Source organism: Muscardinus avellanarius (genome assembly GCF_963383645.1).
Source record: "Muscardinus avellanarius genome assembly, chromosome: 12".
Lineage (NCBI taxonomy): Eukaryota > Metazoa > Chordata > Mammalia > Rodentia > Gliridae > Muscardinus > Muscardinus avellanarius.
In genome coordinates, this window is record NC_137798.1 from 21486865 (window position 1) to 21631043 (window position 144179).

A 144179-nucleotide genomic window follows, 5' to 3' on the forward strand; every position below is an offset into this window, starting at 1 on the left:
TCTGTGGTTCTGAGTAAAAGGCCTAATATCCACTTTGGGCTTTATGTGGATTATTTTCTGTCATTTCACTTCATTTCTGTTTCTGGCTTGCTGGCGCTGGGTTGAGCCCAGGGTCTGATGTAACTCCGGACTATACTGCCAGACCTATTTGATATTTTCTTTGGGACCCTGGACGCACTAAGTGGCTGAAAGCTTCGCTAAGTCTCCGTGGCTGGCTTCGAACCTGTGCGCTCCTTGGTCTCAGCCTCCCCAGCACGGAATTTACAAGGGAGCGCCAGCCACCCCTCCCGGCTCCACTTGGGGTTTAAGCCTCCTCAGCTGTGTATGCCTGTGCTTGCGGCAGCAGCCAAGGTACCTCTCGCGAGAATGACAAATTCCTCGCGGCGCTTCACTTCCCAGCTTCCACATAGGTCAGAACAGAGGCCGTGTGTGGTGTGCTCAGTAGGCACGGCAAGGCAAAGAGTGCACTGGCATCCCTGCTTAACCTGGGGCAGCTCCGTGGAAAGGGAGGCCTCCCGTTCAAACCCTCCCCTGCCCCACCTGCTAACAGCAAGCCGGCTCTCCCGGCAGAGGCCCTGGGGATACAGTCTGAACTGCGACTGCCCATGCATGGACAGCAGTCTCACAGAAAAAATGGGTTCTTTAAAAGGAGGGAGCCTGTAGAGGGCTGGGCGGCTCCAAGCCAGACATGCCAGCGAAACAGACCTCCCAAGCTGGGCAGGGTCTCCGAAATGAGCAAAAGAGGGGAGGGAGGCCCAGGGGAAGAGGACCAAAGTGGATTTCCCGCGTGGAAGCAGGCAAAGGACCAGAGCAGAGACCAACAGTGTGTCGCCCGGGAGTGCCGCGCGGGTCCCTGTCACGCATAAGCAACCCAGATGCGGCCCGGGCGTGTCCTCCTACCTTCGCCTCTGAGGACAGGCGTCTGTGGTTCTGAGTAAAAGGCCTAATATCCACTTTGGGCTTTATGTGGATTATTTTCTGTCATTTCACTTCATTTCTGTTTCTGGCTTGCTGGCGCTGGGTTGAGCCCAGGGTCTGATGTAACTCCGGACTATACTGCCAGACCTATTTGATATTTTCTTTGGGACCCTGGACGCACTAAGTGGCTGAAAGCTTCGCTAAGTCTCCGTGGCTGGCTTCGAACCTGTGCGCTCCTTGGTCTCAGCCTCCCCAGCACGGAATTTACAAGGGAGCGCCAGCCACCCCTCCCGGCTCCACTTGGGGTTTAAGCCTCCTCAGCTGTGTATGCCTGTGCTTGCGGGAGCGGCCAAGGTACCTCTCGCGAGAATGACAAATTCCTCGCGGCGCTTCACTTCCCAGCTTCCACATAGGTCAGAACAGAGGCCGTGTGTGGTGTGCTCAGTAGGCACGGCAAGGCAAAGAGTGCACTGGCATCCCTGCTTAACCTGGGGCAGTTCCGTGGAAAGGGAGGCCACCCGTTCAAACCCTCCCCTGCCCCGCCTGCTGACAGCAAGCCGGGTCCCCTGGCAGAGGCCCTGTGGAGACAGTCTGACTGCCAGTGCGCATGCGCGGACCGCAGTCTCCCAGAAAAAATGGATTCTTTAATAGTAGGGAGCCTTGAGAGGGCTGGGGGTTCCATGCCCGACATGCCAGCGAAACAGACCTCCCAAGCTGGGCAGGGTCTCTGAAATGAGCAAAAGAGGGCAGGGAGGCCAAGGGGAAGAGGACCAAAGTGGATTTCCCGCGTTGAAGCAGGCACGAGTCCAGAGCAGAGACCAGCAGTGTGTCGCCCGGGAGTGCCTCGCGGGTCCCTGTCACGCATAAGCAACCCAGATGCGGCCCCGGGCGTGTCCTCCTACCTTCGCCTCTGAGGACAGGCGTCTGTGGTTCTGAGTAAAAGGCCTAATATCCACTTTGGGCTTTATGTGGATTATTTTCTGTCATTTCACTTCATTTCCGTTTCTGTCTTGCTGGCGCTGGGTTGAGCCCAGGGTCTGATGTAACTCCGGACTATACTGCCAGACCTATTTGATATTTTCTTTGGGACCCTGGACGCACTAAGTGGCTGAAAGCTTCGCTAAGTCTCCGTGGCTGGCTTCGAACCTGTGCGCTCCTTGGTCTCAGCCTCCCCAGCACGGAATTTACAAGGGAGCGCCAGCCACCCCTCCCGGCTCCACTTGGGGTTTAAGCCTCCTCAGCTGTGTATGCCTGTGCTTGCGGCAGCAGCCAAGGTACCTCTCGCGAGAATGACAAATTCCTCGCGGCGCTTCACTTCCCAGCTTCCACATAGGTCAGAACAGAGGCCGTGTGTGGTGTGCTCAGTAGGCACGGCAAGGCAAAGAGTGCACTGGCATCCCTGCTTAACCTGGGGCAGCTCCGTGGAAAGGGAGGCCTCCCGTTCAAACCCTCCCCTGCCTCACCTGCTAACAGCAAGCCGGCTCTCCGGGCAGAGGCCCTGGGGATACAGTCTGAACTGCGACTGCCCATGCATGGACAGCAGTCTCACAGAAAAAATGGGTTCTTTAAAAGGAGGGAGCCTGTAGAGGGCTGGGCGGCTCCATGCCAGACATGCCAGCGAAACAGACCTCCCAAGCTGGGCAGGGTCTCCGAAATGAGCAAAAGAGGAGAGGGAGGCCCAGGGGAAGAGGACCAAAGTGGATTTCCCGCGTGGAAGCAGGCAAAGGACCAGAGCAGAGACCAACAGTGTGTCGCCCGGGAGTGCCGCGCGGGTCCCTGTCACGCATAAGCAATCCAGATGCGGCCCGGGCGTGTCCTCCTACCTTCGCCTCTGAGGACAGGCGTCTGTGGTTCTGAGTAAAAGGCCTAATATCCACTTTGGGCTTTATGTGGATTATTTTCTGTCATTTCACTTCATTTCCGTTTCTGTCTTGCTGGCGCTGGGTTGAGCCCAGGGTCTGATGTAACTCCGGTTATACTGCCAGACCTATTTGATATTTTCTTTGGGACCCTGGACGCACTAAGTGGCTGAATTCTTCGCTAAGTCTCCGTGACTGGCTTCGAACCTGTGCGCTCCTTGGTCTCAGCCTCCCCAGCACGGAATTTACAAGGGAGCGCCAGCCACCCCTCCCGGCTCCACTTGGGGTTTAAGCCTCCTCAGCTGTGTATGCCTGTGCTTGCGGCAGCAGCCAAGGTACCTCTCGCGAGAATGACAAATTCCTCGCGGCGCTTCACTTCCCAGCTTCCACATAGGTCAGAACAGAGGCCGTGTGTGGTGTGCTCAGTAGGCACGGCAAGGCAAAGAGTGCACTGGCATCCCTGCTTAACCTGAGGCAGCTCCGTGGAAAGGGAGGCCTCCCGTTCAAACCCTCCCCTGCCTCACCTTCTAACAGCAAGCCGGCTCTCCGGGCAGAGGCCCTGGGGATACAGTCTGAACTGCGACTGCCCATGCATGGACAGCAGTCTCACAGAAAAAATGGGTTCTTTAAAAGGAGGGAGCCTGTAGAGGGCTGGGCGGCTCCAAGCCAGACATGCCAGCGAAACAGACCTCCCAAGCTGGGCAGGGTCTCCGAAATGAGCAAAAGAGGGGAGGGAGGCCCAGGGGAAGAGGACCAAAGTGGATTTCCCGCGTGGAAGCAGGCAAAGGACCAGAGCAGAGACCAACAGTGTGTCGCCCGGGAGTGCCGCGCGGGTCCGTGTCACGCATAAGCAACCCAGATGCGGCCCCGGGCGTGTCCTCCTACCTTCGCCTCTGAGGACAGGCGTCTGTGGTTCTGAGTAAAAGGCCTAATATCCACTTTGGGCTTTATGTGGATTATTTTCTGTCATTTCACTTCATTTCTGTTTCTGGCTTGCTGGCGCTGGGTTGAGCCCAGGGTCTGATGTAACTCCGGACTATACTGCCAGACCTATTTGATATTTTCTTTGGGACCCTGGACGCACTAAGTGGCTGAAAGCTTCGCTAAGTCTCCGTGGCTGGCTTCGAACCTGTGCGCTCCTTGGTCTCAGCCTCCCCAGCACGGAATTTACAAGGGAGCGCCAGCCACCCCTCCCGGCTCCACTTGGGGTTTAAGCCTCCTCAGCTGTGTATGCCTGTGCTTGCGGGAGCGGCCAAGGTACCTCTCGCGAGAATGACAAATTCCTCGCGGCGCTTCACTTCCCAGCTTCCACATAGGTCAGAACAGAGGCCGTGTGTGGTGTGCTCAGTAGGCACGGCAAGGCAAAGAGTGCACTGGCATCCCTGCTTAACCTGGGGCAGTTCCGTGGAAAGGGAGGCCACCCGTTCAAACCCTCCCCTGCCCCACCTGCTAACAGCAAGCCAGCTCTCCCAGCAGAGGCCCTGGGGATACAGTCTGAACTGCGACTTTGCATGCATGGACAGCAGTCTCACAGAAAAAATGGGTTCTTTAAAAGGAGGGAGCCTGTAGAGGGCTGGGAGGCTCCATGCCAGACATGCCAGCGAAACAGACCTCCCAAGCTGGGCAGGGTCTCCGAAATGAGCAAAAGAGGGGAGGGAGGCCCAGGGGAAGAGGACCAAAGTGGATTTCCCGCGTGGAAGCAGGCAAAGGACCAGAGCAGAGACCAACAGTGTGTCGCCCGGGAGTGCCGCGCGGGTCCCTGTCACGCATAAGCAACCCAGATGCGGCCCGGGCGTGTCCTCCTACCTTCGCCTCTGAGGACAGGCGTCTGTGGTTCTGAGTAAAAGGCCTAATATCCACTTTGGGCTTTATGTGGATTATTTTCTGTCATTTCACTTCATTTCCGTTTCTGTCTTGCTGGCGCTGGGTTGAGCCCAGGGTCTGATGTAACTCCGGACTATACTGCCAGACCTATTTGATATTTTCTTTGGGACCCTGGACGCACTAAGTGGCTGAAAGCTTCGCTAAGTCTCCGTGGCTGGCTTCGAACCTGTGCGCTCCTTGGTCTCAGCCTCCCCAGCACGGAATTTACAAGGGAGCGCCAGCCACCCCTCCCGGCTCCACTTGGGGTTTAAGCCTCCTCAGCTGTGTATGCCTGTGCTTGCGGGAGCGGCCAAGGTACCTCTCGCGAGAATGACAAATTCCTCGCGGCGCTTCACTTCCCAGCTTCCACATAGGTCAGAACAGAGGCCGTGTGTGGTGTGCTCAGTAGGCACGGCAAGGCAAAGAGTGCACTGGCATCCCTGCTTAACCTGGGGCAGCTCCGTGGAAAGGGAGGCCACCCGTTCAAACCCTCCCCTGCCCCGCCTGCTGACAGCAAGCCGGGTCCCCTGGCAGAGGCCCTGTGGAGACAGTCTGAACTGCCAGTGCGCATGCGCGGACCGCAGTCTCCCAGAAAAAATGGATTCTTTAATAGTAGGGAGCCTTGAGAGGGCTGGGGGTTCCATGCCCGACATGCCAGCGAAACAGACCTCCCAAGCTGGGCAGGGTCTCTGAAATGAGCAAAAGAGGGCAGGGAGGCCAAGGGGAAGAGGACCAAAGTGGATTTCCCGCGTTGAAGCAGGCACGAGTCCAGAGCAGAGACCAGCAGTGTGTCGCCCGGGAGTGCCTCGCGGGTCCCTGTCACGCATAAGCAACCCAGATGCGGCCCCGGGCGTGTCCTCCTACCTTCGCCTCTGAGGACAGGCGTCTGTGGTTCTGAGTAAAAGGCCTAATATCCACTTTGGGCTTTATGTGGATTATTTTCTGTCATTTCACTTCATTTCCGTTTCTGTCTTGCTGGCGCTGGGTTGAGCCCAGGGTCTGATGTAACTCCGGACTATACTGCCAGACCTATTTGATATTTTCTTTGGGACCCTGGACGCACTAAGTGGCTGAAAGCTTCGCTAAGTCTCCGTGGCTGGCTTCGAACCTGTGCGCTCCTTGGTCTCAGCCTCCCCAGCACGGAATTTACAAGGGAGCGCCAGCCACCCCTCCCGGCTCCACTTGGGGTTTAAGCCTCCTCAGCTGTGTATGCCTGTGCTTGCGGGAGCGGCCAAGGTACCTCTCGCGAGAATGACAAATTCCTCGCGGCGCTTCACTTCCCAGCTTCCACATAGGTCAGAACAGAGGCCGTGTGTGGTGTGCTCAGTAGGCACGGCAAGGCAAAGAGTGCACTGGCATCCCTGCTTAACCTGGGGCAGTTCCGTGGAAAGGGAGGCCACCCGTTCAAACCCTCCCCTGCCCCACCTGCTAACAGCAAGCCGGCTCTCCCAGCAGAGGCCCTGGGGATACAGTCTGAACTGCGACTTTGCATGCATGGACAGCAGTCTGACAGAAAAAATGGGTTCTTTAAAAGGAGGGAGCCTGTAGAGGGCTGGGCGGCTCCATGCCAGACATGCCAGCGAAACAGACCTCCCAAGCTGGGCAGGGTCTCCGAAATGAGCAAAAGAGGGGAGGAAGGCCCAGGGGAAGAGGACCAAAGTGGATTTCCCGCGTGGAAGCAGGCAAAGGACCAGAGCAGAGACCAACAGTGTGTCGCCCGGGAGTGCCGCGCGGGTCCCTGTCACGCATAAGCAACCCAGATGCGGCCCGGGCGTGTCCTCCTACCTTCGCCTCTGAGGACAGGCGTCTGTGGTTCTGAGTAAAAGGCCTAATATCCACTTTGGGCTTTATGTGGATTATTTTCTGTCATTTCACTTCATTTCCGTTTCTGTCTTGCTGGCGCTGGGTTGAGCCCAGGGTCTGATGTAACTCCGGACTATACTGCCAGACCTATTTGATATTTTCTTTGGGACCCTGGACGCACTAAGTGGCTGAAAGCTTCGCTAAGTCTCCGTGGCTGGCTTCGAACCTGTGCGCTCCTTGGTCTCAGCCTCCCCAGCACGGAATTTACAAGGGAGCGCCAGCCACCCCTCCCGGCTCCACTTGGGGTTTAAGCCTCCTCAGCTGTGTATGCCTGTGCTTGCGGGAGCGGCCAAGGTACCTCTCGCGAGAATGACAAATTCCTCGCGGCGCTTCACTTCCCAGCTTCCACATAGGTCAGAACAGAGGCCGTGTGTGGTGTGCTCAGTAGGCACGGCAAGGCAAAGAGTGCACTGGCATCCCTGCTTAACCTGGGGCAGCTCCGTGGAAAGGGAGGCCACCCGTTCAAACCCTCCCCTGCCCTGCCTGCTGACAGCAAGCCGGGTCCCCTGGCAGAGGCCCTGTGGAGACAGTCTGAACTGCCAGTGCGCATGCGCGGACCGCAGTCTCCCAGAAAAAATGGATTCTTTAATAGTAGGGAGCCTTGAGAGGGCTGGGGGTTCCATGCCCGACATGCCAGCGAAACAGACCTCCCAAGCTGGGCAGGGTCTCTGAAATGAGCAAAAGAGGGCAGGGAGGCCAAGGGGAAGAGGACCAAAGTGGATTTCCCGCGTTGAAGCAGGCACGAGTCCAGAGCAGAGACCAGCAGTGTGTCGCCCGGGAGTGCCTCGCGGGTCCCTGTCACGCATAAGCAACCCAGATGCGGCCCCGGGCGTGTCCTCCTACCTTCGCCTCTGAGGACAGGCGTCTGTGGTTCTGAGTAAAAGGCCTAATATCCACTTTGGGCTTTATGTGGATTATTTTCTGTCATTTCACTTCATTTCCGTTTCTGTCTTGCTGGCGCTGGGTTGAGCCCAGGGTCTGATGTAACTCCGGACTATACTGCCAGACCTATTTGATATTTTCTTTGGGACCCTGGACGCACTAAGTGGCTGAAAGCTTCGCTAAGTCTCCGTGGCTGGCTTCGAACCTGTGCGCTCCTTGGTCTCAGCCTCCCCAGCACGGAATTTACAAGGGAGCGCCAGCCACCCCTCCCGGCTCCACTTGGGGTTTAAGCCTCCTCAGCTGTGTATGCCTGTGCTTGCGGCAGCAGCCAAGGTACCTCTCGCGAGAATGACAAATTCCTCGCGGCGCTTCACTTCCCAGCTTCCACATAGGTCAGAACAGAGGCCGTGTGTGGTGTGCTCAGTAGGCACGGCAAGGCAAAGAGTGCACTGGCATCCCTGCTTAACCTGGGGCAGCTCCGTGGAAAGGGAGGCCTCCCCTTCAAACCCTCCCCTGCCCCACCTGCTAACAGCAAGCCGGCTCTCCGGGCAGAGGCCCTGGGGATACAGTCTGAACTGCGACTGCCCATGCATGGACAGCAGTCTCACAGAAAAAATGGGTTCTTTAAAAGGAGGGAGCCTGTAGAGGGCTGGGCGGCTCCATGCCAGACATGCCAGCGAAACAGACCTCCCAAGCTGGGCAGGGTCTCCGAAATGAGCAAAAGAGGGGAGGGAGGCCCAGGGGAAGAGGACCAAAGTGGATTTCCCGCGTGGAAGCAGGCAAAGGACCAGAGCAGAGACCAACAGTGTGTCGCCCGGGAGTGCCGCGCGGGTCCCTGTCACGCATAAGCAATCCAGATGCGGCCCGGGCGTGTCCTCCTACCTTCGCCTCTGAGGACAGGCGTCTGTGGTTCTGAGTAAAAGGCCTAATATCCACTTTGGGCTTTATGTGGATTATTTTCTGTCATTTCACTTCATTTCCGTTTCTGTCTTGCTGGCGCTGGGTTGAGCCCAGGGTCTGATGTAACTCCGGTTATACTGCCAGACCTATTTGATATTTTCTTTGGGACCCTGGACGCACTAAGTGGCTGAATTCTTCGCTAAGTCTCCGTGACTGGCTTCGAACCTGTGCGCTCCTTGGTCTCAGCCTCCCCAGCACGGAATTTACAAGGGAGCGCCAGCCACCCCTCCCGGCTCCACTTGGGGTTTAAGCCTCCTCAGCTGTGTATGCCTGTGCTTGCGGGAGCGGCCAAGGTACCTCTCGCGAGAATGACAAATTCCTCGCGGCGCTTCACTTCCCAGCTTCCACATAGGTCAGAACAGAGGCCGTGTGTGGTGTGCTCAGTAGGCACGGCAAGGCAAAGAGTGCACTGGCATCCCTGCTTAACCTGGGGCAGCTCCGTGGAAAGGGAGACCTCCCGTTCAAACCCTCCCCTGCCCCACCTGCTGACAGCAAGCCGGGTCCCCTGGCAGAGGCCCTGTGGAGACAGTCTGAACTGCCAGTGCCATGCGCGGACCGCAGTCTCCCAGAAAAAATGGATTCTTTAATAGTAGGGAGCCTTGAGAGGGCTGGGGGTTCCATGCCCGACATGCCAGCGAAACAGACCTCCCAAGCTGGGCAGGGTCTCTGAAATGAGCAAAAGAGGGGAGGGAGGCCAAGGGGAAGAGGACCAAAGTGGATTTCCCGCGTTGAAGCAGGCAAGAGTCCAGAGCAGAGACCAGCAGTGTGTCGCCCGGGAGTGCCGCGCGGGTCCCTGTCACACATAAGCAACCCAGATGCGGCCCCGGGCGTGTCCTCCTACCTTCGCCTCTGAGGACAGGCGTCTGTGGTTCTGAGTAAAAGGCCTAATATCCACTTTGGGCTTTATGTGGATTATTTTCTGTCATTTCACTTCATTTCCGTTTCTGTCTTGCTGGCGCTGGCTTGAGCCCAGGGTCTGATGTACCTCCGGACTATACTGCCAGACCTATATGATATTTTCTTTGGGACCCTGGACGCACTAAGTGGCTGAAAGCTTCACTAAGTCTCCGTGGCTGGCTTCGAACCTGTGCGCTCCTTGGTCTCAGCCTCCCCAGCACGGAATTTACAAGGGAGCGCCAGCCACCCCTCCCGGCTCCACTTGGGGTTTAAGCCTCCTCAGCTGTGTATGCCTGTGCTTGCGGCAGCAGCCAAGGTACCTCTCGCGAGAATGACAAATTCCTCGCGGCGCTTCACTTCCCAGCTTCCACATAGGTCAGAACAGAGGCCGTGTGTGGTGTGCTCAGTAGGCACGGCAAGGCAAAGAGTGCACTGGCATCCCTGCTTAACCTGGGGCAGCTCCGTGGAAAGGGAGGCCTCCCGTTCAAACCCTCCCCTGCCCCACCTGCTAACAGCAAGCCGGCTCTCCGGGCAGAGGCCCTGGGGATACAGTCTGAACTGCGACTGCCCATGCATGGACAGCAGTCTCACAGAAAAAATGGGTTCTTTAAAAGGAGGGAGCCTGTAGAGGGCTGGGCGGCTCCATGCCCGACGTGCCAGCGAAACAGACCTCCCAAGCTGGGCAGGGTCTCTGAAATGAGCAAAAGAGGGGAGGGAGGCCCAGGGGAAGAGGACCAAAGTGGATTTCCCGCGTTGAAGCAGGCATGAGTCCAGAGCAGAGACCAGCAGTGTGTCGCCCGGGTGTGCCTCGCGGGTCCCTGTCACGCATAAGCAACCCAGATGTGGCCCCGGGCGTGTCCTCCTACCTTCGCCTCTGAGGACAGGCGTCTGTGGTTCTGAGTAAAAGGCCTAATATCCACTTTGGGCTTTATGTGGATTATTTTCTGTCATTTCACTTCATTTCCGTTTCTGTCTTGCTGGCGCTGGGTTGAGCCCAGGGTCTGATGTAACTCCGGACTATACTGCCAGTCCTATTTGATATTTTCTTTGGGACCCTGGACGCACTAAGTGGCTGAAAGCTTCGCTAAGTCTCCGTGGCTGGCTTCGAACCTGTGCGCTCCTTGGTCTCAGCCTCCCCAGCACGGAATTTACAAGGGAGCGCCAGCCACCCCTCCCGGCTCCACTTGGGGTTTAAGCCTCCTCAGCTGTGTATGCCTGTGCTTGCGGGAGCGGCCAAGGTACCTCTCGCGAGAATGACAAATTCCTCGTGGCGCTTCACTTCCCAGCTTCCACATAGGTCAGAACAGAGGCCGTGTGTGGTGTGCTCAGTAGGCACGGCAAGGTAAAGAGTGCACTGGCATCCCTGCTTAACCTGGGGCAGCTCCGTGGAAAGGGAGGCCACCCGTTCAAACCCTCCCCTGCCCCGCCTGCTGACAGCAAGCCGGGTCCCCTGGCAGAGGCCCTGTGGAGACAGTCTGAACTGCCAGTGCGCATGCGCGGACCGCAGTCTCTCAGAAAAAATGGATTCTTTAATAGTAGGGAGCCTTGAGAGGGCTGGGGGTTCCATGCCCGACATGCCAGCGAAACAGACCTCCCAAGCTGGGCAGGGTCTCTGAAATGAGCAAAAGAGGGGAGGGAGGCCAAGGGGAAGAGGACCAAAGTGGATTTCCCGCGTTGAAGCAGACAGGAGTCCAGAGCAGAGACCAGCAGTGTGTCGCCCGGGAGTGCCTCGCGGGTCCCTGTCACGCATAAGCAACCCAGATGCGGCCCCGGGCGTGTCCTCCTACCTTCGTCTCTGAGGACAGGCGTCTGTGGTTCTGAGTAAAAGGCCTAATATCCACTTTGGGCTTTATGTGGATTATTTTCTGTCATTTCACTTCATTTCCGTTTCTGTCTTGCTGGCGCTGGCTTGAGCCCAGGGTCTGATGTACCTCCGGACTATACTGCCAGACCTATATGATATTTTCTTTGGGACCCTGGACGCACTAAGTGGCTGAAAGCTTCGCTAAGTCTCCGTGGCTGGCTTCGAACCTGTGCGCTCCTTGGTCTCAGCCTCCCCAGCACGGAATTTACAAGGGAGCGCCAGCCACCCCTCCCGGCTCCACTTGGGGTTTAAGCCTCCTCAGCTGTGTATGCCTGTGCTTGCGGGAGCGGCCAAGGTACCTCTCGCGAGAATGACAAATTCCTCGCGGCGCTTCACTTCCCAGCTTCCACATAGGTCAGAACAGAGGCCGTGTGTGGTGTGCTCAGTAGGCACGGCAAGGCAAAGAGTGCACTGGCATCCCTGCTTAACCTGGGGCAGCTCCGTGGAAAGGGAGGCCTCCCGTTCAAACCCTCCCCTGCCCCACCTGCTAACAGCAAGCCGGCTCTCCGGGCAGAGGCCCTGGGGATACAGTCTGAACTGCGACTGCCCATGCATGGACAGCAGTCTCACAGAAAAAATGGGTTCTTTAAAAGGAGGGAGCCTGTAGAGGGCTGGGCGGCTCCATGCCAGACATGCCAGCGAAACAGACCTCACAAGCTGGGCAGGGTCTCTGAAATGAGCAAAAGAGGGGAGGGAGGCCAAGGGGAAGAGGACCAAAGTGGATTTCCCGCGTTGAAGCAGGCACGAGTCCAGAGCAGAGACTAGCAGTGTGTCGCCCGGGAGTGCCTCGCGGGTCCCTGTCACGCATAAGCAACCCAGATGCGGCCCCGGGCGTGTCCTCCTACCTTCGCCTCTGAGGACAGGCGTCTGTGGTTCTGAGTAAAAGGCCTAATATCCACTTTGGGCTTTATGTGGATTATTTTCTGTCATTTCACTTCATTTCTGTTTCTGTCTTGCTGGCGCTGGCTTGAGCCCAGGGTCTGATGTACCTCCGGACTATACTGCCAGACCTATATGATATTTTCTTTGGGACCCTGGACGCACTAAGTGGCTGAAAGCTTCGCTAAGTCTCCGTGGCTGGCTTCGAACCTGTGCGCTCCTTGGTCTCAGCCTCCCCAGCACGGAATTTACAAGGGAGCGCCAGCCACCCCTCCTGGCTCCACTTGGGGTTTAAGCCTCCTCAGCTGTGTATGCCTGTGCTTGCGGCAGCAGCCAAGGTACCTTTCGCGAGAATGACAAATTCCTCGCGGCGCTTCACTTCCCAGCTTCCACATAGGTCAGAACAGAGGCCGTGTGTGGTGTGCTCAGTAGGCACGGCAAGGCAAAGAGTGCACTGGCATCCCTGCTTAACCTGGGGCAGCTCAGTGGAAAGGGAGGCCTCCCGTTCAAACCCTCCCCCGCCCCACCTGCTAACAGCAAGCCGGCTCTCCGGGCAGAGGCCCTGGGGATACAGTCTGAACTGCGACTGCCCATGCATGGACAGCAGTCTCACAGAAAAAATGGGTTCTTTAAAAGGAGGGAGCCTGTAGAGGGCTGGGCGGCTCCATGCCAGACATGCCAGCGAAACAGACCTCCCAAGCTGGGCAGGGTCTCCGAAATGAGCAAAAGAGGGGAGGGAGGCCAAGGGGAAGAGGACCAAAGTGGATTTCCCGCGTGGAAGCAGGCAAAGGACCAGAGCAGAGACCAACAGTGTGTCGCCCGGGAGTGCCGCGCGGGTCCCTGTCACGCATAAGCAACCCAGATGCGGCCCGGGCGTGTCCTCCTACCTTCGCCTCTGAGGACAGGCGTCTGTGGTTCTGAGTAAAAGGCCTAATATCCACTTTGGGCTTTATGTGGATTATTTTCTGTCATTTCACTTCATTTCCGTTTCTGGCTTGCTGGCGCTGGGTTGAGCCCAGGGTCTGATGTAACTCCGGTTATACTGCCAGACCTATTTGATATTTTCTTTGGGACCCTGGACGCACTAAGTGGCTGAATTCTTCGCTAAGTCTCAGTGACTGGCTTCGAACCTGTGCGCTACTTGGTCTCAGCCTCCCCAGCACGGAATTTACAAGGGAGCGCCAGCCACCCCTCCCGGCTCCACTTGGGGTTTAAGCCTCCTCAGCTGTGTATGCCTGTGCTTGCGGGAGCGGCCAAGGTACCTCTCGCGAGAATGACAAATTCCTCGCGGCGCTTCACTTCCCAGCTTCCACATAGGTCAGAACAGAGGCCGTGTGTGGTGTGCTCAGTAGGCACGGCAAGGCAAAGAGTGCACTGGCATCCCTGCTTAACCTGGGGCAGCTCCGTGGAAAGGGAGGCCTCCCGTTCAAACCCTCCCCTGCCCCACCTGCTAACAGCAAGCCGGCTCTCCGGGCAGAGGCCCTGGAGATACAGTCTGAACTGCGACTGCCCATGCATGGACAGCAGTCTCACAGAAAAAATGGGTTCTTTAAAAGGAGGGAGCCTGTAGAGGGCTGGGCGGCTCCATGCCAGACATGCCAGCGAAACAGACCTCCCAAGCTGGGCAGGGTCTCTGAAATGAGCAAAAGAGGGGAGGGAGGCCCAGGGGAAGAGGACCAAAGTGGATTTCCCGCGTTGAAGCAGGCATGAGTCCAGAGCAGAGACCAACAGTGTGTCGCCCGGGAGTGCCGCGCGGGTCCCTGTCACGCATAAGCAACCCAGATGCGGCCCCGGGCGTGTCCTCCTACCTTCGCCTCTGAGGACAGGCGTCTGTGGTTCTGAGTAAAAGGCCTAATATCCACTTTGGGCTTTATGTGGATTATTTTCTGTCATTTCACTTCATTTCCGTTTCTGTCTTGCTGGCGCTGGGTTGAGCCCAGGGTCTGATGTAACTCCGGTTATACTGCCAGACCTATATGATATTTTCTTTGGGACCCTGGATGCACTAAGTGGCTGAAAGCTTCCCTGAGTCGCCTAGGCTGGCTTCGAACCTGTGCGCTCCTTGGTCTCAGCCTCCCCAGCACGGAATTTACAAGGGAGCGCCAGCCACCCCTCCCGGCTCCTCTTGGGGTTTAAGCCTCCTCAGCTGTGTATGCCTGTGCTTGCGGGAACGGCCAAGGTACCTCTCGCGAGAATGACAAATTTCTCGCGGCGCTTCACTTCCCAGCTTCCACATAGGTCAGAACAGAGGCTGTGTGTGGTGTGCTCAGTAGGCACGGCAAGGCAAAGAGTGCACTGGCATCCCTGCTTAACCTGGGGCAGCTCCGTGGAAAGGGAGGCCTCCCGTTCAAACCCTCCCCTGCCCCACCTGCTAACAGCAAGCCGGCTCTCCGGGCAGAGGCCCTGGGGATACAGTCTGAACTGCGACTGCCCATGCTTGGACAGCAGTCTCACAGAAAAAAATGGGTTCTTTAAAAGGAGGGAGCCTGTAGAGGGCTGGGCGGCTCCATGCCAGACATGCCAGCGAAACAGACCTCCAAGCTGGGCGGGGTCTCTGAAATGAGCAAAAGAGGGGAGGGAGGCCCAGGGGAAGAGGACCAAAGTGGATTTCCCGCGTTGAAGCAGGCATGAGTCCAGAGCAGAGACCAGCAGTGTGTCGCCCGGGAGTGCTCGCGTGTCCCTGTCACGCATAAGCAACCCAGATGCGGCCCCGGGCGTGTCCTCCTACCTTCGCCTCTGAGGACAGGCGTCTGTGGTTCTGAATAAAAGGCCTAATATCCACTTTGGGCTTTATGTGGATTATTTTCTGTGATTTCACTTCATTTCCGTTTCTGTCTTGCTGGCGCTGGGTTGAGCCCAGGGTCTGATGTAACTCCGGACTATACTGCCAGACCTATATGATATTTTCTTTGGGAACCTGGACGCAATAAGTGGCTGAAAGCTTCCCTAAGTCGCCTAGGCTGGCTTCGAACCTGTGCGCTCCTATGTCTCAGCCTCCGCAGCACGGAATTTACAAGTGAGCGCCAGCCACCCCTCCCTGCTCCTCTTGGGGTTTAAGCCTCCTCAGCTGTGTATGCCTGTGCCTGCGGGAGCGGCGTCGGGACCTCTCAGGAGAATGACAAATTACTCCCGGCGCTTCACTTCCCAGCTTCCACATAGGGCAGAACCGAGGCCATGTGTGGTGTGCTCAGTAGGCACGGCAAGGCAAAGAGTGCACTGGCATCCCTGCTTAACCTGGGGCAGCTCCGTGGAAAGGGACGCCACCCGTTCAAACCCTCCCCCGCCCCGCCTGCTGACAGCAAGCCGGGTCCCCTGGCAGAGGCCCTGTGGAGACAGTCTGAACTGCCAGTGCGCATGCGCGGACCGCAGTCTCCCAGAAAAAATGGATTCTTTTATAGTAGGGAGCCTGGAGAGGGCTGGGCGGCTCCAAGCCAGACATGCCAGCGAAACAGACCTCCCAAGCTGGGCAGGGTCTCTGAAATGAGCAAAAGAGGGAGGGAGGCCCAGGGGAAGAGGACCAAAGTGGATTTCCCGCGTGGAAGCAGGCAAAGGACCAGAGCAGAGACCAACAGTGTGTCGCCCGGGAGTGCCGCACGGGTCCCTGTCACGCATAAGCAACCCAGATGCGGCCCGGGCGTGTCCTCCTACCTTCACTCTGAGGACAGGCGTCTGTGGTTCTGAGTAAAAGGCCTAATATCCACTTTGGGCTTTATGTGGATTATTTTCTGTCATTTCACTTCATTTCCGTTTCTGTCTTGCTGGCGCTGGATTGAGCCCAGGGTCTGATGTAACTCCGGACTATACTGCCAGACCTATTTGATATTTTCTTTGGGACCCTGGACGCACTAAGTGGCTGAAAGCTTCGCTAAGTCTCCGTGGCTGGCTTCGAACCTGTGCGCTCCTTGGTTTCAGCCTCCCCAGCACGGAATTTACAAGGGAGCGCCAGCCACCCCTCCTGGCTCCACTTGGGGTTTAAGCCTCCTCAGCTGTGTATGCCTGTGCTTGCGGGAGCGGCCAAGGTACCTCTCGCAAGAATGACAAATTCCTCGCGGCGCTTCACTTCCCAGCTTCCACATAGGTCAGAACAGAGGCCGTGTGTGGTGTGCTCAGTAGGCACGGCAAGGCAATGAGTGCACTGGCATCCCTGCTTAACCTGGGGCAGCTCCGTGGAAAGGGAGGCCTCCCGTTCAAACCCTCCCCTGCCCCACCTGCTAACAGCAAGCCGGCTCTCCGGGCAGAGGCCCTGGGGATACAGTCTGAACTGCGACTTCGCATGCATGGACAGCAGTCTCACAGAAAAAAATGGGTTCTTTAAAAGGAGGGAGCCTGTAGAGGGCTGGGCGGCTCCATGCCCGACATGCCAGCGAAACAGACCTCCCAAGCTGGGCAGGGTCTCTGAAATGAGCAAAAGAGGGGAGGGAGGCCCAGGGGAAGAGGACCAAAGTGGATTTCCCGCGTTGAAGCAGTGATGAGTCCAGAGCAGAGACCAGCATTGTGTCGCCCGGGAGTGCCGCGCGGGTCCCTGTCACGCATAAGCAACCCAGATGTGGCCCGGATCGTGTCCTCCTACCTTCGCCTCCGAGGACAGGTGTCTGTGGTTCTGAGTAAAAGGCCTAATATCCACTTTGGGCTTTATGTGGATTATTTTCTGTGATTTCACTTCATTTCCGTTTCTGTCTTGCTGGCACTGGCTTGAGCCCAGGGTCTGATGTACTTCCGGACTATACTGCCAGACCTATTTGATATTTTCTTTGGGACCCTGGACGCACTAAGTGGCTGAAAGCTTCGCTAAGTCTCCGTGGCTGGCTTCGAACCTGTGCGCTCTTTGGTCTCAGCCTCCCCAGCACGGAATTTACAAGGGAGCGCCAGCCACCCCTCCCGGCTCCACTTGGGGTTTAAGCCTCCTCAGCTGTGTATGCCTGTGTGTTCGGGAGCGGCCAAGGTACCTCTCGCGAGAATGACAAATTCCTCGCGGTGCTTCACTTCCTAGCTTCCACATAGGGCAGAACAGAGGCCGTGTGTGGTGTGCTCAGTAGGCACGGCAAGGCAAAGTGTGCACTGGCACCCCTGCTTAACCTGGGGCAGCTCCATGGAAAGGGAGGCCCCCCGTTCAAACCCTCCCCCGCCCCGCCTGCTAAAAGCAAGCCGGCTCTCCTGGCAGAGGCCCTGGGAAGACAGTCTGAACTGCGACTGCGCATGCGCGGACCACAGTCTCCCAGAAAAAATGGGTTCTTTAAAAGGAGGGAGCCTTTAGAGGGCTGGGTGGCTCCATGCCCGACATGCCAGCGGAACAGACCTCTCAAGCTGGGCAGGGTCTCCGAAATGAGCAAAAGAGGGGAGGGAGGCCCAGGGGAAGAGGACCAAAGTGGATTTCCCGCGTGGAAGCAGGCAAGGGACGAGAGCAGATACCAGCAGTGTGTCGCCCAGGAGTGCCGCGCGGGTCATGGTCACGCATAAGCAAACCAGATGCGGCCCTGGGCGTGTCCTCCTACCTTCAACTCTGAGGACAGGCTTCTGTGGATCTGAGTAAAAGGCCTAATATCCACTTTGGGCTTTATGTGGATTATTTTCTTTCATTTCACTTCATTTCCGTTTCTGTCTTGCTGGTGCTGGGTTGAGCCCAAGGTCTGATGTACCTCCGGACTATACTGCCAGACCTATTTGATATTTTCTTTGGGACCCTGGACGCACTAAGTGGCTGAAAGTTTCGCTAAGTCTCCATGGCTGGCTTCGAACCTGTGAGCTCCTAGGTCTCATCCTCCCCTGCACGGAATTTACAAGGTAGCGCCAGCCACCCCTCCTGGCTCCACTTGGGGTTTAAGCCTCCTCAGCTGTGTATGCCTGTGCGTGCGGGAGCGGCCCCTCGACCTCTTGCGAAAATGACAAATTCCTCGCGGCGCTTCACTTCCCAGCTTCCACATAGGTCAGAACAGAGGCCGTGTGTGGTGTGCTCAGTAGGCACGGCAAGGCAAAGAGTGCACTGGCATCCCTGCTTAACCTGGTGCAGCTCAGTGGAAAGGGAGGCCACCCGTTCAACCATTCCCCCACCCCGCCTGCTGACAGCAAGCCGCCTCCCCTGGTAGAGGCCCTGGGGAGACAGTCTAAACTGCCACTGCGCATGCGTGTACCTCAGTCTCCCAGAGAAACTGGGTTCTTTAAAAGTAGGGAGCCTGGAGAGGCCTGGGGGGCTCCATGCCCGATGTCCCAGTGAAACACAGACCTCCCAAGCTGGGCAGGGTCTCCAAACTGAGCAAAAGAGGGAAGGGAGCCCCAGGGGATGAGGACCAAAGTGGTTTCCCGCATGGAAACAGGCCAGGGACCAGAGAAGAGACCAGCAGTTTGTCGCACGAGAGTGTCGCGTGGGTCCCTGTCACACATAAGCAACCCAGATGCGACCCCGGGAGTGTCCTCCTACCTTTGCCTCTGAGGACAGGCATCTGTGGTTTTGAATAAAAGGCCTATTATCCACTTGGGGCTTTATGTTGATTATTTTCTGTCATTTGACTTCATTTCCGTTTCTGTCTTGCTGGCGCTGGATTGAGCCCAGGGTCTGATGTAACTCCCGACTATACCGCCAGACCTATTTGATATTTTCTTTGGGACCCTGGACGCACTAAGTGGCTGAAAGCTTCGCTAAGTCTCCGTGGCTGGCTTCGAACCTATGCGCTCCGTGGTCTCAGCTTCCCCAGAACAGAAATTACAAGTGAGCGACAGCCAGCCCTCCCGGCTCCACTTGGGGTTTAAGCCTCCTCAGCTGTGTATGCCTGTGCGTGCGGGAGCGGCCACTGACCTCTCCGGAGAATGACAAAATCCTCCCGGCTCTTTACTTCCCAGCTTCCACATAGGGCAGAACAGAGGCCCCTGTGTGGTGTGCTCAGTAGGCACGGCAAGGCAAAGAGTGCACTGGCATCCCTGCTTAACCTGGGGCAGCTCCGTGGAAAGGGAGGCTACCCGTTCAAACCCTCCCCCGCCCCACCTGCTGACAGCGAGCTGGCTCCCCTGGTAGAGGCCCTGGGGAAGATAGTCTGAACTGCCAGTGCGCATGTGCAGACCGCGGACTCCCAGTGAATCTGGGTTCTTTAAAAGGAGTGAGCCTCGAGAGGGCTGGGGGGCTCCATGCCCGACGTGCCAGCGAAACACAGACCTCCCAAGCTGGGCAGGGTCTCCGAAATGAGCAAAAGAGGGGAGGGAGGCCCAGGGGAAGAGGACCAAAGTGGATTTCCCGCGTGGAAGCAGGCAAGGGACCAGAGCAGAGACCAGCAATGTTTCGCCCGGGAGTGCTTCCTGGGTCCATGTCACACATAAGCAAACCAGATGCGGCCCCGGGCGTGTCCTCCTACCTTCGCCTCCGAGGACAGGCTTCTGTGGTTCTGATTAAAAGGCCTAATATCCACTTGGGGCTTTATGTTGATTATTTTCTGTCATTTCACTTCATTTCCATTTCTGTCTTGCTGGCGCTGGGTGAGCCCAGGGTCTGATGTAACTCCGGACTATACTGCCAGACCTATTTGATATTTTCTTTGGGACCCTGGATGCACTAGGTGGCTGAAGCTTCGCTAAGTCTCTGAGGCTGGCCTCGAACTTGTGCGCTCCTATGTCTCAGCCTCCCCAGCACGGAAATTACAAGTGAGCGCCAGCCACCCCTCCAGGCTCCACTTGGGGTTTAAGCCTCTTCAGCTGTGTATGCCTGTGCGTGCGGGAGCGGCAACGGGACTTCTCGCGAGAATGACAAATTCCTGTGGCGCTTCACTTCCCAGCTTCCACATAGGGCAGAACAGAGGCTGTTTATGGTTAAACTAACACATCTAAGAAGTTAAACTAAAGGATATATAAGTGCTAAAGCTATCTGCAATCCTAAGTCTAAACTTATGTGAAACTCTTGCAATTTACTGAAATTGAACAACTTTCTTATATATGACATGTAAAACACTTTTCCGAGCTTTTTTGCCTAGGTTAAACTAACACATCTAAGAAGTTAAACTAAATGATATATAAGTGCTAAAGCTATCAGCAATCTTAATTCTAAACTTATGTGAAAGTCTGCAATACACTGAAATTGAACATCGTTCACATATATATGACATGTAAAACACTTTTCCGAGATTTGCGCCTAGGTTAAACTAATGCATCTAAGAAGTTAAACTAAATGATATTGAACTGGTAACGCTATATGCAATCCTAATTCTAAACTTATGTGAAACTCTTGCAATACACTGAAATTGAACAACTTTCACATATATATGACATGTAAAATACATTTCCGAGCTTTTGGGCCTAGGTTAAACTAACACATCTAAGAAGTTAAACTAAATGATATTGAACTGATAAGGCAATCTGCAATCCTAGTAAAAAACTTATGTGAAATCTGGCAATACACTGAAATTGAACAACGTTCTCATATATATGACATGTAAAACACTTTTCCGAGCTTCTGCGCCTAGATTAAACTAACGCATTTAAGAAGTTAAACTAAATGATATTGAACTGGTAAGGCTATCTGCAATCCTAATTCTAAACTTATGTGAAATTCTTGCAATACACTGAATTTAAACAATTTTCACATATATATGACATGTAAAACACTTTTCCGAGCTTTTGCACCTAGGTTAAACTAACGCATCTAAGAAGTTAAACTAAATGATATAGAAGTGCTAATGCTATCTGCAGTCCTAATTGTAAACTTATGTGAAACTCTTGCAATACACTGAAATTGAACAACGTTCATATATATATGACATGTAAAACACTTTTCTGAGCTTCTGCGCCTAGGTTAAACTAACGCATCTAAGAAGTTAAACTAAATGATATTGAACTGGTAACGCTATATGCAATCCTAATTCTAAACTTATGTGAAACTCTTGCAATACACTGAAATTGAACAACTTTCACATATATATGACATGTAAAATACATTTCCGAGCTTTTGGGCCTAGGTTAAACTAACACATCTAAGAAGTTAAACTAAATGATATTGAACTGATAACGCAATCTGCAATCCTAGTAAAAAACTTATGTGAAATCTGGCAATACACTGAAATTGAACAACGTTCTCATATATATGACATGTAAAACACTTTTCCGAGCTTCTGCGCCTAGATTAAACTAACGCATTTAAGAAGTTAAACTAAATGATATTGAACTGGTAAGGCTATCTGCAATCCTAATTCTAAACTTATGTGAAATTCTTGCAATACACTGAATTTAAACAATTTTCACATATATATGACATGTAAAACACTTTTCCGAGCTTTTGCACCTAGGTTAAACTAACGCATCTAAGAAGTTAAACTAAATGATATAGAAGTGCTAATGCTATCTGCAGTCCTAATTGTAAACTTATGTGAAACTCTTGCAATACACTGAAATTGAACAACGTTCATATATATATGACATGTAAAACACTTTTCTGAGCTTCTGCGCCTAGGTTAAACTAACGCATCTAAGAAGTTAAACTAAATGATATTGAACTGGTAAGGCTATCTGCAATCCTAATTCTAAACTTATGTGAAATTCTTGCAATACACTGAATTTAAAAAACGTTCACATATATATGACATGTAAAACACTTTTCTGAGCTTTTTTGAGTAGGTTAAACTAACACATCTAAGAAGTTAAACGAAATGATATAGAAGTGCTAATGCTATCTGCAATCCTCATTCTAAAATTATGTGAAACTCTTGCAATACACTGAAATTGAACAACGTTCACATATATATGACATGTAAAACACTTTTCCGAACTTTTTTGCATAGATTAAAATAACGCATCTAAGAAGTTATACTAAATGATATTGAACTGGTAACGCTATCTGCAATCCTAATTCTAAACTTATGTGAAACTCTTGCAATACACTGAAATTGAACAACGTTCACATATATATGACATGTAAAGCACTTTTCCGAGCTTTGAGCCTAGGTTAAACTAACGCATCTAATAGTTGAACTAAATGATATTGAACTGGTAAGGCTATCTCGAATCCTAATTCTAAACTTATGTGAAACTCTTGCAATACACTGAAATTGAACAACTTTCACATATATAAGACATGTAAAACAGTTTTCAGAGCTTTGTGCCTATGTTAAATTAACGCATCTAAGAAGTTAAAATAAATGATATAGAAGTGCTAATGCTATCAGGAATCCTAATTCTAAACTTATGTGAAACTCTTGCAATACACTGAAATTGAACAACTTTCACATATATAAGACATGTAAAACAGTTTTCAGAGCTTTGTGCCTATGTTAAATTAACGCATCTAAGAAGTTAAAATAAATGATATAGATGTGCTAATGATATCTGCAATCTTAATTCTAAACTTATGTGAAACTCTTGCAATACACTAAAATTGAACAACGTTCACATATATATGACATGTAAAACACTTCTGAGCATCTGTGCCTAGGTTAAACTAACGCATTTAAGAACTTAAACTAAATGATATTGAACTGGTAAGGCTATCTGCAATCCTAATTCTAAACTTATGTGAAATTCTTGCAATACACTGAATTTAAACAACTTTCACATATATATGACATGTAAAACACTTTTCCTAGCTTTTGCGCCTAGGTTCAATTAACACATCTAAGAGGTTAAACTAAATGATATTGAACTGGTCACGCTATCAGCAATCCTAATTCTAAACATATGTGAAAGTCTTGCAATACACTGAAATTGAACAACGTTCACATATATATGACATGTAAAACACTTTTCCGAGCTTTGCGCCTAGGTTAAACTAACGCATCTTAGAAGTTAAACTAAATGATATAGAAGTGCTAATGCTATCTGCAATCCTAATTCGAAACATATGTGAAACTCTTGCAATACACTGAAATTGAACTACGTTCACATATATATGACATGTAAAACAATTTTCCGAGCTTTGCGCCTAGGTTAAACTAACGCATCTAAGAAGTTAAACTAAATGATATTGAACTGGTAAGGCTATCTGCAATCCTAATTCTAAACTTATGTGAAATTCTTGCAATACACTGAATTTAAACAACTTTCACATATATATGACATGTAAAACACTTTTCCGAGCTTTTTTGAGTAGGTTAAACTAACACATCTAAGAAGTTAAACTAAATGATATTGAACTGGTAACGCTATCTGCAATCCTAGTTCTAAAGTTATGTGAAATGTTGAAATACACTGAAATTGAACAACTTTCACATATATATGACATGTAAAACACTTTTCCGAACTCTTTTGCATAGATTAAAATAACGCATCTAAGAAGTTATACTAAATGATATTGAACTGGTAACGCGATCTGCAATCCTAATTTAAAACTTATGTGAAACTCTTGCAATACACTGAAATTGAACTACGTTCACATATATATGACATGTAAAACACTTTTTCGAGCTTTTTTGACTAGGTTAAACTAACACATCTAAGAAGTTAAACGAAATGATATAGAAGTGCTAATGCTATCAGGAATCCTAATTCTAAACTTATGTCAAAGTCTTGCAATACAATGAAATTCAACAACCTTCACATATATATGACATGTAAAACACTTTTCCTAGCTTTTGCGCCTAGGTTCAATTAACACATCTAAGAGGTTAAACTAAATGATATTGAACTGGTCACGCTATCAGCAATCCTAATTCTAAACATATGTGAAAGTCTTGCAATACACTGAAATTGAACAACGTTCACATATATATGACATGTAAAACACTTTTCCGAGCTTTGCGCCTAGGTTAAACTAAGGCATCTAAGAAGTTAAACTAAATGATATTGAACTGGTAACGCGATCTGCAATCCTAATTCAAAACTTATGTGAAACTCTTGCAATACACTGAAATTGAACTACGTTCACATATATATGACATGTAAAACAATTTTTCGAGATTTTGCGCCTAGGTTAAACTAACGCATCTAAGAAGTTAAACTAAACGATATAGAAGTGCTAATGCTATCTGCAATCCTAATTATAAACTTATGTGAAACTCTTGCAATACACTGAAATTGAACAACGTTCTCATATATATGACATGTAAAACACTTTTCTGAGCTTCTGCGCCTAGGTTAAACTAATGCATCTAAGAATTTAAACTAAATGATATTGAACTTTTCACGCTATCTGCAATCCTATTCTAAACTTATGTAAAACTCTTGCAATACATTGAAATTAAACAACGTTCTCATATATATGACATGTTAAACACTTTTCCAAGTTTCTGCGCCTAGGTTAAACTAACGCATTTAAGAAGTTAAACTAAATGACATAGAAGTGCTAATGCTATCAGCAATCTTAGTTCTAAACTTATGTGAAAGTCTGCAATACACTGAAATTGAACAACGTTCACATATATATGACATGTAAAACACTTTTTCCGAGATTTGCGCCTAGGTTAAACTAACGCATTTAAGAAGTTAAACTAAATGATATTGAACTGGTAAGGCTATCTGCAATCCTAATTCTAAACTTATGTGAAATTCTTGCAATACACTGAATTTAAACAATTTTCACATATATATGACATGTAAAACACTTTTCCGAGCTTTTGTGCCTACATTAAACTAACACATCTAAGAAGTTAAACTAAATGATATATAACTGCTAAAGCTATCTGCAATCCTAATTCTAAACTTATGTGAAACTCTTGCAATACACTGAAATTGAACAACGTTCACTTATATATGACATGTAAAACACTTTTCCGACCTTTTTTGCATAGATTAAAATAACGCATCTAAGAAGTTATACTAAATGATATTGAACTGGTAACGCTATCTGCAATCCTAATTCTAAACTTATGTGAAACTCTTGCAATACACTGAAATTGAACAACTTTCACATATATAAGACATGTAAAACGGTTTTCAGAGCTTTGTGCCTATGTTAAATTAACGCATCTAAGAAGTTAAAATAAATGATATAGAAGTGCTAATGCTATCAGGAATCCTAATTCTAAACTTATGTGAAACTCTTGCAATACACTGAAATTGAACAACGTTCACATATATATGACATGTAAAACACTTTTCTGAGCATCTGCGCCTAGGTTAAACTAACGCATTTAAGAAATAAAACTAAATGATATTGAACTGATAACGCTATCTGCAATCCTAATTCTAACCTTATGTGAAATTCTTGAAATACACTGAATTTAAACAACTCATTTATTCAAATTTATTTAAATTTAAAATTTTAAAAATTTAAAAATTAAAAATTAAATTAAAAATTAAAAAATTAAATTGAAATTAAATTAATAATTAAATTAAATTAAAAATTAAAAATGAAAAATTTAAAAATTTAAACTCATTTATTTAAATTTAAAAAACTCATATGTTTTTTTAAACATATGACATGTAAAACACTTTTCCGAGCTTTGCGCCTAGGTTAAACTAATGCATCTTAGAGGTTAAACTAAATGATATAGAAGTGCTAATGCTGTCTGCAATCCTAATTCTAAACTTATGTGAAACTCTTGCAATACACTGAAATTGAACAACGTTCACATATATATGACATGTAAAATACATTTCCGAGCTTTTGGGCCTAGGTTAAACTAACACATCTAAGAAGTTAAACTAAATGATATTGAACTGATAACGGTATCTGCAATCCTAGTAAAAAACTTATGTGAAATCTGGCAATACACTGAAATTGAACAACTTTCACATATATATGACATGTAAAACACTTTTCCGAGCTTTTTTGACTAGGTTAAACTAACACATCTAAGAAGTTAAACGAAATGATATAGAAGTGCTAATGCTATCAGGAATCCTAATTCTAAACTTATGTCAAAGTCTTGCAATACAATGAAATTCAACAACCTTCACATATATATGACATGTAAAACACTTTTCCTAGCTTTTGCGCCTAGGTTCAATTAACACATCTAAGAGGTTAAACTAAATGATATTGAACTGGTCACGCTATCAGCAATCCTAATTCTAAACATATGTGAAAGTCTGCAATACACTGAAATTGAACAACTTTCACATATATAAGACATGTAAAACAGTTTTCAGAGCTTTGTGCCTATGTTAAATTAACGCATCTAAGAAGTTAAAATAAATGATATAGAAGTGCTAATGCTATCAGGAATCCTAATTCTAAACTTATGTGAAACTCTTGCAATACACTGAAATTGAACATCGTTCACATATATATGACATGTAAAACACTTTTCTGAGCATCTGCGCCTAGGTTAAACTAACGCATTTAAGAAATAAAACTAAATGATATTGAACTGGTAAGGCTATCTGCAATCCTAATTCTAACCTTATGTGAAATTCTTGCAATACACTGAATTTAAACAACTCATTTATTTAAATTTATTTAAATTTAAAAATTTAAAAATTTAAAAATTAAAAATTAAATTAAAAATTAAAAAATTAAATTAAAATTAAATTAAAAATTAAATTAATTTATTAATTAATTTAATTAATTAATTAAATTAAATTAAATTAAATTAATTAATTAATTAAATTAAATTAAAAAATAAATTAAATTAAAAATTAAAAATTTAAAATTTAAAAATTTAAACTCATTTATTTAAATTTAAAAAACTCATGTTTTTTTTAAACATATGACATGTAAAACACTTTTCTGAGCTTTGCGCCTAGGTTAAACTAACGCATTTAAGAAATAAAACTAAATGATATAGAAGTGCTAATGCTGTCTGCAATCCTAATTCTAAACTTATGTTAAACTCTTGCAATACACTGAAATTGAACAACTTTCACATATATATGACATGCAAAATACATTTCCGAGCTTTTGGGCCTAGGTTAAACTAACACATCTAAGAAGTTAAACTAAATGATATTGAACTGATAACGCTATCTGCAATCCTAGTAAAAAACTTATGTGAAATCTGCCAATACACTGAAATTGAACAACTTTCACATATATATGACATGTAAAACACTTTTCCGAGCTTTTTTGACTAGGTTAAACTAACACATCTAAGAAGTTAAACGAAATGATATAGAAGTGCTAATGCTATCAGGAATCCTAATGCTAAACTTATGTCAAAGTCTTGCAATACAATGAAATTCAACAACCTTCACATATATATGACATGTAAAACACTTTTCCTAGCTTTTGCGCCTAGGTTCAATTAACACATCTAAGAGGTTAAACTAAATGATATTGAACTGGTAACGCTATCTGCAATCCTAATTCTAAACTTATGTAAAACTCTTGCAATACATTGAAATTAAACAACGTTCTCATATATATGACATGTTAAACACTTTTCCAAGTTTCTGCGCCTAGGTTAAACTAATGCATTTAAGAAGTTAAACTAAATGATATAGAAGTGCTAATGCTATCAGCAATCTTAGTTCTAAACTTATGTGAAAGTCTGCAATACAATGAAATTGAACAACGTTCACATATATATGACATGTAAAATACATTTCCGAGCTTTTGGGCCTAGATTAAACTAACGCATTTAAGAACTTAAACTAAATGATATTGAACTGGTAAGGCTATCTGCAATCCTAATTCTAAACTTATGTGAAATTCTTGCAATACACTGAATTTAAACAACTTTCACATATATATGACATGTAAAACACTTTTCCTGCTTTTTTGAGTAGGTTAAACTAACCCATCTAAGAAGTTAAAGTAAATGATATTGAACTGGTAACGCTATCTGCAATCCTAGTTCTAAAGTTATGTGAAATGTTGCAATACACTGAAATTGAACAACTTTCACATATATATGACATGTAAAACACTTTTCTGAGCTTTTTTGACTAGGTTAAACTAACGCATCTAAGAAGTTAAACTAAATGATATTGAACTGGTAAGGCGATGTGCAATCCTAATTCTGAACTTATGTGAAATTCTTGCAATACACTGAATTTAAACTACTTTCACATATATATGACATGTAAAACACTTTTCCGAGCTTTTTTGACTAGGTTAAACTAACACATCTAAGAAGTTAAACGAAATGATATAGAAGTGCTAATGCTATCTGCAATCCTCATTCTAAAATTATGTGAAACTCTTGCAATACACTGAAATTGAACAACGTTCACATATATATGACATGTAAAACACTTTTCCGAGCTTTGAGCCTAGGTTAAACTAACGCATCTAATAGTTGAACTAAATGATATTGAACTGGTAAGGCTATCTCGAATCCTAATTCTAAACTTATGTGAAACTCTTCCAATACACTGAAATTGAACAACTTTCACATATATAAGACATGTAAAACAGTTTTCAGAGCTTTGTGCCTATGTTAAATTAACGCATCTAAGAAGTTAAAATAAATGATATTGAACTGGTAAGGCTATCTGCAATCCTAATTCTAACCTTATGTGAAATTCTTGCAATACACTGAATTTAAACAACTCATTTATTTAAATTTATTTAAATTTAAAAATTTAAAAATTTAAAAATTAAAAATTAAATTAAAAATTAAAAAATTAAATTGAAATTAAATTAAAAAATAAATTAAATTAAAAATTAAAAATTTAAAATTTAAAAATTTAAACTCATTTATTTAAATTTAAAAAACTCATATGTTTTTTTAAACATATGACATGTAAAACACTTTTCCGAGCTTTGCGCCTAGGTTAAACTAATGCATCTTAGAGGTTAAACTAAATGATATAGAAGTGCTAATGCTGTCTGCAATCCTAATTCTAAACTTATGTGAAACTCTTGCAATACACTGAAATTGAACAACTTTTAAATTAATTAAGTAATTAAATTAATTAATTAAATTAAAAATAAATTAAATTAAAAATTAAAAATTAAAAATTTAAAAATTTAAACTCATTTATTTAAATTTAAAAAACTCATATGTTTTTTTAAACATATGACATGTAAAACACTTTTCCGAGCTTTGCGCCTAGGTTAAACTAATGCATCTTAGAGGTTAAACTAAATGATATAGAAGTGCTAATGCTTTCTGCAATCCTAATTCTAAACTTATGTGAAACTCTTGCAATACACTGAAATTGAACAACTTTCACATATATATGACATGTAAAATATATTTCCGAGCTTTTGGGCCTAGGTTAAACTAACACATCTAAGAAGTTAAACTAAATGATATTGAACTGATAACGCTATCTGCAATCCTAGTAAAAAACTTATGTGAAATCTGGCAATACACTGAAATTGAACAACTTTCACATATATAAGACATGTAAAACAGTTTTCAGAGCTTTGTGCCTATGTTAAATTAACGCATCTAAGAAGTTAAAATAAATGATATAGAAGTGCTAATGCTATCAGGAATCCTAATTCTAAACTTATGTGAAACTCTTGCAATACACTGAAATTGAACAACGTTCACATATATATGACATGTAAAACACTTTTCTGAGCATCTGCGCCTAGGTTAAACTAACGCATTTAAGAAATAAAACTAAATGATATTGAACTGGTAAGGCTATCTGCAATCCTAATTCTAACCTTATGTGAAATTCTTGCAATAATAATCAATAATTAATAATTAATAATAATTAATAATAATAAATAATTAATAGTAATTAATAATTATTAATTATTAATAATTAATAATCAGTAATAATTAATAATTAATAACAATTAATAATTAATAATCAATAATTAATAACAATTAATAACTAATAATTAATAATTAATACTAATTAATAATTAATAATAATTAATAATTAATTAATAATTATCAATTAATTTAATTAATTTAATTAATTAATTAAATTAATTAATTAAATTAATTAATTAATCAATTAAAAAATAAATTAAATTAAAAATTAAAAATTAAAAATTTAAAAATTTAAACTCATTTATTTAAATTTAAAAAACTCATATGTTTTTTTAAACATATGACATGTAAAACATTTTTCCGAGCTTTGCGCCTAGGTTAAACTAATGCATCTTAGAGGTTAAACTAAATGATATAGAAGTGCTAATGCTGTCTGCAATCCTAATTCTAAACTTATGTGAAACTCTTGCAATACACTGAAATTGAACAACGTTCACATATATATGACATGTAAAATACATTTCCGAGCTTTTGGGCCTAGGTTAAACTAACACATCTAAGAAGTTAAACTAAATGATATTGAACTGATAACGGTATCTGCAATCCTAGTAAAAAACTTATGTGAAATCTGGCAATACACTGAAATTGAACAACTTTCACATATATATGACATGTAAAACACTTGTCCGAGCTTTTTTGACTAGGTTAAACTAACACATCTAAGAAGTTAAACAAAATGATATAGAAGTGCTAATGCTATCAGGAATCCTAATTCTAAACTTATGTCAAAGTCTTGCAATACAATGAAATTCAACAACCTTCACATATATATGACATGTAAAACACTTTTCCTAGCTTTTGCGCCTAGGTTCAATTAACACATCTAAGAGGTTAAACTAAATGATATTGAACTGGTCACGCTATCAGCAATCCTAATTCTAAACATATGTGAAAGTCTGCAATTCACTGAAATTGAACAACTTTCACATATATAAGACATGTAAAACAGTTTTCAGAGCTTTGTGCCTATGTTAAATTAACGCATCTAAGAAGTTAAAATAAATGATATAGAAGTGCTAATGCTATCAGGAATCCTAATTCTAAACTTATGTGAAACTCTTGCAATACACTGAAATTGAAAAACGTTCACATATATATGACATGTAAAACACTTTTCTGAGCATCTGCGCCTATGTTAAACTAACGCATTTAAGAAATAAAACTAAATGATATTGAACTGGTAAGGCTATCTGCAATCCTAATTCTAACCTTATGTGAAATTCTTGCAATAATAATCAATAATTAATAATTAATATTAATTAATAATAATTAATTAATAGTAATTATTAATTATTAATTATTAATTATTAATAATAAGTAATAATTGATAATTAATCACAATTAATAATAATTAATAATTAATAATTAATAACAATTAATAATTAATAATTAATACTAATTAATAATTAATTAATAATCAATTAATAATAATCAATTAATTTAATTAATTAATTTAATTAATTAAATTAATTAATTAATTAAATTAAAAAAAATAAATTAAATTAAAAAATAAATTAAATTAAAAATTATAAATTTAAAATTTAAAAATTTAACTCATTTATTTAAATTTAAAAAACTCATATGTTTTTTTAAACATATGACATGTAAAACACTTTTCCGAGCTTTGCGCCTAGGTTAAACTAATGCATCTTAGAGGTTAAACTAAATGATATAGAAGTGCTAATGCTGTCTGCAATCCTAATTCTAAACTTATGTGAAACTCTTGCAATACACTGAAATTGAACAACGTTCACATATATATGACATGTAAAATACATTTCCGAGCTTTTGGGCCTAGGTTAAACTAACACATCTAAGAAGTTAAACTAAATGATATTGAACTGATAACGCTATCTGCAATCCTAGTAAAAAACTTATGTGAAATCTGGCAATACACTGAAATTGAACAACTTTCACATATATATGACATGTAAAACACTTTTCCGAGCTTTTTTGACTAGGTTAAACTAACACATCTAAGAAGTTAAACGAAATGATATAGAAGTGCTAATGCTATCAGGAATCCTAATTCTAAACTTATGTCAAAGTCTTGCAATACAATGAAATTCAACAACCTTCACATATATATGACATGTAAAACACTTTTCCTAGCTTTTGCGCCTAGGTTCAATTAACACATCTAAGAGGTTAAACTAAATGATATTGAACTGGTCACGCTATCAGCAATCCTAATTCTAAACATATGTGAAAGTCTTGCAATACACTGAAATTGAACAACGTTCACATATATATGACATGTAAAACACTTTTCCGAGCTTTGCGCCTAGGTTAAACTAAGGCATCTAAGAAGTTAAACTAAATGATATTGAACTGGTAACGCGATCTGCAATCCTAATTCAAAACTTATGTGAAACTCTTGCAATACACTGAAATTGAACTACGTTCACATATATATGACATGTAAAACAATTTTTCGAGATTTTGCGCCTAGGTTAAACTAACGCATCTAAGAAGTTAAACTAAACGATATAGAAGTGCTAATGCTATCTGCAATCCTAATTATAAACTTATGTGAAACTCTTGCAATACACTGAAATTGAACAACGTTCATATATATATGACATGTAAAACACTTTTCTGAGCTTCTGCGCCTAGGTTAAACTAACGCATCTAAGAAGTTAAACTAAATGATATTGAACTGGTCACGCTATCAGCAATCCTAATTCTAAACATATGTGAAAGTCTTGCAATACACTGAAATTGAACAACGTTCACATATATATGACATGTAAAACACTTTTCCGAGCTTTGCGCCTAGGTTAAACTAAGGCATCTAAGAAGTTAAACTAAATGATATTGAACTGGTAACGCGATCTGCAATCCTAATTCAAAACTTATGTGAATCTCTTGCAATACACTGAAATTGAACAACGTTCATATATATATGACATGTAAAACACTTTTCTGAGCTTCTGCGCCTAGGTTAAACTAACGCATCTAAGAAGGTAAACTAAATGATATTGAACTTTTCACGCTATCTGCAATCCTATTCTAAACTTATGTAAAACTCTTGCAATACATTGAAATTAAACAACGTTCTCATATATATGACATGTTAAACACTTTTCCAAGTTTCTGCGCCTAGGTTAAACTAATGCATTTAAGAAGTTAAACTAAATGATATAGAAGTGCTAATGCTATCAGCAATCATAGTTCTAAACTTATGTGAAAGTCTGCAATACACTGAAATTGAACAACGTTCACATATATATGACATGTAAAATACATTTCCGAGCTTTTGGGCCTAGATTAAACTAACGCATTTAAGAACTTAAACTAAATGATATTGAACTGGTAAGGCTATCTGCAATCCTAGTAAAAAACTTATGTGAAATCTGGCAATACACTGAAATTGAACAACTTTCACATATATATGACATGTAAAACACTTTTCCGAGCTTTTTTGACTAGGTTAAACTAACACATCTAAGAAGTTAAACGAAATGATATAGAAGTGCTAATGCTATCAGGAATCCTAATTCTAAACTTATGTCAAAGTCTTGCAATACAATGAAATTCAACAACCTTCACATATATATGACATGTAAAACACTTTTCCTAGCTTTTGCGCCTAGGTTCAATTAACACATCTAAGAGGTTAAAATAAATGATATTGAACTGGTCACGCTATCAGCAATCCTAATTCTAAACATATGTGAAAGTCTGCAATTCACTGAAATTGAACAACTTTCACATATATAAGACATGTAAAACAGTTTTCAGAGCTTTGTGCCTATGTTAAATTAACGCATCTAAGAAGTTAAAATAAATGATATAGAAGTGCTAATGCTATCAGGAATCCTAATTCTAAACTTATGTGAAACTCTTGCAATACACTGAAATTGAACAACGTTCACATATATATGACATGTAAAATACATTTCCGAGCTTTTGGGCCTAGATTAAACTAACGCATTTAAGAACTTAAACTAAATGATATTGAACTGGTAAGGCTATCTGCAATCCTAATTCTAAACTTATGTGAAATTCTTGCAATACACTGAATTTAAACAACTTTCACATATATATGACATGTAAAACACTTTTCCGAGCTTTGAGCCTAGGTTAAACTAACGCATCTAATAGTAGAACTAAATGATATTGAACTGGTAAGGCTATCTCGAATCCTAATTCTAAACTTATGTGAAACTCTTGCAATACACTGAAATTGAACAACTTTCACATATATAAGACATGTAAAACAGTTTTCAGAGCTTTGTGCCTATGTTAAATTAACGCATCTAAGAAGTTAAAATAAATGATATAGAAGTGCTAATGCTATCTGCAATCCTAATTCTAAACTTATGTGAAACTCTTGCAATACACTGAAATTGAACAACGTTCCCATATATATGACATGTAAAACACTTTTCTGAGCATCTGCGCCTAGGTTAAACTAACGCATTTAAGAAATAAAACTAAATGATATTGAACTGATAACGCTATCTGCAATCCTAGTAAAAAACTTATGTGCAATCTGGCAATACAATGAAATTCAACAACCTTCACATATATATGACATGTAAAACACTTTTCCTAGCTTTTGCGCCTAGGTTCAATTAACACATCTAAGAAGTTAAACGAAATGATATAGAAGTGCTAATGCTATCTGCAATCCTCATTTTAAAATTATGTGAAAGTCTGCAATACACTGAAATTGAACAACGTTCACATATATATGACATGTAAAACACTTTTCCGAGCTTCTGCGCCTAGATTAAACTAACGCATTTAAGAAGTTAAACTAAATGATATTGAACTGGTAAGGCTATCTGCAATCCTAATTCTAAACTTATGTGAAATTCTTGCAATACACTGAAATTGAACAACGTTCACATATATATGACATGTAAAATACATTTCCGCGCTTTTGGGCCTAGATTAAACTAACGCATTTAAGAAGTTAAACTAAATGATATTGAACTGGTAAGGCTATCTGCAATCCTAATTCTAACCTTATGTGAAATTCTTGCAATAATAATCAATAATTAATAATTAATAATAATTAATAATAAATAATAATCAATAATTAATAATTATTAATTATTAATAATAATTGATAATCAATAATAATTAATAATTGATAATTAATAATAATTGATAATTAATAATTAATAATTAACAATCACTAATTGATAACAATTAATAATTAATAATTAATAATAATTAATAATTAATAAAAAGTAATCAATTAATTAATTTAATTAATTTAATTTAATTAAATTAATTAATTAATTAAATTAATTAATTAAATTAAAAATAAATTAAATTAAAAATTAAAAATTTAAAAATTTAAACTCATTTATTTAAATTTAAAAAACTCATATGTTTTTTTAAACATATGACATGTAAAACACTTTTCCGAGCTTTGCGCCTAGGTTAAACTAATGCATCTTAGAGGTTAAACTAAATGATATAGAAGTGCTAATGCTGTCTGCAATCCTAATTCTAAACTTATGTGAAACTCTTGCAATACACTGAAATTGAACAACGTTCACATATATATGACATGTAAAATACATTTCCGAGCTTTTGGGCCTAGGTTAAACTAACACATCTAAGAAGTTAAACTAAATGATATTGAACTGATAATGGTATCTGCAATCCTAGTAAAAAACTTATGTGAAATCTGGCAATACACTGAAATTGAACAACTTTCACATATATATGACATGTAAAACACTTTTCCGAGCTTTTTTGACTAGGTTAAACTAACACATCTAAGAAGTTAAACGAAATGATATAGAAGTGCTAATGCTATCAGGAATCCTAATTCTAAACTTATGTCAAAGTCTTGCAATACAATGAAATTCAACAACCTTCACATATATATGACATGTAAAACACTTTTCCTAGCTTTTGCGCCTAGGTTCAATTAACACATCTAAGAGGTTAAAATAAATGATATTGAACTGGTCACGCTATCAGCAATCCTAATTCTAAACATATGTGAAAGTCTGCAATTCACTGAAATTGAACAACTTTCACATATATAAGACATGTAAAACAGTTTTCAGAGCTTTGTGCCTATGTTAAATTAAAGCATCTAAGAAGTTAAAATAAATGATATAGAAGTGCTAATGCTATCAGGAATCCTAATTCTAAACTTATGTGAAACTCTTGCAATACACTGAAATTGAACAACGTTCACATATATATGACATGTAAAATACATTTCCGAGCTTTTGGGCCTAGATTAAACTAACGCATTTAAGAACTTAAACTAAATGATATTGAACTGGTAAGGCTATCTGCAATCCTAATTCTAAACTTATGTGAAATTCTTGCAATACACTGAATTTAAACAACTTTCACATATATATGACATGTAAAACACATTTCCGAGCTTTTTTGAGTAGGTTAAACAAACACATCTAAGAAGTTAAACTAAATGATATTGAACTGGTAACGCTATCTGCAATCCTAGTTCTAAAGTTATGTGAAATGTTGCAATACACTGAAATTGAACAACTTTCACATATATATGACATGTAAAACACTTTTCTGAGCTTTTTTGACTAGGTTAAACTAACACATCTAAGAAGTTAAACGAAATGATATAGAAGTGCTAATGCTATCTGCAATCCTCATTCTAAAATTATGTGAAACTCTTGCAATACACTGAAATTGAACAACGTTCACATATATATGACATGTAAAACACTTTTCCGAGCTTTTTTTACTAGGTTAAACTAACACATCATAGAAGTTAAACGAAATGATATAGAAGTGCTAATGCTATCAGGAATCCTAATTCTAAACTTATGTCAAAGTCTTGCAATACAATGAAATTCAACAACCTTCACATATATATGACATGTAAAACACTTTTCCTAGCTTTTGCCCCTAGGTTCAATTAACACATCTAAGAGGTTAAACTAAATGATATTGAACTGGTCACGCTATCAGCAATCCTAATTCTAAACATATGTGAAAGTCTGCAATTCACTGAAATTGAACAACTTTCACATATATAAGACATGTAAAACAGTTTTCAGAGCTTTGTGCCTATGTTAAATTAACGCATCTAAGAAGTTAAAATAAATGATATAGAAGTGCTAATGCTATCAGGAATCCTAATTCTAAACTTATGTGAAACTCTTGCAATACACTGAAATTGAACAACGTTCACATATATATGACATGTAAAACACTTTTCTGAGCATCTGCGCCTAGGTTAAACTAACGCATTTAAGAAATAAAACTAAATGATATTGAACTGGTAAGGCTATCTGCAATCCTAATTCTAACCTTATGTGAAATTCTTGCAATAATAATCAATAATTGATAATTAATAATAATTAATAATAATTAATAATAATTATTAATTATTAATAATTAATAATAAGTAATAATTAATAATTAATAACAATTAATAATAATTAATAACAATTAATAATTAATAATTAATACTAATTAATAATTAATAATAATTAATAATTAATTAATAATCAATTAGTTAAATTAATTAAATTAATTTAGTAATTAAATTAATTAATTAAATTAAAAATAAATTAAATTAAAAATTAAAAATTTAAAATTTAAAAATTTAAACTCATTTATTTAAATTTTAAAAACTCATATGTTTTTTTAAACATATGACATGTAAAACACTTTTCCGAGCTTTGCGCCTAGGTTAAACTAATGCATCTTAGAGGTTAAACTAAATGATATAGAAGTGCTAATGCTGTCTGCAATCCTAATTCTAAACTTATGTGAAACTCTTGCAATACACTGAAATTGAACAACTTTCACATATATATGACATGTAAAATACATTTCCGAGCTTTTGGGCCTAGGTTAAACTAACACATCTAAGAAGTTAAACTAAATGATATTGAACTGATAACGCTATCTGCAATCCTAGTAAAAAACTTATGTGAAATCTGGCAATACACTGAAATTGAACAACTTTCACATATATATGACATGTAAAACACTTGTCCGAGCTTTTTTGACTAGGTTAAACTAACACATCTAAGAAGTTAAACGAAATGATATAGAAGTGCTAATGCTATCAGGAATCCTAATTCTAAACTTATGTCAAAGTCTTGCAATACAATGAAATTCAACAACCTTCACATATATATGACATGTAAAACACTTTTCCTAGCTTTTGCGCCTAGGTTCAATTAACACATCTAAGAGGTTAAACTAAATGATATTGAACTGGTCACGCTATCAGCAATCCTAATTCTAAACATATGTGAAAGTCTTGCAATACACTGAAATTGAACAACGTTCACATATATATGACATGTAAAACACTTTTCCGAGCTTTGCGCCTAGGTTAAACTAAGGCATCTAAGAAGTTAAACTAAATGATATTGAACTGGTAACGCGATCTGCAATCCTAATTCAAAACTTATGTGAAACTCTTGCAATACACTGAAATTGAACTACGTTCACATATATATGACATGTAAAACAATTTTTCGAGATTTTGCGCCTAGGTTAAACTAACGCATCTAAGAAGTTAAACTAAACGATATAGAAGTGCTAATGCTATCTGCAATCCTAATTATAAACTTATGTGAAACTCTTGCAATACACTGAAATTAAACAACGTTCATATATATATGACATGTAAAACACTTTTCTGAGCTTCTGCGCCTAGGTTAAACTAACGCATCTAAGAAGTTAAACTAAATGATATTGAACTTTTCACGCTATCTGCAATCCTATTCTAAACTTATGTAAAACTCTTGCAATACATTGAAATTAAACAACGTTCTCATATATATATGACATGTTAAACACTTTTCCAAGTTTCTGCGCCTAGGTTAAACTAATGCATTTAAGAAGTTAAACTAAATGATATAGAAGTGCTAATGCTATCAGCAATCTTAGTTCTAAACTTATGTGAAAGTCTGCAATACACTGAAATTGAACAACGTTCACATATATATGACATGTAAAATACATTTCCGAGCTTTTGGGCCTAGATTAAACTAACGCATTTAAGAACTTAAACTAAATGATATTGAACTGGTAAGGCTATCTGCAATCCTAATTCTAAACTTATGTGAAATTCTTGCAATACACTGAATTTAAACAACTTTCACATATATATGACATGTAAAACACTTTTCCGAGCTTTTTTGAGTAGGTTAAACAAACACATCTAAGAAGTTAAACTAAATGATATTGAACTGGTAACGCTATCTGCAATCCTAGTTCTAAAGTTATGTGAAATGTTGCAATACACTGAAATTGAACAACTTTCACATATATATGACATGTAAAACACTTTTCTGAGCTTTTTTGACTAGGTTAAACTAACACATCTAAGAAGTTAAACGAAATGATATAGAAGTGCTAATGCTATCTGCAATCCTCATTCTAAAATTATGTGAAACTCTTGCAATACACTGAAATTGAACAACGTTCACATATATATGACATGTAAAACACTTTTCCGAGCTTTGAGCCTAGGTTAAACTAACGCATCTAATAGTTGAACTAAATGATATTGAACTGGTAAGGCTATCTCGAATCCTAATTCTAAACTTATGTGAAACTCTTGCAATACACTGAAATTGAACAACTTTCACATATATAAGACATGTAAAACAGTTTTCAGAGCTTTGTGCCTATGTTAAATTAACGCATCTAAGAAGTTAAAATAAATGATATAGAAGTGCTAATGATATCTGCAATCCTAATTCTAAACTTATGTGAAACTCTTGCAATACACTGAAATTGAACAACGTTCCCATATATATGACATGTAAAACACTTTTCTGAGCATCTGCGCCTAGGTTAAACTAACGCATTTAAGAAATAAAACTAAAGGATATTGAACTGATAACGCTATCTGCAATCCTAGTAAAAAACTTATGTGCAATCTGGCAATACAATGAAATTCAACAACCTTCACATATATATGACATGTAAAACACTTTTCCTAGCTTTTGCGCCTAGGTTCAATTAACACATCTAAGAAGTTAAACGAAATGATATAGAAGTGCTAATGCTATCTGCAATCCTCATTTTAAAATTATGTGAAAGTCTGCAATACACTGAAATTGAACAACGTTCACATATATATGACATGTAAAACACTTTTCCGAGCTTCTGCGCCTAGATTAAACTAACGCATTTAAGAAGTTAAACTAAATGATATTGAACTGGTAAGGCTATCTGCAATCCTAATTCTAAACTTATGTGAAATTCTTGCAATACACTGAAATTGAACAACGTTCACATATATATGACATGTAAAATACATTTCCGCGCTTTTGGGCCTAGATTAAACTAACGCATTTAAGAAGTTAAACTAAATGATATTGAACTGGTAAGGCTATCTGCAATCCTAATTCTAACCTTATGTGAAATTCTTGCAATAATAATCAATAATTAATAATTAATAATAATTAATAATAAATAATAATCAATAATTAATAATTATTAATTATTAATAATAATTGATAATCAATAATAATTAATAATTGATAATTAATAATAATTGATAATTAATAATTAATAATTAACAATCACTAATTGATAACAATTAATAATTAATAATTAATAATAATTAATAATTAATAAAAAGTAATCAATTAATTAATTTAATTAATTTAATTTAATTAAATTAATTAATTAATTAAATTAATTAATTAAATTAAAAATAAATTAAATTAAAAATTAAAAATTTAAAAATTTAAACTCATTTATTTAAATTTAAAAAACTCATATGTTTTTTTAAACATATGACATGTAAAACACTTTTCCGAGCTTTGCGCCTAGGTTAAACTAATGCATCTTAGAGGTTAAACTAAATGATATAGAAGTGCTAATGCTGTCTGCAATCCTAATTCTAAACTTATGTGAAACTCTTGCAATACACTGAAATTGAACAACTTTCACATATATATGACATGTAAAATACATTTCCGAGCTTTTGGGCCTAGGTTAAACTAACACATCTAAGAAGTTAAACTAAATGATATTGAACTGATAACGCTATCTGCAATCCTAGTAAAAAACTTATGTGAAATCTGGCAATACACTGAAATTGAACAACTTTCACATATATATGACATGTAAAACACTTTTCCGAGCTTTTTTGACTAGGTTAAACTAACTCATCTAAGAAGTTAAACGAAATGATATAGAAGTGCTAATGCTATCAGGAATCCTAATTCTAAACTTATGTCAAAGTCTTGCAATACAATGAAATTCAACAACCTTCACATATATATGACATGTAAAACACTTTTCCTAGCTTTTGCGCCTAGGTTCAATTAACACATCTAAGAGGTTAAACTAAATGATATTGAACTGGTCACGCTATCAGCAATCCTAATTCTAAACATATGTGAAAGTCTGCAATTCACTGAAATTGAACAACTTTCACATATATAAGACATGTAAAACAGTTTTCAGAGCTTTGTGCCTATGTTAAATTAACGCATCTAAGAAGTTAAAATAAATGATATAGAAGTGCTAATGCTATCAGGAATCCTAATTCTAAACTTATGTGAAACTCTTGCAATACACTGAAATTGAACAACGTTCACATATATATGACATGTAAAATACATTTCCGAGCTTTTGGGCCTAGATTAAACTAACGCATTTAAGAACTTAAACTAAATGATATTGAACTGGTAAGGCTATCTGCAATCCTAATTCTAAACTTATGTGAAATTCTTGCAATACACTGAATTTAAACAACTTTCACATATATATGACATGTAAAACACTTTTCCGAGCTTTTTTGAGTAGGTTAAACAAACACATCTAAGAAGTTAAACTAAATGATATTGAACTGGTAACGCTATCTGCAATCCTAGTTCTAAAGTTATGTGAAATGTTGCAATACACTGAAATTGAACAACTTTCACATATATATGACATGTAAAACACTTTTCTGAGCTTTTTTGACTAGGTTAAACTAACACATCTAAGAAGTTAAACGAAATGATATAGAAGTGCTAATGCTATCTGCAATCCTCATTCTAAAATTATGTGAAACTCTTGCAATACACTGAAATTGAACAACGTTCACATATATATGACATGTAAAACACTTTTCCGAGCTTTGAGCCTAGGTTAAACTAACGCATCTAATAGTTGAACTAAATGATATTGAACTGGTAAGGCTATCTCGAATCCTAATTCTAAACTTATGTGAAACTCTTGCAATACACTGAAATTGAACAACTTTCACATATATAAGACATGTAAAACAGTTTTCAGAGCTTTGTGCCTATGTTAAATTAACGCATCTAAGAAGTTAAAATAAATGATATAGAAGTGCTAATGATATCTGCAATCCTAATTCTAAACTTATGTGAAACTCTTGCAATACACTGAAATTGAACAACGTTCCCATATATATGACATGTAAAACACTTTTCTGAGCATCTGCGCCTAGGTTAAACTAACGCATTTAAGAAATAAAACTAAAGGATATTGAACTGATAACGCTATCTGCAATCCTAGTAAAAAACTTATGTGCAATCTGGCAATACAATGAAATTCAACAACCTTCACATATATATGACATGTAAAACACTTTTCCTAGCTTTTGCGCCTAGGTTCAATTAACACATCTAAGAAGTTAAACGAAATGATATAGAAGTGCTAATGCTATCTGCAATCCTCATTTTAAAATTATGTGAAAGTCTGCAATACACTGAAATTGAACAACGTTCACATATATATGACATGTAAAACACTTTTCCGAGCTTCTGCGCCTAGATTAAACTAACGCATTTAAGAAGTTAAACTAAATGATATTGAACTGGTAAGGCTATCTGCAATCCTAATTCTAAACTTATGTGAAATTCTTGCAATACACTGAAATTGAACAACGTTCACATATATATGACATGTAAAATACATTTCCGCGCTTTTGGGCCTAGATTAAACTAACGCATTTAAGAAGTTAAACTAAATGATATTGAACTGGTAAGGCTATCTGCAATCCTAATTCTAACCTTATGTGAAATTCTTGCAATAATAATCAATAATTAATAATTAATAATAATTAATAATAAATAATAATCAATAATTATTAATTATTAATTATTAATAATAATTGATAATCAATAATAATTAATAATTGATAATTAATAATAATTGATAATTAATAATTAATAATTAACAATCACTAATTGATAACAATTAATAATTAATAATTAATAATAATTAATAATTAATAAAAAGTAATCAATTAATTAATTTAATTAATTTAATTTAATTAAATTAATTAATTAATTAAATTAATTAATTAAATTAAAAATAAATTAAATTAAAAATTAAAAATTTAAAAATTTAAACTCATTTATTTAAATTTAAAAAACTCATATGTTTTTTTAAACATATGACATGTAAAACACTTTTCCGAGCTTTGCGCCTAGGTTAAACTAATGCATCTTAGAGGTTAAACTAAATGATATAGAAGTGCTAATGCTGTCTGCAATCCTAATTCTAAACTTATGTGAAACTCTTGCAATACACTGAAATTGAACAACTTTCACATATATATGACATGTAAAATACATTTCCGAGCTTTTGGGCCTAGGTTAAACTAAAACATCTAAGAAGTAAACTAAATGATATTGAACTGATAACGCTATCTGCAATCCTAGTAAAAAACTTATGTGAAATCTGGCAATACACTGAAATTGAACAACTTTCACATATATATGACATGTAAAACACTTGTCCGAGCTTTTTTGACTAGGTTAAACTAACACATCTAAGAAGTTAAACGAAATGATATAGAAGTGCTAATGCTATCAGGAATCCTAATTCTAAACTTATGTCAAAGTCTTGCAATACAATGAAATTCAACAACCTTCACATATATATGACATGTAAAACACTTTTCCTAGCTTTTGCGCCTAGGTTCAATTAACACATCTAAGAGGTTAAACTAAATGATATTGAACTGGTCACGCTATCAGCAATCCTAATTCTAAACATATGTGAAAGTCTGCAATTCACTGAAATTGAACAACTTTCACATATATAAGACATGTAAAACAGTTTTCAGAGCTTTGTGCCTATGTTAAATTAAAGCATCTAAGAAGTTAAAATAAATGATATAGAAGTGCTAATGCTATCAGGAATCCTAATTCTAAACTTATGTGAAACTCTTGCAATACACTGAAATTGAACAACGTTCACATATATATGACATGTAAAATACATTTCCGAGCTTTTGGGCCTAGATAAAACTAACGCATTTAAGAACTTAAACTAAATGATATTGAACTGGTAAGGCTATCTGCAATCCTAATTCTAAACTTATGTGAAATTCTTGCAATACACTGAATTTAAACAACTTTCACATATATATGACATGTAAAACACTTTTCCGAGCTTTTTTGAGTAGGTTAAACAAACACATCTAAGAAGTTAAACTAAATGATATTGAACTGGTAACGCTATCTGCAATCCTAGTTCTAAAGTTATGTGAAATGTTGCAATACACTGAAATTGAACAACTTTCACATATATATGACATGTAAAACACTTTTCTGAGCTTTTTTGACTAGGTTAAACTAACACATCTAAGAAGTTAAACGAAATGATATAGAAGTGCTAATGCTATCTGCAATCCTCATTCTAAAATTATGTGAAACTCTTGCAATACACTGAAATTGAACAACGTTCACATATATATGACATGTAAAACACTTTTCCGAGCTTTTTTTACTAGGTTAAACTAACACATCATAGAAGTTAAACGAAATGATATAGAAGTGCTAATGCTATCAGGAATCCTAATTCTAAACTTATGTCAAAGTCTTGCAATACAATGAAATTCAACAACCTTCACATATATATGACATGTAAAACACTTTTCCTAGCTTTTGCCCCTAGGTTCAATTAACACATCTAAGAGGTTAAACTAAATGATATTGAACTGGTCACGCTATCAGCAATCCTAATTCTAAACATATGTGAAAGTCTGCAATTCACTGAAATTGAACAACTTTCACATATATAAGACATGTAAAACAGTTTTCAGAGCTTTGTGCCTATGTTAAATTAACGCATCTAAGAAGTTAAAATAAATGATATAGAAGTGCTAATGCTATCAGGAATCCTAATTCTAAACTTATGTGAAACTCTTGCAATACACTGAAATTGAACAACGTTCACATATATATGACATGTAAAACACTTTTCTGAGCATCTGCGCCTAGGTTAAACTAACGCATTTAAGAAATAAAACTAAATGATATTGAACTGGTAAGGCTATCTGCAATCCTAATTCTAACCTTATGTGAAATTCTTGCAATAATAATCAATAATTGATAATTAATAATAATTAATAATAATTAATAATAATAATTATTAATTATTAATAATTAATAATAAGTAATAATTAATAATTAATAACAATTAATAATAATTAATAACAATTAATAATTAATAATTAATACTAATTAATAATTAATAATAATTAATAATTAATTAATAATCAATTAGTTAAATTAATTAAATTAATTTAGTAATTAAATTAATTAATTAAATTAAAAATAAATTAAATTAAAAATTAAAAATTTAAAATTTAAAAATTTAAACTCATTTATTTAAATTTTAAAAACTCATATGTTTTTTTAAACATATGACATGTAAAACACTTTTCCGAGCTTTGCGCCTAGGTTAAACTAATGCATCTTAGAGGTTAAACTAAATGATATAGAAGTGCTAATGCTGTCTGCAATCCTAATTCTAAACTTATGTGAAACTCTTGCAATACACTGAAATTGAACAACTTTCACATATATATGACATGTAAAATACATTTCCGAGCTTTTGGGCCTAGGTTAAACTAACACATCTAAGAAGTTAAACTAAATGATATTGAACTGATAACGCTATCTGCAATCCTAGTAAAAAACTTATGTGAAATCTGGCAATACACTGAAATTGAACAACTTTCACATATATATGACATGTAAAACACTTTTCCGAGCTTTTTTGACTAGGTTAAACTAACTCATCTAAGAAGTTAAACGAAATGATATAGAAGTGCTAATGCTATCAGGAATCCTAATTCTAAACTTATGTCAAAGTCTTGCAATACAATGAAATTCAACAACCTTCACATATATATGACATGTAAAACACTTTTCCTAGCTTTTGCGCCTAGGTTCAATTAACACATCTAAGAGGTTAAAATAAATGATATTGAACTGGTCACGCTATCAGCAATCCTAATTCTAAACATATGTGAAAGTCTGCAATTCACTGAAATTGAACAACTTTCACATATATAAGACATGTAAAACAGTTTTCAGAGCTTTGTGCCTATGTTAAATTAACGCATCTAAGAAGTTAAAATAAATGATATAGAAGTGCTAATGCTATCAGGAATCCTAATTCTAAACTTATGTGAAACTCTTGCAATACACTGAAATTGAACAACGTTCACATATATATGACATGTAAAATACATTTCCGAGCTTTTGGGCCTAGATTAAACTAACGCATTTAAGAACTTAAACTAAATGATATTGAACTGGTAAGGCTATCTGCAATCCTAATTCTAAACTTATGTGAAATTCTTGCAATACACTGAATTTAAACAACTTTCACATATATATGACATGTAAAACACTTTTCCGAGCTTTTTTGAGTAGGTTAAACAAACACATCTAAGAAGTTAAACTAAATGATATTGAACTGGTAACGCTATCTGCAATCCTAGTTCTAAAGTTATGTGAAATGTTGCAATACACTGAAATTGAACAACTTTCACATATATATGACATGTAAAACACTTTTCTGAGCTTTTTTGACTAGGTTAAACTAACACATCTAAGAAGTTAAACGAAATGATATAGAAGTGCTAATGCTATCTGCAATCCTCATTCTAAAATTATGTGAAACTCTTGCAATACACTGAAATTGAACAACGTTCACATATATATGACATGTAAAACACTTTTCCGAGCTTTGAGCCTAGGTTAAACTAACGCATCTAATAGTTGAACTAAATGATATTGAACTGGTAAGGCTATCTCGAATCCTAATTCTAAACTTATGTGAAACTCTTGCAATACACTGAAATTGAACAACTTTCACATATATAAGACATGTAAAACAGTTTTCAGAGCTTTGTGCCTATGTTAAATTAACGCATCTAAGAAGTTAAAATAAATGATATAGAAGTGCTAATGATATCTGCAATCCTAATTCTAAACTTATGTGAAACTCTTGCAATACACTGAAATTGAACAACGTTCCCATATATATGACATGTAAAACACTTTTCTGAGCATCTGCGCCTAGGTTAAACTAACGCATTTAAGAAATAAAACTAAAGGATATTGAACTGATAACGCTATCTGCAATCCTAGTAAAAAACTTATGTGCAATCTGGCAATACAATGAAATTCAACAACCTTCACATATATATGACATGTAAAACACTTTTCCTAGCTTTTGCGCCTAGGTTCAATTAACACATCTAAGAAGTTAAACGAAATGATATAGAAGTGCTAATGCTATCTGCAATCCTCATTTTAAAATTATGTGAAAGTCTGCAATACACTGAAATTGAACAACGTTCACATATATATGACATGTAAAACACTTTTCCGAGCTTCTGCGCCTAGATTAAACTAACGCATTTAAGAAGTTAAACTAAATGATATTGAACTGGTAAGGCTATCTGCAATCCTAATTCTAAACTTATGTGAAATTCTTGCAATACACTGAAATTGAACAACGTTCACATATATATGACATGTAAAATACATTTCCGCGCTTTTGGGCCTAGATTAAACTAACGCATTTAAGAAGTTAAACTAAATGATATTGAACTGGTAAGGCTATCTGCAATCCTAATTCTAACCTTATGTGAAATTCTTGCAATAATAATCAATAATTAATAATTAATAATAATTAATAATAAATAATAATCAATAATTATTAATTATTAATTATTAATAATAATTGATAATCAATAATAATTAATAATTGATAATTAATAATAATTGATAATTAATAATTAATAATTAACAATCACTAATTGATAACAATTAATAATTAATAATTAATAATAATTAATAATTAATAAAAAGTAATCAATTAATTAATTTAATTAATTTAATTTAATTAAATTAATTAATTAATTAAATTAATTAATTAAATTAAAAATAAATTAAATTAAAAATTAAAAATTTAAAAATTTAAACTCATTTATTTAAATTTAAAAAACTCATATGTTTTTTTAAACATATGACATGTAAAACACTTTTCCGAGCTTTGCGCCTAGGTTAAACTAATGCATCTTAGAGGTTAAACTAAATGATATAGAAGTGCTAATGCTGTCTGCAATCCTAATTCTAAACTTATGTGAAACTCTTGCAATACACTGAAATTGAACAACTTTCACATATATATGACATGTAAAATACATTTCCGAGCTTTTGGGCCTAGGTTAAACTAAAACATCTAAGAAGTAAACTAAATGATATTGAACTGATAACGCTATCTGCAATCCTAGTAAAAAACTTATGTGAAATCTGGCAATACACTGAAATTGAACAACTTTCACATATATATGACATGTAAAACACTTGTCCGAGCTTTTTTGACTAGGTTAAACTAACACATCTAAGAAGTTAAACGAAATGATATAGAAGTGCTAATGCTATCAGGAATCCTAATTCTAAACTTATGTCAAAGTCTTGCAATACAATGAAATTCAACAACCTTCACATATATATGACATGTAAAACACTTTTCCTAGCTTTTGCGCCTAGGTTCAATTAACACATCTAAGAGGTTAAACTAAATGATATTGAACTGGTCACGCTATCAGCAATCCTAATTCTAAACATATGTGAAAGTCTGCAATTCACTGAAATTGAACAACTTTCACATATATAAGACATGTAAAACAGTTTTCAGAGCTTTGTGCCTATGTTAAATTAAAGCATCTAAGAAGTTAAAATAAATGATATAGAAGTGCTAATGCTATCAGGAATCCTAATTCTAAACTTATGTGAAACTCTTGCAATACACTGAAATTGAACAACGTTCACATATATATGACATGTAAAATACATTTCCGAGCTTTTGGGCCTAGATAAAACTAACGCATTTAAGAACTTAAACTAAATGATATTGAACTGGTAAGGCTATCTGCAATCCTAATTCTAAACTTATGTGAAATTCTTGCAATACACTGAATTTAAACAACTTTCACATATATATGACATGTAAAACACTTTTCCGAGCTTTTTTGAGTAGGTTAAACAAACACATCTAAGAAGTTAAACTAAATGATATTGAACTGGTAACGCTATCTGCAATCCTAGTTCTAAAGTTATGTGAAATGTTGCAATACACTGAAATTGAACAACTTTCACATATATATGACATGTAAAACACTTTTCTGAGCTTTTTTGACTAGGTTAAACTAACACATCTAAGAAGTTAAACGAAATGATATAGAAGTGCTAATGCTATCTGCAATCCTCATTCTAAAATTATGTGAAACTCTTGCAATACACTGAAATTGAACAACGTTCACATATATATGACATGTAAAACACTTTTCCGAGCTTTTTTTACTAGGTTAAACTAACACATCATAGAAGTTAAACGAAATGATATAGAAGTGCTAATGCTATCAGGAATCCTAATTCTAAACTTATGTCAAAGTCTTGCAATACAATGAAATTCAACAACCTTCACATATATATGACATGTAAAACACTTTTCCTAGCTTTTGCCCCTAGGTTCAATTAACACATCTAAGAGGTTAAACTAAATGATATTGAACTGGTCACGCTATCAGCAATCCTAATTCTAAACATATGTGAAAGTCTGCAATTCACTGAAATTGAACAACTTTCACATATATAAGACATGTAAAACAGTTTTCAGAGCTTTGTGCCTATGTTAAATTAACGCATCTAAGAAGTTAAAATAAATGATATAGAAGTGCTAATGCTATCAGGAATCCTAATTCTAAACTTATGTGAAACTCTTGCAATACACTGAAATTGAACAACGTTCACATATATATGACATGTAAAACACTTTTCTGAGCATCTGCGCCTAGGTTAAACTAACGCATTTAAGAAATAAAACTAAATGATATTGAACTGGTAAGGCTATCTGCAATCCTAATTCTAACCTTATGTGAAATTCTTGCAATAATAATCAATAATTGATAATTAATAATAATTAATAATAATTAATAATAATAATTATTAATTATTAATAATTAATAATAAGTAATAATTAATAATTAATAACAATTAATAATAATTAATAACAATTAATAATTAATAATTAATACTAATTAATAATTAATAATAATTAATAATTAATTAATAATCAATTAGTTAAATTAATTAAATTAATTTAGTAATTAAATTAATTAATTAAATTAAAAATAAATTAAATTAAAAATTAAAAATTTAAAATTTAAAAATTTAAACTCATTTATTTAAATTTTAAAAACTCATATGTTTTTTTAAACATATGACATGTAAAACACTTTTCCGAGCTTTGCGCCTAGGTTAAACTAATGCATCTTAGAGGTTAAACTAAATGATATAGAAGTGCTAATGCTGTCTGCAATCCTAATTCTAAACTTATGTGAAACTCTTGCAATACACTGAAATTGAACAACTTTCACATATATATGACATGTAAAATACATTTCCGAGCTTTTGGGCCTAGGTTAAACTAACACATCTAAGAAGTTAAACTAAATGATATTGAACTGATAACGCTATCTGCAATCCTAGTAAAAAACTTATGTGAAATCTGGCAATACACTGAAATTGAACAACTTTCACATATATATGACATGTAAAACACTTGTCCGAGCTTTTTTGACTAGGTTAAACTAACACATCTAAGAAGTTAAACGAAATGATATAGAAGTGCTAATGCTATCAGGAATCCTAATTCTAAACTTATGTCAAAGTCTTGCAATACAATGAAATTCAACAACCTTCACATATATATGACATGTAAAACACTTTTCCTAGCTTTTGCGCCTAGGTTCAATTAACACATCTAAGAGGTTAAACTAAATGATATTGAACTGGTCACGCTATCAGCAATCCTAATTCTAAACATATGTGAAAGTCTTGCAATACACTGAAATTGAACAACGTTCACATATATATGACATGTAAAACACTTTTCCGAGCTTTGCGCCTAGGTTAAACTAAGGCATCTAAGAAGTTAAACTAAATGATATTGAACTGGTAACGCGATCTGCAATCCTAATTCAAAACTTATGTGAAACTCTTGCAATACACTGAAATTGAACTACGTTCACATATATATGACATGTAAAACAATTTTTCGAGATTTTGCGCCTAGGTTAAACTAACGCATCTAAGAAGTTAAACTAAACGATATAGAAGTGCTAATGCTATCTGCAATCCTAATTATAAACTTATGTGAAACTCTTGCAATACACTGAAATTAAACAACGTTCATATATATATGACATGTAAAACACTTTTCTGAGCTTCTGCGCCTAGGTTAAACTAACGCATCTAAGAAGTTAAACTAAATGATATTGAACTTTTCACGCTATCTGCAATCCTATTCTAAACTTATGTAAAACTCTTGCAATACATTGAAATTAAACAACGTTCTCATATATATATGACATGTTAAACACTTTTCCAAGTTTCTGCGCCTAGGTTAAACTAATGCATTTAAGAAGTTAAACTAAATGATATAGAAGTGCTAATGCTATCAGCAATCTTAGTTCTAAACTTATGTGAAAGTCTGCAATACACTGAAATTGAACAACGTTCACATATATATGACATGTAAAATACATTTCCGAGCTTTTGGGCCTAGATTAAACTAACGCATTTAAGAACTTAAACTAAATGATATTGAACTGGTAAGGCTATCTGCAATCCTAATTCTAAACTTATGTGAAATTCTTGCAATACACTGAATTTAAACAACTTTCACATATATATGACATGTAAAACACTTTTCCGAGCTTTTTTGAGTAGGTTAAACAAACACATCTAAGAAGTTAAACTAAATGATATTGAACTGGTAACGCTATCTGCAATCCTAGTTCTAAAGTTATGTGAAATGTTGCAATACACTGAAATTGAACAACTTTCACATATATATGACATGTAAAACACTTTTCTGAGCTTTTTTGACTAGGTTAAACTAACACATCTAAGAAGTTAAACGAAATGATATAGAAGTGCTAATGCTATCTGCAATCCTCATTCTAAAATTATGTGAAACTCTTGCAATACACTGAAATTGAACAACGTTCACATATATATGACATGTAAAACACTTTTCCGAGCTTTGAGCCTAGGTTAAACTAACGCATCTAATAGTTGAACTAAATGATATTGAACTGGTAAGGCTATCTCGAATCCTAATTCTAAACTTATGTGAAACTCTTGCAATACACTGAAATTGAACAACTTTCACATATATAAGACATGTAAAACAGTTTTCAGAGCTTTGTGCCTATGTTAAATTAACGCATCTAAGAAGTTAAAATAAATGATATAGAAGTGCTAATGATATCTGCAATCCTAATTCTAAACTTATGTGAAACTCTTGCAATACACTGAAATTGAACAACGTTCCCATATATATGACATGTAAAACACTTTTCTGAGCATCTGCGCCTAGGTTAAACTAACGCATTTAAGAAATAAAACTAAAGGATATTGAACTGATAACGCTATCTGCAATCCTAGTAAAAAACTTATGTGCAATCTGGCAATACAATGAAATTCAACAACCTTCACATATATATGACATGTAAAACACTTTTCCTAGCTTTTGCGCCTAGGTTCAATTAACACATCTAAGAAGTTAAACGAAATGATATAGAAGTGCTAATGCTATCTGCAATCCTCATTTTAAAATTATGTGAAAGTCTGCAATACACTGAAATTGAACAACGTTCACATATATATGACATGTAAAACACTTTTCCGAGCTTCTGCGCCTAGATTAAACTAACGCATTTAAGAAGTTAAACTAAATGATATTGAACTGGTAAGGCTATCTGCAATCCTAATTCTAAACTTATGTGAAATTCTTGCAATACACTGAAATTGAACAACGTTCACATATATATGACATGTAAAATACATTTCCGCGCTTTTGGGCCTAGATTAAACTAACGCATTTAAGAAGTTAAACTAAATGATATTGAACTGGTAAGGCTATCTGCAATCCTAATTCTAACCTTATGTGAAATTCTTGCAATAATAATCAATAATTAATAATTAATAATAATTAATAATAAATAATAATCAATAATTATTAATTATTAATTATTAATAATAATTGATAATCAATAATAATTAATAATTGATAATTAATAATAATTGATAATTAATAATTAATAATTAACAATCACTAATTGATAACAATTAATAATTAATAATTAATAATAATTAATAATTAATAAAAAGTAATCAATTAATTAATTTAATTAATTTAATTTAATTAAATTAATTAATTAATTAAATTAATTAATTAAATTAAAAATAAATTAAATTAAAAATTAAAAATTTAAAAATTTAAACTCATTTATTTAAATTTAAAAAACTCATATGTTTTTTTAAACATATGACATGTAAAACACTTTTCCGAGCTTTGCGCCTAGGTTAAACTAATGCATCTTAGAGGTTAAACTAAATGATATAGAAGTGCTAATGCTGTCTGCAATCCTAATTCTAAACTTATGTGAAACTCTTGCAATACACTGAAATTGAACAACTTTCACATATATATGACATGTAAAATACATTTCCGAGCTTTTGGGCCTAGGTTAAACTAACACATCTAAGAAGTTAAACTAAATGATATTGAACTGATAACGCTATCTGCAATCCTAGTAAAAAACTTATGTGAAATCTGGCAATACACTGAAATTGAACAACTTTCACATATATATGACATGTAAAACACTTTTCCGAGCTTTTTTGACTAGGTTAAACTAACTCATCTAAGAAGTTAAACGAAATGATATAGAAGTGCTAATGCTATCAGGAATCCTAATTCTAAACTTATGTCAAAGTCTTGCAATACAATGAAATTCAACAACCTTCACATATATATGACATGTAAAACACTTTTCCTAGCTTTTGCGCCTAGGTTCAATTAACACATCTAAGAGGTTAAAATAAATGATATTGAACTGGTCACGCTATCAGCAATCCTAATTCTAAACATATGTGAAAGTCTGCAATTCACTGAAATTGAACAACTTTCACATATATAAGACATGTAAAACAGTTTTCAGAGCTTTGTGCCTATGTTAAATTAACGCATCTAAGAAGTTAAAATAAATGATATAGAAGTGCTAATGCTATCAGGAATCCTAATTCTAAACTTATGTGAAACTCTTGCAATACACTGAAATTGAACAACGTTCACATATATATGACATGTAAAATACATTTCCGAGCTTTTGGGCCTAGATTAAACTAACGCATTTAAGAACTTAAACTAAATGATATTGAACTGGTAAGGCTATCTGCAATCCTAATTCTAAACTTATGTGAAATTCTTGCAATACACTGAATTTAAACAACTTTCACATATATATGACATGTAAAACACTTTTCCGAGCTTTTTTGAGTAGGTTAAACAAACACATCTAAGAAGTTAAACTAAATGATATTGAACTGGTAACGCTATCTGCAATCCTAGTTCTAAAGTTATGTGAAATGTTGCAATACACTGAAATTGAACAACTTTCACATATATATGACATGTAAAACACTTTTCTGAGCTTTTTTGACTAGGTTAAACTAACACATCTAAGAAGTTAAACGAAATGATATAGAAGTGCTAATGCTATCTGCAATCCTCATTCTAAAATTATGTGAAACTCTTGCAATACACTGAAATTGAACAACGTTCACATATATATGACATGTAAAACACTTTTCCGAGCTTTTTTTACTAGGTTAAACTAACACATCATAGAAGTTAAACGAAATGATATAGAAGTGCTAATGCTATCAGGAATCCTAATTCTAAACTTATGTCAAAGTCTTGCAATACAATGAAATTCAACAACCTTCACATATATATGACATGTAAAACACTTTTCCTAGCTTTTGCCCCTAGGTTCAATTAACACATCTAAGAGGTTAAACTAAATGATATTGAACTGGTCACGCTATCAGCAATCCTAATTCTAAACATATGTGAAAGTCTGCAATTCACTGAAATTGAACAACTTTCACATATATAAGACATGTAAAACAGTTTTCAGAGCTTTGTGCCTATGTTAAATTAACGCATCTAAGAAGTTAAAATAAATGATATAGAAGTGCTAATGCTATCAGGAATCCTAATTCTAAACTTATGTGAAACTCTTGCAATACACTGAAATTGAACAACGTTCACATATATATGACATGTAAAACACTTTTCTGAGCATCTGCGCCTAGGTTAAACTAACGCATTTAAGAAATAAAACTAAATGATATTGAACTGGTAAGGCTATCTGCAATCCTAATTCTAACCTTATGTGAAATTCTTGCAATAATAATCAATAATTGATAATTAATAATAATTAATAATAATTAATAATAATAATTATTAATTATTAATAATTAATAATAAGTAATAATTAATAATTAATAACAATTAATAATAATTAATAACAATTAATAATTAATAATTAATACTAATTAATAATTAATAATAATTAATAATTAATTAATAATCAATTAGTTAAATTAATTAAATTAATTTAGTAATTAAATTAATTAATTAAATTAAAAATAAATTAAATTAAAAATTAAAAATTAAAAATTTAAAAATTTAAACTCATTTATTTAAATTTTAAAAACTCATATGTTTTTTTAAACATATGACATGTAAAACACTTTTCCGAGCTTTGCGCCTAGGTTAAACTAATGCATCTTAGAGGTTAAACTAAATGATATAGAAGTGCTAATGCTGTCTGCAATCCTAATTCTAAACTTATGTGAAACTCTTGCAATACACTGAAATTGAACAACTTTCACATATATATGACATGTAAAATACATTTCCGAGCTTTTGGGCCTAGGTTAAACTAACACATCTAAGAAGTTAAACTAAATGATATTGAACTGATAACGCTATCTGCAATCCTAGTAAAAAACTTATGTGAAATCTGGCAATACACTGAAATTGAACAACTTTCACATATATATGACATGTAAAACACTTGTCCGAGCTTTTTTGACTAGGTTAAACTAACACATCTAAGAAGTTAAACGAAATGATATAGAAGTGCTAATGCTATCAGGAATCCTAATTCTAAACTTATGTCAAAGTCTTGCAATACAATGAAATTCAACAACCTTCACATATATATGACATGTAAAACACTTTTCCTAGCTTTTGCGCCTAGGTTCAATTAACACATCTAAGAGGTTAAACTAAATGATATTGAACTGGTCACGCTATCAGCAATCCTAATTCTAAACATATGTGAAAGTCTGCAATTCACTGAAATTGAACAACTTTCACATATATAAGACATGTAAAACAGTTTTCAGAGCTTTGTGCCTATGTTAAATTAAAGCATCTAAGAAGTTAAAATAAATGATATAGAAGTGCTAATGCTATCAGGAATCCTAATTCTAAACTTATGTGAAACTCTTGCAATACACTGAAATTGAACAACGTTCACATATATATGACATGTAAAATACATTTCCGAGCTTTTGGGCCTAGATAAAACTAACGCATTTAAGAACTTAAACTAAATGATATTGAACTGGTAAGGCTATCTGCAATCCTAATTCTAAACTTATGTGAAATTCTTGCAATACACTGAATTTAAACAACTTTCACATATATATGACATGTAAAACACTTTTCCGAGCTTTTTTGAGTAGGTTAAACAAACACATCTAAGAAGTTAAACTAAATGATATTGAACTGGTAACGCTATCTGCAATCCTAGTTCTAAAGTTATGTGAAATGTTGCAATACACTGAAATTGAACAACTTTCACATATATATGACATGTAAAACACTTTTCTGAGCTTTTTTGACTAGGTTAAACTAACACATCTAAGAAGTTAAACGAAATGATATAGAAGTGCTAATGCTATCTGCAATCCTCATTCTAAAATTATGTGAAACTCTTGCAATACACTGAAATTGAACAACGTTCACATATATATGACATGTAAAACACTTTTCCTAGCTTTTGCGCCTAGGTTCAATTAACACATCTAAGAGGTTAAACTAAATGATATTGAACTGGTCACGCTATCAGCAATCCTAATTCTAAACATATGTGAAAGTCTTGCAATACACTGAAATTGAACAACGTTCACATATATATGACATGTAAAACACTTTTCCGAGCTTTGCGCCTAGGTTAAACTAAGGCATCTAAGAAGTTAAACTAAATGATATTGAACTGGTAACGCGATCTGCAATCCTAATTCAAAACTTATGTGAAACTCTTGCAATACACTGAAATTGAACTACGTTCACATATATATGACATGTAAAACAATTTTTCGAGATTTTGCGCCTAGGTTAAACTAACGCATCTAAGAAGTTAAACTAAACGATATAGAAGTGCTAATGCTATCTGCAATCCTAATTATAAACTTATGTGAAACTCTTGCAATACACTGAAATTAAACAACGTTCATATATATATGACATGTAAAACACTTTTCTGAGCTTCTGCGCCTAGGTTAAACTAACGCATCTAAGAAGTTAAACTAAATGATATTGAACTTTTCACGCTATCTGCAATCCTATTCTAAACTTATGTAAAACTCTTGCAATACATTGAAATTAAACAACGTTCTCATATATATATGACATGTTAAACACTTTTCCAAGTTTCTGCGCCTAGGTTAAACTAATGCATTTAAGAAGTTAAACTAAATGATATAGAAGTGCTAATGCTATCAGCAATCTTAGTTCTAAACTTATGTGAAAGTCTGCAATACACTGAAATTGAACAACGTTCACATATATATGACATGTAAAATACATTTCCGAGCTTTTGGGCCTAGATTAAACTAACGCATTTAAGAACTTAAACTAAATGATATTGAACTGGTAAGGCTATCTGCAATCCTAATTCTAAACTTATGTGAAATTCTTGCAATACACTGAATTTAAACAACTTTCACATATATATGACATGTAAAACACTTTTCCGAGCTTTTTTGAGTAGGTTAAACAAACACATCTAAGAAGTTAAACTAAATGATATTGAACTGGTAACGCTATCTGCAATCCTAGTTCTAAAGTTATGTGAAATGTTGCAATACACTGAAATTGAACAACTTTCACATATATATGACATGTAAAACACTTTTCTGAGCTTTTTTGACTAGGTTAAACTAACACATCTAAGAAGTTAAACGAAATGATATAGAAGTGCTAATGCTATCTGCAATCCTCATTCTAAAATTATGTGAAACTCTTGCAATACACTGAAATTGAACAACGTTCACATATATATGACATGTAAAACACTTTTCCGAGCTTTGAGCCTAGGTTAAACTAACGCATCTAATAGTTGAACTAAATGATATTGAACTGGTAAGGCTATCTCGAATCCTAATTCTAAACTTATGTGAAACTCTTGCAATACACTGAAATTGAACAACTTTCACATATATAAGACATGTAAAACAGTTTTCAGAGCTTTGTGCCTATGTTAAATTAACGCATCTAAGAAGTTAAAATAAATGATATAGAAGTGCTAATGATATCTGCAATCCTAATTCTAAACTTATGTGAAACTCTTGCAATACACTGAAATTGAACAACGTTCCCATATATATGACATGTAAAACACTTTTCTGAGCATCTGCGCCTAGGTTAAACTAACGCATTTAAGAAATAAAACTAAAGGATATTGAACTGATAACGCTATCTGCAATCCTAGTAAAAAACTTATGTGCAATCTGGCAATACAATGAAATTCAACAACCTTCACATATATATGACATGTAAAACACTTTTCCTAGCTTTTGCGCCTAGGTTCAATTAACACATCTAAGAAGTTAAACGAAATGATATAGAAGTGCTAATGCTATCTGCAATCCTCATTTTAAAATTATGTGAAAGTCTGCAATACACTGAAATTGAACAACGTTCACATATATATGACATGTAAAACACTTTTCCGAGCTTCTGCGCCTAGATTAAACTAACGCATTTAAGAAGTTAAACTAAATGATATTGAACTGGTAAGGCTATCTGCAATCCTAATTCTAAACTTATGTGAAATTCTTGCAATACACTGAAATTGAACAACGTTCACATATATATGACATGTAAAATACATTTCCGCGCTTTTGGGCCTAGATTAAACTAACGCATTTAAGAAGTTAAACTAAATGATATTGAACTGGTAAGGCTATCTGCAATCCTAATTCTAACCTTATGTGAAATTCTTGCAATAATAATCAATAATTAATAATTAATAATAATTAATAATAAATAATAATCAATAATTATTAATTATTAATTATTAATAATAATTGATAATCAATAATAATTAATAATTGATAATTAATAATAATTGATAATTAATAATTAATAATTAACAATCACTAATTGATAACAATTAATAATTAATAATTAATAATAATTAATAATTAATAAAAAGTAATCAATTAATTAATTTAATTAATTTAATTTAATTAAATTAATTAATTAATTAAATTAATTAATTAAATTAAAAATAAATTAAATTAAAAATTAAAAATTTAAAAATTTAAACTCATTTATTTAAATTTAAAAAACTCATATGTTTTTTTAAACATATGACATGTAAAACACTTTTCCGAGCTTTGCGCCTAGGTTAAACTAATGCATCTTAGAGGTTAAACTAAATGATATAGAAGTGCTAATGCTGTCTGCAATCCTAATTCTAAACTTATGTGAAACTCTTGCAATACACTGAAATTGAACAACTTTCACATATATATGACATGTAAAATACATTTCCGAGCTTTTGGGCCTAGGTTAAACTAACACATCTAAGAAGTTAAACTAAATGATATTGAACTGATAACGCTATCTGCAATCCTAGTAAAAAACTTATGTGAAATCTGGCAATACACTGAAATTGAACAACTTTCACATATATATGACATGTAAAACACTTTTCCGAGCTTTTTTGACTAGGTTAAACTAACTCATCTAAGAAGTTAAACGAAATGATATAGAAGTGCTAATGCTATCAGGAATCCTAATTCTAAACTTATGTCAAAGTCTTGCAATACAATGAAATTCAACAACCTTCACATATATATGACATGTAAAACACTTTTCCTAGCTTTTGCGCCTAGGTTCAATTAACACATCTAAGAGGTTAAAATAAATGATATTGAACTGGTCACGCTATCAGCAATCCTAATTCTAAACATATGTGAAAGTCTGCAATTCACTGAAATTGAACAACTTTCACATATATAAGACATGTAAAACAGTTTTCAGAGCTTTGTGCCTATGTTAAATTAACGCATCTAAGAAGTTAAAATAAATGATATAGAAGTGCTAATGCTATCAGGAATCCTAATTCTAAACTTATGTGAAACTCTTGCAATACACTGAAATTGAACAACGTTCACATATATATGACATGTAAAATACATTTCCGAGCTTTTGGGCCTAGATTAAACTAACGCATTTAAGAACTTAAACTAAATGATATTGAACTGGTAAGGCTATCTGCAATCCTAATTCTAAACTTATGTGAAATTCTTGCAATACACTGAATTTAAACAACTTTCACATATATATGACATGTAAAACACTTTTCCGAGCTTTTTTGAGTAGGTTAAACAAACACATCTAAGAAGTTAAACTAAATGATATTGAACTGGTAACGCTATCTGCAATCCTAGTTCTAAAGTTATGTGAAATGTTGCAATACACTGAAATTGAACAACTTTCACATATATATGACATGTAAAACACTTTTCTGAGCTTTTTTGACTAGGTTAAACTAACACATCTAAGAAGTTAAACGAAATGATATAGAAGTGCTAATGCTATCTGCAATCCTCATTCTAAAATTATGTGAAACTCTTGCAATACACTGAAATTGAACAACGTTCACATATATATGACATGTAAAACACTTTTCCGAGCTTTTTTTACTAGGTTAAACTAACACATCATAGAAGTTAAACGAAATGATATAGAAGTGCTAATGCTATCAGGAATCCTAATTCTAAACTTATGTCAAAGTCTTGCAATACAATGAAATTCAACAACCTTCACATATATATGACATGTAAAACACTTTTCCTAGCTTTTGCCCCTAGGTTCAATTAACACATCTAAGAGGTTAAACTAAATGATATTGAACTGGTCACGCTATCAGCAATCCTAATTCTAAACATATGTGAAAGTCTGCAATTCACTGAAATTGAACAACTTTCACATATATAAGACATGTAAAACAGTTTTCAGAGCTTTGTGCCTATGTTAAATTAACGCATCTAAGAAGTTAAAATAAATGATATAGAAGTGCTAATGCTATCAGGAATCCTAATTCTAAACTTATGTGAAACTCTTGCAATACACTGAAATTGAACAACGTTCACATATATATGACATGTAAAACACTTTTCTGAGCATCTGCGCCTAGGTTAAACTAACGCATTTAAGAAATAAAACTAAATGATATTGAACTGGTAAGGCTATCTGCAATCCTAATTCTAACCTTATGTGAAATTCTTGCAATAATAATCAATAATTGATAATTAATAATAATTAATAATAATTAATAATAATAATTATTAATTATTAATAATTAATAATAAGTAATAATTAATAATTAATAACAATTAATAATAATTAATAACAATTAATAATTAATAATTAATACTAATTAATAATTAATAATAATTAATAATTAATTAATAATCAATTAGTTAAATTAATTAAATTAATTTAGTAATTAAATTAATTAATTAAATTAAAAATAAATTAAATTAAAAATTAAAAATTTAAAATTTAAAAATTTAAACTCATTTATTTAAATTTTAAAAACTCATATGTTTTTTTAAACATATGACATGTAAAACACTTTTCCGAGCTTTGCGCCTAGGTTAAACTAATGCATCTTAGAGGTTAAACTAAATGATATAGAAGTGCTAATGCTGTCTGCAATCCTAATTCTAAACTTATGTGAAACTCTTGCAATACACTGAAATTGAACAACTTTCACATATATATGACATGTAAAATACATTTCCGAGCTTTTGGGCCTAGGTTAAACTAACACATCTAAGAAGTTAAACTAAATGATATTGAACTGATAACGCTATCTGCAATCCTAGTAAAAAACTTATGTGAAATCTGGCAATACACTGAAATTGAACAACTTTCACATATATATGACATGTAAAACACTTGTCCGAGCTTTTTTGACTAGGTTAAACTAACACATCTAAGAAGTTAAACGAAATGATATAGAAGTGCTAATGCTATCAGGAATCCTAATTCTAAACTTATGTCAAAGTCTTGCAATACAATGAAATTCAACAACCTTCACATATATATGACATGTAAAACACTTTTCCTAGCTTTTGCGCCTAGGTTCAATTAACACATCTAAGAGGTTAAACTAAATGATATTGAACTGGTCACGCTATCAGCAATCCTAATTCTAAACATATGTGAAAGTCTTGCAATACACTGAAATTGAACAACGTTCACATATATATGACATGTAAAACACTTTTCCGAGCTTTGCGCCTAGGTTAAACTAAGGCATCTAAGAAGTTAAACTAAATGATATTGAACTGGTAACGCGATCTGCAATCCTAATTCAAAACTTATGTGAAACTCTTGCAATACACTGAAATTGAACTACGTTCACATATATATGACATGTAAAACAATTTTTCGAGATTTTGCGCCTAGGTTAAACTAACGCATCTAAGAAGTTAAACTAAACGATATAGAAGTGCTAATGCTATCTGCAATCCTAATTATAAACTTATGTGAAACTCTTGCAATACACTGAAATTAAACAACGTTCATATATATATGACATGTAAAACACTTTTCTGAGCTTCTGCGCCTAGGTTAAACTAACGCATCTAAGAAGTTAAACTAAATGATATTGAACTTTTCACGCTATCTGCAATCCTATTCTAAACTTATGTAAAACTCTTGCAATACATTGAAATTAAACAACGTTCTCATATATATATGACATGTTAAACACTTTTCCAAGTTTCTGCGCCTAGGTTAAACTAATGCATTTAAGAAGTTAAACTAAATGATATAGAAGTGCTAATGCTATCAGCAATCTTAGTTCTAAACTTATGTGAAAGTCTGCAATACACTGAAATTGAACAACGTTCACATATATATGACATGTAAAACACTTTTCCGAGCTTCTGCGCCTAGATTAAACTAACGCATTTAAGAAGTTAAACTAAATGATATTGAACTGGTAAGGCTATCTGCAATCCTAATTCTAAACTTATGTGAAATTCTTGCAATACACTGAAATTGAACAACGTTCACATATATATGACATGTAAAATACATTTCCGCGCTTTTGGGCCTAGATTAAACTAACGCATTTAAGAAGTTAAACTAAATGATATTGAACTGGTAAGGCTATCTGCAATCCTAATTCTAACCTTATGTGAAATTCTTGCAATAATAATCAATAATTAATAATTAATAATAATTAATAATAAATAATAATCAATAATTAATAATTATTAATTATTAATAATAATTGATAATCAATAATAATTGATAATTAATAATAATTGATAATTAATAATTAATAATTAACAATCACTAATTGATAACAATTAATAATTAATAATTAATAATAATTAATAATTAATAAAAAGTAATCAATTAATTAATTTAATTAATTTAATTTAATTAAATTAATTAATTAATTAAATTAATTAATTAAATTAAAAATAAATTAAATTAAAAATTAAAAATTTAAAAATTTAAACTCATTTATTTAAATTTAAAAAACTCATATGTTTTTTTAAACATATGACATGTAAAACACTTTTCCGAGCTTTGCGCCTAGGTTAAACTAATGCATCTTAGAGGTTAAACTAAATGATATAGAAGTGCTAATGCTGTCTGCAATCCTAATTCTAAACTTATGTGAAACTCTTGCAATACACTGAAATTGAACAACTTTCACATATATATGACATGTAAAATACATTTCCGAGCTTTTGGGCCTAGGTTAAACTAAAACATCTAAGAAGTAAACTAAATGATATTGAACTGATAACGCTATCTGCAATCCTAGTAAAAAACTTATGTGAAATCTGGCAATACACTGAAATTGAACAACTTTCACATATATATGACATGTAAAACACTTGTCCGAGCTTTTTTGACTAGGTTAAACTAACACATCTAAGAAGTTAAACGAAATGATATAGAAGTGCTAATGCTATCAGGAATCCTAATTCTAAACTTATGTCAAAGTCTTGCAATACAATGAAATTCAACAACCTTCACATATATATGACATGTAAAACACTTTTCCTAGCTTTTGCGCCTAGGTTCAATTAACACATCTAAGAGGTTAAACTAAATGATATTGAACTGGTCACGCTATCAGCAATCCTAATTCTAAACATATGTGAAAGTCTTGCAATACACTGAAATTGAACAACGTTCACATATATATGACATGTAAAACACTTTTCCGAGCTTTGCGCCTAGGTTAAACTAAGGCATCTAAGAAGTTAAACTAAATGATATTGAACTGGTAACGCGATCTGCAATCCTAATTCAAAACTTATGTGAAACTCTTGCAATACACTGAAATTGAACTACGTTCACATATATATGACATGTAAAACAATTTTTCGAGATTTTGCGCCTAGGTTAAACTAACGCATCTAAGAAGTTAAACTAAACGATATAGAAGTGCTAATGCTATCTGCAATCCTAATTATAAACTTATGTGAAACTCTTGCAATACACTGAAATTAAACAACGTTCATATATATATGACATGTAAAACACTTTTCTGAGCTTCTGCGCCTAGGTTAAACTAACGCATCTAAGAAGTTAAACTAAATGATATTGAACTTTTCACGCTATCTGCAATCCTATTCTAAACTTATGTAAAACTCTTGCAATACATTGAAATTAAACAACGTTCTCATATATATATGACATGTTAAACACTTTTCCAAGTTTCTGCGCCTAGGTTAAACTAATGCATTTAAGAAGTTAAACTAAATGATATAGAAGTGCTAATGCTATCAGCAATCTTAGTTCTAAACTTATGTGAAAGTCTGCAATACACTGAAATTGAACAACGTTCACATATATATGACATGTAAAATACATTTCCGAGCTTTTGGGCCTAGATTAAACTAACGCATTTAAGAACTTAAACTAAATGATATTGAACTGGTAAGGCTATCTGCAATCCTAATTCTAAACTTATGTGAAATTCTTGCAATACACTGAATTTAAACAACTTTCACATATATATGACATGTAAAACACTTTTCCGAGCTTTTTTGAGTAGGTTAAACAAACACATCTAAGAAGTTAAACTAAATGATATTGAACTGGTAACGCTATCTGCAATCCTAGTTCTAAAGTTATGTGAAATGTTGCAATACACTGAAATTGAACAACTTTCACATATATATGACATGTAAAACACTTTTCTGAGCTTTTTTGACTAGGTTAAACTAACACATCTAAGAAGTTAAACGAAATGATATAGAAGTGCTAATGCTATCTGCAATCCTCATTCTAAAATTATGTGAAACTCTTGCAATACACTGAAATTGAACAACGTTCACATATATATGACATGTAAAACACTTTTCCGAGCTTTTTTTACTAGGTTAAACTAACACATCATAGAAGTTAAACGAAATGATATAGAAGTGCTAATGCTATCAGGAATCCTAATTCTAAACTTATGTCAAAGTCTTGCAATACAATGAAATTCAACAACCTTCACATATATATGACATGTAAAACACTTTTCCTAGCTTTTGCCCCTAGGTTCAATTAACACATCTAAGAGGTTAAACTAAATGATATTGAACTGGTCACGCTATCAGCAATCCTAATTCTAAACATATGTGAAAGTCTGCAATTCACTGAAATTGAACAACTTTCACATATATAAGACATGTAAAACAGTTTTCAGAGCTTTGTGCCTATGTTAAATTAACGCATCTAAGAAGTTAAAATAAATGATATAGAAGTGCTAATGCTATCAGGAATCCTAATTCTAAACTTATGTGAAACTCTTGCAATACACTGAAATTGAACAACGTTCACATATATATGACATGTAAAACACTTTTCTGAGCATCTGCGCCTAGGTTAAACTAACGCATTTAAGAAATAAAACTAAATGATATTGAACTGGTAAGGCTATCTGCAATCCTAATTCTAACCTTATGTGAAATTCTTGCAATAATAATCAATAATTGATAATTAATAATAATTAATAATAATTAATAATAATAATTATTAATTATTAATAATTAATAATAAGTAATAATTAATAATTAATAACAATTAATAATAATTAATAACAATTAATAATTAATAATTAATACTAATTAATAATTAATAATAATTAATAATTAATTAATAATCAATTAGTTAAATTAATTAAATTAATTTAGTAATTAAATTAATTAATTAAATTAAAAATAAATTAAATTAAAAATTAAAAATTTAAAATTTAAAAATTTAAACTCATTTATTTAAATTTTAAAAACTCATATGTTTTTTTAAACATATGACATGTAAAACACTTTTCCGAGCTTTGCGCCTAGGTTAAACTAATGCATCTTAGAGGTTAAACTAAATGATATAGAAGTGCTAATGCTGTCTGCAATCCTAATTCTAAACTTATGTGAAACTCTTGCAATACACTGAAATTGAACAACTTTCACATATATATGACATGTAAAATACATTTCCGAGCTTTTGGGCCTAGGTTAAACTAACACATCTAAGAAGTTAAACTAAATGATATTGAACTGATAACGCTATCTGCAATCCTAGTAAAAAACTTATGTGAAATCTGGCAATACACTGAAATTGAACAACTTTCACATATATATGACATGTAAAACACTTGTCCGAGCTTTTTTGACTAGGTTAAACTAACACATCTAAGAAGTTAAACGAAATGATATAGAAGTGCTAATGCTATCAGGAATCCTAATTCTAAACTTATGTCAAAGTCTTGCAATACAATGAAATTCAACAACCTTCACATATATATGACATGTAAAACACTTTTCCTAGCTTTTGCGCCTAGGTTCAATTAACACATCTAAGAGGTTAAACTAAATGATATTGAACTGGTCACGCTATCAGCAATCCTAATTCTAAACATATGTGAAAGTCTTGCAATACACTGAAATTGAACAACGTTCACATATATATGACATGTAAAACACTTTTCCGAGCTTTGCGCCTAGGTTAAACTAAGGCATCTAAGAAGTTAAACTAAATGATATTGAACTGGTAACGCGATCTGCAATCCTAATTCAAAACTTATGTGAAACTCTTGCAATACACTGAAATTGAACTACGTTCACATATATATGACATGTAAAACAATTTTTCGAGATTTTGCGCCTAGGTTAAACTAACGCATCTAAGAAGTTAAACTAAACGATATAGAAGTGCTAATGCTATCTGCAATCCTAATTATAAACTTATGTGAAACTCTTGCAATACACTGAAATTAAACAACGTTCATATATATATGACATGTAAAACACTTTTCTGAGCTTCTGCGCCTAGGTTAAACTAACGCATCTAAGAAGTTAAACTAAATGATATTGAACTTTTCACGCTATCTGCAATCCTATTCTAAACTTATGTAAAACTCTTGCAATACATTGAAATTAAACAACGTTCTCATATATATATGACATGTTAAACACTTTTCCAAGTTTCTGCGCCTAGGTTAAACTAATGCATTTAAGAAGTTAAACTAAATGATATAGAAGTGCTAATGCTATCAGCAATCTTAGTTCTAAACTTATGTGAAAGTCTGCAATACACTGAAATTGAACAACGTTCACATATATATGACATGTAAAATACATTTCCGAGCTTTTGGGCCTAGATTAAACTAACGCATTTAAGAACTTAAACTAAATGATATTGAACTGGTAAGGCTATCTGCAATCCTAATTCTAAACTTATGTGAAATTCTTGCAATACACTGAATTTAAACAACTTTCACATATATATGACATGTAAAACACTTTTCCGAGCTTTTTTGAGTAGGTTAAACAAACACATCTAAGAAGTTAAACTAAATGATATTGAACTGGTAACGCTATCTGCAATCCTAGTTCTAAAGTTATGTGAAATGTTGCAATACACTGAAATTGAACAACTTTCACATATATATGACATGTAAAACACTTTTCTGAGCTTTTTTGACTAGGTTAAACTAACACATCTAAGAAGTTAAACGAAATGATATAGAAGTGCTAATGCTATCTGCAATCCTCATTCTAAAATTATGTGAAACTCTTGCAATACACTGAAATTGAACAACGTTCACATATATATGACATGTAAAACACTTTTCCGAGCTTTGAGCCTAGGTTAAACTAACGCATCTAATAGTTGAACTAAATGATATTGAACTGGTAAGGCTATCTCGAATCCTAATTCTAAACTTATGTGAAACTCTTGCAATACACTGAAATTGAACAACTTTCACATATATAAGACATGTAAAACAGTTTTCAGAGCTTTGTGCCTATGTTAAATTAACGCATCTAAGAAGTTAAAATAAATGATATAGAAGTGCTAATGATATCTGCAATCCTAATTCTAAACTTATGTGAAACTCTTGCAATACACTGAAATTGAACAACGTTCCCATATATATGACATGTAAAACACTTTTCTGAGCATCTGCGCCTAGGTTAAACTAACGCATTTAAGAAATAAAACTAAAGGATATTGAACTGATAACGCTATCTGCAATCCTAGTAAAAAACTTATGTGCAATCTGGCAATACAATGAAATTCAACAACCTTCACATATATATGACATGTAAAACACTTTTCCTAGCTTTTGCGCCTAGGTTCAATTAACACATCTAAGAAGTTAAACGAAATGATATAGAAGTGCTAATGCTATCTGCAATCCTCATTTTAAAATTATGTGAAAGTCTGCAATACACTGAAATTGAACAACGTTCACATATATATGACATGTAAAACACTTTTCCGAGCTTCTGCGCCTAGATTAAACTAACGCATTTAAGAAGTTAAACTAAATGATATTGAACTGGTAAGGCTATCTGCAATCCTAATTCTAAACTTATGTGAAATTCTTGCAATACACTGAAATTGAACAACGTTCACATATATATGACATGTAAAATACATTTCCGCGCTTTTGGGCCTAGATTAAACTAACGCATTTAAGAAGTTAAACTAAATGATATTGAACTGGTAAGGCTATCTGCAATCCTAATTCTAACCTTATGTGAAATTCTTGCAATAATAATCAATAATTAATAATTAATAATAATTAATAATAAATAATAATCAATAATTATTAATTATTAATTATTAATAATAATTGATAATCAATAATAATTAATAATTGATAATTAATAATAATTGATAATTAATAATTAATAATTAACAATCACTAATTGATAACAATTAATAATTAATAATTAATAATAATTAATAATTAATAAAAAGTAATCAATTAATTAATTTAATTAATTTAATTTAATTAAATTAATTAATTAATTAAATTAATTAATTAAATTAAAAATAAATTAAATTAAAAATTAAAAATTTAAAAATTTAAACTCATTTATTTAAATTTAAAAAACTCATATGTTTTTTTAAACATATGACATGTAAAACACTTTTCCGAGCTTTGCGCCTAGGTTAAACTAATGCATCTTAGAGGTTAAACTAAATGATATAGAAGTGCTAATGCTGTCTGCAATCCTAATTCTAAACTTATGTGAAACTCTTGCAATACACTGAAATTGAACAACTTTCACATATATATGACATGTAAAATACATTTCCGAGCTTTTGGGCCTAGGTTAAACTAACACATCTAAGAAGTTAAACTAAATGATATTGAACTGATAACGCTATCTGCAATCCTAGTAAAAAACTTATGTGAAATCTGGCAATACACTGAAATTGAACAACTTTCACATATATATGACATGTAAAACACTTTTCCGAGCTTTTTTGACTAGGTTAAACTAACTCATCTAAGAAGTTAAACGAAATGATATAGAAGTGCTAATGCTATCAGGAATCCTAATTCTAAACTTATGTCAAAGTCTTGCAATACAATGAAATTCAACAACCTTCACATATATATGACATGTAAAACACTTTTCCTAGCTTTTGCGCCTAGGTTCAATTAACACATCTAAGAGGTTAAAATAAATGATATTGAACTGGTCACGCTATCAGCAATCCTAATTCTAAACATATGTGAAAGTCTGCAATTCACTGAAATTGAACAACTTTCACATATATAAGACATGTAAAACAGTTTTCAGAGCTTTGTGCCTATGTTAAATTAACGCATCTAAGAAGTTAAAATAAATGATATAGAAGTGCTAATGCTATCAGGAATCCTAATTCTAAACTTATGTGAAACTCTTGCAATACACTGAAATTGAACAACGTTCACATATATATGACATGTAAAATACATTTCCGAGCTTTTGGGCCTAGATTAAACTAACGCATTTAAGAACTTAAACTAAATGATATTGAACTGGTAAGGCTATCTGCAATCCTAATTCTAAACTTATGTGAAATTCTTGCAATACACTGAATTTAAACAACTTTCACATATATATGACATGTAAAACACTTTTCCGAGCTTTTTTGAGTAGGTTAAACAAACACATCTAAGAAGTTAAACTAAATGATATTGAACTGGTAACGCTATCTGCAATCCTAGTTCTAAAGTTATGTGAAATGTTGCAATACACTGAAATTGAACAACTTTCACATATATATGACATGTAAAACACTTTTCTGAGCTTTTTTGACTAGGTTAAACTAACACATCTAAGAAGTTAAACGAAATGATATAGAAGTGCTAATGCTATCTGCAATCCTCATTCTAAAATTATGTGAAACTCTTGCAATACACTGAAATTGAACAACGTTCACATATATATGACATGTAAAACACTTTTCCGAGCTTTGAGCCTAGGTTAAACTAACGCATCTAATAGTTGAACTAAATGATATTGAACTGGTAAGGCTATCTCGAATCCTAATTCTAAACTTATGTGAAACTCTTGCAATACACTGAAATTGAACAACTTTCACATATATAAGACATGTAAAACAGTTTTCAGAGCTTTGTGCCTATGTTAAATTAACGCATCTAAGAAGTTAAAATAAATGATATAGAAGTGCTAATGATATCTGCAATCCTAATTCTAAACTTATGTGAAACTCTTGCAATACACTGAAATTGAACAACGTTCCCATATATATGACATGTAAAACACTTTTCTGAGCATCTGCGCCTAGGTTAAACTAACGCATTTAAGAAATAAAACTAAAGGATATTGAACTGATAACGCTATCTGCAATCCTAGTAAAAAACTTATGTGCAATCTGGCAATACAATGAAATTCAACAACCTTCACATATATATGACATGTAAAACACTTTTCCTAGCTTTTGCGCCTAGGTTCAATTAACACATCTAAGAAGTTAAACGAAATGATATAGAAGTGCTAATGCTATCTGCAATCCTCATTTTAAAATTATGTGAAAGTCTGCAATACACTGAAATTGAACAACGTTCACATATATATGACATGTAAAACACTTTTCCGAGCTTCTGCGCCTAGATTAAACTAACGCATTTAAGAAGTTAAACTAAATGATATTGAACTGGTAAGGCTATCTGCAATCCTAATTCTAAACTTATGTGAAATTCTTGCAATACACTGAAATTGAACAACGTTCACATATATATGACATGTAAAATACATTTCCGCGCTTTTGGGCCTAGATTAAACTAACGCATTTAAGAAGTTAAACTAAATGATATTGAACTGGTAAGGCTATCTGCAATCCTAATTCTAACCTTATGTGAAATTCTTGCAATAATAATCAATAATTAATAATTAATAATAATTAATAATAAATAATAATCAATAATTGTTAATTATTAATTATTAATAATAATTGATAATCAATAATAATTAATAATTGATAATTAATAATAATTGATAATTAATAATTAATAATTAACAATCACTAATTGATAACAATTAATAATTAATAATTAATAATAATTAATAATTAATAAAAAGTAATCAATTAATTAATTTAATTAATTTAATTTAATTAAATTAATTAATTAATTAAATTAATTAATAAAATTAAAAATAAATTAAATTAAAAATTAAAAATTTAAAAATTTAAACTCATTTATTTAAATTTAAAAAACTCATATGTTTTTTTAAACATATGACATGTAAAACACTTTTCCGAGCTTTGCGCCTAGGTTAAACTAATGCATCTTAGAGGTTAAACTAAATGATATAGAAGTGCTAATGCTGTCTGCAATCCTAATTCTAAACTTATGTGAAACTCTTGCAATACACTGAAATTGAACAACTTTCACATATATATGACATGTAAAATACATTTCCGAGCTTTTGGGCCTAGGTTAAACTAAAACATCTAAGAAGTAAACTAAATGATATTGAACTGATAACGCTATCTGCAATCCTAGTAAAAAACTTATGTGAAATCTGGCAATACACTGAAATTGAACAACTTTCACATATATATGACATGTAAAACACTTGTCCGAGCTTTTTTGACTAGGTTAAACTAACACATCTAAGAAGTTAAACGAAATGATATAGAAGTGCTAATGCTATCAGGAATCCTAATTCTAAACTTATGTCAAAGTCTTGCAATACAATGAAATTCAACAACCTTCACATATATATGACATGTAAAACACTTTTCCTAGCTTTTGCGCCTAGGTTCAATTAACACATCTAAGAGGTTAAACTAAATGATATTGAACTGGTCACGCTATCAGCAATCCTAATTCTAAACATATGTGAAAGTCTGCAATTCACTGAAATTGAACAACTTTCACATATATAAGACATGTAAAACAGTTTTCAGAGCTTTGTGCCTATGTTAAATTAAAGCATCTAAGAAGTTAAAATAAATGATATAGAAGTGCTAATGCTATCAGGAATCCTAATTCTAAACTTATGTGAAACTCTTGCAATACACTGAAATTGAACAACGTTCACATATATATGACATGTAAAATACATTTCCGAGCTTTTGGGCCTAGATAAAACTAACGCATTTAAGAACTTAAACTAAATGATATTGAACTGGTAAGGCTATCTGCAATCCTAATTCTAAACTTATGTGAAATTCTTGCAATACACTGAATTTAAACAACTTTCACATATATATGACATGTAAAACACTTTTCCGAGCTTTTTTGAGTAGGTTAAACAAACACATCTAAGAAGTTAAACTAAATGATATTGAACTGGTAACGCTATCTGCAATCCTAGTTCTAAAGTTATGTGAAATGTTGCAATACACTGAAATTGAACAACTTTCACATATATATGACATGTAAAACACTTTTCTGAGCTTTTTTGACTAGGTTAAACTAACACATCTAAGAAGTTAAACGAAATGATATAGAAGTGCTAATGCTATCTGCAATCCTCATTCTAAAATTATGTGAAACTCTTGCAATACACTGAAATTGAACAACGTTCACATATATATGACATGTAAAACACTTTTCTGAGCATCTGCGCCTAGGTTAAACTAACGCATTTAAGAAATAAAACTAAATGATATTGAACTGGTAAGGCTATCTGCAATCCTAATTCTAACCTTATGTGAAATTCTTGCAATAATAATCAATAATTGATAATTAATAATAATTAATAATAATAAATAATTAATAGTAATTAATAATTATTAATTATTAATAATTAATAATAAGTAATAATTAATAATTAATAACTATTAATAATTATAATTAATAATTAATAACTATTAATAATAATTATAATTAATAATTAATAACAATTAATAATTAATAATAATTAATAATTAATTAATAATAATCAATTAATTAAATTAATTAAATTAATTTAGTAATTAAATTAATTAATTAAATTAAAAATAAATTAAATTAAAACTAAAAATTAAAAATTTAAAAATTTAAACTCATTTATTTAAATTTAAAAAACTCATATGTTTTTTTAAACATATGACATGTAAAACACTTTTCCGAGCTTTGCGCCTAGGTTAAACTAATGCATCTTAGAGGTTAAACTAAATGATATAGAAGTGCTAATGCTGTCTGCAATCCTAATTCTAAACTTATGTGAAACTCTTGCAATACACTGAAATTGAACAACTTTCACATATATATGACATGTAAAATACATTTCCGAGCTTTTGGGCCTAGGTTAAACTAACACATCTAAGAAGTTAAACTAAATGATATTGAACTGATAACGCTATCTGCAATCCTAGTAAAAAACTTATGTGAAATCTGGCAATACACTGAAATTGAACAACTTTCACATATATATGACATGTAAAACACTTGTCCGAGCTTTTTTGACTAGGTTAAACTAACACATCTAAGAAGTTAAACGAAATGATATAGAAGTGCTAATGCTATCAGGAATCCTAATTCTAAACTTATGTCAAAGTCTTGCAATACAATGAAATTCAACAACCTTCACATATATATGACATGTAAAACACTTTTCCTAGCTTTTGCGCCTAGGTTCAATTAACACATCTAAGAGGTTAAACTAAATGATATTGAACTGGTCACGCTATCAGCAATCCTAATTCTAAACATATGTGAAAGTCTTGCAATACACTGAAATTGAACAACGTTCACATATATATGACATGTAAAACACTTTTCCGAGCTTTGCGCCTAGGTTAAACTAAGGCATCTAAGAAGTTAAACTAAATGATATTGAACTGGTAACGCGATCTGCAATCCTAATTCAAAACTTATGTGAAACTCTTGCAATACACTGAAATTGAACTACGTTCACATATATATGACATGTAAAACAATTTTTCGAGATTTTGCGCCTAGGTTAAACTAACGCATCTAAGAAGTTAAACTAAACGATATAGAAGTGCTAATGCTATCTGCAATCCTAATTATAAACTTATGTGAAACTCTTGCAATACACTGAAATTAAACAACGTTCATATATATATGACATGTAAAACACTTTTCTGAGCTTCTGCGCCTAGGTTAAACTAACGCATCTAAGAAGTTAAACTAAATGATATTGAACTTTTCACGCTATCTGCAATCCTATTCTAAACTTATGTAAAACTCTTGCAATACATTGAAATTAAACAACGTTCTCATATATATATGACATGTTAAACACTTTTCCAAGTTTCTGCGCCTAGGTTAAACTAATGCATTTAAGAAGTTAAACTAAATGATATAGAAGTGCTAATGCTATCAGCAATCTTAGTTCTAAACTTATGTGAAAGTCTGCAATACACTGAAATTGAACAACGTTCACATATATATGACATGTAAAATACATTTCCGAGCTTTTGGGCCTAGATTAAACTAACGCATTTAAGAACTTAAACTAAATGATATTGAACTGGTAAGGCTATCTGCAATCCTAATTCTAAACTTATGTGAAATTCTTGCAATACACTGAATTTAAACAACTTTCACATATATATGACATGTAAAACACTTTTCCGAGCTTTTTTGAGTAGGTTAAACAAACACATCTAAGAAGTTAAACTAAATGATATTGAACTGGTAACGCTATCTGCAATCCTAGTTCTAAAGTTATGTGAAATGTTGCAATACACTGAAATTGAACAACTTTCACATATATATGACATGTAAAACACTTTTCTGAGCTTTTTTGACTAGGTTAAACTAACACATCTAAGAAGTTAAACGAAATGATATAGAAGTGCTAATGCTATCTGCAATCCTCATTCTAAAATTATGTGAAACTCTTGCAATACACTGAAATTGAACAACGTTCACATATATATGACATGTAAAACACTTTTCCGAGCTTTGAGCCTAGGTTAAACTAACGCATCTAATAGTTGAACTAAATGATATTGAACTGGTAAGGCTATCTCGAATCCTAATTCTAAACTTATGTGAAACTCTTGCAATACACTGAAATTGAACAACTTTCACATATATAAGACATGTAAAACAGTTTTCAGAGCTTTGTGCCTATGTTAAATTAACGCATCTAAGAAGTTATAATAAATGATATAGAAGTGCTAATGCTATCAGGAATCCTAATTCTAAACTTATGTGAAACTCTTGCAATACACTGAAATTGAACAACGTTCACATATATATGACATGTAAAACACTTTTCTGAGCATCTGCGCCTAGGTTAAACTAACGCATTTAAGAAATAAAACTAAATGATATTGAACTGGTAAGGCTATCTGCAATCCTAATTCTAACCTTATGTGAAATTCTTGCAATAATAATCAATAATTGATAATTAATAATAATTAATAATAATTAATAATAATAATTATTATTAATTATTAATAATTAATAATAAGTAATAATTAATAAGTAATAACAATTAATAATAATTAATAACAATTAATAATTAATAATTAATACTAATTAATAATTAATAATAATTAATAATTAATTAATAATAATCAATTAATTAAATTAATTTAGTAATTAAATCAATTGATTAAATTAAAAATAAATTAAATTAAAAATTAAAAATTAAAAATTTAAAAATTTAAACTCATTTATTTAAATTTTAAAAACTCATATGTTTTTTTAAACATATGACATGTAAAACACTTTTCCGAGCTTTGCGCCTAGGTTAAACTAATGCATCTTAGAGGTTAAACTAAATGATATAGAAGTGCTAATGCTGTCTGCAATCCTAATTCTAAACTTATGTGAAACTCTTGCAATACACTGAAATTGAACAACTTTCACATATATATGACATGTAAAATACATTTCCGAGCTTTTGGGCCTAGGTTAAACTAAAACATCTAAGAAGTAAACTAAATGATATTGAACTGATAACGCTATCTGCAATCCTAGTAAAAAACTTATGTGAAATCTGGCAATACACTGAAATTGAACAACTTTCACATATATATGACATGTAAAACACTTGTCCGAGCTTTTTTGACTAGGTTAAACTAACACATCTAAGAAGTTAAACGAAATGATATAGAAGTGCTAATGCTATCAGGAATCCTAATTCTAAACTTATGTCAAAGTCTTGCAATACAATGAAATTCAACAACCTTCACATATATATGACATGTAAAACACTTTTCCTAGCTTTTGCGCCTAGGTTCAATTAACACATCTAAGAGGTTAAACTAAATGATATTGAACTGGTCACGCTATCAGCAATCCTAATTCTAAACATATGTGAAAGTCTGCAATTCACTGAAATTGAACAACTTTCACATATATAAGACATGTAAAACAGTTTTCAGAGCTTTGTGCCTATGTTAAATTAAAGCATCTAAGAAGTTAAAATAAATGATATAGAAGTGCTAATGCTATCAGGAATCCTAATTCTAAACTTATGTGAAACTCTTGCAATACACTGAAATTGAACAACGTTCACATATATATGACATGTAAAATACATTTCCGAGCTTTTGGGCCTAGATAAAACTAACGCATTTAAGAACTTAAACTAAATGATATTGAACTGGTAAGGCTATCTGCAATCCTAATTCTAAACTTATGTGAAATTCTTGCAATACACTGAATTTAAACAACTTTCACATATATATGACATGTAAAACACTTTTCCGAGCTTTTTTGAGTAGGTTAAACAAACACATCTAAGAAGTTAAACTAAATGATATTGAACTGGTAACGCTATCTGCAATCCTAGTTCTAAAGTTATGTGAAATGTTGCAATACACTGAAATTGAACAACTTTCACATATATATGACATGTAAAACACTTTTCTGAGCTTTTTTGACTAGGTTAAACTAACACATCTAAGAAGTTAAACGAAATGATATAGAAGTGCTAATGCTATCTGCAATCCTCATTCTAAAATTATGTGAAACTCTTGCAATACACTGAAATTGAACAACGTTCACATATATATGACATGTAAAACACTTTTCTGAGCATCTGCGCCTAGGTTAAACTAACGCATTTAAGAAATAAAACTAAATGATATTGAACTGGTAAGGCTATCTGCAATCCTAATTCTAACCTTATGTGAAATTCTTGCAATAATAATCAATAATTGATAATTAATAATAATTAATAATAATAAATAATTAATAGTAATTAATAATTATTAATTATTAATAATTAATAATAAGTAATAATTAATAATTAATAACTATTAATAATTATAATTAATAATTAATAACTATTAATAATAATTATAATTAATAATTAATAACAATTAATAATTAATAATAATTAATAATTAATTAATAATAATCAATTAATTAAATTAATTAAATTAATTTAGTAATTAAATTAATTAATTAAATTAAAAATAAATTAAATTAAAACTAAAAATTAAAAATTTAAAAATTTAAACTCATTTATTTAAATTTAAAAAACTCATATGTTTTTTTAAACATATGACATGTAAAACACTTTTCCGAGCTTTGCGCCTAGGTTAAACTAATGCATCTTAGAGGTTAAACTAAATGATATAGAAGTGCTAATGCTGTCTGCAATCCTAATTCTAAACTTATGTGAAACTCTTGCAATACACTGAAATTGAACAACTTTCACATATATATGACATGTAAAATACATTTCCGAGCTTTTGGGCCTAGGTTAAACTAACACATCTAAGAAGTTAAACTAAATGATATTGAACTGATAACGCTATCTGCAATCCTAGTAAAAAACTTATGTGAAATCTGGCAATACACTGAAATTGAACAACTTTCACATATATATGACATGTAAAACACTTGTCCGAGCTTTTTTGACTAGGTTAAACTAACACATCTAAGAAGTTAAACGAAATGATATAGAAGTGCTAATGCTATCAGGAATCCTAATTCTAAACTTATGTCAAAGTCTTGCAATACAATGAAATTCAACAACCTTCACATATATATGACATGTAAAACACTTTTCCTAGCTTTTGCGCCTAGGTTCAATTAACACATCTAAGAGGTTAAACTAAATGATATTGAACTGGTCACGCTATCAGCAATCCTAATTCTAAACATATGTGAAAGTCTTGCAATACACTGAAATTGAACAACGTTCACATATATATGACATGTAAAACACTTTTCCGAGCTTTGCGCCTAGGTTAAACTAAGGCATCTAAGAAGTTAAACTAAATGATATTGAACTGGTAACGCGATCTGCAATCCTAATTCAAAACTTATGTGAAACTCTTGCAATACACTGAAATTGAACTACGTTCACATATATATGACATGTAAAACAATTTTTCGAGATTTTGCGCCTAGGTTAAACTAACGCATCTAAGAAGTTAAACTAAACGATATAGAAGTGCTAATGCTATCTGCAATCCTAATTATAAACTTATGTGAAACTCTTGCAATACACTGAAATTAAACAACGTTCATATATATATGACATGTAAAACACTTTTCTGAGCTTCTGCGCCTAGGTTAAACTAACGCATCTAAGAAGTTAAACTAAATGATATTGAACTTTTCACGCTATCTGCAATCCTATTCTAAACTTATGTAAAACTCTTGCAATACATTGAAATTAAACAACGTTCTCATATATATATGACATGTTAAACACTTTTCCAAGTTTCTGCGCCTAGGTTAAACTAATGCATTTAAGAAGTTAAACTAAATGATATAGAAGTGCTAATGCTATCAGCAATCTTAGTTCTAAACTTATGTGAAAGTCTGCAATACACTGAAATTGAACAACGTTCACATATATATGACATGTAAAATACATTTCCGAGCTTTTGGGCCTAGATTAAACTAACGCATTTAAGAACTTAAACTAAATGATATTGAACTGGTAAGGCTATCTGCAATCCTAATTCTAAACTTATGTGAAATTCTTGCAATACACTGAATTTAAACAACTTTCACATATATATGACATGTAAAACACTTTTCCGAGCTTTTTTGAGTAGGTTAAACAAACACATCTAAGAAGTTAAACTAAATGATATTGAACTGGTAACGCTATCTGCAATCCTAGTTCTAAAGTTATGTGAAATGTTGCAATACACTGAAATTGAACAACTTTCACATATATATGACATGTAAAACACTTTTCTGAGCTTTTTTGACTAGGTTAAACTAACACATCTAAGAAGTTAAACGAAATGATATAGAAGTGCTAATGCTATCTGCAATCCTCATTCTAAAATTATGTGAAACTCTTGCAATACACTGAAATTGAACAACGTTCACATATATATGACATGTAAAACACTTTTCCGAGCTTTGAGCCTAGGTTAAACTAACGCATCTAATAGTTGAACTAAATGATATTGAACTGGTAAGGCTATCTCGAATCCTAATTCTAAACTTATGTGAAACTCTTGCAATACACTGAAATTGAACAACTTTCACATATATAAGACATGTAAAACAGTTTTCAGAGCTTTGTGCCTATGTTAAATTAACGCATCTAAGAAGTTAAAATAAATGATATAGAAGTGCTAATGATATCTGCAATCCTAATTCTAAACTTATGTGAAACTCTTGCAATACACTGAAATTGAACAACGTTCCCATATATATGACATGTAAAACACTTTTCTGAGCATCTGCGCCTAGGTTAAACTAACGCATTTAAGAAATAAAACTAAAGGATATTGAACTGATAACGCTATCTGCAATCCTAGTAAAAAACTTATGTGCAATCTGGCAATACAATGAAATTCAACAACCTTCACATATATATGACATGTAAAACACTTTTCCTAGCTTTTGCGCCTAGGTTCAATTAACACATCTAAGAAGTTAAACGAAATGATATAGAAGTGCTAATGCTATCTGCAATCCTCATTTTAAAATTATGTGAAAGTCTGCAATACACTGAAATTGAACAACGTTCACATATATATGACATGTAAAACACTTTTCCGAGCTTCTGCGCCTAGATTAAACTAACGCATTTAAGAAGTTAAACTAAATGATATTGAACTGGTAAGGCTATCTGCAATCCTAATTCTAAACTTATGTGAAATTCTTGCAATACACTGAAATTGAACAACGTTCACATATATATGACATGTAAAATACATTTCCGCGCTTTTGGGCCTAGATTAAACTAACGCATTTAAGAAGTTAAACTAAATGATATTGAACTGGTAAGGCTATCTGCAATCCTAATTCTAACCTTATGTGAAATTCTTGCAATAATAATCAATAATTAATAATTAATAATAATTAATAATAAATAATAATCAATAATTAATAATTATTAATTATTAATAATAATTGATAATCAATAATAATTAATAATTGATAATTAATAATAATTGATAATTAATAATTAATAATTAACAATCACTAATTGATAACAATTAATAATTAATAATTAATAATAATTAATAATTAATAAAAAGTAATCAATTAATTAATTTAATTAATTTAATTTAATTAAATTAATTAATTAATTAAATTAATTAATTAAATTAAAAATAAATTAAATTAAAAATTAAAAATTTAAAAATTTAAACTCATTTATTTAAATTTAAAAAACTCATATGTTTTTTTAAACATATGACATGTAAAACACTTTTCCGAGCTTTGCGCCTAGGTTAAACTAATGCATCTTAGAGGTTAAACTAAATGATATAGAAGTGCTAATGCTGTCTGCAATCCTAATTCTAAACTTATGTGAAACTCTTGCAATACACTGAAATTGAACAACTTTCACATATATATGACATGTAAAATACATTTCCGAGCTTTTGGGCCTAGGTTAAACTAACACATCTAAGAAGTTAAACTAAATGATATTGAACTGATAACGGTATCTGCAATCCTAGTAAAAAACTTATGTGAAATCTGGCAATACACTGAAATTGAACAACTTTCACATATATATGACATGTAAAACACTTTTCCGAGCTTTTTTGACTAGGTTAAACTAACACATCTAAGAAGTTAAACGAAATGATATAGAAGTGCTAATGCTATCAGGAATCCTAATTCTAAACTTATGTCAAAGTCTTGCAATACAATGAAATTCAACAACCTTCACATATATATGACATGTAAAACACTTTTCCTAGCTTTTGCGCCTAGGTTCAATTAACACATCTAAGAGGTTAAAATAAATGATATTGAACTGGTCACGCTATCAGCAATCCTAATTCTAAACATATGTGAAAGTCTGCAATTCACTGAAATTGAACAACTTTCACATATATAAGACATGTAAAACAGTTTTCAGAGCTTTGTGCCTATGTTAAATTAAAGCATCTAAGAAGTTAAAATAAATGATATAGAAGTGCTAATGCTATCAGGAATCCTAATTCTAAACTTATGTGAAACTCTTGCAATACACTGAAATTGAACAACGTTCACATATATATGACATGTAAAATACATTTCCGAGCTTTTGGGCCTAGATTAAACTAACGCATTTAAGAACTTAAACTAAATGATATTGAACTGGTAAGGCTATCTGCAATCCTAATTCAAAACTTATGTGAAATTCTTGCAATACACTGAATTTAAACAACTTTCACATATATATGACATGTAAAACACATTTCCGAGCTTTTTTGAGTAGGTTAAACAAACACATCTAAGAAGTTAAACTAAATGATATTGAACTGGTAACGCTATCTGCAATCCTAGTTCTAAAGTTATGTGAAATGTTGCAATACACTGAAATTGAACAACTTTCACATATATATGACATGTAAAACACTTTTCTGAGCTTTTTTGACTAGGTTAAACTAACACATCTAAGAAGTTAAACGAAATGATATAGAAGTGCTAATGCTATCTGCAATCCTCATTCTAAAATTATGTGAAACTCTTGCAATACACTGAAATTGAACAACGTTCACATATATATGACATGTAAAACACTTTTCCGAGCTTTTTTTACTAGGTTAAACTAACACATCATAGAAGTTAAACGAAATGATATAGAAGTGCTAATGCTATCAGGAATCCTAATTCTAAACTTATGTCAAAGTCTTGCAATACAATGAAATTCAACAACCTTCACATATATATGACATGTAAAACACTTTTCCTAGCTTTTGCCCCTAGGTTCAATTAACACATCTAAGAGGTTAAACTAAATGATATTGAACTGGTCACGCTATCAGCAATCCTAATTCTAAACATATGTGAAAGTCTGCAATTCACTGAAATTGAACAACTTTCACATATATAAGACATGTAAAACAGTTTTCAGAGCTTTGTGCCTATGTTAAATTAACGCATCTAAGAAGTTAAAATAAATGATATAGAAGTGCTAATGCTATCAGGAATCCTAATTCTAAACTTATGTGAAACTCTTGCAATACACTGAAATTGAACAACGTTCACATATATATGACATGTAAAACACTTTTCTGAGCATCTGCGCCTAGGTTAAACTAACGCATTTAAGAAATAAAACTAAATGATATTGAACTGGTAAGGCTATCTGCAATCCTAATTCTAACCTTATGTGAAATTCTTGCAATAATAATCAATAATTGATAATTAATAATAATTAATAATAATTAATAATAATAATTATTAATTATTAATAATTAATAATAAGTAATAATTAATAATTAATAACAATTAATAATAATTAATAACAATTAATAATTAATAATTAATACTAATTAATAATTAATAATAATTAATAATTAATTAATAATCAATTAGTTAAATTAATTAAATTAATTTAGTAATTAAATTAATTAATTAAATTAAAAATAAATTAAATTAAAAATTAAAAATTTAAAATTTAAAAATTTAAACTCATTTATTTAAATTTTAAAAACTCATATGTTTTTTTAAACATATGACATGTAAAACACTTTTCCGAGCTTTGCGCCTAGGTTAAACTAATGCATCTTAGAGGTTAAACTAAATGATATAGAAGTGCTAATGCTGTCTGCAATCCTAATTCTAAACTTATGTGAAACTCTTGCAATACACTGAAATTGAACAACTTTCACATATATATGACATGTAAAATACATTTCCGAGCTTTTGGGCCTAGGTTAAACTAACACATCTAAGAAGTTAAACTAAATGATATTGAACTGATAACGCTATCTGCAATCCTAGTAAAAAACTTATGTGAAATCTGGCAATACACTGAAATTGAACAACTTTCACATATATATGACATGTAAAACACTTGTCCGAGCTTTTTTGACTAGGTTAAACTAACACATCTAAGAAGTTAAACGAAATGATATAGAAGTGCTAATGCTATCAGGAATCCTAATTCTAAACTTATGTCAAAGTCTTGCAATACAATGAAATTCAACAACCTTCACATATATATGACATGTAAAACACTTTTCCTAGCTTTTGCGCCTAGGTTCAATTAACACATCTAAGAGGTTAAACTAAATGATATTGAACTGGTCACGCTATCAGCAATCCTAATTCTAAACATATGTGAAAGTCTTGCAATACACTGAAATTGAACAACGTTCACATATATATGACATGTAAAACACTTTTCCGAGCTTTGCGCCTAGGTTAAACTAAGGCATCTAAGAAGTTAAACTAAATGATATTGAACTGGTAACGCGATCTGCAATCCTAATTCAAAACTTATGTGAAACTCTTGCAATACACTGAAATTGAACTACGTTCACATATATATGACATGTAAAACAATTTTTCGAGATTTTGCGCCTAGGTTAAACTAACGCATCTAAGAAGTTAAACTAAACGATATAGAAGTGCTAATGCTATCTGCAATCCTAATTATAAACTTATGTGAAACTCTTGCAATACACTGAAATTAAACAACGTTCATATATATATGACATGTAAAACACTTTTCTGAGCTTCTGCGCCTAGGTTAAACTAACGCATCTAAGAAGTTAAACTAAATGATATTGAACTTTTCACGCTATCTGCAATCCTATTCTAAACTTATGTAAAACTCTTGCAATACATTGAAATTAAACAACGTTCTCATATATATATGACATGTTAAACACTTTTCCAAGTTTCTGCGCCTAGGTTAAACTAATGCATTTAAGAAGTTAAACTAAATGATATAGAAGTGCTAATGCTATCAGCAATCTTAGTTCTAAACTTATGTGAAAGTCTGCAATACACTGAAATTGAACAACGTTCACATATATATGACATGTAAAATACATTTCCGAGCTTTTGGGCCTAGATTAAACTAACGCATTTAAGAACTTAAACTAAATGATATTGAACTGGTAAGGCTATCTGCAATCCTAATTCTAAACTTATGTGAAATTCTTGCAATACACTGAATTTAAACAACTTTCACATATATATGACATGTAAAACACTTTTCCGAGCTTTTTTGAGTAGGTTAAACAAACACATCTAAGAAGTTAAACTAAATGATATTGAACTGGTAACGCTATCTGCAATCCTAGTTCTAAAGTTATGTGAAATGTTGCAATACACTGAAATTGAACAACTTTCACATATATATGACATGTAAAACACTTTTCTGAGCTTTTTTGACTAGGTTAAACTAACACATCTAAGAAGTTAAACGAAATGATATAGAAGTGCTAATGCTATCTGCAATCCTCATTCTAAAATTATGTGAAACTCTTGCAATACACTGAAATTGAACAACGTTCACATATATATGACATGTAAAACACTTTTCCGAGCTTTGAGCCTAGGTTAAACTAACGCATCTAATAGTTGAACTAAATGATATTGAACTGGTAAGGCTATCTCGAATCCTAATTCTAAACTTATGTGAAACTCTTGCAATACACTGAAATTGAACAACTTTCACATATATAAGACATGTAAAACAGTTTTCAGAGCTTTGTGCCTATGTTAAATTAACGCATCTAAGAAGTTAAAATAAATGATATAGAAGTGCTAATGATATCTGCAATCCTAATTCTAAACTTATGTGAAACTCTTGCAATACACTGAAATTGAACAACGTTCCCATATATATGACATGTAAAACACTTTTCTGAGCATCTGCGCCTAGGTTAAACTAACGCATTTAAGAAATAAAACTAAAGGATATTGAACTGATAACGCTATCTGCAATCCTAGTAAAAAACTTATGTGCAATCTGGCAATACAATGAAATTCAACAACCTTCACATATATATGACATGTAAAACACTTTTCTGAGCATCTGCGCCTAGGTTAAACTAACGCATTTAAGAAATAAAACTAAATGATATTGAACTGGTAAGGCTATCTGCAATCCTAATTCTAACCTTATGTGAAATTCTTGCAATAATAATCAATAATTGATAATTAATAATAATTAATAATAATTAATAATAATAATTATTATTAATTATTAATAATTAATAATAAGTAATAATTAATAAGTAATAACAATTAATAATAATTAATAACAATTAATAATTAATAATTAATACTAATTAATAATTAATAATAATTAATAATTAATTAATAATAATCAATTAATTAAATTAATTTAGTAATTAAATCAATTGATTAAATTAAAAATAAATTAAATTAAAAATTAAAAATTAAAAATTTAAAAATTTAAACTCATTTATTTAAATTTTAAAAACTCATATGTTTTTTTAAACATATGACATGTAAAACACTTTTCCGAGCTTTGCGCCTAGGTTAAACTAATGCATCTTAGAGGTTAAACTAAATGATATAGAAGTGCTAATGCTGTCTGCAATCCTAATTCTAAACTTATGTGAAACTCTTGCAATACACTGAAATTGAACAACTTTCACATATATATGACATGTAAAATACATTTCCGAGCTTTTGGGCCTAGGTTAAACTAAAACATCTAAGAAGTAAACTAAATGATATTGAACTGATAACGCTATCTGCAATCCTAGTAAAAAACTTATGTGAAATCTGGCAATACACTGAAATTGAACAACTTTCACATATATATGACATGTAAAACACTTGTCCGAGCTTTTTTGACTAGGTTAAACTAACACATCTAAGAAGTTAAACGAAATGATATAGAAGTGCTAATGCTATCAGGAATCCTAATTCTAAACTTATGTCAAAGTCTTGCAATACAATGAAATTCAACAACCTTCACATATATATGACATGTAAAACACTTTTCCTAGCTTTTGCGCCTAGGTTCAATTAACACATCTAAGAGGTTAAACTAAATGATATTGAACTGGTCACGCTATCAGCAATCCTAATTCTAAACATATGTGAAAGTCTGCAATTCACTGAAATTGAACAACTTTCACATATATAAGACATGTAAAACAGTTTTCAGAGCTTTGTGCCTATGTTAAATTAAAGCATCTAAGAAGTTAAAATAAATGATATAGAAGTGCTAATGCTATCAGGAATCCTAATTCTAAACTTATGTGAAACTCTTGCAATACACTGAAATTGAACAACGTTCACATATATATGACATGTAAAATACATTTCCGAGCTTTTGGGCCTAGATAAAACTAACGCATTTAAGAACTTAAACTAAATGATATTGAACTGGTAAGGCTATCTGCAATCCTAATTCTAAACTTATGTGAAATTCTTGCAATACACTGAATTTAAACAACTTTCACATATATATGACATGTAAAACACTTTTCCGAGCTTTTTTGAGTAGGTTAAACAAACACATCTAAGAAGTTAAACTAAATGATATTGAACTGGTAACGCTATCTGCAATCCTAGTTCTAAAGTTATGTGAAATGTTGCAATACACTGAAATTGAACAACTTTCACATATATATGACATGTAAAACACTTTTCTGAGCTTTTTTGACTAGGTTAAACTAACACATCTAAGAAGTTAAACGAAATGATATAGAAGTGCTAATGCTATCTGCAATCCTCATTCTAAAATTATGTGAAACTCTTGCAATACACTGAAATTGAACAACGTTCACATATATATGACATGTAAAACACTTTTCTGAGCATCTGCGCCTAGGTTAAACTAACGCATTTAAGAAATAAAACTAAATGATATTGAACTGGTAAGGCTATCTGCAATCCTAATTCTAACCTTATGTGAAATTCTTGCAATAATAATCAATAATTGATAATTAATAATAATTAATAATAATAAATAATTAATAGTAATTAATAATTATTAATTATTAATAATTAATAATAAGTAATAATTAATAATTAATAACTATTAATAATTATAATTAATAATTAATAACTATTAATAATAATTATAATTAATAATTAATAACAATTAATAATTAATAATAATTAATAATTAATTAATAATAATCAATTAATTAAATTAATTAAATTAATTTAGTAATTAAATTAATTAATTAAATTAAAAATAAATTAAATTAAAACTAAAAATTAAAAATTTAAAAATTTAAACTCATTTATTTAAATTTAAAAAACTCATATGTTTTTTTAAACATATGACATGTAAAACACTTTTCCGAGCTTTGCGCCTAGGTTAAACTAATGCATCTTAGAGGTTAAACTAAATGATATAGAAGTGCTAATGCTGTCTGCAATCCTAATTCTAAACTTATGTGAAACTCTTGCAATACACTGAAATTGAACAACTTTCACATATATATGACATGTAAAATACATTTCCGAGCTTTTGGGCCTAGGTTAAACTAACACATCTAAGAAGTTAAACTAAATGATATTGAACTGATAACGCTATCTGCAATCCTAGTAAAAAACTTATGTGAAATCTGGCAATACACTGAAATTGAACAACTTTCACATATATATGACATGTAAAACACTTGTCCGAGCTTTTTTGACTAGGTTAAACTAACACATCTAAGAAGTTAAACGAAATGATATAGAAGTGCTAATGCTATCAGGAATCCTAATTCTAAACTTATGTCAAAGTCTTGCAATACAATGAAATTCAACAACCTTCACATATATATGACATGTAAAACACTTTTCCTAGCTTTTGCGCCTAGGTTCAATTAACACATCTAAGAGGTTAAACTAAATGATATTGAACTGGTCACGCTATCAGCAATCCTAATTCTAAACATATGTGAAAGTCTTGCAATACACTGAAATTGAACAACGTTCACATATATATGACATGTAAAACACTTTTCCGAGCTTTGCGCCTAGGTTAAACTAAGGCATCTAAGAAGTTAAACTAAATGATATTGAACTGGTAACGCGATCTGCAATCCTAATTCAAAACTTATGTGAAACTCTTGCAATACACTGAAATTGAACTACGTTCACATATATATGACATGTAAAACAATTTTTCGAGATTTTGCGCCTAGGTTAAACTAACGCATCTAAGAAGTTAAACTAAACGATATAGAAGTGCTAATGCTATCTGCAATCCTAATTATAAACTTATGTGAAACTCTTGCAATACACTGAAATTAAACAACGTTCATATATATATGACATGTAAAACACTTTTCTGAGCTTCTGCGCCTAGGTTAAACTAACGCATCTAAGAAGTTAAACTAAATGATATTGAACTTTTCACGCTATCTGCAATCCTATTCTAAACTTATGTAAAACTCTTGCAATACATTGAAATTAAACAACGTTCTCATATATATATGACATGTTAAACACTTTTCCAAGTTTCTGCGCCTAGGTTAAACTAATGCATTTAAGAAGTTAAACTAAATGATATAGAAGTGCTAATGCTATCAGCAATCTTAGTTCTAAACTTATGTGAAAGTCTGCAATACACTGAAATTGAACAACGTTCACATATATATGACATGTAAAATACATTTCCGAGCTTTTGGGCCTAGATTAAACTAACGCATTTAAGAACTTAAACTAAATGATATTGAACTGGTAAGGCTATCTGCAATCCTAATTCTAAACTTATGTGAAATTCTTGCAATACACTGAATTTAAACAACTTTCACATATATATGACATGTAAAACACTTTTCCGAGCTTTTTTGAGTAGGTTAAACAAACACATCTAAGAAGTTAAACTAAATGATATTGAACTGGTAACGCTATCTGCAATCCTAGTTCTAAAGTTATGTGAAATGTTGCAATACACTGAAATTGAACAACTTTCACATATATATGACATGTAAAACACTTTTCTGAGCTTTTTTGACTAGGTTAAACTAACACATCTAAGAAGTTAAACGAAATGATATAGAAGTGCTAATGCTATCTGCAATCCTCATTCTAAAATTATGTGAAACTCTTGCAATACACTGAAATTGAACAACGTTCACATATATATGACATGTAAAACACTTTTCCGAGCTTTGAGCCTAGGTTAAACTAACGCATCTAATAGTTGAACTAAATGATATTGAACTGGTAAGGCTATCTCGAATCCTAATTCTAAACTTATGTGAAACTCTTGCAATACACTGAAATTGAACAACTTTCACATATATAAGACATGTAAAACAGTTTTCAGAGCTTTGTGCCTATGTTAAATTAACGCATCTAAGAAGTTATAATAAATGATATAGAAGTGCTAATGCTATCAGGAATCCTAATTCTAAACTTATGTGAAACTCTTGCAATACACTGAAATTGAACAACGTTCACATATATATGACATGTAAAACACTTTTCTGAGCATCTGCGCCTAGGTTAAACTAACGCATTTAAGAAATAAAACTAAATGATATTGAACTGGTAAGGCTATCTGCAATCCTAATTCTAACCTTATGTGAAATTCTTGCAATAATAATCAATAATTGATAATTAATAATAATTAATAATAATTAATAATAATAATTATTATTAATTATTAATAATTAATAATAAGTAATAATTAATAAGTAATAACAATTAATAATAATTAATAACAATTAATAATTAATAATTAATACTAATTAATAATTAATAATAATTAATAATTAATTAATAATAATCAATTAATTAAATTAATTTAGTAATTAAATCAATTGATTAAATTAAAAATAAATTAAATTAAAAATTAAAAATTAAAAATTTAAAAATTTAAACTCATTTATTTAAATTTTAAAAACTCATATGTTTTTTTAAACATATGACATGTAAAACACTTTTCCGAGCTTTGCGCCTAGGTTAAACTAATGCATCTTAGAGGTTAAACTAAATGATATAGAAGTGCTAATGCTGTCTGCAATCCTAATTCTAAACTTATGTGAAACTCTTGCAATACACTGAAATTGAACAACTTTCACATATATATGACATGTAAAATACATTTCCGAGCTTTTGGGCCTAGGTTAAACTAACACATCTACGAAGTTAAACTAAATGATATTGAACTGATAACGCTATCTGCAATCCTAGTAAAAAACTTATGTGAATTCTGGCAATACACTGAAATTGAACAACTTTCACATATATATGACATGTAAAACACTTGTCCGAGCTTTTTTGACTAGGTTAAACTAACACATCTAAGAAGTTAAACGAAATGATATAGAAGTGCTAATGCTATCAGGAATCCTAATTCTAAACTTATGTCAAAGTCTTGCAATACAATGAAATTCAACAACCTTCACATATATATGACATGTAAAACACTTTTCCTAGCTTTTGCGCCTAGGTTCAATTAACACATCTAAGAAGTTAAACGAAATGATATAGAAGTGCTAATGCTATCTGCAATCCTCATTTTAAAATTATGTGAAAGTCTGCAATACACTGAAATTGAACAACGTTCACATATATATGACATGTAAAACACTTTTCCGAGCTTCTGCGCCTAGATTAAACTAACGCATTTAAGAAGTTAAACTAAATGATATTGAACTGGTAAGGCTATCTGCAATCCTAATTCTAAACTTATGTGAAATTCTTGCAATACACTGAAATTGAACAACGTTCACATATATATGACATGTAAAATACATTTCCGCGCTTTTGGGCCTAGATTAAACTAACGCATTTAAGAAGTTAAACTAAATGATATTGAACTGGTAAGGCTATCTGCAATCCTAATTCTAACCTTATGTGAAATTCTTGCAATAATAATCAATAATTAATAATTAATAATAATTAATAATAAATAATAATCAATAATTAATAATTATTAATTATTAATAATAATTGATAATCAATAATAATTAATAATTGATAATTAATAATAATTGATAATTAATAATTAATAATTAACAATCACTAATTGATAACAATTAATAATTAATAATTAATAATAATTAATAATTAATAAAAAGTAATCAATTAATTAATTTAATTAATTTAATTTAATTAAATTAATTAATTAATTAAATTAATTAATTAAATTAAAAATAAATTAAATTAAAAATTAAAAATTTAAAAATTTAAACTCATTTATTTAAATTTAAAAAACTCATATGTTTTTTTAAACATATGACATGTAAAACACTTTTCCGAGCTTTGCGCCTAGGTTAAACTAATGCATCTTAGAGGTTAAACTAAATGATATAGAAGTGCTAATGCTGTCTGCAATCCTAATTCTAAACTTATGTGAAACTCTTGCAATACACTGAAATTGAACAACTTTCACATATATATGACATGTAAAATACATTTCCGAGCTTTTGGGCCTAGGTTAAACTAACACATCTAAGAAGTTAAACTAAATGATATTGAACTGATAACGGTATCTGCAATCCTAGTAAAAAACTTATGTGAAATCTGGCAATACACTGAAATTGAACAACTTTCACATATATATGACATGTAAAACACTTTTCCGAGCTTTTTTGACTAGGTTAAACTAACACATCTAAGAAGTTAAACGAAATGATATAGAAGTGCTAATGCTATCAGGAATCCTAATTCTAAACTTATGTCAAAGTCTTGCAATACAATGAAATTCAACAACCTTCACATATATATGACATGTAAAACACTTTTCCTAGCTTTTGCGCCTAGGTTCAATTAACACATCTAAGAGGTTAAAATAAATGATATTGAACTGGTCACGCTATCAGCAATCCTAATTCTAAACATATGTGAAAGTCTGCAATTCACTGAAATTGAACAACTTTCACATATATAAGACATGTAAAACAGTTTTCAGAGCTTTGTGCCTATGTTAAATTAAAGCATCTAAGAAGTTAAAATAAATGATATAGAAGTGCTAATGCTATCAGGAATCCTAATTCTAAACTTATGTGAAACTCTTGCAATACACTGAAATTGAACAACGTTCACATATATATGACATGTAAAATACATTTCCGAGCTTTTGGGCCTAGATTAAACTAACGCATTTAAGAACTTAAACTAAATGATATTGAACTGGTAAGGCTATCTGCAATCCTAATTCAAAACTTATGTGAAATTCTTGCAATACACTGAATTTAAACAACTTTCACATATATATGACATGTAAAACACATTTCCGAGCTTTTTTGAGTAGGTTAAACAAACACATCTAAGAAGTTAAACTAAATGATATTGAACTGGTAACGCTATCTGCAATCCTAGTTCTAAAGTTATGTGAAATGTTGCAATACACTGAAATTGAACAACTTTCACATATATATGACATGTAAAACACTTTTCTGAGCTTTTTTGACTAGGTTAAACTAACACATCTAAGAAGTTAAACGAAATGATATAGAAGTGCTAATGCTATCTGCAATCCTCATTCTAAAATTATGTGAAACTCTTGCAATACACTGAAATTGAACAACGTTCACATATATATGACATGTAAAACACTTTTCCGAGCTTTTTTTACTAGGTTAAACTAACACATCATAGAAGTTAAACGAAATGATATAGAAGTGCTAATGCTATCAGGAATCCTAATTCTAAACTTATGTCAAAGTCTTGCAATACAATGAAATTCAACAACCTTCACATATATATGACATGTAAAACACTTTTCCTAGCTTTTGCCCCTAGGTTCAATTAACACATCTAAGAGGTTAAACTAAATGATATTGAACTGGTCACGCTATCAGCAATCCTAATTCTAAACATATGTGAAAGTCTGCAATTCACTGAAATTGAACAACTTTCACATATATAAGACATGTAAAACAGTTTTCAGAGCTTTGTGCCTATGTTAAATTAACGCATCTAAGAAGTTAAAATAAATGATATAGAAGTGCTAATGCTATCAGGAATCCTAATTCTAAACTTATGTGAAACTCTTGCAATACACTGAAATTGAACAACGTTCACATATATATGACATGTAAAACACTTTTCTGAGCATCTGCGCCTAGGTTAAACTAACGCATTTAAGAAATAAAACTAAATGATATTGAACTGGTAAGGCTATCTGCAATCCTAATTCTAACCTTATGTGAAATTCTTGCAATAATAATCAATAATTGATAATTAATAATAATTAATAATAATTAATAATAATAATTATTAATTATTAATAATTAATAATAAGTAATAATTAATAATTAATAACAATTAATAATAATTAATAACAATTAATAATTAATAATTAATACTAATTAATAATTAATAATAATTAATAATTAATTAATAATCAATTAGTTAAATTAATTAAATTAATTTAGTAATTAAATTAATTAATTAAATTAAAAATAAATTAAATTAAAAATTAAAAATTTAAAATTTAAAAATTTAAACTCATTTATTTAAATTTTAAAAACTCATATGTTTTTTTAAACATATGACATGTAAAACACTTTTCCGAGCTTTGCGCCTAGGTTAAACTAATGCATCTTAGAGGTTAAACTAAATGATATAGAAGTGCTAATGCTGTCTGCAATCCTAATTCTAAACTTATGTGAAACTCTTGCAATACACTGAAATTGAACAACTTTCACATATATATGACATGTAAAATACATTTCCGAGCTTTTGGGCCTAGGTTAAACTAACACATCTAAGAAGTTAAACTAAATGATATTGAACTGATAACGCTATCTGCAATCCTAGTAAAAAACTTATGTGAAATCTGGCAATACACTGAAATTGAACAACTTTCACATATATATGACATGTAAAACACTTGTCCGAGCTTTTTTGACTAGGTTAAACTAACACATCTAAGAAGTTAAACGAAATGATATAGAAGTGCTAATGCTATCAGGAATCCTAATTCTAAACTTATGTCAAAGTCTTGCAATACAATGAAATTCAACAACCTTCACATATATATGACATGTAAAACACTTTTCCTAGCTTTTGCGCCTAGGTTCAATTAACACATCTAAGAGGTTAAACTAAATGATATTGAACTGGTCACGCTATCAGCAATCCTAATTCTAAACATATGTGAAAGTCTTGCAATACACTGAAATTGAACAACGTTCACATATATATGACATGTAAAACACTTTTCCGAGCTTTGCGCCTAGGTTAAACTAAGGCATCTAAGAAGTTAAACTAAATGATATTGAACTGGTAACGCGATCTGCAATCCTAATTCAAAACTTATGTGAAACTCTTGCAATACACTGAAATTGAACTACGTTCACATATATATGACATGTAAAACAATTTTTCGAGATTTTGCGCCTAGGTTAAACTAACGCATCTAAGAAGTTAAACTAAACGATATAGAAGTGCTAATGCTATCTGCAATCCTAATTATAAACTTATGTGAAACTCTTGCAATACACTGAAATTAAACAACGTTCATATATATATGACATGTAAAACACTTTTCTGAGCTTCTGCGCCTAGGTTAAACTAACGCATCTAAGAAGTTAAACTAAATGATATTGAACTTTTCACGCTATCTGCAATCCTATTCTAAACTTATGTAAAACTCTTGCAATACATTGAAATTAAACAACGTTCTCATATATATATGACATGTTAAACACTTTTCCAAGTTTCTGCGCCTAGGTTAAACTAATGCATTTAAGAAGTTAAACTAAATGATATAGAAGTGCTAATGCTATCAGCAATCTTAGTTCTAAACTTATGTGAAAGTCTGCAATACACTGAAATTGAACAACGTTCACATATATATGACATGTAAAATACATTTCCGAGCTTTTGGGCCTAGATTAAACTAACGCATTTAAGAACTTAAACTAAATGATATTGAACTGGTAAGGCTATCTGCAATCCTAATTCTAAACTTATGTGAAATTCTTGCAATACACTGAATTTAAACAACTTTCACATATATATGACATGTAAAACACTTTTCCGAGCTTTTTTGAGTAGGTTAAACAAACACATCTAAGAAGTTAAACTAAATGATATTGAACTGGTAACGCTATCTGCAATCCTAGTTCTAAAGTTATGTGAAATGTTGCAATACACTGAAATTGAACAACTTTCACATATATATGACATGTAAAACACTTTTCTGAGCTTTTTTGACTAGGTTAAACTAACACATCTAAGAAGTTAAACGAAATGATATAGAAGTGCTAATGCTATCTGCAATCCTCATTCTAAAATTATGTGAAACTCTTGCAATACACTGAAATTGAACAACGTTCACATATATATGACATGTAAAACACTTTTCCGAGCTTTGAGCCTAGGTTAAACTAACGCATCTAATAGTTGAACTAAATGATATTGAACTGGTAAGGCTATCTCGAATCCTAATTCTAAACTTATGTGAAACTCTTGCAATACACTGAAATTGAACAACTTTCACATATATAAGACATGTAAAACAGTTTTCAGAGCTTTGTGCCTATGTTAAATTAACGCATCTAAGAAGTTAAAATAAATGATATAGAAGTGCTAATGATATCTGCAATCCTAATTCTAAACTTATGTGAAACTCTTGCAATACACTGAAATTGAACAACGTTCCCATATATATGACATGTAAAACACTTTTCTGAGCATCTGCGCCTAGGTTAAACTAACGCATTTAAGAAATAAAACTAAAGGATATTGAACTGATAACGCTATCTGCAATCCTAGTAAAAAACTTATGTGCAATCTGGCAATACAATGAAATTCAACAACCTTCACATATATATGACATGTAAAACACTTTTCCTAGCTTTTGCGCCTAGGTTCAATTAACACATCTAAGAAGTTAAACGAAATGATATAGAAGTGCTAATGCTATCTGCAATCCTCATTTTAAAATTATGTGAAAGTCTGCAATACACTGAAATTGAACAACGTTCACATATATATGACATGTAAAACACTTTTCCGAGCTTCTGCGCCTAGATTAAACTAACGCATTTAAGAAGTTAAACTAAATGATATTGAACTGGTAAGGCTATCTGCAATCCTAATTCTAAACTTATGTGAAATTCTTGCAATACACTGAAATTGAACAACGTTCACATATATATGACATGTAAAATACATTTCCGCGCTTTTGGGCCTAGATTAAACTAACGCATTTAAGAAGTTAAACTAAATGATATTGAACTGGTAAGGCTATCTGCAATCCTAATTCTAACCTTATGTGAAATTCTTGCAATAATAATCAATAATTAATAATTAATAATAATTAATAATAAATAATAATCAATAATTAATAATTATTAATTATTAATAATAATTGATAATCAATAATAATTGATAATTAATAATAATTGATAATTAATAATTAATAATTAACAATCACTAATTGATAACAATTAATAATTAATAATTAATAATAATTAATAATTAATAAAAAGTAATCAATTAATTAATTTAATTAATTTAATTTAATTAAATTAATTAATTAATTAAATTAATTAATTAAATTAAAAATAAATTAAATTAAAAATTAAAAATTTAAAAATTTAAACTCATTTATTTAAATTTAAAAAACTCATATGTTTTTTTAAACATATGACATGTAAAACACTTTTCCGAGCTTTGCGCCTAGGTTAAACTAATGCATCTTAGAGGTTAAACTAAATGATATAGAAGTGCTAATGCTGTCTGCAATCCTAATTCTAAACTTATGTGAAACTCTTGCAATACACTGAAATTGAACAACTTTCACATATATATGACATGTAAAATACATTTCCGAGCTTTTGGGCCTAGGTTAAACTAAAACATCTAAGAAGTAAACTAAATGATATTGAACTGATAACGCTATCTGCAATCCTAGTAAAAAACTTATGTGAAATCTGGCAATACACTGAAATTGAACAACTTTCACATATATATGACATGTAAAACACTTGTCCGAGCTTTTTTGACTAGGTTAAACTAACACATCATAGAAGTTAAACGAAATGATATAGAAGTGCTAATGCTATCAGGAATCCTAATTCTAAACTTATGTCAAAGTCTTGCAATACAATGAAATTCAACAACCTTCACATATATATGACATGTAAAACACTTTTCCTAGCTTTTGCCCCTAGGTTCAATTAACACATCTAAGAGGTTAAACTAAATGATATTGAACTGGTCACGCTATCAGCAATCCTAATTCTAAACATATGTGAAAGTCTGCAATTCACTGAAATTGAACAACTTTCACATATATAAGACATGTAAAACAGTTTTCAGAGCTTTGTGCCTATGTTAAATTAACGCATCTAAGAAGTTAAAATAAATGATATAGAAGTGCTAATGCTATCAGGAATCCTAATTCTAAACTTATGTGAAACTCTTGCAATACACTGAAATTGAACAACGTTCACATATATATGACATGTAAAACACTTTTCTGAGCATCTGCGCCTAGGTTAAACTAACGCATTTAAGAAATAAAACTAAATGATATTGAACTGGTAAGGCTATCTGCAATCCTAATTCTAACCTTATGTGAAATTCTTGCAATAATAATCAATAATTGATAATTAATAATAATTAATAATAATTAATAATAATAATTATTAATTATTAATAATTAATAATAAGTAATAATTAATAATTAATAACAATTAATAATAATTAATAACAATTAATAATTAATAATTAATACTAATTAATAATTAATAATAATTAATAATTAATTAATAATCAATTAGTTAAATTAATTAAATTAATTTAGTAATTAAATTAATTAATTAAATTAAAAATAAATTAAATTAAAAATTAAAAATTTAAAATTTAAAAATTTAAACTCATTTATTTAAATTTTAAAAACTCATATGTTTTTTTAAACATATGACATGTAAAACACTTTTCCGAGCTTTGCGCCTAGGTTAAACTAATGCATCTTAGAGGTTAAACTAAATGATATAGAAGTGCTAATGCTGTCTGCAATCCTAATTCTAAACTTATGTGAAACTCTTGCAATACACTGAAATTGAACAACTTTCACATATATATGACATGTAAAATACATTTCCGAGCTTTTGGGCCTAGGTTAAACTAACACATCTAAGAAGTTAAACTAAATGATATTGAACTGATAACGCTATCTGCAATCCTAGTAAAAAACTTATGTGAAATCTGGCAATACACTGAAATTGAACAACTTTCACATATATATGACATGTAAAACACTTGTCCGAGCTTTTTTGACTAGGTTAAACTAACACATCTAAGAAGTTAAACGAAATGATATAGAAGTGCTAATGCTATCAGGAATCCTAATTCTAAACTTATGTCAAAGTCTTGCAATACAATGAAATTCAACAACCTTCACATATATATGACATGTAAAACACTTTTCCTAGCTTTTGCGCCTAGGTTCAATTAACACATCTAAGAGGTTAAACTAAATGATATTGAACTGGTCACGCTATCAGCAATCCTAATTCTAAACATATGTGAAAGTCTTGCAATACACTGAAATTGAACAACGTTCACATATATATGACATGTAAAACACTTTTCCGAGCTTTGCGCCTAGGTTAAACTAAGGCATCTAAGAAGTTAAACTAAATGATATTGAACTGGTAACGCGATCTGCAATCCTAATTCAAAACTTATGTGAAACTCTTGCAATACACTGAAATTGAACTACGTTCACATATATATGACATGTAAAACAATTTTTCGAGATTTTGCGCCTAGGTTAAACTAACGCATCTAAGAAGTTAAACTAAACGATATAGAAGTGCTAATGCTATCTGCAATCCTAATTATAAACTTATGTGAAACTCTTGCAATACACTGAAATTAAACAACGTTCATATATATATGACATGTAAAACACTTTTCTGAGCTTCTGCGCCTAGGTTAAACTAACGCATCTAAGAAGTTAAACTAAATGATATTGAACTTTTCACGCTATCTGCAATCCTATTCTAAACTTATGTAAAACTCTTGCAATACATTGAAATTAAACAACGTTCTCATATATATATGACATGTTAAACACTTTTCCAAGTTTCTGCGCCTAGGTTAAACTAATGCATTTAAGAAGTTAAACTAAATGATATAGAAGTGCTAATGCTATCAGCAATCTTAGTTCTAAACTTATGTGAAAGTCTGCAATACACTGAAATTGAACAACGTTCACATATATATGACATGTAAAATACATTTCCGAGCTTTTGGGCCTAGATTAAACTAACGCATTTAAGAACTTAAACTAAATGATATTGAACTGGTAAGGCTATCTGCAATCCTAATTCTAAACTTATGTGAAATTCTTGCAATACACTGAATTTAAACAACTTTCACATATATATGACATGTAAAACACTTTTCCGAGCTTTTTTGAGTAGGTTAAACAAACACATCTAAGAAGTTAAACTAAATGATATTGAACTGGTAACGCTATCTGCAATCCTAGTTCTAAAGTTATGTGAAATGTTGCAATACACTGAAATTGAACAACTTTCACATATATATGACATGTAAAACACTTTTCTGAGCTTTTTTGACTAGGTTAAACTAACACATCTAAGAAGTTAAACGAAATGATATAGAAGTGCTAATGCTATCTGCAATCCTCATTCTAAAATTATGTGAAACTCTTGCAATACACTGAAATTGAACAACGTTCACATATATATGACATGTAAAACACTTTTCCGAGCTTTGAGCCTAGGTTAAACTAACGCATCTAATAGTTGAACTAAATGATATTGAACTGGTAAGGCTATCTCGAATCCTAATTCTAAACTTATGTGAAACTCTTGCAATACACTGAAATTGAACAACTTTCACATATATAAGACATGTAAAACAGTTTTCAGAGCTTTGTGCCTATGTTAAATTAACGCATCTAAGAAGTTAAAATAAATGATATAGAAGTGCTAATGATATCTGCAATCCTAATTCTAAACTTATGTGAAACTCTTGCAATACACTGAAATTGAACAACGTTCCCATATATATGACATGTAAAACACTTTTCTGAGCATCTGCGCCTAGGTTAAACTAACGCATTTAAGAAATAAAACTAAAGGATATTGAACTGATAACGCTATCTGCAATCCTAGTAAAAAACTTATGTGCAATCTGGCAATACAATGAAATTCAACAACCTTCACATATATATGACATGTAAAACACTTTTCCTAGCTTTTGCGCCTAGGTTCAATTAACACATCTAAGAAGTTAAACGAAATGATATAGAAGTGCTAATGCTATCTGCAATCCTCATTTTAAAATTATGTGAAAGTCTGCAATACACTGAAATTGAACAACGTTCACATATATATGACATGTAAAACACTTTTCCGAGCTTCTGCGCCTAGATTAAACTAACGCATTTAAGAAGTTAAACTAAATGATATTGAACTGGTAAGGCTATCTGCAATCCTAATTCTAAACTTATGTGAAATTCTTGCAATACACTGAAATTGAACAACGTTCACATATATATGACATGTAAAATACATTTCCGCGCTTTTGGGCCTAGATTAAACTAACGCATTTAAGAAGTTAAACTAAATGATATTGAACTGGTAAGGCTATCTGCAATCCTAATTCTAACCTTATGTGAAATTCTTGCAATAATAATCAATAATTAATAATTAATAATAATTAATAATAAATAATAATCAATAATTATTAATTATTAATTATTAATAATAATTGATAATCAATAATAATTAATAATTGATAATTAATAATAATTGATAATTAATAATTAATAATTAACAATCACTAATTGATAACAATTAATAATTAATAATTAATAATAATTAATAATTAATAAAAAGTAATCAATTAATTAATTTAATTAATTTAATTTAATTAAATTAATTAATTAATTAAATTAATTAATTAAATTAAAAATAAATTAAATTAAAAATTAAAAATTTAAAAATTTAAACTCATTTATTTAAATTTAAAAAACTCATATGTTTTTTTAAACATATGACATGTAAAACACTTTTCCGAGCTTTGCGCCTAGGTTAAACTAATGCATCTTAGAGGTTAAACTAAATGATATAGAAGTGCTAATGCTGTCTGCAATCCTAATTCTAAACTTATGTGAAACTCTTGCAATACACTGAAATTGAACAACTTTCACATATATATGACATGTAAAATACATTTCCGAGCTTTTGGGCCTAGGTTAAACTAACACATCTAAGAAGTTAAACTAAATGATATTGAACTGATAACGCTATCTGCAATCCTAGTAAAAAACTTATGTGAAATCTGGCAATACACTGAAATTGAACAACTTTCACATATATATGACATGTAAAACACTTTTCCGAGCTTTTTTGACTAGGTTAAACTAACTCATCTAAGAAGTTAAACGAAATGATATAGAAGTGCTAATGCTATCAGGAATCCTAATTCTAAACTTATGTCAAAGTCTTGCAATACAATGAAATTCAACAACCTTCACATATATATGACATGTAAAACACTTTTCCTAGCTTTTGCCCCTAGGTTCAATTAACACATCTAAGAGGTTAAACTAAATGATATTGAACTGGTCACGCTATCAGCAATCCTAATTCTAAACATATGTGAAAGTCTGCAATTCACTGAAATTGAACAACTTTCACATATATAAGACATGTAAAACAGTTTTCAGAGCTTTGTGCCTATGTTAAATTAACGCATCTAAGAAGTTAAAATAAATGATATAGAAGTGCTAATGCTATCAGGAATCCTAATTCTAAACTTATGTGAAACTCTTGCAATACACTGAAATTGAACAACGTTCACATATATATGACATGTAAAACACTTTTCTGAGCATCTGCGCCTAGGTTAAACTAACGCATTTAAGAAATAAAACTAAATGATATTGAACTGGTAAGGCTATCTGCAATCCTAATTCTAACCTTATGTGAAATTCTTGCAATAATAATCAATAATTGATAATTAATAATAATTAATAATAATTAATAATAATAATTATTAATTATTAATAATTAATAATAAGTAATAATTAATAATTAATAACAATTAATAATAATTAATAACAATTAATAATTAATAATTAATACTAATTAATAATTAATAATAATTAATAATTAATTAATAATCAATTAGTTAAATTAATTAAATTAATTTAGTAATTAAATTAATTAATTAAATTAAAAATAAATTAAATTAAAAATTAAAAATTTAAAATTTAAAAATTTAAACTCATTTATTTAAATTTTAAAAACTCATATGTTTTTTTAAACATATGACATGTAAAACACTTTTCCGAGCTTTGCGCCTAGGTTAAACTAATGCATCTTAGAGGTTAAACTAAATGATATAGAAGTGCTAATGCTGTCTGCAATCCTAATTCTAAACTTATGTGAAACTCTTGCAATACACTGAAATTGAACAACTTTCACATATATATGACATGTAAAATACATTTCCGAGCTTTTGGGCCTAGGTTAAACTAACACATCTAAGAAGTTAAACTAAATGATATTGAACTGATAACGCTATCTGCAATCCTAGTAAAAAACTTATGTGAAATCTGGCAATACACTGAAATTGAACAACTTTCACATATATATGACATGTAAAACACTTGTCCGAGCTTTTTTGACTAGGTTAAACTAACACATCTAAGAAGTTAAACGAAATGATATAGAAGTGCTAATGCTATCAGGAATCCTAATTCTAAACTTATGTCAAAGTCTTGCAATACAATGAAATTCAACAACCTTCACATATATATGACATGTAAAACACTTTTCCTAGCTTTTGCGCCTAGGTTCAATTAACACATCTAAGAGGTTAAACTAAATGATATTGAACTGGTCACGCTATCAGCAATCCTAATTCTAAACATATGTGAAAGTCTTGCAATACACTGAAATTGAACAACGTTCACATATATATGACATGTAAAACACTTTTCCGAGCTTTGCGCCTAGGTTAAACTAAGGCATCTAAGAAGTTAAACTAAATGATATTGAACTGGTAACGCGATCTGCAATCCTAATTCAAAACTTATGTGAAACTCTTGCAATACACTGAAATTGAACTACGTTCACATATATATGACATGTAAAACAATTTTTCGAGATTTTGCGCCTAGGTTAAACTAACGCATCTAAGAAGTTAAACTAAACGATATAGAAGTGCTAATGCTATCTGCAATCCTAATTATAAACTTATGTGAAACTCTTGCAATACACTGAAATTAAACAACGTTCATATATATATGACATGTAAAACACTTTTCTGAGCTTCTGCGCCTAGGTTAAACTAACGCATCTAAGAAGTTAAACTAAATGATATTGAACTTTTCACGCTATCTGCAATCCTATTCTAAACTTATGTAAAACTCTTGCAATACATTGAAATTAAACAACGTTCTCATATATATATGACATGTTAAACACTTTTCCAAGTTTCTGCGCCTAGGTTAAACTAATGCATTTAAGAAGTTAAACTAAATGATATAGAAGTGCTAATGCTATCAGCAATCTTAGTTCTAAACTTATGTGAAAGTCTGCAATACACTGAAATTGAACAACGTTCACATATATATGACATGTAAAATACATTTCCGAGCTTTTGGGCCTAGATTAAACTAACGCATTTAAGAACTTAAACTAAATGATATTGAACTGGTAAGGCTATCTGCAATCCTAATTCTAAACTTATGTGAAATTCTTGCAATACACTGAATTTAAACAACTTTCACATATATATGACATGTAAAACACTTTTCCGAGCTTTTTTGAGTAGGTTAAACAAACACATCTAAGAAGTTAAACTAAATGATATTGAACTGGTAACGCTATCTGCAATCCTAGTTCTAAAGTTATGTGAAATGTTGCAATACACTGAAATTGAACAACTTTCACATATATATGACATGTAAAACACTTTTCTGAGCTTTTTTGACTAGGTTAAACTAACACATCTAAGAAGTTAAACGAAATGATATAGAAGTGCTAATGCTATCTGCAATCCTCATTCTAAAATTATGTGAAACTCTTGCAATACACTGAAATTGAACAACGTTCACATATATATGACATGTAAAACACTTTTCCGAGCTTTGAGCCTAGGTTAAACTAACGCATCTAATAGTTGAACTAAATGATATTGAACTGGTAAGGCTATCTCGAATCCTAATTCTAAACTTATGTGAAACTCTTGCAATACACTGAAATTGAACAACTTTCACATATATAAGACATGTAAAACAGTTTTCAGAGCTTTGTGCCTATGTTAAATTAACGCATCTAAGAAGTTAAAATAAATGATATAGAAGTGCTAATGATATCTGCAATCCTAATTCTAAACTTATGTGAAACTCTTGCAATACACTGAAATTGAACAACGTTCCCATATATATGACATGTAAAACACTTTTCTGAGCATCTGCGCCTAGGTTAAACTAACGCATTTAAGAAATAAAACTAAAGGATATTGAACTGATAACGCTATCTGCAATCCTAGTAAAAAACTTATGTGCAATCTGGCAATACAATGAAATTCAACAACCTTCACATATATATGACATGTAAAACACTTTTCCTAGCTTTTGCGCCTAGGTTCAATTAACACATCTAAGAAGTTAAACGAAATGATATAGAAGTGCTAATGCTATCTGCAATCCTCATTTTAAAATTATGTGAAAGTCTGCAATACACTGAAATTGAACAACGTTCACATATATATGACATGTAAAACACTTTTCCGAGCTTCTGCGCCTAGATTAAACTAACACATTTAAGAAGTTAAACTAAATGATATTGAACTGGTAAGGCTATCTGCAATCCTAATTCTAAACTTATGTGAAATTCTTGCAATACACTGAAATTGAACAACGTTCACATATATATGACATGTAAAATACATTTCCGCGCTTTTGGGCCTAGATTAAACTAACGCATTTAAGAAGTTAAACTAAATGATATTGAACTGGTAAGGCTATCTGCAATCCTAATTCTAACCTTATGTGAAATTCTTGCAATAATAATCAATAATTAATAATTAATAATAATTAATAATAAATAATAATCAATAATTATTAATTATTAATTATTAATAATAATTGATAATCAATAATAATTAATAATTGATAATTAATAATAATTGATAATTAATAATTAATAATTAACAATCACTAATTGATAACAATTAATAATTAATAATTAATAATAATTAATAATTAATAAAAAGTAATCAATTAATTAATTTAATTAATTTAATTAAATTAAATTAATTAATTAATTAAATTAATTAATTAAATTAAAAATAAATTAAATTAAAAATTAAAAATTTAAAAATTTAAACTCATTTATTTAAATTTAAAAAACTCATATGTTTTTTTAAACATATGACATGTAAAACACTTTTCCGAGCTTTGCGCCTAGGTTAAACTAATGCATCTTAGAGGTTAAACTAAATGATATAGAAGTGCTAATGCTGTCTGCAATCCTAATTCTAAACTTATGTGAAACTCTTGCAATACACTGAAATTGAACAACTTTCACATATATATGACATGTAAAATACATTTCCGAGCTTTTGGGCCTAGGTTAAACTAACACATCTAAGAAGTTAAACTAAATGATATTGAACTGATAACGCTATCTGCAATCCTAGTAAAAAACTTATGTGAAATCTGGCAATACACTGAAATTGAACAACTTTCACATATATATGACATGTAAAACACTTTTCCGAGCTTTTTTGACTAGGTTAAACTAACTCATCTAAGAAGTTAAACGAAATGATATAGAAGTGCTAATGCTATCAGGAATCCTAATTCTAAACTTATGTCAAAGTCTTGCAATACAATGAAATTCAACAACCTTCACATATATATGACATGTAAAACACTTTTCCTAGCTTTTGCGCCTAGGTTCAATTAACACATCTAAGAGGTTAAAATAAATGATATTGAACTGGTCACGCTATCAGCAATCCTAATTCTAAACATATGTGAAAGTCTGCAATTCACTGAAATTGAACAACTTTCACATATATAAGACATGTAAAACAGTTTTCAGAGCTTTGTGCCTATGTTAAATTAACGCATCTAAGAAGTTAAAATAAATGATATAGAAGTGCTAATGCTATCAGGAATCCTAATTCTAAACTTATGTGAAACTCTTGCAATACACTGAAATTGAACAACGTTCACATATATATGACATGTAAAATACATTTCCGAGCTTTTGGGCCTAGATTAAACTAACGCATTTAAGAACTTAAACTAAATGATATTGAACTGGTAAGGCTATCTGCAATCCTAATTCTAAACTTATGTGAAATTCTTGCAATACACTGAATTTAAACAACTTTCACATATATATGACATGTAAAACACTTTTCCGAGCTTTTTTGAGTAGGTTAAACAAACACATCTAAGAAGTTAAACTAAATGATATTGAACTGGTAACGCTATCTGCAATCCTAGTTCTAAAGTTATGTGAAATGTTGCAATACACTGAAATTGAACAACTTTCACATATATATGACATGTAAAACACTTTTCTGAGCTTTTTTGACTAGGTTAAACTAACACATCTAAGAAGTTAAACGAAATGATATAGAAGTGCTAATGCTATCTGCAATCCTCATTCTAAAATTATGTGAAACTCTTGCAATACACTGAAATTGAACAACGTTCACATATATATGACATGTAAAACACTTTTCCGAGCTTTGAGCCTAGGTTAAACTAACGCATCTAATAGTTGAACTAAATGATATTGAACTGGTAAGGCTATCTCGAATCCTAATTCTAAACTTATGTGAAACTCTTGCAATACACTGAAATTGAACAACTTTCACATATATAAGACATGTAAAACAGTTTTCAGAGCTTTGTGCCTATGTTAAATTAACGCATCTAAGAAGTTAAAATAAATGATATAGAAGTGCTAATGATATCTGCAATCCTAATTCTAAACTTATGTGAAACTCTTGCAATACACTGAAATTGAACAACGTTCCCATATATATGACATGTAAAACACTTTTCTGAGCATCTGCGCCTAGGTTAAACTAACGCATTTAAGAAATAAAACTAAAGGATATTGAACTGATAACGCTATCTGCAATCCTAGTAAAAAACTTATGTGCAATCTGGCAATACAATGAAATTCAACAACCTTCACATATATATGACATGTAAAACACTTTTCCTAGCTTTTGCGCCTAGGTTCAATTAACACATCTAAGAAGTTAAACGAAATGATATAGAAGTGCTAATGCTATCTGCAATCCTCATTTTAAAATTATGTGAAAGTCTGCAATACACTGAAATTGAACAACGTTCACATATATATGACATGTAAAACACTTTTCCGAGCTTCTGCGCCTAGATTAAACTAACGCATTTAAGAAGTTAAACTAAATGATATTGAACTGGTAAGGCTATCTGCAATCCTAATTCTAAACTTATGTGAAATTCTTGCAATACACTGAAATTGAACAACGTTCACATATATATGACATGTAAAATACATTTCCGCGCTTTTGGGCCTAGATTAAACTAACGCATTTAAGAAGTTAAACTAAATGATATTGAACTGGTAAGGCTATCTGCAATCCTAATTCTAACCTTATGTGAAATTCTTGCAATAATAATCAATAATTAATAATTAATAATAATTAATAATAAATAATAATCAATAATTAATAATTATTAATTATTAATAATAATTGATAATCAATAATAATTAATAATTGATAATTAATAATAATTGATAATTAATAATTAATAATTAACAATCACTAATTGATAACAATTAATAATTAATAATTAATAATAATTAATAATTAATAAAAAGTAATCAATTAATTAATTTAATTAATTTAATTTAATTAAATTAATTAATTAATTAAATTAATTAATTAAATTAAAAATAAATTAAATTAAAAATTAAAAATTTAAAAATTTAAACTCATTTATTTAAATTTAAAAAACTCATATGTTTTTTTAAACATATGACATGTAAAACACTTTTCCGAGCTTTGCGCCTAGGTTAAACTAATGCATCTTAGAGGTTAAACTAAATGATATAGAAGTGCTAATGCTGTCTGCAATCCTAATTCTAAACTTATGTGAAACTCTTGCAATACACTGAAATTGAACAACTTTCACATATATATGACATGTAAAATACATTTCCGAGCTTTTGGGCCTAGGTTAAACTAACACATCTAAGAAGTTAAACTAAATGATATTGAACTGATAACGCTATCTGCAATCCTAGTAAAAAACTTATGTGAAATCTGGCAATACACTGAAATTGAACAACTTTCACATATATATGACATGTAAAACACTTTTCCGAGCTTTTTTGACTAGGTTAAACTAACTCATCTAAGAAGTTAAACGAAATGATATAGAAGTGCTAATGCTATCAGGAATCCTAATTCTAAACTTATGTCAAAGTCTTGCAATACAATGAAATTCAACAACCTTCACATATATATGACATGTAAAACACTTTTCCTAGCTTTTGCCCCTAGGTTCAATTAACACATCTAAGAGGTTAAACTAAATGATATTGAACTGGTCACGCTATCAGCAATCCTAATTCTAAACATATGTGAAAGTCTGCAATTCACTGAAATTGAACAACTTTCACATATATAAGACATGTAAAACAGTTTTCAGAGCTTTGTGCCTATGTTAAATTAACGCATCTAAGAAGTTAAAATAAATGATATAGAAGTGCTAATGCTATCAGGAATCCTAATTCTAAACTTATGTGAAACTCTTGCAATACACTGAAATTGAACAACGTTCACATATATATGACATGTAAAACACTTTTCTGAGCATCTGCGCCTAGGTTAAACTAACGCATTTAAGAAATAAAACTAAATGATATTGAACTGGTAAGGCTATCTGCAATCCTAATTCTAACCTTATGTGAAATTCTTGCAATAATAATCAATAATTGATAATTAATAATAATTAATAATAATTAATAATAATAATTATTAATTATTAATAATTAATAATAAGTAATAATTAATAATTAATAACAATTAATAATAATTAATAACAATTAATAATTAATAATTAATACTAATTAATAATTAATAATAATTAATAATTAATTAATAATCAATTAGTTAAATTAATTAAATTAATTTAGTAATTAAATTAATTAATTAAATTAAAAATAAATTAAATTAAAAATTAAAAATTTAAAATTTAAAAATTTAAACTCATTTATTTAAATTTTAAAAACTCATATGTTTTTTTAAACATATGACATGTAAAACACTTTTCCGAGCTTTGCGCCTAGGTTAAACTAATGCATCTTAGAGGTTAAACTAAATGATATAGAAGTGCTAATGCTGTCTGCAATCCTAATTCTAAACTTATGTGAAACTCTTGCAATACACTGAAATTGAACAACTTTCACATATATATGACATGTAAAATACATTTCCGAGCTTTTGGGCCTAGGTTAAACTAACACATCTAAGAAGTTAAACTAAATGATATTGAACTGATAACGCTATCTGCAATCCTAGTAAAAAACTTATGTGAAATCTGGCAATACACTGAAATTGAACAACTTTCACATATATATGACATGTAAAACACTTGTCCGAGCTTTTTTGACTAGGTTAAACTAACACATCTAAGAAGTTAAACGAAATGATATAGAAGTGCTAATGCTATCAGGAATCCTAATTCTAAACTTATGTCAAAGTCTTGCAATACAATGAAATTCAACAACCTTCACATATATATGACATGTAAAACACTTTTCCTAGCTTTTGCGCCTAGGTTCAATTAACACATCTAAGAGGTTAAACTAAATGATATTGAACTGGTCACGCTATCAGCAATCCTAATTCTAAACATATGTGAAAGTCTTGCAATACACTGAAATTGAACAACGTTCACATATATATGACATGTAAAACACTTTTCCGAGCTTTGCGCCTAGGTTAAACTAAGGCATCTAAGAAGTTAAACTAAATGATATTGAACTGGTAACGCGATCTGCAATCCTAATTCAAAACTTATGTGAAACTCTTGCAATACACTGAAATTGAACTACGTTCACATATATATGACATGTAAAACAATTTTTCGAGATTTTGCGCCTAGGTTAAACTAACGCATCTAAGAAGTTAAACTAAACGATATAGAAGTGCTAATGCTATCTGCAATCCTAATTATAAACTTATGTGAAACTCTTGCAATACACTGAAATTAAACAACGTTCATATATATATGACATGTAAAACACTTTTCTGAGCTTCTGCGCCTAGGTTAAACTAACGCATCTAAGAAGTTAAACTAAATGATATTGAACTTTTCACGCTATCTGCAATCCTATTCTAAACTTATGTAAAACTCTTGCAATACATTGAAATTAAACAACGTTCTCATATATATATGACATGTTAAACACTTTTCCAAGTTTCTGCGCCTAGGTTAAACTAATGCATTTAAGAAGTTAAACTAAATGATATAGAAGTGCTAATGCTATCAGCAATCTTAGTTCTAAACTTATGTGAAAGTCTGCAATACACTGAAATTGAACAACGTTCACATATATATGACATGTAAAATACATTTCCGAGCTTTTGGGCCTAGATTAAACTAACGCATTTAAGAACTTAAACTAAATGATATTGAACTGGTAAGGCTATCTGCAATCCTAATTCTAAACTTATGTGAAATTCTTGCAATACACTGAATTTAAACAACTTTCACATATATATGACATGTAAAACACTTTTCCGAGCTTTTTTGAGTAGGTTAAACAAACACATCTAAGAAGTTAAACTAAATGATATTGAACTGGTAACGCTATCTGCAATCCTAGTTCTAAAGTTATGTGAAATGTTGCAATACACTGAAATTGAACAACTTTCACATATATATGACATGTAAAACACTTTTCTGAGCTTTTTTGACTAGGTTAAACTAACACATCTAAGAAGTTAAACGAAATGATATAGAAGTGCTAATGCTATCTGCAATCCTCATTCTAAAATTATGTGAAACTCTTGCAATACACTGAAATTGAACAACGTTCACATATATATGACATGTAAAACACTTTTCCGAGCTTTGAGCCTAGGTTAAACTAACGCATCTAATAGTTGAACTAAATGATATTGAACTGGTAAGGCTATCTCGAATCCTAATTCTAAACTTATGTGAAACTCTTGCAATACACTGAAATTGAACAACTTTCACATATATAAGACATGTAAAACAGTTTTCAGAGCTTTGTGCCTATGTTAAATTAACGCATCTAAGAAGTTAAAATAAATGATATAGAAGTGCTAATGATATCTGCAATCCTAATTCTAAACTTATGTGAAACTCTTGCAATACACTGAAATTGAACAACGTTCCCATATATATGACATGTAAAACACTTTTCTGAGCATCTGCGCCTAGGTTAAACTAACGCATTTAAGAAATAAAACTAAAGGATATTGAACTGATAACGCTATCTGCAATCCTAGTAAAAAACTTATGTGCAATCTGGCAATACAATGAAATTCAACAACCTTCACATATATATGACATGTAAAACACTTTTCCTAGCTTTTGCGCCTAGGTTCAATTAACACATCTAAGAAGTTAAACGAAATGATATAGAAGTGCTAATGCTATCTGCAATCCTCATTTTAAAATTATGTGAAAGTCTGCAATACACTGAAATTGAACAACGTTCACATATATATGACATGTAAAACACTTTTCCGAGCTTCTGCGCCTAGATTAAACTAACACATTTAAGAAGTTAAACTAAATGATATTGAACTGGTAAGGCTATCTGCAATCCTAATTCTAAACTTATGTGAAATTCTTGCAATACACTGAAATTGAACAACGTTCACATATATATGACATGTAAAATACATTTCCGCGCTTTTGGGCCTAGATTAAACTAACGCATTTAAGAAGTTAAACTAAATGATATTGAACTGGTAAGGCTATCTGCAATCCTAATTCTAACCTTATGTGAAATTCTTGCAATAATAATCAATAATTAATAATTAATAATAATTAATAATAAATAATAATCAATAATTATTAATTATTAATTATTAATAATAATTGATAATCAATAATAATTAATAATTGATAATTAATAATAATTGATAATTAATAATTAATAATTAACAATCACTAATTGATAACAATTAATAATTAATAATTAATAATAATTAATAATTAATAAAAAGTAATCAATTAATTAATTTAATTAATTTAATTAAATTAAATTAATTAATTAATTAAATTAATTAATTAAATTAAAAATAAATTAAATTAAAAATTAAAAATTTAAAAATTTAAACTCATTTATTTAAATTTAAAAAACTCATATGTTTTTTTAAACATATGACATGTAAAACACTTTTCCGAGCTTTGCGCCTAGGTTAAACTAATGCATCTTAGAGGTTAAACTAAATGATATAGAAGTGCTAATGCTGTCTGCAATCCTAATTCTAAACTTATGTGAAACTCTTGCAATACACTGAAATTGAACAACTTTCACATATATATGACATGTAAAATACATTTCCGAGCTTTTGGGCCTAGGTTAAACTAACACATCTAAGAAGTTAAACTAAATGATATTGAACTGATAACGCTATCTGCAATCCTAGTAAAAAACTTATGTGAAATCTGGCAATACACTGAAATTGAACAACTTTCACATATATATGACATGTAAAACACTTTTCCGAGCTTTTTTGACTAGGTTAAACTAACTCATCTAAGAAGTTAAACGAAATGATATAGAAGTGCTAATGCTATCAGGAATCCTAATTCTAAACTTATGTCAAAGTCTTGCAATACAATGAAATTCAACAACCTTCACATATATATGACATGTAAAACACTTTTCCTAGCTTTTGCGCCTAGGTTCAATTAACACATCTAAGAGGTTAAAATAAATGATATTGAACTGGTCACGCTATCAGCAATCCTAATTCTAAACATATGTGAAAGTCTGCAATTCACTGAAATTGAACAACTTTCACATATATAAGACATGTAAAACAGTTTTCAGAGCTTTGTGCCTATGTTAAATTAAAGCATCTAAGAAGTTAAAATAAATGATATAGAAGTGCTAATGCTATCAGGAATCCTAATTCTAAACTTATGTGAAACTCTTGCAATACACTGAAATTGAACAACGTTCACATATATATGACATGTAAAATACATTTCCGAGCTTTTGGGCCTAGATTAAACTAACGCATTTAAGAACTTAAACTAAATGATATTGAACTGGTAAGGCTATCTGCAATCCTAATTCAAAACTTATGTGAAATTCTTGCAATACACTGAATTTAAACAACTTTCACATATATATGACATGTAAAACACATTTCCGAGCTTTTTTGAGTAGGTTAAACAAACACATCTAAGAAGTTAAACTAAATGATATTGAACTGGTAACGCTATCTGCAATCCTAGTTCTAAAGTTATGTGAAATGTTGCAATACACTGAAATTGAACAACTTTCACATATATATGACATGTAAAACACTTTTCTGAGCTTTTTTGACTAGGTTAAACTAACACATCTAAGAAGTTAAACGAAATGATATAGAAGTGCTAATGCTATCTGCAATCCTCATTCTAAAATTATGTGAAACTCTTGCAATACACTGAAATTGAACAACGTTCACATATATATGACATGTAAAACACTTTTCCGAGCTTTTTTTACTAGGTTAAACTAACACATCATAGAAGTTAAACGAAATGATATAGAAGTGCTAATGCTATCAGGAATCCTAATTCTAAACTTATGTCAAAGTCTTGCAATACAATGAAATTCAACAACCTTCACATATATATGACATGTAAAACACTTTTCCTAGCTTTTGCCCCTAGGTTCAATTAACACATCTAAGAGGTTAAACTAAATGATATTGAACTGGTCACGCTATCAGCAATCCTAATTCTAAACATATGTGAAAGTCTGCAATTCACTGAAATTGAACAACTTTCACATATATAAGACATGTAAAACAGTTTTCAGAGCTTTGTGCCTATGTTAAATTAACGCATCTAAGAAGTTAAAATAAATGATATAGAAGTGCTAATGCTATCAGGAATCCTAATTCTAAACTTATGTGAAACTCTTGCAATACACTGAAATTGAACAACGTTCACATATATATGACATGTAAAACACTTTTCTGAGCATCTGCGCCTAGGTTAAACTAACGCATTTAAGAAATAAAACTAAATGATATTGAACTGGTAAGGCTATCTGCAATCCTAATTCTAACCTTATGTGAAATTCTTGCAATAATAATCAATAATTGATAATTAATAATAATTAATAATAATTAATAATAATAATTATTAATTATTAATAATTAATAATAAGTAATAATTAATAATTAATAACAATTAATAATAATTAATAACAATTAATAATTAATAATTAATACTAATTAATAATTAATAATAATTAATAATTAATTAATAATCAATTAGTTAAATTAATTAAATTAATTTAGTAATTAAATTAATTAATTAAATTAAAAATAAATTAAATTAAAAATTAAAAATTTAAAATTTAAAAATTTAAACTCATTTATTTAAATTTTAAAAACTCATATGTTTTTTTAAACATATGACATGTAAAACACTTTTCCGAGCTTTGCGCCTAGGTTAAACTAATGCATCTTAGAGGTTAAACTAAATGATATAGAAGTGCTAATGCTGTCTGCAATCCTAATTCTAAACTTATGTGAAACTCTTGCAATACACTGAAATTGAACAACTTTCACATATATATGACATGTAAAATACATTTCCGAGCTTTTGGGCCTAGGTTAAACTAACACATCTAAGAAGTTAAACTAAATGATATTGAACTGATAACGCTATCTGCAATCCTAGTAAAAAACTTATGTGAAATCTGGCAATACACTGAAATTGAACAACTTTCACATATATATGACATGTAAAACACTTGTCCGAGCTTTTTTGACTAGGTTAAACTAACACATCTAAGAAGTTAAACGAAATGATATAGAAGTGCTAATGCTATCAGGAATCCTAATTCTAAACTTATGTCAAAGTCTTGCAATACAATGAAATTCAACAACCTTCACATATATATGACATGTAAAACACTTTTCCTAGCTTTTGCGCCTAGGTTCAATTAACACATCTAAGAGGTTAAACTAAATGATATTGAACTGGTCACGCTATCAGCAATCCTAATTCTAAACATATGTGAAAGTCTTGCAATACACTGAAATTGAACAACGTTCACATATATATGACATGTAAAACACTTTTCCGAGCTTTGCGCCTAGGTTAAACTAAGGCATCTAAGAAGTTAAACTAAATGATATTGAACTGGTAACGCGATCTGCAATCCTAATTCAAAACTTATGTGAAACTCTTGCAATACACTGAAATTGAACTACGTTCACATATATATGACATGTAAAACAATTTTTCGAGATTTTGCGCCTAGGTTAAACTAACGCATCTAAGAAGTTAAACTAAACGATATAGAAGTGCTAATGCTATCTGCAATCCTAATTATAAACTTATGTGAAACTCTTGCAATACACTGAAATTAAACAACGTTCATATATATATGACATGTAAAACACTTTTCTGAGCTTCTGCGCCTAGGTTAAACTAACGCATCTAAGAAGTTAAACTAAATGATATTGAACTTTTCACGCTATCTGCAATCCTATTCTAAACTTATGTAAAACTCTTGCAATACATTGAAATTAAACAACGTTCTCATATATATATGACATGTTAAACACTTTTCCAAGTTTCTGCGCCTAGGTTAAACTAATGCATTTAAGAAGTTAAACTAAATGATATAGAAGTGCTAATGCTATCAGCAATCTTAGTTCTAAACTTATGTGAAAGTCTGCAATACACTGAAATTGAACAACGTTCACATATATATGACATGTAAAATACATTTCCGAGCTTTTGGGCCTAGATTAAACTAACGCATTTAAGAACTTAAACTAAATGATATTGAACTGGTAAGGCTATCTGCAATCCTAATTCTAAACTTATGTGAAATTCTTGCAATACACTGAATTTAAACAACTTTCACATATATATGACATGTAAAACACTTTTCCGAGCTTTTTTGAGTAGGTTAAACAAACACATCTAAGAAGTTAAACTAAATGATATTGAACTGGTAACGCTATCTGCAATCCTAGTTCTAAAGTTATGTGAAATGTTGCAATACACTGAAATTGAACAACTTTCACATATATATGACATGTAAAACACTTTTCTGAGCTTTTTTGACTAGGTTAAACTAACACATCTAAGAAGTTAAACGAAATGATATAGAAGTGCTAATGCTATCTGCAATCCTCATTCTAAAATTATGTGAAACTCTTGCAATACACTGAAATTGAACAACGTTCACATATATATGACATGTAAAACACTTTTCCGAGCTTTGAGCCTAGGTTAAACTAACGCATCTAATAGTTGAACTAAATGATATTGAACTGGTAAGGCTATCTCGAATCCTAATTCTAAACTTATGTGAAACTCTTGCAATACACTGAAATTGAACAACTTTCACATATATAAGACATGTAAAACAGTTTTCAGAGCTTTGTGCCTATGTTAAATTAACGCATCTAAGAAGTTAAAATAAATGATATAGAAGTGCTAATGATATCTGCAATCCTAATTCTAAACTTATGTGAAACTCTTGCAATACACTGAAATTGAACAACGTTCCCATATATATGACATGTAAAACACTTTTCTGAGCATCTGCGCCTAGGTTAAACTAACGCATTTAAGAAATAAAACTAAAGGATATTGAACTGATAACGCTATCTGCAATCCTAGTAAAAAACTTATGTGCAATCTGGCAATACAATGAAATTCAACAACCTTCACATATATATGACATGTAAAACACTTTTCCTAGCTTTTGCGCCTAGGTTCAATTAACACATCTAAGAAGTTAAACGAAATGATATAGAAGTGCTAATGCTATCTGCAATCCTCATTTTAAAATTATGTGAAAGTCTGCAATACACTGAAATTGAACAACGTTCACATATATATGACATGTAAAACACTTTTCCGAGCTTCTGCGCCTAGATTAAACTAACGCATTTAAGAAGTTAAACTAAATGATATTGAACTGGTAAGGCTATCTGCAATCCTAATTCTAAACTTATGTGAAATTCTTGCAATACACTGAAATTGAACAACGTTCACATATATATGACATGTAAAATACATTTCCGCGCTTTTGGGCCTAGATTAAACTAACGCATTTAAGAAGTTAAACTAAATGATATTGAACTGGTAAGGCTATCTGCAATCCTAATTCTAACCTTATGTGAAATTCTTGCAATAATAATCAATAATTAATAATTAATAATAATTAATAATAAATAATAATCAATAATTGTTAATTATTAATTATTAATAATAATTGATAATCAATAATAATTAATAATTGATAATTAATAATAATTGATAATTAATAATTAATAATTAACAATCACTAATTGATAACAATTAATAATTAATAATTAATAATAATTAATAATTAATAAAAAGTAATCAATTAATTAATTTAATTAATTTAATTTAATTAAATTAATTAATTAATTAAATTAATTAATTAAATTAAAAATAAATTAAATTAAAAATTAAAAATTTAAAAATTTAAACTCATTTATTTAAATTTAAAAAACTCATATGTTTTTTTAAACATATGACATGTAAAACACTTTTCCGAGCTTTGCGCCTAGGTTAAACTAATGCATCTTAGAGGTTAAACTAAATGATATAGAAGTGCTAATGCTGTCTGCAATCCTAATTCTAAACTTATGTGAAACTCTTGCAATACACTGAAATTGAACAACTTTCACATATATATGACATGTAAAATACATTTCCGAGCTTTTGGGCCTAGGTTAAACTAAAACATCTAAGAAGTAAACTAAATGATATTGAACTGATAACGCTATCTGCAATCCTAGTAAAAAACTTATGTGAAATCTGGCAATACACTGAAATTGAACAACTTTCACATATATATGACATGTAAAACACTTGTCCGAGCTTTTTTGACTAGGTTAAACTAACACATCTAAGAAGTTAAACGAAATGATATAGAAGTGCTAATGCTATCAGGAATCCTAATTCTAAACTTATGTCAAAGTCTTGCAATACAATGAAATTCAACAACCTTCACATATATATGACATGTAAAACACTTTTCCTAGCTTTTGCGCCTAGGTTCAATTAACACATCTAAGAGGTTAAACTAAATGATATTGAACTGGTCACGCTATCAGCAATCCTAATTCTAAACATATGTGAAAGTCTGCAATTCACTGAAATTGAACAACTTTCACATATATAAGACATGTAAAACAGTTTTCAGAGCTTTGTGCCTATGTTAAATTAAAGCATCTAAGAAGTTAAAATAAATGATATAGAAGTGCTAATGCTATCAGGAATCCTAATTCTAAACTTATGTGAAACTCTTGCAATACACTGAAATTGAACAACGTTCACATATATATGACATGTAAAATACATTTCCGAGCTTTTGGGCCTAGATAAAACTAACGCATTTAAGAACTTAAACTAAATGATATTGAACTGGTAAGGCTATCTGCAATCCTAATTCTAAACTTATGTGAAATTCTTGCAATACACTGAATTTAAACAACTTTCACATATATATGACATGTAAAACACTTTTCCGAGCTTTTTTGAGTAGGTTAAACAAACACATCTAAGAAGTTAAACTAAATGATATTGAACTGGTAACGCTATCTGCAATCCTAGTTCTAAAGTTATGTGAAATGTTGCAATACACTGAAATTGAACAACTTTCACATATATATGACATGTAAAACACTTTTCTGAGCTTTTTTGACTAGGTTAAACTAACACATCTAAGAAGTTAAACGAAATGATATAGAAGTGCTAATGCTATCTGCAATCCTCATTCTAAAATTATGTGAAACTCTTGCAATACACTGAAATTGAACAACGTTCACATATATATGACATGTAAAACACTTTTCTGAGCATCTGCGCCTAGGTTAAACTAACGCATTTAAGAAATAAAACTAAATGATATTGAACTGGTAAGGCTATCTGCAATCCTAATTCTAACCTTATGTGAAATTCTTGCAATAATAATCAATAATTGATAATTAATAATAATTAATAATAATAAATAATTAATAGTAATTAATAATTATTAATTATTAATAATTAATAATAAGTAATAATTAATAATTAATAACTATTAATAATTATAATTAATAATTAATAACTATTAATAATAATTATAATTAATAATTAATAACAATTAATAATTAATAATAATTAATAATTAATTAATAATAATCAATTAATTAAATTAATTAAATTAATTTAGTAATTAAATTAATTAATTAAATTAAAAATAAATTAAATTAAAACTAAAAATTAAAAATTTAAAAATTTAAACTCATTTATTTAAATTTAAAAAACTCATATGTTTTTTTAAACATATGACATGTAAAACACTTTTCCGAGCTTTGCGCCTAGGTTAAACTAATGCATCTTAGAGGTTAAACTAAATGATATAGAAGTGCTAATGCTGTCTGCAATCCTAATTCTAAACTTATGTGAAACTCTTGCAATACACTGAAATTGAACAACTTTCACATATATATGACATGTAAAATACATTTCCGAGCTTTTGGGCCTAGGTTAAACTAACACATCTAAGAAGTTAAACTAAATGATATTGAACTGATAACGCTATCTGCAATCCTAGTAAAAAACTTATGTGAAATCTGGCAATACACTGAAATTGAACAACTTTCACATATATATGACATGTAAAACACTTGTCCGAGCTTTTTTGACTAGGTTAAACTAACACATCTAAGAAGTTAAACGAAATGATATAGAAGTGCTAATGCTATCAGGAATCCTAATTCTAAACTTATGTCAAAGTCTTGCAATACAATGAAATTCAACAACCTTCACATATATATGACATGTAAAACACTTTTCCTAGCTTTTGCGCCTAGGTTCAATTAACACATCTAAGAGGTTAAACTAAATGATATTGAACTGGTCACGCTATCAGCAATCCTAATTCTAAACATATGTGAAAGTCTTGCAATACACTGAAATTGAACAACGTTCACATATATATGACATGTAAAACACTTTTCCGAGCTTTGCGCCTAGGTTAAACTAAGGCATCTAAGAAGTTAAACTAAATGATATTGAACTGGTAACGCGATCTGCAATCCTAATTCAAAACTTATGTGAAACTCTTGCAATACACTGAAATTGAACTACGTTCACATATATATGACATGTAAAACAATTTTTCGAGATTTTGCGCCTAGGTTAAACTAACGCATCTAAGAAGTTAAACTAAACGATATAGAAGTGCTAATGCTATCTGCAATCCTAATTATAAACTTATGTGAAACTCTTGCAATACACTGAAATTAAACAACGTTCATATATATATGACATGTAAAACACTTTTCTGAGCTTCTGCGCCTAGGTTAAACTAACGCATCTAAGAAGTTAAACTAAATGATATTGAACTTTTCACGCTATCTGCAATCCTATTCTAAACTTATGTAAAACTCTTGCAATACATTGAAATTAAACAACGTTCTCATATATATATGACATGTTAAACACTTTTCCAAGTTTCTGCGCCTAGGTTAAACTAATGCATTTAAGAAGTTAAACTAAATGATATAGAAGTGCTAATGCTATCAGCAATCTTAGTTCTAAACTTATGTGAAAGTCTGCAATACACTGAAATTGAACAACGTTCACATATATATGACATGTAAAATACATTTCCGAGCTTTTGGGCCTAGATTAAACTAACGCATTTAAGAACTTAAACTAAATGATATTGAACTGGTAAGGCTATCTGCAATCCTAATTCTAAACTTATGTGAAATTCTTGCAATACACTGAATTTAAACAACTTTCACATATATATGACATGTAAAACACTTTTCCGAGCTTTTTTGAGTAGGTTAAACAAACACATCTAAGAAGTTAAACTAAATGATATTGAACTGGTAACGCTATCTGCAATCCTAGTTCTAAAGTTATGTGAAATGTTGCAATACACTGAAATTGAACAACTTTCACATATATATGACATGTAAAACACTTTTCTGAGCTTTTTTGACTAGGTTAAACTAACACATCTAAGAAGTTAAACGAAATGATATAGAAGTGCTAATGCTATCTGCAATCCTCATTCTAAAATTATGTGAAACTCTTGCAATACACTGAAATTGAACAACGTTCACATATATATGACATGTAAAACACTTTTCCGAGCTTTGAGCCTAGGTTAAACTAACGCATCTAATAGTTGAACTAAATGATATTGAACTGGTAAGGCTATCTCGAATCCTAATTCTAAACTTATGTGAAACTCTTGCAATACACTGAAATTGAACAACTTTCACATATATAAGACATGTAAAACAGTTTTCAGAGCTTTGTGCCTATGTTAAATTAACGCATCTAAGAAGTTATAATAAATGATATAGAAGTGCTAATGCTATCAGGAATCCTAATTCTAAACTTATGTGAAACTCTTGCAATACACTGAAATTGAACAACGTTCACATATATATGACATGTAAAACACTTTTCTGAGCATCTGCGCCTAGGTTAAACTAACGCATTTAAGAAATAAAACTAAATGATATTGAACTGGTAAGGCTATCTGCAATCCTAATTCTAACCTTATGTGAAATTCTTGCAATAATAATCAATAATTGATAATTAATAATAATTAATAATAATTAATAATAATAATTATTATTAATTATTAATAATTAATAATAAGTAATAATTAATAAGTAATAACAATTAATAATAATTAATAACAATTAATAATTAATAATTAATACTAATTAATAATTAATAATAATTAATAATTAATTAATAATAATCAATTAATTAAATTAATTTAGTAATTAAATCAATTGATTAAATTAAAAATAAATTAAATTAAAAATTAAAAATTAAAAATTTAAAAATTTAAACTCATTTATTTAAATTTTAAAAACTCATATGTTTTTTTAAACATATGACATGTAAAACACTTTTCCGAGCTTTGCGCCTAGGTTAAACTAATGCATCTTAGAGGTTAAACTAAATGATATAGAAGTGCTAATGCTGTCTGCAATCCTAATTCTAAACTTATGTGAAACTCTTGCAATACACTGAAATTGAACAACTTTCACATATATATGACATGTAAAATACATTTCCGAGCTTTTGGGCCTAGGTTAAACTAACACATCTACGAAGTTAAACTAAATGATATTGAACTGATAACGCTATCTGCAATCCTAGTAAAAAACTTATGTGAATTCTGGCAATACACTGAAATTGAACAACTTTCACATATATATGACATGTAAAACACTTGTCCGAGCTTTTTTGACTAGGTTAAACTAACACATCTAAGAAGTTAAACGAAATGATATAGAAGTGCTAATGCTATCAGGAATCCTAATTCTAAACTTATGTCAAAGTCTTGCAATACAATGAAATTCAACAACCTTCACATATATATGACATGTAAAACACTTTTCCTAGCTTTTGCGCCTAGGTTCAATTAACACATCTAAGAGGTTAAACTAAATGATATTGAACTGGTCACGCTATCAGCAATCCTAATTCTAAACATATGTGAAAGTCTTGCAATACACTGAAATTGAACAACGTTCACATATATATGACATGTAAAACACTTTTCCGAGCTTTGCGCCTAGGTTAAACTAAGGCATCTAAGAAGTTAAACTAAATGATATTGAACTGGTAACGCGATCTGCAATCCTAATTCAAAACTTATGTGAAACTCTTGCAATACACTGAAATTGAACTACGTTCACATATATATGACATGTAAAACAATTTTTCGAGATTTTGCGCCTAGGTTAAACTAACGCATCTAAGAAGTTAAACTAAACGATATAGAAGTGCTAATGCTATCTGCAATCCTAATTATAAACTTATGTGAAACTCTTGCAATACACTGAAATTAAACAACGTTCATATATATATGACATGTAAAACACTTTTCTGAGCTTCTGCGCCTAGGTTAAACTAACGCATCTAAGAAGTTAAACTAAATGATATTGAACTTTTCACGCTATCTGCAATCCTATTCTAAACTTATGTAAAACTCTTGCAATACATTGAAATTAAACAACGTTCTCATATATATATGACATGTTAAACACTTTTCCAAGTTTCTGCGCCTAGGTTAAACTAATGCATTTAAGAAGTTAAACTAAATGATATAGAAGTGCTAATGCTATCAGCAATCTTAGTTCTAAACTTATGTGAAAGTCTGCAATACACTGAAATTGAACAACGTTCACATATATATGACATGTAAAATACATTTCCGAGCTTTTGGGCCTAGATTAAACTAACGCATTTAAGAACTTAAACTAAATGATATTGAACTGGTAAGGCTATCTGCAATCCTAATTCTAAACTTATGTGAAATTCTTGCAATACACTGAATTTAAACAACTTTCACATATATATGACATGTAAAACACTTTTCCGAGCTTTTTTGAGTAGGTTAAACAAACACATCTAAGAAGTTAAACTAAATGATATTGAACTGGTAACGCTATCTGCAATCCTAGTTCTAAAGTTATGTGAAATGTTGCAATACACTGAAATTGAACAACTTTCACATATATATGACATGTAAAACACTTTTCTGAGCTTTTTTGACTAGGTTAAACTAACACATCTAAGAAGTTAAACGAAATGATATAGAAGTGCTAATGCTATCTGCAATCCTCATTCTAAAATTATGTGAAACTCTTGCAATACACTGAAATTGAACAACGTTCACATATATATGACATGTAAAACACTTTTCCGAGCTTTGAGCCTAGGTTAAACTAACGCATCTAATAGTTGAACTAAATGATATTGAACTGGTAAGGCTATCTCGAATCCTAATTCTAAACTTATGTGAAACTCTTGCAATACACTGAAATTGAACAACTTTCACATATATAAGACATGTAAAACAGTTTTCAGAGCTTTGTGCCTATGTTAAATTAACGCATCTAAGAAGTTAAAATAAATGATATAGAAGTGCTAATGATATCTGCAATCCTAATTCTAAACTTATGTGAAACTCTTGCAATACACTGAAATTGAACAACGTTCCCATATATATGACATGTAAAACACTTTTCTGAGCATCTGCGCCTAGGTTAAACTAACGCATTTAAGAAATAAAACTAAAGGATATTGAACTGATAACGCTATCTGCAATCCTAGTAAAAAACTTATGTGCAATCTGGCAATACAATGAAATTCAACAACCTTCACATATATATGACATGTAAAACACTTTTCCTAGCTTTTGCGCCTAGGTTCAATTAACACATCTAAGAAGTTAAACGAAATGATATAGAAGTGCTAATGCTATCTGCAATCCTCATTTTAAAATTATGTGAAAGTCTGCAATACACTGAAATTGAACAACGTTCACATATATATGACATGTAAAACACTTTTCCGAGCTTCTGCGCCTAGATTAAACTAACGCATTTAAGAAGTTAAACTAAATGATATTGAACTGGTAAGGCTATCTGCAATCCTAATTCTAAACTTATGTGAAATTCTTGCAATACACTGAAATTGAACAACGTTCACATATATATGACATGTAAAATACATTTCCGCGCTTTTGGGCCTAGATTAAACTAACGCATTTAAGAAGTTAAACTAAATGATATTGAACTGGTAAGGCTATCTGCAATCCTAATTCTAACCTTATGTGAAATTCTTGCAATAATAATCAATAATTAATAATTAATAATAATTAATAATAAATAATAATCAATAATTATTAATTATTAATTATTAATAATAATTGATAATCAATAATAATTAATAATTGATAATTAATAATAATTGATAATTAATAATTAATAATTAACAATCACTAATTGATAACAATTAATAATTAATAATTAATAATAATTAATAATTAATAAAAAGTAATCAATTAATTAATTTAATTAATTTAATTTAATTAAATTAATTAATTAATTAAATTAATTAATTAAATTAAAAATAAATTAAATTAAAAATTAAAAATTTAAAAATTTAAACTCATTTATTTAAATTTAAAAAACTCATATGTTTTTTTAAACATATGACATGTAAAACACTTTTCCGAGCTTTGCGCCTAGGTTAAACTAATGCATCTTAGAGGTTAAACTAAATGATATAGAAGTGCTAATGCTGTCTGCAATCCTAATTCTAAACTTATGTGAAACTCTTGCAATACACTGAAATTGAACAACTTTCACATATATATGACATGTAAAATACATTTCCGAGCTTTTGGGCCTAGGTTAAACTAACACATCTAAGAAGTTAAACTAAATGATATTGAACTGATAACGCTATCTGCAATCCTAGTAAAAAACTTATGTGAAATCTGGCAATACACTGAAATTGAACAACTTTCACATATATATGACATGTAAAACACTTGTCCGAGCTTTTTTGACTAGGTTAAACTAACACATCTAAGAAGTTAAACGAAATGATATAGAAGTGCTAATGCTATCAGGAATCCTAATTCTAAACTTATGTCAAAGTCTTGCAATACAATGAAATTCAACAACCTTCACATATATATGACATGTAAAACACTTTTCCTAGCTTTTGCGCCTAGGTTCAATTAACACATCTAAGAGGTTAAACTAAATGATATTGAACTGGTCACGCTATCAGCAATCCTAATTCTAAACATATGTGAAAGTCTTGCAATACACTGAAATTGAACAACGTTCACATATATATGACATGTAAAACACTTTTCCGAGCTTTGCGCCTAGGTTAAACTAAGGCATCTAAGAAGTTAAACTAAATGATATTGAACTGGTAACGCGATCTGCAATCCTAATTCAAAACTTATGTGAAACTCTTGCAATACACTGAAATTGAACTACGTTCACATATATATGACATGTAAAACAATTTTTCGAGATTTTGCGCCTAGGTTAAACTAACGCATCTAAGAAGTTAAACTAAACGATATAGAAGTGCTAATGCTATCTGCAATCCTAATTATAAACTTATGTGAAACTCTTGCAATACACTGAAATTGAACAACGTTCATATATATATGACATGTAAAACACTTTTCTGAGCTTCTGCGCCTAGGTTAAACTAACGCATCTAAGAAGTTAAACTAAATGATATTGAACTTTTCACGCTATCTGCAATCCTATTCTAAACTTATGTAAAACTCTTGCAATACATTGAAATTAAACAACGTTCTCATATATATGACATGTTAAACACTTTTCCAAGTTTCTGCGCCTAGGTTAAACTAATGCATTTAAGAAGTTAAACTAAATGATATAGAAGTGCTAATGCTATCAGCAATCTTAGTTCTAAACTTATGTGAAAGTCTGCAATACACTGAAATTGAACAACGTTCACATATATATGACATGTAAAATACATTTCCGAGCTTTTGGGCCTAGATTAAACTAACGCATTTAAGAACTTTAAATGATATTGAACTGGTAAGGCTATCTGCAATCCTAATTCTAAACTTATGTGAAATTCTTGCAATACACTGAATTTAAACAACTTTCACATATATATGACATGTAAAACACTTTTCCGAGCTTTTTTTGAGTAGGTTAAACAAACACATCTAAGAAGTTAAACTAAATGATATTGAACTGGTAACGCTATCTGCAATCCTAGTTCTAAAGTTATGTGAAATGTTGCAATACACTGAAATTGAACAACTTTCACATATATATGACATGTAAAACACTTTTCTGAGCTTTTTTGACTAGGTTAAACTAACACATCTAAGAAGTTAAACGAAATGATATAGAAGTGCTAATGCTATCTGCAATCCTCATTCTAAAATTATGTGAAACTCTTGCAATACACTGAAATTGAACAACGTTCACATATATATGACATGTAAAACACTTTTCCGAGCTTTGAGCCTAGGTTAAACTAACGCATCTAATAGTTGAACTAAATGATATTGAACTGGTAAGGCTATCTCGAATCCTAATTCTAAACTTATGTGAAACTCTTGCAATACACTGAAATTGAACAACTTTCACATATATAAGACATGTAAAACAGTTTTCAGAGCTTTGTGCCTATGTTAAATTAACGCATCTAAGAAGTTAAAATAAATGATATAGAAGTGCTAATGCTATCAGGAATCCTAATTCTAAACTTATGTGAAACTCTTGCAATACACTGAAATTGAACAACGTTCCCATATATATGACATGTAAAACACTTTTCTGAGCATCTGCGCCTAGGTTAAACTAACGCATTTAAGAAATAAAACTAAATGATATTTAACTGATAACGCTATCTGCAATCCTAGTAAAAAACTTATGTGAAATCTGGCAATACAATGAAATTCAACAACCTTCACATATATATGACATGTAAAACACTTTTCCTAGCTTTTGCGCCTAGGTTCAATTAACACATCTAAGAAGTTAAACGAAATGATATAGAAGTGCTAATGCTATCTGCAATCCTCATTTTAAAATTATGTGAAAGTCTGCAATACACTGAAATTGAACAACGTTCACATATATATGACATGTAAAATACATTTCCGAGCTTCTGCGCCTAGATTAAACTAACGCATTTAAGAAGTTAAACTAAATGATATTGAACTGGTAAGGCTATCTGCAATCCTAATTCTAACCTTATGTGAAATTCTTGCAATAATAATCAATAATTAATAATTAATAATAATTAATAATAATAAGTAATTAATAGTAATTAATAATTATTAATTATTAATAATTAATAATAAGTAATAATTAATAATTAATAACTATTAATAATAATTATAATTAATAATTAATAACTATTAATAATAATTATAATTAATAATTAATAACAATTAATAATTAATAATAATTAATAATTAATTAATAATAATCAATTAATTAAATTAATTAAATTAATTTAGTAATTAAATTAATTAATTAAATTAAAAATAAATTAAATTAAAAATTAAAAATTAAAAATTTAAAAATTTAAACTCATTTATTTAAATTTAAAAAACTCATATGTTTTTTTAAACATATGACATGTAAAACACTTTTCCGAGCTTTGCGCCTAGGTTAAACTAATGCATCTTAGAGGTTAAACTAAATGATATAGAAGTGCTAATGCTGTCTGCAATCCTAATTCTAAACTTATGTGAAACTCTTGCAATACACTGAAATTGAACAACTTTCACATATATATGACATGTAAAATACATTTCCGAGCTTTTGGGCCTAGGTTAAACTAACACATCTAAGAAGTTAAACTAAATGATATTGAACTGATAACGCTATCTGCAATCCTAGTAAAAAACTTATGTGAAATCTGGCAATACACTGAAATTGAACAACTTTCACATATATATGACATGTAAAACACTTGTCCGAGCTTTTTTGACTAGGTTAAACTAACACATCTAAGAAGTTAAACGAAATGATATAGAAGTGCTAATGCTATCAGGAATCCTAATTCTAAACTTATGTCAAAGTCTTGCAATACAATGAAATTCAACAACCTTCACATATATATGACATGTAAAACACTTTTCCTAGCTTTTGCGCCTAGGTTCAATTAACACATCTAAGAGGTTAAACTAAATGATATTGAACTGGTCACGCTATCAGCAATCCTAATTCTAAACATATGTGAAAGTCTTGCAATACACTGAAATTGAACAACGTTCACATATATATGACATGTAAAACACTTTTCCGAGCTTTGCGCCTAGGTTAAACTAAGGCATCTAAGAAGTTAAACTAAATGATATTGAACTGGTAACGCGATCTGCAATCCTAATTCAAAACTTATGTGAAACTCTTGCAATACACTGAAATTGAACTACGTTCACATATATATGACATGTAAAACAATTTTTCGAGATTTTGCGCCTAGGTTAAACTAACGCATCTAAGAAGTTAAACTAAACGATATAGAAGTGCTAATGCTATCTGCAATCCTAATTATAAACTTATGTGAAACTCTTGCAATACACTGAAATTGAACAACGTTCATATATATATGACATGTAAAACACTTTTCTGAGCTTCTGCGCCTAGGTTAAACTAACGCATCTAAGAAGTTAAACTAAATGATATTGAACTTTTCACGCTATCTGCAATCCTATTCTAAACTTATGTAAAACTCTTGCAATACATTGAAATTAAACAACGTTCTCATATATATGACATGTTAAACACTTTTCCAAGTTTCTGCGCCTAGGTTAAACTAATGCATTTAAGAAGTTAAACTAAATGATATAGAAGTGCTAATGCTATCAGCAATCTTAGTTCTAAACTTATGTGAAAGTCTGCAATACACTGAAATTGAACAACGTTCACATATATATGACATGTAAAATACATTTCCGAGCTTTTGGGCCTAGATTAAACTAACGCATTTAAGAACTTAAACTAAATGATATTGAACTGGTAAGGCTATCTGCAATCCTAATTCTAAACTTATGTGAAATTCTTGCAATACACTGAATTTAAACAACTTTCACATATATATGACATGTAAAACACTTTTCCGAGCTTTTTTGAGTAGGTTAAACAAACACATCTAAGAAGTTAAACTAAATGATATTGAACTGGTAACGCTATCTGCAATCCTAGTTCTAAAGTTATGTGAAATGTTGCAATACACTGAAATTGAACAACTTTCACATATATATGACATGTAAAACACTTTTCTGAGCTTTTTTGACTAGGTTAAACTAACACATCTAAGAAGTTAAACGAAATGATATAGAAGTGCTAATGCTATCTGCAATCCTCATTCTAAAATTATGTGAAACTCTTGCAATACACTGAAATTGAACAACGTTCACATATATATGACATGTAAAACACTTTTCCGAGCTTTGAGCCTAGGTTAAACTAACGCATCTAATAGTTGAACTAAATGATATTGAACTGGTAAGGCTATCTCGAATCCTAATTCTAAACTTATGTGAAACTCTTGCAATACACTGAAATTGAACAACTTTCACATATATAAGACATGTAAAACAGTTTTCAGAGCTTTGTGCCTATGTTAAATTAACGCATCTAAGAAGTTAAAATAAATGATATAGAAGTGCTAATGATATCTGCAATCCTAATTCTAAACTTATGTGAAACTCTTGCAATACACTGAAATTGAACAACGTTCCCATATATATGACATGTAAAACACTTTTCTGAGCATCTGCGCCTAGGTTAAACTAACGCATTTAAGAAATAAAACTAAATGATATTTAACTGATAACGCTATCTGCAATCCTAGTAAAAAACTTATGTGAAATCTGGCAATACAATGAAATTCAACAACCTTCACATATATATGACATGTAAAACACTTTTCCTAGCTTTTGCGCCTAGGTTCAATTAACACATCTAAGAAGTTAAACGAAATGATATAGAAGTGCTAATGCTATCTGCAATCCTCATTTTAAAATTATGTGAAAGTCTGCAATACACTGAAATTGAACAACGTTCACATATATATGACATGTAAAATACATTTCCGAGCTTCTGCGCCTAGATTAAACTAACGCATTTAAGAAGTTAAACTAAATGATATTGAACTGGTAAGGCTATCTGCAATCCTAATTCTAACCTTATGTGAAATTCTTGCAATACACTGAATTTAAACAACTTTCACATATATATGACATGTAAAACACTTTTCCGAGCTTTTTTGAGTAGGTTAAACAAACACATCTAAGAAGTTAAACTAAATGATATTGAACTGGTAACGCTATCTGCAATCCTAGTTCTAAAGTTATGTGAAATGTTGCAATACACTGAAATTGAACAACTTTCACATATATATGACATGTAAAACACTTTTCTGAGCTTTTTTGACTAGGTTAAACTAACACATCTAAGAAGTTAAACGAAATGATATAGAAGTGCTAATGCTATCTGCAATCCTCATTCTAAAATTATGTGAAACTCTTGCAATACACTGAAATTGAACAACGTTCACATATATATGACATGTAAAACACTTTTCCGAGCTTTTTTTACTAGGTTAAACTAACACATCTAAGAAGTTAAACGAAATGATATAGAAGTGCTAATGCTATCAGGAATCCTAATTCTAAACTTATGTGAAACTCTTGCAATACACTGAAATTGAACAACGTTCCCATATATATGACATGTAAAACACTTTTCTGAGCATCTGCGCCTAGGTTAAACTAACGCATTTAAGAAATAAAACTAAATGATATTTAACTGATAACGCTATCTGCAATCCTAGTAAAAAACTTATGTGAAATCTGGCAATACAATGAAATTCAACAACCTTCACATATATATGACATGTAAAACACTTTTCCTAGCTTTTGCGCCTAGGTTCAATTAACACATCTAAGAAGTTAAACGAAATGATATAGAAGTGCTAATGCTATCTGCAATCCTCATTTTAAAATTATGTGAAAGTCTGCAATACACTGAAATTGAACAACGTTCACATATATATGACATGTAAAATACATTTCCGAGCTTCTGCGCCTAGATTAAACTAACGCATTTAAGAAGTTAAACTAAATGATATTGAACTGGTAAGGCTATCTGCAATCCTAATTCTAACCTTATGTGAAATTCTTGCAATACACTGAATTTAAACAACTTTCACATATATATGACATGTAAAACACTTTTCCGAGCTTTTTTGAGTAGGTTAAACAAACACATCTAAGAAGTTAAACTAAATGATATTGAACTGGTAACGCTATCTGCAATCCTAGTTCTAAAGTTATGTGAAATGTTGCATTACACTGAAATTGAACAACTTTCACATATATATGACATGTAAAACACTTTTCTGAGCTTTTTTGACTAGGTTAAACTAACACATCTAAGAAGTTAAACGAAATGATATAGAAGTGCTAATGCTATCTGCAATCCTCATTCTAAAATTATGTGAAACTCTTGCAATACACTGAAATTGAACAACGTTCACATATATATGACATGTAAAACACTTTTCCGAGCTTTTTTTACTAGGTTAAACTAACACATCTAAGAAGTTAAACGAAATGATATAGAAGTGCTAATGCTATCAGGAATCCTAATTCTAAACTTATGTGAAACTCTTGCAATACACTGAAATTGAACAACGTTCCCATATATATGACATGTAAAACACTTTTCTGAGCATCTGCGCCTAGGTTAAACTAACGCATTTAAGAAATAAAACTAAATGATATTTAACTGATAACGCTATCTGCAATCCTAGTAAAAAACTTATGTGAAATCTGGCAATACAATGAAATTCAACAACCTTCACATATATATGACATGTAAAACACTTTTCCTAGCTTTTGCGCCTAGGTTCAATTAACACATCTAAGAAGTTAAACGAAATGATATAGAAGTGCTAATGCTATCTGCAATCCTCATTTTAAAATTATGTGAAAGTCTGCAATACACTGAAATTGAACAACGTTCACATATATATGACATGTAAAATACATTTCCGAGCTTCTGCGCCTAGATTAAACTAACGCATTTAAGAAGTTAAACTAAATGATATTGAACTGGTAAGGCTATCTGCAATCCTAATTCTAACCTTATGTGAAATTCTTGCAATAATAATCAATAATTAATAATTAATAATAATTAATAATAATAAGTAATTAATAGTAATTAATAATTATTAATTATTAATAATTAATAATAAGTAATAATTAATAATTAATAACTATTAATAATAATTATAATTAATAATTAATAACTATTAATAATAATTATAATTAATAATTAATAACAATTAATAATTAATAATAATTAATAATTAATTAATAATAATCAATTAATTAAATTAATTAAATTAATTTAGTAATTAAATTAATTAATTAAATTAAAAATAAATTAAATTAAAAATTAAAAATTAAAAATTTAAAAATTTAAACTCATTTATTTAAATTTAAAAAACTCATATGTTTTTTTAAACATATGACATGTAAAACACTTTTCCGAGCTTTGCGCCTAGGTTAAACTAATGCATCTTAGAGGTTAAACTAAATGATATAGAAGTGCTAATGCTGTCTGCAATCCTAATTCTAAACTTATGTGAAACTCTTGCAATACACTGAAATTGAACAACTTTCACATATATATGACATGTAAAATACATTTCCGAGCTTTTGGGCCTAGGTTAAACTAACACATCTAAGAAGTTAAACTAAATGATATTGAACTGATAACGCTATCTGCAATCCTAGTAAAAAACTTATGTGAAATCTGGCAATACACTGAAATTGAACAACTTTCACATATATATGACATGTAAAACACTTGTCCGAGCTTTTTTGACTAGGTTAAACTAACACATCTAAGAAGTTAAACGAAATGATATAGAAGTGCTAATGCTATCAGGAATCCTAATTCTAAACTTATGTCAAAGTCTTGCAATACAATGAAATTCAACAACCTTCACATATATATGACATGTAAAACACTTTTCCTAGCTTTTGCGCCTAGGTTCAATTAACACATCTAAGAGGTTAAACTAAATGATATTGAACTGGTCACGCTATCAGCAATCCTAATTCTAAACATATGTGAAAGTCTTGCAATACACTGAAATTGAACAACGTTCACATATATATGACATGTAAAACACTTTTCCGAGCTTTGCGCCTAGGTTAAACTAAGGCATCTAAGAAGTTAAACTAAATGATATTGAACTGGTAACGCGATCTGCAATCCTAATTCAAAACTTATGTGAAACTCTTGCAATACACTGAAATTGAACTACGTTCACATATATATGACATGTAAAACAATTTTTCGAGATTTTGCGCCTAGGTTAAACTAACGCATCTAAGAAGTTAAACTAAACGATATAGAAGTGCTAATGCTATCTGCAATCCTAATTATAAACTTATGTGAAACTCTTGCAATACACTGAAATTGAACAACGTTCATATATATATGACATGTAAAACACTTTTCTGAGCTTCTGCGCCTAGGTTAAACTAACGCATCTAAGAAGTTAAACTAAATGATATTGAACTTTTCACGCTATCTGCAATCCTATTCTAAACTTATGTAAAACTCTTGCAATACATTGAAATTAAACAACGTTCTCATATATATGACATGTTAAACACTTTTCCAAGTTTCTGCGCCTAGGTTAAACTAATGCATTTAAGAAGTTAAACTAAATGATATAGAAGTGCTAATGCTATCAGCAATCTTAGTTCTAAACTTATGTGAAAGTCTGCAATACACTGAAATTGAACAACGTTCACATATATATGACATGTAAAATACATTTCCGAGCTTTTGGGCCTAGATTAAACTAACGCATTTAAGAACTTAAACTAAATGATATTGAACTGGTAAGGCTATCTGCAATCCTAATTCTAAACTTATGTGAAATTCTTGCAATACACTGAATTTAAACAACTTTCACATATATATGACATGTAAAACACTTTTCCGAGCTTTTTTGAGTAGGTTAAACAAACATCTAAGAAGTTAAACTAAATGATATTGAACTGGTAACGCTATCTGCAATCCTAGTTCTAAAGTTATGTGAAATGTTGCAATACACTGAAATTGAACAACTTTCACATATATATGACATGTAAAACACTTTTCTGAGCTTTTTTGACTAGGTTAAACTAACACATCTAAGAAGTTAAACGAAATGATATAGAAGTGCTAATGCTATCTGCAATCCTCATTCTAAAATTATGTGAAACTCTTGCAATACACTGAAATTGAACAACGTTCACATATATATGACATGTAAAACACTTTTCCGAGCTTTGAGCCTAGGTTAAACTAACGCATCTAATAGTTGAACTAAATGATATTGAACTGGTAAGGCTATCTCGAATCCTAATTCTAAACTTATGTGAAACTCTTGCAATACACTGAAATTGAACAACTTTCACATATATAAGACATGTAAAACAGTTTTCAGAGCTTTGTGCCTATGTTAAATTAACGCATCTAAGAAGTTAAAATAAATGATATAGAAGTGCTAATGCTATCAGGAATCCTAATTCTAAACTTATGTGAAACTCTTGCAATACACTGAAATTGAACAACGTTCCCATATATATGACATGTAAAACACTTTTCTGAGCATCTGCGCCTAGGTTAAACTAACGCATTTAAGAAATAAAACTAAATGATATTTAACTGATAACGCTATCTGCAATCCTAGTAAAAAACTTATGTGAAATCTGGCAATACAATGAAATTCAACAACCTTCACATATATATGACATGTAAAACACTTTTCCTAGCTTTTGCGCCTAGGTTCAATTAACACATCTAAGAAGTTAAACGAAATGATATAGAAGTGCTAATGCTATCTGCAATCCTCATTTTAAAATTATGTGAAAGTCTGCAATACACTGAAATTGAACAACGTTCACATATATATGACATGTAAAATACATTTCCGAGCTTCTGCGCCTAGATTAAACTAACGCATTTAAGAAGTTAAACTAAATGATATTGAACTGGTAAGGCTATCTGCAATCCTAATTCTAACCTTATGTGAAATTCTTGCAATAATAATCAATAATTAATAATTAATAATAATTAATAATAATAAGTAATTAATAGTAATTAATAATTATTAATTATTAATAATTAATAATAAGTAATAATTAATAATTAATAACTATTAATAATAATTATAATTAATAATTAATAACTATTAATAATAATTATAATTAATAATTAATAACAATTAATAATTAATAATAATTAATAATTAATTAATAATAATCAATTAATTAAATTAATTAAATTAATTTAGTAATTAAATTAATTAATTAAATTAAAAATAAATTAAATTAAAAATTAAAAATTAAAAATTTAAAAATTTAAACTCATTTATTTAAATTTAAAAAACTCATATGTTTTTTTAAACATATGACATGTAAAACACTTTTCCGAGCTTTGCGCCTAGGTTAAACTAATGCATCTTAGAGGTTAAACTAAATGATATAGAAGTGCTAATGCTGTCTGCAATCCTAATTCTAAACTTATGTGAAACTCTTGCAATACACTGAAATTGAACAACTTTCACATATATATGACATGTAAAATACATTTCCGAGCTTTTGGGCCTAGGTTAAACTAACACATCTAAGAAGTTAAACTAAATGATATTGAACTGATAACGCTATCTGCAATCCTAGTAAAAAACTTATGTGAAATCTGGCAATACACTGAAATTGAACAACTTTCACATATATATGACATGTAAAACACTTGTCCGAGCTTTTTTGACTAGGTTAAACTAACACATCTAAGAAGTTAAACGAAATGATATAGAAGTGCTAATGCTATCAGGAATCCTAATTCTAAACTTATGTCAAAGTCTTGCAATACAATGAAATTCAACAACCTTCACATATATATGACATGTAAAACACTTTTCCTAGCTTTTGCGCCTAGGTTCAATTAACACATCTAAGAGGTTAAACTAAATGATATTGAACTGGTCACGCTATCAGCAATCCTAATTCTAAACATATGTGAAAGTCTTGCAATACACTGAAATTGAACAACGTTCACATATATATGACATGTAAAACACTTTTCCGAGCTTTGCGCCTAGGTTAAACTAAGGCATCTAAGAAGTTAAACTAAATGATATTGAACTGGTAACGCGATCTGCAATCCTAATTCAAAACTTATGTGAAACTCTTGCAATACACTGAAATTGAACTACGTTCACATATATATGACATGTAAAACAATTTTTCGAGATTTTGCGCCTAGGTTAAACTAACGCATCTAAGAAGTTAAACTAAACGATATAGAAGTGCTAATGCTATCTGCAATCCTAATTATAAACTTATGTGAAACTCTTGCAATACACTGAAATTGAACAACGTTCATATATATATGACATGTAAAACACTTTTCTGAGCTTCTGCGCCTAGGTTAAACTAACGCATCTAAGAAGTTAAACTAAATGATATTGAACTTTTCACGCTATCTGCAATCCTATTCTAAACTTATGTAAAACTCTTGCAATACATTGAAATTAAACAACGTTCTCATATATATGACATGTTAAACACTTTTCCAAGTTTCTGCGCCTAGGTTAAACTAATGCATTTAAGAAGTTAAACTAAATGATATAGAAGTGCTAATGCTATCAGCAATCTTAGTTCTAAACTTATGTGAAAGTCTGCAATACACTGAAATTGAACAACGTTCACATATATATGACATGTAAAATACATTTCCGAGCTTTTGGGCCTAGATTAAACTAACGCATTTAAGAACTTAAACTAAATGATATTGAACTGGTAAGGCTATCTGCAATCCTAATTCTAAACTTATGTGAAATTCTTGCAATACACTGAATTTAAACAACTTTCACATATATATGACATGTAAAACACTTTTCCGAGCTTTTTTGAGTAGGTTAAACAAACACATCTAAGAAGTTAAACTAAATGATATTGAACTGGTAACGCTATCTGCAATCCTAGTTCTAAAGTTATGTGAAATGTTGCAATACACTGAAATTGAACAACTTTCACATATATATGACATGTAAAACACTTTTCTGAGCTTTTTTGACTAGGTTAAACTAACACATCTAAGAAGTTAAACGAAATGATATAGAAGTGCTAATGCTATCTGCAATCCTCATTCTAAAATTATGTGAAACTCTTGCAATACACTGAAATTGAACAACGTTCACATATATATGACATGTAAAACACTTTTCCGAGCTTTGAGCCTAGGTTAAACTAACGCATCTAATAGTTGAACTAAATGATATTGAACTGGTAAGGCTATCTCGAATCCTAATTCTAAACTTATGTGAAACTCTTGCAATACACTGAAATTGAACAACTTTCACATATATAAGACATGTAAAACAGTTTTCAGAGCTTTGTGCCTATGTTAAATTAACGCATCTAAGAAGTTAAAATAAATGATATAGAAGTGCTAATGATATCTGCAATCCTAATTCTAAACTTATGTGAAACTCTTGCAATACACTGAAATTGAACAACGTTCCCATATATATGACATGTAAAACACTTTTCTGAGCATCTGCGCCTAGGTTAAACTAACGCATTTAAGAAATAAAACTAAATGATATTTAACTGATAACGCTATCTGCAATCCTAGTAAAAAACTTATGTGAAATCTGGCAATACAATGAAATTCAACAACCTTCACATATATATGACATGTAAAACACTTTTCCTAGCTTTTGCGCCTAGGTTCAATTAACACATCTAAGAAGTTAAACGAAATGATATAGAAGTGCTAATGCTATCTGCAATCCTCATTTTAAAATTATGTGAAAGTCTGCAATACACTGAAATTGAACAACGTTCACATATATATGACATGTAAAATACATTTCCGAGCTTCTGCGCCTAGATTAAACTAACGCATTTAAGAAGTTAAACTAAATGATATTGAACTGGTAAGGCTATCTGCAATCCTAATTCTAACCTTATGTGAAATTCTTGCAATACACTGAATTTAAACAACTTTCACATATATATGACATGTAAAACACTTTTCCGAGCTTTTTTGAGTAGGTTAAACAAACACATCTAAGAAGTTAAACTAAATGATATTGAACTGGTAACGCTATCTGCAATCCTAGTTCTAAAGTTATGTGAAATGTTGCAATACACTGAAATTGAACAACTTTCACATATATATGACATGTAAAACACTTTTCTGAGCTTTTTTGACTAGGTTAAACTAACACATCTAAGAAGTTAAACGAAATGATATAGAAGTGCTAATGCTATCTGCAATCCTCATTCTAAAATTATGTGAAACTCTTGCAATACACTGAAATTGAACAACGTTCACATATATATGACATGTAAAACACTTTTCCGAGCTTTTTTTACTAGGTTAAACTAACACATCTAAGAAGTTAAACGAAATGATATAGAAGTGCTAATGCTATCAGGAATCCTAATTCTAAACTTATGTGAAACTCTTGCAATACACTGAAATTGAACAACGTTCCCATATATATGACATGTAAAACACTTTTCTGAGCATCTGCGCCTAGGTTAAACTAACGCATTTAAGAAATAAAACTAAATGATATTGAACTGATAACGCTATCTGCAATCCTAGTAAAAAACTTATGTGAAATCTGGCAATACAATGAAATTCAACAACCTTCACATATATATGACATGTAAAACACTTTTCCTAGCTTTTGCGCCTAGGTTCAATTAACACATCTAAGAAGTTAAACGAAATGATATAGAAGTGCTAATGCTATCTGCAATCCTCATTTTAAAATTATGTGAAAGTCTGCAATACACTGAAATTGAACAACGTTCACATATATATGACATGTAAAATACATTTCCGAGCTTCTGCGCCTAGATTAAACTAACGCATTTAAGAAGTTAAACTAAATGATATTGAACTGGTAAGGCTATCTGCAATCCTAATTCTAAATTTATGTGAAATTCTTGCAATACACTGAACTTAAACAACTTTCACATATATATGACATGTAAAACACTTTTCCGAGCTTTTTTGCCTAGGTTAAACTAACACATCTAAGAAGTTAATCTAATTGATATAGAAGTTCTAATGCTATCTGCAATCCTAATTCTAAACTTATGTGAAAATCTTGCAATACACTGAAATTGAAGAACGTTCACATATATATGACATGTAAAACACTTTTCCGAGCTTCTGCGCCAAGGTTAAACTAACGCATCTAAGAAGTTAAAATAAATGATATTGAACTGTTAAGGCTATCTGCAATCCTAATTCTAAACTTATGTGAAATTCTTGCAATACACTGAATTTAAACAACGTTCACATATATATGACATGTAAAACACTTTTCTGAGCTTCTGCGCCTAGGTTAAACTAACGCTTCTAAGAAGTTAAACTAAATGATATTGAACTGGTAACACTATCTGCAATCCTAGTTCTAAACTTCTGTGAAATCTTGCAATACACTGAAATTGAACAACTTTCACATATATATGACATGTAAAATACATTTCCGAGCTTTTGGGCCTAGGTTAAACTAACACATCTAAGAAGTTAATCTAAATGATATTGAACTGGTAATGCTATCTGCAATCCTAATTCTAAACTTATGTGAAACTCTTGAAATACACTGAAATTGAATAACTTTCATATATATATATGACATGTAAAACACTTTTTCGAGCTTCTGAGCCTATATTAAACTGACACATCTAAGAAGTTAAACTAAATGATATTGAACTGGTAAGGCTATCTGCAATCCTAATTCTAAACTTTTGTGAAACTCTTGCAATACACTGAAATTGAACAACTTTCACATATACATGACATGTAAAACACTTTTCCGAGCTTTTGTGCCTAGGGTAAACTAAGGCATATAAGTAGTTAAACTAAATGATATAGAAGTGCTAACGCTATCTGCAATCCTAATTCTAAACTCATGTGAAACTCTTGCAATACAATGAAATTCAACAACCTTCACTTATATATGACATGTAAAACACTTTTCCAAGCTTTTGCGCCTAGGTTAAACTAACGCATCTAAGAAGTTAAACTAAATGATATTGAACTGGTCACGCTATCTGCAATCCTAATTCTAAACTTATGTGAAACTCTTGCAACACACTGAAATTGAACAACGTTCACATATATATGACATGTAAAACACTTTTCCGAACTTTTGCACGTACGTTAAACTAACACATCAAGAAGTTAAACTAAATGATACAGAAGGGCTAATGGTATCAGCAATCCTAATTCTAATCTTAAGTGAAAGTCTTGTAATACACTGAAATTGAACAACTTTCACATATATATGAAAGTAAAATACTTTTCCGAGATTCCTCGCCTAGGTTAAATTAACGCATTTAAGAAATTAAACTAAAAGATATAGAAGGGCTAACGCTATCTGCAATCCTAATATAAACTTATGTGAAACTCTTGCAATACACTGAAATTGAACAACTTTCACATATACATAACATGTAAAACACTTGTCCAAGCTTTTGCGCCTAGGTTAAACTAACGCATCTAAGAAGTTAAACTAAAGGATATAGAAGTGCTAATGCTATCTGCAATCCTAATTCTAAACTTATGTGAAAGTCTTGCAATACACTGAAATTGAACAACGTTCACATATATATGACATGTAAAACACTTTTCCGAGCTTTGCGCCTAGGTTAAACTAACGCATCTAAGAAGTTAAACTAAAGGATATTGAACTGGTAACGCTATCTGCAATCCTAATTCAAAACTTATGTGAAACTCTTGCAATACACTGAAATTGAACTACGTTCACATATATATGACATGTAAAACACTCTCCCGAGATTTTTTGCGTAGGTTAAACTAACGCATCTAAGAAGTTAAACTAAATGATATTGAACTCGTAACGCTATCTGCAATCCTAATTCTAAACTTATGTGAAACTCTTGCAATACATTGAAATTGAACAACGTTCTCTTATATATGACATGTAAAACACTTTTCCGAGCTTCTGCGACTAGGTTAAACTAACGCATTTAAGAAGTTAAACTAAATGATATTGAACTGGTAAGGCTATCTGCAATCCTAATTCTAAACTTTTGTGAAATTCTTGCAAAACAATGAATTTAAACAACGTTCACATATATATGACATGTAAAACACTTTTCCGAGCTTTTTTGCCTAGGTTAAACTAACACATCTAAGAAGTTAATCTAATTGATATAGAAGTTCTAATGGTATCTGCAATCCTAATTCTAAACTTATGTGAAAATCTTGCAATACACTGAAATTGAAGAACGTTCACATATATATGACATGTAAAACACTCTCCCGAGATTTTTTGCGTAGGTTAAACTAACGCATCTAAGAAGTTAAACTAAATGATATATAAGTGCTAATGCTATCTGTAATCCTAATTCTAAACTTATGAAAAACTCTTGCAATACACTGAAATTGATCAACGTTCCCATATATATGACATGTCAAACACTTTTCCGAGCTTTTGCACCTAGGTTAAACTACCGCATCTAAGAAGTTAAACTAAGTGATATTGAACTGGTTAAGGCTATCTGCAATCCTAATTCTAAACTTCTGTGAAATTCTTGCAATACACTGAATTTAAACAACTTTCACATATATATGACATGTCAAACACTTTTCCGAGCTTTGCGCCTAGTTTAAACTAACGCATCTAAGAAGTTACACTAAGTGATATTGAACTGGTTAAGGCTATCTGCAATCCTAATTCTAAACTTATGTAAAACTTTGCAATGCATTGAAATTAAACAACGTTCTCATATATATGACATGTTAAACACTTTTCCAAGCTTCTGCGCATAGGTTAAACTAACGCATTTAAGAAGTTAAACTAAATGATATTGAACTGGTAAGGCTATCTGCAATCCTAATTCTAAATTTATGTGAAATTCTTGCAATACACTGAACTTAAACAACTTTCACATATATATGACATGTAAAACACTCCGAGCTTTTTTGCCTAGGTTAAACTAACACATCTAAGAAGTTAATCTAATTGATATAGAAGTTCTAATGCTATCTGCAATCCTAATTCTAAACTTATGTGAAAATCTTGCAATACACTGAAATTGAAGAACGTTCACATATATATGACATGTAAAACACTTTTCCGAGCTTCTGCGCCAAGGTTAAACTAACGCATCTAAGAAGTTAAAATAAATGATATTGAACTGTTAAGGCTATCTGCAATCCTAATTCTAAACTTATGTGAAATTCTTGCAATACACTGAATTTAAACAACGTTCACATATATATGACATGTAAAACACTTTTCTGAGCTTCTGCGCCTAGGTTAAACTAACGCATCTAAGAAGTTAAACTAAATGATATTGAACTGGTAACACTATCTGCAATCCTAGTTCTAAACTTCTGTGAAATCTTGCAATACACTGAAATTGAACAACTTTCACATATATATGACATGTAAAATACATTTCCGAGCTTTTGGGCCTAGGTTAAACTAACACATCTAAGAAGTTAATCTAAATGATATTGAACTGGTAATGCTATCTGCAATCCTAATTCTAAACTTATGTGAAACTCTTGAAATACACTGAAATTGAATAACTTTCATATATATATATGACATGTAAAACACTTTTTCGAGCTTCTGAGCCTATATTAAACTGACACATCTAAGAAGTTAAACTAAATGATATTGAACTGGTAAGGCTATCTGCAATCCTAATTCT